The sequence below is a fragment of the Euleptes europaea genome, chromosome 13, assembly GCF_029931775.1.
Source record: "Euleptes europaea isolate rEulEur1 chromosome 13, rEulEur1.hap1, whole genome shotgun sequence".
Taxonomy (NCBI): Eukaryota; Metazoa; Chordata; class Lepidosauria; order Squamata; family Sphaerodactylidae; genus Euleptes; species Euleptes europaea.
The window spans coordinates 62,464,154-62,589,904 of NC_079324.1; the positions used below are offsets into that span (position 1 = coordinate 62,464,154).

Below are 125,751 nucleotides of genomic sequence, written 5' to 3' on the forward strand. Positions count from 1 at the left end.
GCCATCTTCTGGTCACTAGGGGTGTGGAGGGGGGAGGTAGTTGTGAATTTCCTGCATTGTGCAGGGGGTTGGACTTGATGGCCCTGGTGGTCCCTTCCAACTCTATGGTTCTATGATGCAGTAGTAACCCTGCCTCTTGGTGGTGGTGGAAAGTGTCGTCAAGTTGCAACTGACTCACAGTGAGTTGTAGGGTTTTCAAGGCATGAGATGAAGAGGTGGTTTGCTATTGCAAACTGCTTTCATGGCCTCTGACATTTCCCAGATTGGGGTGGGGGTAGGATTAAAATATCGCCTTCATTATTGTTTTAGTTGCACTGGTGGACGATCTTTGTTTAAAGTTGGACAGGGGACAGTCTTTCCTGTTAATACTGTAGGGCCTCTCCGCGGACTTTGACACAGTTGACAGCTCCATTCTTATCCACTGGCTTGAATATGGAGTTGGTATTAAGGGCATAGCCTTTCAGTGGTTTCACTCTTTTCTGTCTGACCAGGCACCAAGAGTCTCCACTGGAGGTGCAGAATCAACTGGATGAAATTTATCTTGTGGAGTGCCTGAGAATTCTATTCTCTCACCCATGCTGTAATATATACATAGTGATGACATACGAGCTTCCGAATGAGATTGTCCAGAGCTTTGGGTTTGGAGAAGACATGCAGCTCGATATTTCATTAACTAAACCTCCAGATGCTGAACTGGTGCTTTGGGGCTGTGGTCAGGTGACTAAGGCAGAACAAATGGTAGCTGAAGCCAACCAAGACAGAGGTAATACTGGTTGGGAAAGCTCATATTTTAGAGGGACTAAATCCACTTGTCCTACATGGAGTGACACTGGCTTTTTCAAAGCAGGATAAGAGCTTGGGGGTACTTATGACCCTTGCTGTTTGAAAAGCAGGTTGGCAGGAGCACCGTCTACCTATTGCCAACTCTGTTACTACCTAGACTCAGCAGATCTGGCCACGCTGATCCATGCTTCTGTAACCTCACAGTTGGATTACTGCAAAAGACAACCTGGAAACTACAGCTGGTCCAGAATGTGGCAGCCTGGCTATTGTCAAGGGCTAGCTGCAGGGAACCTATGTTGCCCATTCTCAAACAGCTACATTGGCTGCCAGTCTGAGTTCAATTCAAGGGCCTGGAATCCACATATTTGAAGGATTGTCTCCTTCCATATGTCTGTGTGTGCCAACTACAGCTGTCAGGCAGCCATCAGTTGGCTATCCTACCACTTAGGGTGGCCCATCTGGCATCAACCAGAGCTCGGGCCTTTTCCATTGTGGCTCCAACTCTTTGAAGATGAGGGAAGGAGGCCTGCTTGGAGACTTTCAGGAAAGGCATCTTTAAGGAGGGTTTTGTAGAGTTGCCAGGTCCCTCTTTGCAACCAGCAGGAGGTTTTTGGGGCAGAGCCTGAGGAGGGTGGGGTTTGGGTAGGGGAGGGACTTCAATGCCATAGAGTCCAATGGCCAAAGCGGCCATTTTCTCCAGGTGAACTGATCTCTATCAGCTGGAGATCAGTTGTAATAGCAGGAGATCTCCAGCTAGTACCTGGAGGTTATACAATTCAAAAATCGTCCCTCGTGCCATAATAACAGAGTTGAAGGAAAATACAAGCACTGATGGCTACTGGAAACATCAATAAGACTTTTTATAATTCAGTCATAAAAATCAAACCTTATACAGTGAAACAGAAGCAAACAAAGTCCCGTGGTGAAAACAAATTCTGCCGGGTGAGGTCTCCCGGTTGCCAAGTTCCAGGTGAAGGCTGGAGATCTGTTCACTGGGGCGGCACTAGCGGCATGCCGAGCCGCAGATGAAACAGGTACCGCAGGCAAAAGTAGTTGCAGATCGATGTTGGCTGTATGTAGCCGAAGAATTTTGAGCCAAAACTTGATTTTAAAGTATATTGTAACAAAAATTGGGGCTAAATTGCCCTTTACTTTGAGGAGAATTTCCTTAGAATATTTTAAGCCCGAAATAGGATTCCGGTATTTTCCTATTTCGCTGATGCTTTGTCCATCGGGCTTAAGGTGGCTTGAGCTAGTATATTTGACTCTATATAAGAAGAATAATACAAAAATGCGAGACTTGAATATGCTATACAATCTTAAGAATACTAATATTGCTAATGTAATTGTACAGAGGAGTCTTAACACATACATACCAAATGCCAGTGAATAGTATCACATCTGTCATGAGGAAGGCTTGTAGCGTTCTTAACAATGAGTACTCATAGCAATGCTTAAATGTGCTATATTGCCAACAGGTGCAACTAGCATTAAAGAAACAGTACATTTTAGAAACAAGAGAAGGCCTTGTGCCAATTACATGTTCAAAGCTACCAGGTCATATTACAAAAAACAGGAATAATCATAGGCTGTATTCAATCCATAAGGAGACATTGTGTTAAACATAAAAATAAAGCGATTTTCTTGTTGAGACAGAAGTCGGTCTATATTTTGTTTTGTGTGAGGTTTGGGTGCATATTGCCAGATCACAAAGAACTGAATGTCAGTGTCAGCATGTCTCATTTCATTGTAATGTGAAACCAAAGGGGCCTCTACCACGTTATTGCGAATACGTGACCTGTGTTCACCCACACGTAATTTAATGGGTCTAGTTGTCTTTCCTACATAAAGTAGACCACATGGACATTTTTTAAGTAAGGCATCTGTATGAATTAATTGATCCCTTATCCACATGAAGTGATTTCTCAAGCTAGAGCTAAAGTGGATAACGTGGATCGTTCTACATTAATTAGTTCTACATTAATTAGTGACCAAAGAAGGCAAAGTGTGTTTCAAGGGATTACCTCATCTTTACAATTTTCTACCCATACCAGGGATATTCAAAATATCATATATAAGCATTGGCATCTAGTACAGGAAATTCCTGGCTGTACTATAAAGCCCAGATTTGGCTATAGAAAGACTTCCTCTTTAAGGGATCAATTAATTCATACAGATGCCTTACTTAAAAAATCTTCTACTATCCCATTGGGTCATTATAGATGTGGACAATGTAACATGTGCCCATTTTCTTTGCCAGTAAAAGAATTTACCAACCCTGTTACTAATTTTTGTTTTAAATTGAAACATTTCTCAAACTGTAATAGCAAAAATGTTATTTATTTATTGAGATGTCCATGTGGTCTACTTTATGTAGGAAAGACAACTAGACCCATTAAATTACGTGTGGGTGACACAGGTCACATATTCGCAATAACGTGGTAGAGGCCCCTTTGGTTTCACATTACAATGAAATGAGACATGCTGACACTGACATTCAGTTCTTTGTGATCTGGCAATATGCACCCAAACCTCACACAAAACAAAGTATAGACCGACTTCTGTCTCAACAAGAACATCGATTTTTATGTTTAACACAATGTCTCCTTATGGATTGAATACAGCCTATGATTATTCCTGTTTTTTGTAATATGACCAGGTAGCTTTGAACATGTAATTGGCACAAGGCCTTCTCTTGTTTCTAAAATGTACTGTTTCTTTAATGCTAGTTGCACCTGTTGGCAATATAGCACATTTAAGCATTGCTAGGAGTACTCATTGTTAAGAACGCTACAAGCCTTCCTCATGACAGATGTGATATTATTCACTGGCATTTGGTATGTATGTGTTAAGACTCCTCTGTACAATTACATTAGCAATATTAGTATTCTTAAGATTGTATAGCATATTCAAGTCTCGCATTTTTGTATTATTCTTCTTATATAGAGTCAAATATACTAGCTCAAGCCACCTTAAGCCCGATGGACAAAGCATCAGCGAAATAGGAAAATACTGGAATCCTATTTCGGGCTTAAAATATTCTAAGGAAATTCTCTTCAAAGTAAAGGGCAATTTAGCCCCAATTTTTGTTACAATATACTTTAAAATCAAGTTTTGGCTCAAAATTCTTCGGCTACATACAGCCAACATCGATCTGCAACTACTTTTGCCTGCAGTACCTGTTTCATCTGCGGCTCGGCATGCCGCTAGTGCCGCCCCAGTGAACGGATCTCCAGCCTTCACCTGGAACTTGGCAACCGGGAGACCTCACCCAGCAGAATTTGTTTTCACCACGGGACTTTGTTTGCTTCTGTTTCACTGTATAAGGTTTGATTTTTATGACTGAATTATAAAAAGTCTTATTGATGTTTCCAGTAGCCATCAGTGCTTGTTATTTTCCTTCAGTACCTGGAGGTTGGCAACCCTAGAGAGTTGGGGTTTACTATTTCATTTTTTAGCTCGGGTTGTTTATTATTGTAGGCCACCTTGAACTATGAGGAAAGGCAGGATATAAATGTTTAAATAAATAACAAGGATTCCTACCCTCATTGCATAGTACCAAAGGCTTTGAAGCAGCAGGAGCTGTAGCTTGCAAGACTCATCTCCTGAACAGTAGCTGGCCTCCTTAAAGACCAATGAAGTGGTTGCTCTGGAACTCAAAGATACACCTGAAAACCTTATTTATCTCATCTGAAAAATCGCAATAAGCCTCAGGGGTTTGTGCCACATGAAAATGAGATGCAGCAGCAATTTTTTTGCCCAGATTTAGGACGCTGGAATAAAGAAGAAAAAGAGTTGGTTTTTTATCTGCTAACTTCTCTACCACTTGAGGAGACTCAAACCGACTTACAATCCCGTTCTCTTTCCCTCCCCACAACAGACACCCGGTGAGGTAGGTGAAGCTATATCTAGCCCAAGGTCACGCAGCTGGCTTTGTGTGTAGGAGTAGGGAAAACAAATCTCTGCCACTCATGTGGAGGAGTGGGGAATCGAACCCGGTCTCCAGATCAGACTCCACCACTCCAAACCACCACTCTTAACCACTACACCACACTGGCTCTCATCATGTGAGTCTTTGAGAAAGACAGACTATGAATACTGCAGTGCAAAATCTGCCAGAGGCATTTGAGCCCTGAGAAAGTCATGCTAATAAACCATTAAACAGGCATTTATTTGTAAAAGGGAAAATGGGAACAGTAACTTAACCTACTAGGGACAGGGAAAAAGAAACCCCCAGCACACCAAGCAACAGGTCGAACAAGGAAGGCTAAATTAGTGTTGCCAACGCCAGGCTAGGAAATTCCTAGAAATTTGCAGGTGCAGCTTGTAGAAGGTAGGGTTTGGGAAGGAGAGGGAGGGAGCTCACAAGGGGTGTGATGCCATAGAGTCCACCTTGTGAAGCTGCTATTTTCTACAGGGGAATTGGTCTCTGTAGTCCAGAGATCAGCTGGACCACAGCTGGAGATCGTCCACTCTGGCAAGGAGTCAGGGTTGCCAACTGTGGGTGGGGAATTTCCTGGAGATTTTGGAGGTGCAGCCTGAGGAGGGAGGGTCTTGGGCAGGGGAGGGAGCTCAGCAGGGTATAATACCATACAGTCCACCCTCCAAAGCAGCCATTTTCTCCAGGGGAATTGAACTCTGTTGCCTGGAGATCAGTTCTAATCCTGGGAGAGCTCCGCCTGAAGCCTGGCGACCCTAGACTTTTAAACTTTCACAAAGCTTTTAACGTTCACAGAGGAAAGTACCTAAACACATTTAAAACTCTTCCTAAAATAAAGGTTTGTGTATGTCTGTTAGGTTTCCAGGTCCGTTGTTATATCTTAACCCATCTGCTCGCCTAGTTGAAACTTTTTACACCTGGAGGCGCGTAAGTAGTTTTAGGATAATTGGTATTTATAATTTTGGGGCTATTTTAAATGGTGTTTTAATGGTTTTATTGATTAAACGGGTTATTACTCTCCTGTAAGCCACTCAACAGGAGAATTATACAACTTTAAGGTTGACAATGAGGAAATTGAAATTGTTCAAGACTTTCTATTCCTTGGCTCCACCATCAACCAAAAGGGAGACTGCAGCCAAGAAATCAGAAGGAGATTGAGACTGGGAAGGGCAGCCATGAAGGAGCTAAAAAATATTTTGAAGTGTAAGGATGTGTCACTGGCTACCAAGATCAAGTTAATTCATGCCATCGTATTCCCTACTATGGATGGGTGTGAAAGCTGGAAAGTGAAGAAAGTGGATAGGAAGAAAATAGATTCCTTTGAAATGTGGTGTTGGAGGAGATTGTTATGGACACCCTGGACTGCCAAAAAAAACAAATCAGTGTGTTATAGATCAAATCAATCCTGAACTGACCCTAGAACAGGGGTGGGGAACGTCAGGCCCGGGGACTGTTTAAGGCCCCCGAAATAATTTTGTCCGGCCCTTCGTGGGTCCTGGCAGATCTCTAGCTCAGAAGGATCTAAGACTGATGATCTGTACCCTCCTGGGGACAGGAATAGCCTCTATTCAAGGCAGGTTTGAGTTTGTTTTGCTGAGAAAAGCAACCTTTTTTCCCCCTTGCAGAAGAGTCGTTAGCTATGGAGCTGCTAGAACCGCCCAAGAAACTGTGTTAACCCTTTCCCACCCGGGCCATGGAGAAATGTATTTGTTGGCTAATTTGAAATTGATAATTTTGTATGGCCCGCAAATGATGCTATAAATATCCAAATGGCCCTTGGAGGAAAAAAGGCTCCCCAATCCTGCCCTAGAAGCTAAAATGACTAAACTGAGGCTGTCGTATTTTGGTCATGTCATGAGACGACAAGTCACTGGAAAAGAGAGTCATGCTAGGAAAAGTTGAGGGCAGCAGGAAAAGAGGAAGACCCGACAAGAGATGGATTGACTCTATCAAGGAAGCCACAGCCCTCAATTTGCAAGATCTGAACAAGGCTGTCAAAGACAGGACATTTTAGAGGACTTTCATTCATAGGGTCGCCATGAGTCGGAAGCAACTTGACGGCACTTAACACATACACACAAGCCACTCTGAGCCGGGGACAGCGGGATATTAAATAGAAACAATAAATAAATGGGTTTTATGATCTAGAACGCGAGGAGAAAAAAGACACCATTCGGCAACCCTCTCAAAATGGCGCCCGGGCCGCTTCCCGCCTCTTTTCTATACCGGTTTTTTTTTTTTAAAAAAAGACCTCATTCTCGCGATATTTCCTCGCGCGTGAGACTCTTTCAGTAGGCGGAGGCAGCCGGGAGGCCGAACTGCGAAGGGGGCGTGCTCGAGCTCGGGAGAATAAATTAAAGGAGCCGCGCCAAGACCCCGCCCCCTGGTCTTCCCTCAGATAACCCCACTCCACCGTGCTCCGACGTCATCAGTAGGCGACGGGAAGGGTTGAAAGTCCCAGGGTGGGAAAAAAAAAACCCTCACGCGATAGACGGGGAAAGCGAAGGGCAGGGGCCCTTTTGCGTAGGACGTCGCCTCTTTCAGGCTGCCGTCGTCGCTCGCCTGGCGTACCGCACCTGCTCCCACCTCGGTGGGAGCGGTTTGAAGGCCGGGTGGAGTGGGAGTTTGGCGGTGGTATCCGGGAGGGGTACCGGCTGGGCAGCCAGGGGGCTGGGCGCGACCTCAGCGATCAGGCGGGGCTGCCCGCGGCGGAGAAGGAGAGCTCTGACAATGGCTGGCGGCTCCCCAGCGGGAGCGGAGTCCCGGCCGCTGAGGCGAGGCCCGGCTTCGAGCTGAGGCGGCCTCTCCCCTCCTCCTCCTCCTCCTCCTCCTCCTCCCCCCCCTCGCGCGCCCCTTCCCCCCCCCGCCGCGAGGAGAAGCCTTCGCTCCGCTTCGCTCCTGCCCCGTCGTTCCCTGGCTCGGCGGGGATGAGGTGGCGGCCCGGCGGCGACGGAGGCGGCAGTGCCGGCGGCGACGAGGACAAGGACACGGGCTCGGGGGAGCGGCGCCCTGCCTAGCGCGAACCCCCCGGCAGCACCCCCTGGCCGCCCGGCCGGACGAGGCGGCGGAGGAGGAGGAGGATGTCGGAAGAGCCGGACGCGGACAAGATGATCAAGGTGAGCAAGGAAGCGGGGGCAGCCGAGATCAGAGCGAGCACCTCTGAGCGTGGCCAGAGCGCCGGCCCCGCCCCCTCCTCTCCCTGGGCGGCCACGCCCCCTCCCGCCAGCCCCCGCCCCTTGGGAACCGAACCGGCGGGCCTCGAAGCCCCTCGTGGCTGCCTGCCTGGGCCTGCCCGGGCTCCTTCCCCCCGCCGCGTCCCTCCTGGTCTCTGGCCCTCGGCTCTCCTGGCTGGAGCGGGAGCAAAAGCCAGGGGGGCTCCGCCCATTGCAGATGTGAACTGGCCTAGCAGCACTGCTAAAAGGCTTCTCTGCCTTGCTCGCGATCGCACCTGTTTTTTACGCTGCTTTTTTCCTATGGCAGGGGTCGCCAACCTTTTTGAGCCTCTTGGGGAGGGGCCGTGGCTCAGTGGCAGACCATCTGCTTGGCATGCAGAAGGTCCCAGGTTCAGTCCCCGGCATCGCAAGTTAAAGGGACTAGGCAAGTGGGTGATGTGAAAGACCTCCGCCTGAGACCCTGGAGAGCCGCTGCCGGTATGAGTAGACAGTACTGACTTTGATGGACCGAGGGTCTGATTCAATATAAGGCAGCTTCATGTGAGCCTGTGGGCCACTTTTGAATTGTGGCACAACACCGTAAAATGGCCACGTGGGAGACGGAACCGACCCCACATCCAGAGGAAGCCCAAGTGCAGGGAATAAGAGGAGTAAATTTTAAAGATACGCCGGGAAAGAGAAGTCAGAGAGACCATAAAACCAACACCATAGTGGCAGCTGTCACTGAAATGTTATTTTAATCTGTGCAGCCAATCAGATTGTCAGTGGGCAATTAGAAGCTCTACAGGGCAGGTCTTCATCTGGTCCCACCCAGATGGCTTTGCTGCTTGTTTTTGTGTGTGCCCGGCCTAGGCTGGGGATAGTGGGGTAGACATGTAATAAAATAATAAAGTACTGTCAAGTCACAGCCAACTTACAGTGACTCCAGTGGGATTTCCAAGACAAGAGACGTTCAGTGGTGGTTTGCCATTGCCCGCCTCTACATAGTAACCCTGGTATTCCTTAGTGGTCTTCCATCCAAATACTAACCAGAGTTGACCCTGCTTAGTTTCTGAGATCTGATGAGATCAGGTAAGCCTGGGCCATCCAGGTCAGGGCCAAGGCAGCTTGTGTGTGTGTGTAAAGTGCCTTCAAGTCGCAACCGACTTATGGTGACCCCTTTTGGGGTTTTCATGGCAAGAGACTAACAGAGGTGGTTTGCCAGTGCCTTCCTCTGCACAGCAACCCTGGTATTCCTTGGCGGTCTCCCATCCAAATACTAACCAAGGCAGCTTACAATATAAATAATAATAATAATAAGATAATAATAATAATCTGGACTTCCTTGGTGGTCTCACATCCAAGTAATAATCCAGGCTGACTCTGCTCAGCTTCTGAGATCTGATGAGATTGGGCTAGCCTGGACCATCCAGGTCAGGGCAACCTGCCTTTGTGCCCCCGCATAACACATGAAGCTGCCTTATACTGAATCAGACCCTCGGTCCATCAAAGTCAGTATTGTCTACTCAGACTGGCAGCAGCTCTTCGGGGTCTCAAGCAGAGGTCTTTCACATCACCTACTTGGTTGGTCCCTTTAACTGGAGATGCCGGGGATTGAACCTGGGACCTTCTGCATGCCAAGCAGATGCTTATCCACTGAGCCACGCCCCTTAAAATGATTTCCAAGTGAGGAGCTGCCCACTGTATTTGAAGCAGTGGGCTCTGGTTGACAAAAGCTTCTGTTAGTATAAAAGGACAGTGTTGGAGGAGCCACTCACTTTGCCCAGGAATCTTTGCCCAGGCATGTGTTTGGTGTTTCTATGATTCTTTCTTTCCCCTTCTCCAAACAGGAAACTTCTATTTTAGAAGAGTACCACATTAACTGGACTCAAAAGCTGGGAGCAGGAATCAGTGGTCCAGTAAGGTACGTTCCCCTTCGTTGGATGATGGCAAAGTTTTCACAGTAACCGTGAACCAGCAAATGCTTTCATCATGCTGTCAGCAGAAATATTAATTTCTGTTTCCTTTTTTTACTTTGTGGTATGTGTAAAAACACAAATTATTTGGTAATCCTTTTTTGTGCTTTTTAGTGCTCCAGTGCTTTTTCCATTGCCAGTTTGAATGTATGCAGTTGCAGCAAAGTGTTCCTTGAGTATGTAGTGTTAGACAGGTTTTGGCCATGTGTAGGAGAAAGGTGAGGTGTGGCGCATCCTTTGATGTATCCCATCCTTGCAATCAAGTCTACAAGTTATTCACTCACAAAATTGATTGTCCAGCGGTTCCCAAACTTTTTGAGTCATGGAGAGATAAATTTGTCACGGAGCACTATTTTTCACCTAGCACCTATGTACTAAATTAATGACAGTAGGCGAAGGCAGGAGCCATGTCCGCCTGAGGTAGGCGGTGTGGGGGGCAGCGAGCACTGCAACAGTCCTGGCTTGCTTGAGACTCAGCTCTGGCCTGACAACGCTCGGCGTTGTATGTGGCTTCCAGTGGTGGGAAGGCTGCCGTGCTTGGTTCTTGCATCTAATGTGAAGGCTTTTGCTTCTGGCCATAGACCCAAAGAGGGGCCGTGGCTCAGTGGTAGAGCATCTGCTTGACATGCAGAAGGTCCCAGATTCAATCCCTGGCATCTCCAGTTAAAGGGACCAGGCAAGTAGGTGATGTGAGACCCTGGAGAGCCGCTTCCTGAGTCCCTGGAGAGCCGCTGCCGGTCTAAGTAGATAGAACTGACTTTGATGGACCGAGGGTCTGATTCAGTAGAAGGCAGCTTCATGTGTTCATGTGTCCAGAGAGCTGTGAAGCAACAGGGCAGCCTTTGAACCCCCAAAGAGGGTCTCTTCCTTGGTGCTGAGGGTCTGCCGCATGCTCATGTACCTCTGGGGTTTGGAGGCAGAATTACATGACTGGAAGCCACCCCACTGCACTGGGCTAGGGTGAGGGGTTGTTTCCCGGTGCGAGTGTTCCAATGGAAATGAGTATAGCGGTCAACTACGGACAGGCTGGATGGATTTCAGGTGTTAAGTACTGAATGGGTTCATAAATTGGTAACTTCCTTCCAGTTTTACTGACCAAATGATTTTGCTACTGTCTGGACAGAGTCTGTATGAAAAAATCGTCTCAAGAACGGTTTGCACTGAAAATTCTTCTTGATCGCCCAAAAGCTAGAAATGAGGTACAGTATTTTGTTCTTGGAAAACATTCTAGAGTACTATAAACCTGTCTTTTCCTCTTGTACATCCCCCCACTCCCCACCCCCATATTTTGGTAGGAAACATTTCGTGATATGCCCCATTAAAGTTTCTTTGCTGAACAGCTGGGACCTGTTTATGTGCTTGCATTTTCTAGCTGCTGGGGCGCAGCACCCAACCATTTCGCTGGGTACAGGGATGCTTTTTCCGAAGGGCCTGTGCCTTTGTAGGCTTCTCAGTGTACCGTTTTGACATGCATAGTTTAAAAAACTGATCCTCCACCGTGCTGTTTTCAACTTTTGCTGACCTTGCAGTGCCGTTGCAACTGGATTGACTGTTCTAGCTTATCACAGTCTGGCTTTCCAGCAGTCCCTCTGCAGAGGGGTTGGGACTAACAGCATAGCAGGCTGGTCGACACTCTTGCCCAACAAGCTCCACTTTCCTGCATCTGTCTTGCTTGCCAGCGTGTGGATGTCTTTGTTCTTGGCTGCCCTGCATCTCCTGTGAGCTTCTCCCTCCCTGGCTGTCTTGAATTTCTTCTACTAGTTTTGCTCCTCTACATGAGCAGCGGACTCTAATCTGGTGAACGGGATTGGTTTCCCCATTCCTACACATGAAGCCAGCTGGGTGACCTTGGGCTAGCCACAGCTCTCTTAGAGCTCTCTCAGCCCCACCTACCTCACAGGGTGTCTGTTGTGGGGAGGGGAAGGTGATTGTAAGCTGGTTTGATTCTTCTTTAAGTGGTAGAGAAAGTTGGCATATAAAAACCAACTCTTCTTCTTGCCTGCCTTGATTTTCCTGGACCTGATTCTTCCATGCTTCAAGCCTGTCTGGTTGTGTCCTAGACCTGGGACTTAACTTGGACCAGGGTCAGCCTTGTGACTGATTTTGGCTACCAGAGCTCACTCCTAGGATGTGTGGGGTGATGGTGAGCTGGCTGTTCAGTGTTGCGTAGTGCCTTGCCCTGCCTGATTAATAAGCACAGCCAGCTCCCAGATATCTAAGGCTACTGGCCAGGGGCTTGCAGCATGGATGGCATCTCTTGCCTGGATTCATCCTTGGCTTGATCCTACCAGAGCTTTCCACCTTGGCTTTATTTCTGAAAATACTGCTTGTGCCTGGCTAGCCCCTCGTACGTGAGTTGAAATGTAAAAGCGCTTCAGATTTTTATAAAGTTGGATGGGATCAAAAGCAAAGCTTCAAGGGTCAAATAATGGAACTTAGCAGGCCTGGTATGGTCTGCAGACTGCCCGTTGGCAAGCAAAGGGGCTCAGTAACTCTCTTCTCTTCTAGGTCCGGCTGCACATGATGTGTGCGACGCATCCCAACATTGTTCAGATTATCGAAGTGTACGCTAACAGCGTGCAGTTCCCTCATGAGTCCAGCCCAAGGTGACTTGATTTCCACTACTTGCTTTCCGTCTTTAAGTCAGGGTAGCCTGGGATTCTGTTGGCGTGTCAAGTTGGCTTCTCCAAAGCAAACCACAGCTGCCGTTTGTGCTCGGGGTCTTCCTTCCCTTCTCGTTGTCACGTGCTATCCTTTCATTGTGATGAGCATGTTGCTTTGGAACGTGCTGAAATTTCTTCCCTTTGGTTTATTCCCCCCACCCCGGCTGTTCTGATTTATTAGCTCTCTGGTTTCAACTGTCTCTTTCTGGGTGTTTGTGGCTGAGTTAGGAGATGAGCAGCGGTTGGGCTCTCGTTGCTCCTTTGAGCACCAGCTTTCTAGGGCAGGCCTCCCACGAGGGCAGGTTAGGTGGCTGCCTCAGGTGATCTGTGCTTCGGGTGTCATTAAGGCTGGCAGAAGGAAAGATGGTTCTGGCTGAGGGGCGTGATTCCCTGCAGCACTCTTGCTCCGGCCGCACTGACTTGAGCTGTTGTTTAGATCTGGCACTTGGAGCGAGTCCTCATGCATCTAGCATGCATCGGATTGCAGTGGTCACATGTGCGCTCTTGTGGAGAAAAGCCCCCAAATGTCCTCATTTTTTTTCCTTCTTCTGACGCAAGAGAGTGACAGCATTCTTTGCTTCCCGTCATATGTTGGCAATAGTCTTCCATAGACTCTTGCTCTGGAAAAGGAGTTCCCTGGTCATTCTATGGTGATGGACTTTGCTCTTCTTAAATGCTGAGGGGGCCAGTTCTCTGTTCTGTTTGTTTGTTTTCTCCAGTCCTGACAGGCTTGAATTTTTCTTTTTTTTTTAATCAGCTTAGCTTTTGTTAACGTTTGGACTTTTCATGTAACAAACTGAAATGCTTTCAAACAGGGCTCGGCTTCTAATTGTAATGGAGATGATGGAAGGGGGCGAACTCTTTCACAGAATCAGCCAACATCGGCACTTTACTGAGAAGCAAGCAAGCCAAGTAACAAAGCAGGCAAGTTTTAACTCCCCCCCTTTAGCCCCATCCTCCTTTGTGTCACCAGCAACCACGGGAACTGTTCATAAAGAAGCTGATGATTTTCTTGGGCTGGGAGGAAGAGAAGTGAGCTTTTTTATTCCCCCCAAAAAGCAAAACCCAACCCTGATCGGAAGCTGATTGCCTGCTTTGTTATAATCCATCTGTTCCAAACCTCTGTGCCAGTGTTTCCCAAACCCTTGATAGCAGAGGCACATAAGTTGGAAACATGCCGCGTTGCCCAAACTGAGTGTCTACAAGCAAGAATTACCGGCATTCTGAGTAGCCTACCCCTCCTGTTTGGGCATGAGTCATTGTGGGGAGCGTGGCTCATGTGGCATGGCAGCAAACCCAGAGGAGTGATTCATACACAGAAGCATTAGGCAAACCATCTTAGTTGGGTGGACAGTTGAGCTACACCTGTGTATCGGGAAAGCACCAAGTGTCTTAAGATTTCTTATTGCAAAAACATAAGTGGATAAGAGTCTGTCTTGCTGGATACATCAAGTGTGTCTTCAGCACAGATATATAGAAGAAAAAGAAATGTAAACTGGGGGGGGGGGGTGTCAAAAGACTATGAAATGCAAGAGGCCCAGTCTACACTATATATAAAATTTGTATCCTGCCTTTTTGCCCACCAAGGCCCCCAAAGTGGCTAACAATTAAAAACAAAACATTAAAAAACACATCATAAAAGCAGTTAAAACTAAAACATGTATATATAAACACCCACAATTAAAACATTGGGCAGGAAGGAGAGGCTGTGTAGATCTGTCAGTTGAAAACAGTTATGGAAAGGGACAGACCAATGTCCCTAGACATATTCCCAGGGCTATCCCAGGTGAATATTCTTTTACATTCCTATGTAAAGTTCCTATACATACCCAATAAGCGGAATAATTATTCATAACAGAAGTAATTTATGATCACACAACAAAAACATAAAGAAGCCTTGCTGGATCATACCAGTGGCCCATCTAATCCAGAATGCTGTTTCACACAGTGGCCAGCCGAGCATAGATGCCAAGGCGTCTTTCATGGTGTTGCCTCCTAGAACTCTTACTGAGAGGTTTGCTGCCTCTGAATGTGGAGGTTTCCATTAGTCACCATTGCTAGTAGCTATTGATGGACTTCTCCTCTGTGAATCTGCCCCCGTCCCCTTCTAAAGCTGTCTGCTCGTGGCCACAGGCAATCACTTCCAATCTGGAGAGCTGTCTTTAGAGCATGGTCTGTATTGGGAGAGATGGTGAATGACCTGATTGCCCTCCATGCAGAGTGTGAGCAGATTTGCCTGTTCCAGGAGAGACCAGTGAGATGGAGGTAGACCCAGGGGAGTAACCCCTGCAGAGATGTGGGTAATATTTTGGAAAACACAGGTCTGTGCAGAAGCATTAAATACGCAAGTCTCAACCTCTCAGTGATTTAAAAAAAATTCTTACTGGATGATTGTGAATTCACAATAGATCTGCATATTTTTTGGGGTGGGGGGAGGCAAGGCATGGCACCATGAGGTTTCCAAAGACAGGAAGGACTAACATATGGTAGGAGTGTTTTCATTTTAAGACTCTCTGCTTCAAAACTGATGTTGGCGTGGTTTGTTCCTGGGCTGGACTCTTAATTGCAAACAATAAGACTCTTTTGAATAGTTCACAGAGGGCCAATGCAGTGTAGTAGTTAGAATGTTGGATTAGGATCTGGGAAAGCCAGGTTCGAATCCCAACTCTGCCATGGAAGCTTGCTGGGTGACCTTGGGCCCGTCACATACTCTCAGCCTAAACTACTTGCAGAGTTGTGAAAATGAGGTAGAGGAGAGGAAAGTGATTTTAAGCCACTTTAGGTCCCCAAAGGGAGAAAAGTGAGGTATAAATTAAGTAAGTAAATAAATCAGTGGTTTGGTCACAGTCACTAAAGGTAAAGGTCCCCTGTGCAAACACCAGGTCATTCCTGACCCATGGGGTGACGTCACATACCGACGTTTCCTAGGCAGACTTTTTGTTTGCTGGGTGGTTTGCCAGTGCCTTCCCCAGTCATCTTCCCTTTACCCCCAGCAAGCTGGGTACTCATTTGACCGACCTCGGAAGGATGGAAAGCTGAGTCAACCTTGAGCTGGCTACCTGAAACCGACTTCCGTCGGGATCGAACTCAGGTCATGAGCAGAGCTTTTGACTGCAGTACTGCAGCTTTACCACTCTGCGCCACGGGGCTCCTTACAGTCAAAAAATCAAGCCTGCATACCTCAGAGGCAAGGACTACAGCTGTGTAGATCTGTCCATTTAATTGGGGAGAAGCCCTTGGCAGGCCCTCTGCTTTGCAAGCAGAAGATCCTGGCTTCAGTGCTTGAAATTTCAAGTTAGAGAACCTTAGTTAACAGTTATCAAGACCATTCTCTGTCTGAGACCTTGGAGCGATGCTCTGCCAGTCAGGGGAACATGGTGCTGAGCTAATGGGAAAGTGGTCTACTCAGTAAAAGGTAACATTTTGTGTTCCGTATCTGTGCTGAGTGGTGGAGGAAATGTTTTGTCTGCAGAAAGCGAAGGGCCCCACAGTGCAGTGGGAGAGAACCTGCTTGGGACACAGGAGGCCCCCAATTCAATTGCAGCAGCTCCATTTAAAGGATCCCAGGTAGCAGGAAGTGTTGGGGAGTGCTTGTCTCTGCCCAGGATCTTGAAGAGCCTCTGTCAGACAGGACAGGCAACACTGCACTAAACAGACCAATGGTTTGACTGCAGTATCTCTCTAGCTGTTCCAAGAGGGCCATTCTGGTTGTACAGTTGTGAAAGTCACGACCTTCGGGTCCTCGGGAAATAACTCCCATAAGGACCAGCTGTCCTGTAATTCATTTTTGTGCTGAAATCCTTCTCCAAGTTTCCCCTTGTCATATTAACGAGAGCGAAAGCTCTGTGTGGTATTTTGTGTGCCTTCTGTTAACACGGTTGCTTGTTCTTATCTACCTTGTCATGGTTTGCATTTCCATTGTGGTGTTAGGAAGATGCATAGTTTGGGTATGGTGGCCAGAGTGCCTTCTCTTTCTAGTTTCTGGGAGTTTTTTTCCCACAGGATGCTGTAGTCTCTCGTTTTGCTGGAGTGTTCTGTACACTTCCCTGTCGTTCTGTGTATTCTCCAGTGGCTTTTCCATCTCAGTGTATTTGCTGTGCTTTGTTCTAGATGCATGCAGGACACTGTCTTTAGGATGGCCCCCCACGCCATGTGGAGAAACTGTTGATTCTAGGCTTTAAGTAGTTTTGCGTGGACAGAGCATTATTCAGATCTAGTTCTGCTGAAATGTTTTCCTTTGTTCTCATTTCCCTCTTGCTTCACTGCGCCCATTGTAAGTCAACCCAGCCAAGAATACATGTTTAAACCCAAGTAACTTTTGTGTGGACAGAGGAACTTGTATGTGCCATGAGAATTCCATTTAAAAACTTTCAGAAAGTGTATAGCCTACCTGGTTTGCCATGTTCTTTTAAAATACGAAGGCTGAAACGACTAAATGTTTGGAAACTGGAAGCTTTGAATGATTTTTGAATGACTGGGGGCGGAGAAGGCATGGCTTAGTGGTAGAGCATCTTCTTTACATGCAGGGTCCTTGATTCCGTCCCTGGCATCTCCAGTTAAAAGGAGCAGTAGGTAATGGGAACCTACATTGGACCCTGGGGAGTAGACCAATGCTGACCTTGATGGGACAATGACCCAGTTCAGTACAGGGTGGCTCCCGTGTGTCCATTGGTCAGGTGTCACATGTTGAAGATCATGCACGCTTTCATCTTTGAGAGCGTCCATTTTAGAATAAGAATATTTGGGGGTGGGAATCAAACAGTGTGTCTACTGGCTCAGTGTAGCTTGCTTTCTGTTGCATTTGATAAACAATATATTAACATAATTTGTGTTCCAAACAATTATGCAGTTATGCTGCATTTACCATGAACTGGACAGCTTACTGTGCTAAGGAGGCAGGTTGCTTTCTGGGCTTTCTTTTTCCAGGTGGACTTCTAATAAAAGTTACCTCAGTCATGATCTGTTTCTGGATTTGCTTTTCAATTTCTGCCCTTTCTTTGAATTTTTACTTTGTTTTAAATGTATTAAAATTTTCTTTTATGGGAAAAGTGAAACAGCGTGTTTTAGACCAAGAGCCAATGGTCGCTCGTCCCGGGTCCTGTGTGGTGGGCAGTAGCTGAAGCTGCCGGTTGACTCTGTAGCTGAGGGGAGAGGAATGTGGCACCATACTTCAGTGCTGCGTGGAACGTAATCGCTTGAATGGGTGAAAGGTTTAGCTGGCCTGTTAGCAAAAACTAGAACAGTCTTATGACAGCAGTCCCCGGACAGTGCTGCAAGTCTAGCTTTCTGTGGAGTAATACGAATGCTTTGGTTTTGAAAACTAAAAGGAATTGGCCATCATCTTCTCCTTTTTGATGTTTTCACCCTGATGGGCCCTCTAATGAAGCAAAGATCGTTTCAGGTACAAATTGGCAACCGCTTATTAGGCAGCCTTTTGGAGCGTTGCCTTCCCCCCTCCACTGTACAGGAAAGCTAAAAGGTAGATGCACAGTTTCACTTAAAACAGTGGTACTCATTCCACTGTTGATAGAGAGCCACATTCATAAATTACCACCAACCAAAAGAGCCACATGTACCTCTATCCTTGACATGAAGTCTGCACCTCGGGGAGGCTCACAGCCCACTTGTTTCTCTGGTGGAAGTTGCTTCAAGGTGGGAACCATTTGCCAACCACAGGCAAGGGCTTTGTCCACTTTCCTGAGACATGGGGTGGGTGCCTCATTGGGGGAAAGCATCCAGAAGAGCCACATGTGTCACTGACTTAAGATTAATAACTGCTTAATGCACTTCAGTCAACTTAAACTCTGAAAATGGATAAGGCAAGAATTGGAAACTTTTTCCAAAAATGAGTAGGAGAGCACCTTAATCCTGGCCACATACAATTTAAGCTAGACCTCTAATAGAATCCTAGAATCACAGAATCATGGAGTGGGAAGGGGCCACACAGTCCATTTAGTCCAACCCCCTGCTCAATGCAGGATCAGCCTAGAGCATCCCTGACAAGTGTTTGTCCATCCTCTGCTTAAAGTCTGCCAGTGAGGGGGAGCTCACCGCCTCCCCAGGGAGCTGATTCCACTGTTGAACAACTCTTACTGTAAAAAAATTTTTCCTAATACCTTTCCGCCCTCAATTTAAACCCATTATTGCAAATCCTATCTTCTGCTGCCAACAGGAACAGCTCCCTGCCTTCCTCTAAGTGACAGCCCTTCAGATACTTAAAGAGAGCAATAATACAAATGCACACCCAGCCAACAGAATAAGCTTGCCTTGCCAGTGGTGGAAAGTACAACCAGGTGGCAGCTGACTTATGGCAACCCCGTACAATTTTCAAGGCACACTAAAAGCAACTCACTTTAAGCCAGACACTATTCACCGTGTGTGCCCCACACCTCCTCGCAAGCCAGCCACATTCTTCTGCGGTGGCTCAACATGTGCTTAGCCTTCCTTCAGATGCTTTTCAGCAAATGTCCTGTGGCTGCCAGCAATGTGCTTGTTTGGATCTCTGCTGAACAAATGGCAGGAGCGGAGAGAGGAAACAACTTCACTCTTCCAGTGTGTGCTTAATGGGCGCAGAGGGGATGCTCATCTGGTAGTAACTACAGTCATGCAGCCAGAGCATGGTAATTAATACGGAGTAAAGGCTAGTACTTTGTGTGTGAGCACCAGATCACCAAGCTGCTCTTTGGCTCCGTTACGGGGGAAAGGGCCCATCGCCTCTGCTGTGTACAGCAAATGCTTTTGTGTTAGCAACAGTCCTTTTGTAACTGAAGCTAACTTCTAGTGTCTTTTTCCAGATAGCCTTGGCTTTGCAACATTGTCATTCTCTGAACATTGCCCATCGAGACCTCAAGCCTGAGAACCTTCTTTTCAAGGATAATTCTTTGGTAAGATGGAAACTTGCTCTTCTGAGCCAGCATGGTGTAGTGGTTAAGAGCGGTGGTTTCGAGTGGTCGGCTCTCATCTAGAGAACCGGGTTGGTTTCCCCACTCCTCCACATGAGTGGTGGAGGATAATCTGGTGAACCGGATTTGTTTCCCCACTCCACATGAAGCCAGCTGGGTGACCTTGGGCTAGTCACAGCTCTCTTAGAGCTCTCTCGGCCCCACCTACCTCACAGGGTGTCTGTTGTGGGGAGGGGAAGGGAAGGTGATTCTAAGCCCGTTTGAGTCTCACTTAAGTGGTAGAGAAAGTTGGCATATAAAAACCAACTCTTCTTCTGATTCCATAACGCTGCTGCTTAGTGCACATCATTGTGTCCAGTTTGGGGTGCTGTTTCCATCCTTTGTTTGATCACCCCATCGCCTATTCTGTCCTCTTTCCTTTGGCTGTTTAGGATCCCCGTTGCTTAGTTCGCCTGGCTCCTCTTCTTCCTAAGTCTTCCAGTCCTCTGGCAACATGGGGCTTTTTTTCTCCCTTTCCTTACCGCACAAAAGCTGCCCAGGTTTGTCAGCCACCTGATTCTGACAACTGCACCCTGGGCAGTGATCGTGTTCTTGAAAGCGGGTTGAGCGCGCCAACATGTAACACTGCCCTTGCTGCTTGCATTTAGGACGCCCCGGTGAAGCTGTGTGACTTTGGATTTGCCAAGGTCGACCAGGGTGACCTGATGACCCCACAATTCACTCCCTACTATGTAGCACCTCAGGTAAGCGATGGAGCCATTTTCTTCCTCTGCACAGCAACCCCAGCCTTCCTTGGTGGTCTCCCATTCCAGGTACTGACCATGGTCAACCCTGCTTGGCTTCCAAGCTCTGACAAGATTGGGCTAGTCTGGGCTATGAGCATGACTACCTTTAAAATCTCATTTTTTGTTTTTTCAATAAGTAGGGTTACTTCACTTTCTCTGTCTTTTTAAATTTTTGTTGTAACTGTAAGCTGACCCTCAAGTTCCAGATAAAAGTCAAAGAGAGAAACTGTTCTGTGAATCTGCCAGTCACTTATACAGAAACCCAAGCTGATGTCAACAGTCAGACATACATTATGTATTTTTTAAAGCTAATATAATTGTTTCACAATAATGGCTAGCTAACGTGTTTGTGTAATCAGCGAAGTAACAGATCCATTCCTGATTAAATATATATTTTAATTGTTCTAATAAAGTTAATGGTTTAAAAATACTTGGACCACTATTTGACTTATTGGGTGCCAAGTTCTACTCATGGCTATCCCAAAAGAGCTAGCGTGGTGTACTGGTTAAGAGCGGTGGTTTGGAGAGAGAGACTCTAATCTGGAGAATCGGATTTGATTCCCCACTCTTTAACATGAGCGGCAGAGGCTAATCTGGTAAAGTAATCTGGTGAACTGGATTTGTTTCCCCACTCCTACACATGAAGCCAGCTGGATGACCTTGGGCAAGTTACAGCTCTCTTAGAGCACTCTCAGCCCCACCTACCTCACTGGGTTTCTGTTGGGAGGGAAAGGGAAGGTGATTGTAAGCTGGTTTGAGTCTCCCTTAAGTGGTAGAGAAAGTCGGGATATAAAAACCAACTCTTCTTCTTCTACATGTGGATTTGCAAGATTTCAGAGCATAGCATGTTTCCTTAAGCCCAGGGTCCTCCTCTAAATTGGGTGGGTAAGAAAATGTGTAGGGAGGTTAAGGTTGACCCATATTCCCCCTCCCGTAGGTTCTAGAGGCACAAAGAAGACATCAAAAAGAGAAGTCTGGTATCATCCCTACCTCACCAACACCTTACACTTACAATAAGGTATGCGGGACCAGAGTGTGGGCTTTGCCAATTGTGTTTTGCAAGTATGCTGCAGCAAGACAGGTTTCTAGCTGAGGAGGTGATTGGAAAGATGGAGAAGTGTCTAAACATCCACTTTATCCCATTGTTGTTTTTGAACAGCATCCATACGTAGAACAAATTATCCATAAATTGATCTAGCATAAAGCGTGACGCTGGTCAGTAAATTTCCTGAGGCAGAACCCTCCCTTTCTTTTGTGCAGAATGTTTGTGGTAGCTTCATGGGGGAGGGAGCTGCCCCCCCATAAGTTTGTGCCATAAAAAGTTAAGCTTCTTTTTCCCCACTCCTTAGAGCTGTGACTTGTGGTCCCTTGGCGTCATCATTTATGTGATGCTGTGTGGTTACCCACCTTTTTACTCCAAGCACCACAGCCGGACAATTCCCAAAGACATGCGGAAAAAGATCATGACGGGGAGCTTTGAGTTTCCGGAGGAAGAGTGGAGCCAGATCTCAGAGATGGCAAAAGACATTGTGCGCAAGTAAGTTGGCTGGCATAAAAATGTGGCGTCTCCCTTTCCTGGGACAAATATTTCCTTGCAAGTATCTTGGGGGAGACCGGGGTGATGGTGATAACTGCGGCTGCTTGGCCCAGTTGCCAAGTCGAAGGTGTATCTCCTGCACTTCCACATTCTTCCTATGCTGCCAAGAGGGCGAGCGGTGTGAGGGTCTGCTTTGTGGATATCATTTTAGGCTGACAGTGCTGCATTAATGGCTTATTGTAACATTTGTTTTATCATGGCTTTTAAAGAAATGATTTTATTGCATTTTGCTTTTACTTTGAGCTGCCTCAAGCAGATCTGCAGAGAGGAAGTGTCTAAATTTTCTAAATAAATTGGTGCTAGAGTGGAACTCACAGCTGCTGCAGGCCGAGGCTCAGGATTCCCAGGCTCCTCCATGAAACACCCCCTTGCCATAAGAAGGTGTCAGATAGGGCTTCTGACAGCTCCGTCCTCAAACAAGATGGTTTCCCCGCAAACAAAATGGAGTTCTCCGTGCACTCCCCCCCCTTTTTGCACACGAGCTCCGGCCAGAGATTTACAATTGTATTGGGACCCGCCCGTGTAAATCTTCGATCTGATATCGGGTCCCGTACACAAAGCTGAGAGCTCGGCCATCTCCTCCACTGATTGTTCATGATTGTTTCTGTTTCAGTTTTACGTAAGTCGTTACCGGCAGGAAACGACTACATTGTCTTTGTTCCTGTAACCCTATTGTATCAGCCCTATAAATGTATCCACACTCCCCCTGTCATGTATTCCAACCTTGCGCGTCTTACTGAAATCACTGACTTTCTGAAATAAATCTTTGAATCGCTGCTCTGCCTGGATTGAAGCTCTATTGCCTGAAACGCTGTGTATTTGCTGAAGCCTGACAGAAGGATAACTTGTCAGTCCTTCAAGCTGCTTTGTCACTTGCCCTTTCTCTGTGTTTGCCAGATGAGGTTGCCCTCCCATCACAGGTGTTAAAAAAAATTACATATCCTGTTGGTGGTGGAAGTGCCATCCAGTCGCAGCCCAAAGTTCCTTTGTGGAGGTTGGAACACACCTTTAAGAGAACGGGTGGGTTTCTGAGATTTTATTTTAATGCTCCTAGGTTGTTGAAGGTAAAGCCGGAGGAAAGGCTGACCATCGAAGGTGTTCTGGACCACCCTTGGCTGAACTCTACAGAGGCTCTCGATAACATTTTGCCCTCTGCCCAGTTAATGATGGACAAGGTTTTTACTGTTTTCTTCTCTCTTCTGGATGAACTGGGGAAACGTTTTTAGGGGTTAGTTTTTAACGCTGTCAGTTACTCTGGTTCAAGTCCTTAATTCCAGGTACTGATATGCTTACATATTTATGCAGTGAATTAGTAATGGAAATTAATTGAAAAGGGGAGGGGGGAGAATCCTTGGAAAGACTGGAGCCTTAAGATGAGAATCATCTTGGGGTGGCTGATTAGAAGAAGAAGAGCTGGTTTTTATATGCCGACTTTCTCTACTACTTAAGGAAGAATCAAACCCACGCACAATCTCCTTCCCTTCCCCACAACAAACACCCTGTGAGGTAGGTGAGGCTGAGAGTGCTCTAAGAGAGCTGTGACTAGCCCAAGGTCACCCAGCTGGCTTCATGTGTAGGAGTGGGGAAACCAACCCAGTTCACCAGATTAGCCTCCACCGCCCGAACTGTGGTTTTTAGAGGGCCTGGGTTTGTGGCTTCTGAACTATGTAGTTGTGTCTCACTCAGTCATCTGGGTCTGTGAAAGTGGGATACTGTGAAGGTGAGAGTTGGATTGGGCCGGTGATTTCCCGCATTAATTACCTTTCCAACAGGTGCTGGATTCCTGCCACCATCTCAATGATGGGAGGGTGAACTTTAATTGGCAGCCGTGTACTGGGTGACGCCCGGCCCAAGCCAAGCAATCAGCTGATTGGCACTGGGGCAGGGAGTGTTGATGGTGCCGGGTGGCCTTGCCCCCTTTGCCCGATTGGCTTCCTGGCAGACATTCCATCCACAGAGCTTTTCCCATTTTGATCACTGGATGCGAGACTTGAGTCAAGGACCTCTAGAGCTCTCTCAAGTGACCTCAATTGTGGAAATAAATCCCCAAAGCAAGGAAACTCCCTCTCTTTCTGTGCTACTTGAAAGAGAAGACAACATGCAGAGGTTTATGATAAGGAAAGAAGAACTTCCCAAGTGTGTCTAATCCCTAAGTGGTGCAGTTATCCTATTGATAACTAGTCCTCATGAAAGCAGGGCTCCTCATCGGCTTGTGGTGTTTGGCATTGCTTCTGCAGCTACATCAAGGTACACAGAAGAAATTCATTGCATAGTTAAACTGTGGAACTCCCTGCCCCAGGATGTGATGATGGCTGCCAAATTGGAAGGCTTTAAGAGGGGAGCGGACATGTTCTTGGAGGAGAGGGGTATTCATGGCTATTAATCAAAATGGATACTAGTCATGATGCATACCTATTCGCTCCAGGATCAGAGGAGCATGCCTCTTATATTAGGTGCTTTGGAACACAGGAAGGACAATGCTGCTGCGGTCGTCTTGCTTGTGGGCTTCCTAGAGGCACCTGGTTGGCCACTGTGTGAACAGACGGCTGGACTTGATGGGCCTGGGTCTGATCCAGCATGGCCTTTATGTTCTTATGAGTGGGCCCGTCTGTGGCTCTCCTGAAGAGAGGAGTTCAGACTCAAGGGGAAGTTCCTGAAAATCACCTCTGCCTATCCTTGAGTGTCTGGGCTTACCACATAGGTGTTAGGATAAAGAGGGTGTTTCCAGTCAGTCTTTAGAGCAGTGCTGGGGTGGAGGGAGGTATGAGCTAGAACTGATGCTCCCAGTGGCTCGTCTCTGTTGTAAGGTGGGCCACAGCAGCTGAAGTTTCCAAACTCCTACTGGCTAACAGTTGACAACAGTCTTCACTGATCCCACTGCTGGGAGAGTTGAAAGGATGTGTGCACACAATACCTGGCCCCTCACCAAGTGGTCTGGGCTGTGAGAAAGACAGTGGACCCTCCGCCTTTTGTTGAGGAGACGAGAGATTTATTTGATGTGATCATGTTTTGGGGTGTGGCCTGGGGCAGCCCAGATCTGCTTTGTGGTGGTCGCGAAGCTGGCACTTTATTTGAGCATAACCCCCCCTGCTGATACTTTCTGTTTGTCAGAAGCTGATTAAAACCTGAATGCTAACCTTCCCCCCCCCCTTCCTGCCACGCCAGGCAATGGTTGCTGGTATTCAGCAGGCGCATGCGGAGCAGCTGGCAAACATGAGAATCCAGGACCTCAAAGTCAGCCTCAAACCCCTCCACTCTGTCAACAACCCAATCCTGCGCAAAAGAAAACTGCTGGGGTAACTTTCAAATGCTCGTGCTTTGTTTTTATTTATTTATTTTTAAAAGAGTGCAGACCAAAAATTAAAGCGAACATGGGTCAGAGGGGGTCCTTCATGCAAAGTGTGACCAAGTGCCATAGACACATAGGAAGCTGTCTTTTACCCGATCAGGCCACTGGTCCATCTAGCTCAAGATCGCGTGGCAAGGCTCTGCAAGGTCTCAGGCAGGCATCTTTCTCAGCCCTGCAATCTGAGATGCCAGGAACCAAACCTGGGACCTTCTGCTTGCAAAGCTTCTGCTCTTCCACTCCACCCTGTGGTCCCTCCCCACTAGGAAGCCGCAGCCTCACTTGACGTGTCAGCCATGCAAGCAGAGGGTCAAATGCACACCTGGAAGCTCGCCCTGTTTTCCTCCTTCCACTGCATGCCCTGCTGTCTCCTAGATTCTCAGATTCTGGCATGGGGTTATGAGACAGGTGTGGGGAGGCCATGAGTAGGTGAACATTTAGGGAAAGTCACCTGGCAGCAGCCCAGATCGCTCCCTTCTGGAGAAGCATGTGCACATGTTTCCTATCTCAGACATCACTGCAAATGGAGAGAATTTTTTTTCTGTCTTTCAAATCATTGTGTAGAGCTGCGAGACGGGCCCCGTTGTCAGACAAGATATGGGGGCAACATCAGGGGAACGCTTTTTCTTTTCTTTTTTGCCAAAATGCCACCCCTTCTCCATTTCACCCTCCACGGGCTAGCCAGCAAATATACGAACGGAAAGAGGAGATCACAAAATCAGTTCTGAAGTGGGGGGCGGGGTCCAAGTGCAAAGATTTGATGATAAGCCCCATCCCGGCCACGGAACCCTCCCTGACCGTGGCAGTCCGCTTTTGTTACTTGGGTGCTTTTCTCATCTCGCCCAGGCGCTCCTTCTTGCAGCGACACTGCCAAAGCACTAAGCCCGGCCGTCAGCATGCGGGGTAGGGGTGGGGAGGAGACCCTGAAACTGAAGTGTCTGTTTCTCTGGCCTTGCTTGTGCTCCCTGTTGAAAACTTGCTCATTGACTTGTTACAGAACAAAACCAAAGGACAGCGTGTACATCCACGATCCCGAGAACAGCAGCGAGGACTCCAATGTGGCTCTGGAAAAGCTCCGAGATGTGATTGCGCAGTGCATTCTGCCGCAGGCTGGTAAAGGTCATAGGTTCTAAGACAGCTGGGTTTGAAGGGGGGGGCTGAATTCCTGGTCCTCAGGTCCTCTTCCAACATCCAGAGCTTCTGTTGTTGTTATTTTCAAGAACCACAAACTCCCAATGACAGACCCTGAAGGGGAAGAGATTTGGGCCTGGTGCTGATATAAGACAGCTTGATCTCCCCAGGATACCATTTTAGAGGTGCCATTTTAGCTTGTGCATCTCTTCTTCCCCTTTCTCTCTCTCTCTCACACACACATTCCCCCTTCCTTTTCATTTTCCGAGCTGACCCTGGAGTGCATCTTCCCTGCACAGTGGGGCTCGGCCTTCCGTTCCCCTTTATCTAGCTGGCCTTTGACATAATGGGTGTAGAATGCTTGCTTTACTTTTTCTCTCTTCTGAAACAGGCGAGAATGAGGACGAGAAACTGAATGAAGTGATGCAGGAAGCGTGGAAGTATAACCGGGAGTGTAAATTATTGCGGGACACCCTTCAGACCTTCAGCTGGAACGGTGAGCATTATCAAGGCCTTGGTGTAGAACGGGGTCCCCAACCTTTTTGAGGCTGTGGGCTCCTTTTAAATCCTGAAACAATGTTGCTGTGTGCCATGTTCTTTTTTCTGTCCTCTTCTTCTTATTGCCCTTTCCACGAAGGCCTCCTTTGCCCCCTCTGAGCCAGTGTGGTGTAGTGGGTAAGAGCGGTGGTTGGGAGTGGTGGACTCTAATCTGGAGAACCGGGTTTGATTCCCCACTCCTCCACATGAGCGGTGGAGACTAATTGGATGAGCTGGATTTGTTTCCCCCTCTCCTATACATGAAGCCAGCTGGGTGACTTTGGGCTAGTCACAGCTTCCTTAGAGCTCTCTCAGCCCCACCTGCCTCAGAGAATGTCTGCTGTGGGGAAGGGAAGGGAAGGTGATTGTAAGCCGGTTTGGTTCTTCCTTAAGTGGTAGAGAAAGTCGGCATATAAAAGCCAACTCTTCATCTTCTCCTCCTCCTCCTCTTTGGCAGTGTTCTGCTGACAGTTAAAAACAGCTTGGGGGAGGGGCCTTGAGAGTGTGAATGCAGTTTCTCTTTTACGCAGCGGTTTCGACTCAGTGGTGACCTAAGAAAATCAGGTGGCTGCTGTGGTTCAGGGTGCTCTTGCCCAGCTTCAGCTGCGCCCAGTCCTGGCTTAGTCTGATCTAGCCACAGTGATCCAAGCCATAGTTACTTCTAGCCTGGACTATTGCAATGCACTCTACTTGGTGCCACCCTTGAAGAAGAAGAAGAGTTGTTTTTTCTATGCTGATTTTCTCTACCACTTAAGGAAGAATCAAACCAGATTAGAGTCCATTGCTCCCAACCGCCGCTCTTACCCACTACACCACACTTGCTCTCTAGAAGAGCCTTTAGAAGCTGCAGCTAGTGCAGTATGCTACGGCTAGACTGTTGGTCTGGACCATGGGTCGGCAAACTCATTAGTCAACAGAGCCAAATATCAACAGTACAACGATTGAGATTTCTTTTGAGAGCCAAATTTCTTAAACTATATAGGTAGTTACACTGTTTATTAACTTAGTAAACTTTAATTAAAGTTTTAAGTCTTAATTAAACTATAGGTACACTGAATAAAACTTGATATCATATTTAATAATGATCTATTTTATTGATAAAAAAATTGTAAGTAAGGTATCCATAAAATTAAATCATGACAATGACTGACAAACACTTAATGTGAACAATGGCCTTGCATCTCCTTGGAAAGTTTGGGTAAGTCAGGTTTGTATGTTGTTGTTTTTAATTTTAGGCACGATTCCAGGTTCTCATCAATAAGACGACTTCTCAATTTACTCTTGATAAGGTTCATGATTGAAAAAGATTGTTCGCATGAATATGTAGAACCGAAAAGGGAAAGAACAGCAAACACTAGTTTTTTCAACTGATCATATGAGTCAGGAATACTATTCCAGGTGTTAAAAATCATCATGTCTTCCTTCTCCAGGTCTTTCAAAGCAGACCACTTGTGCTGTGAACTAAGTTCACATTTGTTTTTCTCCAATATTTCCATATCAGCACAAAGACGTTCAAATTTAGAGCTCCATAATTCTTTGTTTTTTAAATCCAGCAATTGCATTTCAAAGTTGCCAAAATATTTCATTTATAATAATAAAGCCACCAACACAAAATAATTACAATTTTTAAATTGATGACAAAAATACCTGTAGGATTTGCAGCTGGTTGGAAAAATACAGGTAACTTTATGCTTCGAGTAGGTTGTATATTCTTTCAATGTTGACTGAAAGTTTGCTCTACAAATCCCTGTAGGGTGGTAGGGCAAATCAGGAATGCTTTCATAAACATTTGGGAAGGTGTCTTTCCTGGTCATTCTTCAACTTAGCACTAATCAAGTTCATGTCTTATATTTCAGGCAGAGGATTCACAGACAAAGTGGACCGTCTAAAACTGGCAGAAATAGTGAAACAAGTCATTGAGGAGCAGACAAATTCCCATGACTCTCAATAGCTGGAGCTGCTGCTTTTTTAAGAGCAAAGACAGAGAAACCTTCCCCATTTTTTAAACTATTTGAGTTATGCTTTAATCTGTAAAGTATTTTTTATGTAAATTAATAAATCATAATTATTTCATTGAAATTTCCACGCATCTTGAAAAATGCTGAATAGATGTAGATAACAAGAATCATTGGTACTGTAATATTTTTTTAAACTCTGTTCCTCAAAAGTATATAGCTATATATATATTATATAAATTTTATGTACCATTTAATTCCTGACTGTCAAACGGGGCAAGTTACCATCTTCAATAACCAGATGCTGTAATCTCTTTCCAGATGCCTATAACTGAATGGCTAACAGCCTGCATCAATTAGCATTGCTCTATGTTTCTTCTCTTTGTTCAGTACATTACTTGAAGTAAGCACTGAGGGATCTGAACAGCATGATTGTTCTTCAGAACTTTCTTCCCGGGCGCCCGCGTGAATGCCAGAGTCTGCTTTGGTGGGTGGCCTCAGGAAACGCACTCCAGGCCTCATGCTCTGGGTTCCGTGCAGCCCAGCTCCCCCACCACTCCAGGCCACTGCCTTCCTTCCCTGCCTGTTCGCTTTCTTCTGGCTTCCCACCGTGAAGCCAAGGACTCTTCCCTCTTCTGGAAACAGTGGCTTTTTTTTTTTAAGAAAAGAAAAATTGCAGTTTACAGAGAAACTGTACATACTTCTAGTTTTCTACCTTATGACATTTTGCTTTTTAAGACAGAGCCAATGGTGGTTTTATAGAATTATTTTGTACAATCACCTGTGCTGTTTCGTGACTGACATACCGACTCAAGGCTGCTCGGAGCTGCTGACTTATCACGTGTTGCATTTTTCATAGCTGATTACTTTCGGGTTGTTTACACTGGTTTCCTGAGCCATATTGCCTCATCCACGTTGTTACTATATATCGCGTTCTTTTTTCTTTCCTCTTTGCTTTCTCCTTATCAGTTAGTATCCATCCATGCCATGATTGTTGCAAGTTAGGACTTCGGGCCTCTTACCTCTCAGGTGCAAGCCCTCTCGTGTACTTTCTCTCTTTACATCACAGGCTTCCTTTACCCTTTCCAACAGTCCTCAGGGAGTAGCATTAAGCTGCTTCCCCTAAAGCAAGCATTCAAATAATGTGGCTTACACTGTCGGAAGGCTATAACGAAAGGACAGGAGGGAAGTGCGGTGTGCTGCAAGGGCTTTGTGTGTTATCTCCCACCGTGTAGATTACAATATTTGTCCATAACCAATGCAGGCAAGGCACGAGCACATACAGGCCATGCATTGCGTGGGTGTCGTCTTGCAGGGCATGGCCGCCCCTGGCACGCAGCCAAGAAACTTGTGAGAGCGCCCCTCTCTGGACTCGTAAGCTGGGAAGTCTTCCTAAGCTGTCCTGGTTGCAGGACGTGTTTTGAGCGGTGATGCCAAGGAGGAGACAAAGTCTTCCAGTGAGAAAGACACAGCAGAGTTAGCAAGGTATGTCCTTCAAAAGTCATAGGCAAGGTAAATGGTTTGTGTTCACCCATAATTAATAAGGTTTTATAGCCTGACCTCCAGAACAAACCAAAAGCAGGTGCTTTGTCTGCCAGCTTCCTTGAATAGCAGGGGGCTGCTTTCACAGTTCAGACTGACAGTAGAAGCTGACATTCCCCTTTTCCCCTTTTGTTCTACCTTATAGTTGGCCTCCATAATTGGGAGTTTTGAAAACCTTCCCTTGGAGACACCTGTATCTTGGTATTCCCCCACCCCTCCTGTAAAGACATTAGTGATTAGCTTGGGCTAGGGTGAGATTCAGAATTAATTGCCCCCTGCACCAGAAGGGTGTGCCAAGGTTATGCAAGGCATGAATCTTCTCCAGGTGCAGACTGTGCCTTTTGCTTCAGAAAATGCATGCACAGGTTTGCTGTTGGTTGAAGCAAACGGAGTATCTGTGCAGGCAGGACAATCTGCATATCTAGGAAGGAGCCCTCTACATCAGTAGCTATTTTCCGGATTGGGGTATAAGACAAAGATGAAAGGGGTATCATGCCAGCTGAGTTCCATGGCTCTGCTATTTTCACACAAAGGGAGTGCTTTTGGGGTGATGTCCTTAAAGGAACACAAGTGGAAAGCACTGAACACATGGGGAAAATCCTTCAGGAATAGACTGGATTATATATCTGCTTTCCCAAAATGCATATAGATTTTTCAGTTCTGATGCGTTGTTTTCCACATTTTCCATGCTGGAAGATTTCCAATTGCACATTTTCAGAGGAAAACAGAACAGTCCATTTATGGTCAGCCATTACATTTGAAACGGGCTTAGTCAGAGACACGATTGGCTTGTTCAAAAACACAATTTGACTAAGACAGATAATTTGTTTTGTGTGCGAATGCCTAGATAACGCACACATTTTGCATGGCTGCCATTTTTCTACTCTCAACCACCGCGTCTCAATTTTGTCATGACTTTTCTACTCTCTGTGTGTCCTTTTCTGTACTGCAGGTTTTTCTTTTTGAATCAGTATTATAATGTAAATATGCATTGGTGTACATAAATAATTTTACAAAATCTTATCAAAGTTTCTAGCATTTTTTCAAATGAAAATTTGGGGGGTTTGCACCTTAACTTACAACATGTTCTCATGTGGAATTGAGCTGTTCCTCTGTTTCCAGACACCCAACGTCACCTGTTACATTTATGTGCCAGAGATGCTCAGGGTGTGGTTTCTTGCAAGGAGTTTTGATCCTGTGAAGGCTTTTCCAACTTCTGGCCAAACAACCTGCTTGTTGTCCATGCAAGGTAGAGCAGAGCCTGTCTGTAAAGCAAGGGTACTGAAGAGAATATGACATAGAATAGAACCAGTATTTAGTTACCCATCTTTTAATCAGAAAACACAGAACACTATATTAGACTTTGTACATGTTGTAAAATCTCACCACTGAGCACAACGAAGCCAGCATTGCATAAAGTAACTGTATGTGGGTGTATCTGACCGTATATAAATCTGTCTTTGAACACACATGAAGCTGCCTCATATTGAATCAGACCCTTGGTCCATCAAAGTCAGTATTGTCTACTCAGACCGGCAGCAGCTCTCCAGGGTCTCAGGCAGAGGTCTTTCAGATCATCTACTTGCCTAGTCCCTTTAATTGGAGATGCTGGGGATTGAACCTGGGACTTTCTGCCTGCCAAGCAGATGCTGTTCCACTGCCCCTCAGACCACTGGGCCACCTAGTTCAGTACTTACTACTTTAGCAGTGGCTCCCTAGGTTCTCAAACAGCAAATTATCTTCCCAGTGTCTGCTACCTGAGATCCTTTACGTGGTGATGCTGGACATTTGATCCTGCAAAGCAGGTGTGTTCTGCATGTAGATGTGTGCCTGTGTAGGCCAGATTTTTTCCATGACTCCTTGCTCATACGCCTGAATCTCTGCCACACCTAATGTTTGATTATCCGTTTAACCTATTAAATGGAGGATAGGCCTATTAGTGGCTACTAGCCATGATGACTAAAGGGAACCTCCACATTCGGAGGCAGTCAACCTCTAGATACCAGTGCCAGGAGGCAACATCAGGGGAAAACCTCTATGCTCTGTGGTTGGCCCTCCAAAGGAACTGGTTGGCCATTGTGAGACAGGAGGCTGGGCTAGTTGGACCATATTCAATTCAAATTTAAGAGCAACGTTAGAGCCCTCCCCACAGTGATATATATCAAAATAGGTGTTTCACCCAGATATCTTTCGACCCACTTGCTATGGCCAAAGACAGGTTGAAGAATTCTTCCAGTGGGGGGAAATTGGTGTGTAATATATTATTATTTATCACTGCACAGATAAGGAATAATTTCACTGGGGAAAAAAACCCATCTGGTTTTAGGTACCTTGTTAAAACCCCACCTCTGTTTTTATTAGTAGACTACCCTGATAGAAGCTATAAAGTCCAGTGAAGAAAAGAAGACCGTGCTGTCAGAACATTCATCATTCCTTGCCAGAATGTTCACATTCAAAGAGGCACACAGAGAAACAGCCATCAGGTGGAATGTTCTATTTCGAAGCGCAATTTCCACCAAACCACCACATCCTAAGCTTTTGTTACCAAACCCTCAACTGTTGTTTTTTTCTTACTCTCCAGTTGCCCCTCTGTGTTTCTGAAACACCAAGCTGCTGTAGAGGCAAGTGCACTTTTTGCCTTTTCCTCTTTTCTTTGGGCCTTGGCCTCACCCCGACATATTCTTTGCTGATGGAAGGTCCAGATGGGAAGGAGAGGGCCCCTTCAGGAGGAAAGGTGTGTGAAGGGACAAGGAGTTGCCTCATTCTGCCCTTTTAAGAACTGGCTTTAATTGGTCAACGGTTCCAAGGATTTTGTAGTGACTGATGGCAAAAAGAGATGGGGTCTTTCGGTGTACCTGTCTCCTTAAGCTAGGAGTCTCCATTATGTTGCTAGAGTCCTCCTTGCCTGGCACAGTCTGCATTTCCCACGTTCCTCTGAACTATGCTTCCTATGAAGTGATAATCCCATGGCAGATATCATCCAGGGTAGGCAAAGCCAAGAGAGACCAAATCTCATACGTCATCAAGGCAGAAGGCAAGAACCACATTGTTCATTTAAAACAGAAAGAGATCATAATAAAAAAATTCCCAGTCTTTACATACAAACAGGACAGGCTGCAGCTGGGCTACCATGAGATCCAACATGACTGCTACTATCACGGTTATGTAGAAGGCAGCACAGATTCATTTGTGAGCCTCAGCACTTGCTCAGGACTCAGAGGGACTTTCCAGGTTGATAATGCAACATACAACATAGATCCCTTGGAGGGTTCCCATGTATTTCAGCACCTGGTGTATCGCGTAGGGGAAGACAAATTCAATCCGGGAACCTGTAGGCTACGTGGTGAAGCGATGCCGTATTTAGTAGCGGACTTGGTGCAAGAACAGATTTTAAGAAAGCAGAAAGTATTTAATCCATGGAAACACTCTAAATACCTGGAGCTTTTTGTTCAAGTGGATTTAAACATGTTTAAAAGATATGATCAAAACGTAAGCTTAACTGTGCTTCGTGTGGTCCAGCTTATTCAAATGGTGGATGACATGTTTTTTGCCCTTGGTCTTCGTATACTCCTTGTTGGGATTGAGATTTGGACAGAAAAGAACAAGGTTTTGGTCACTAACTTTTTAAATGATACCATTGCATTCTTTAACAGGTGGAGAGTAAAAAAGCATCTTCTGCGGCTGCAGCATGATGTAGGTATACTTTTACATGCTCGTTCTAGGGGCCAAATGAGTGATGCGTATGGCACCTTTGGAAGTCTCTGTGATGAGAAACACGCAGCAGCTTTACTATCTACCAGGCAGATGGCCTTGCTGCATTTTGCCATAGCTGTCGCACATGAAATAGGGCATGTTATTGGCATGCCTGATGATGAGTCAAATTTATGTTACTGTGGTCCCAGCAATAAATGCATTATGAGTCCTCAAGGCCCTTCTGGTGAAAACCCTCTCTTCAGTAATTGCTCTGCTAGAAGTTACTTTCACATCATTTGGTCCAGGAAAGCTCAATGTTTGAACAACATCCCAGACAACAGCAGATTATTTGCACAGCGCTCTTGTGGGAATGGGATTGTAGAAGAAGGAGAAGAATGTGATTGCGGGGACAAGGAGCCATGTAAAAAAGACATGTGCTGCCAAGAGGATTGCACAAAGGCCAAGGGGGCATTGTGCACTACTGAGTTGTGTTGCAGAGAATGTGGAGTAGCCCCAAAAGGAACGCTCTGTAGAGAAGCCACAGGTGAATGTGACTTGCCCGAGTATTGTAGTGGGAAGACTGTGGAGTGCCCTCCAGATATCGTTGTACAAGATGGAAGCCCATGCAGTGACAACGGCTACTGCTACTCAGGGACCTGCTCTACCCACACGTTGCTATGCCAGAAAATATTTGGCATAGAATCCCAAAGTGGGCCCTTATCTTGCTACCAAACAGTGAACTCAATGGGGGATCGATTTGGCAACTGTGGTGGACAAGCAGGTGATGGGGAACCCACTGACTTTAAAAAATGTGATCAGAATAGCATCCTATGTGGGCAAGTGCAGTGCGTAAACATCCACACGCTACCTCAATTGGATGAACATACAACTGTCATTCAGACGCCTAGTATGAATGCAATGTGCTGGGGATTAGACAGGCACATTGGAATTACTTCAAGTAACGCCGGTGCCGTGGAAGATGGGACCAAGTGTGGCAAAGGTCGTGTTTGCATTAATGGTACATGTGTCCTGATGTACAGCTTGTTTCCCAACATGTCGTGTGATCCTACAATTAATTGCAACGCAAGAGGCGTTTGCAACTCCAATCAAAACTGCCACTGCCTCTATGGTTGGGAGCCTCCGGGGTGCAGTATCCTAGGCTATGGGGGAAGCACTGACAGTGGGCCTGCCCCACGGGCTGCAGGTTTTAGCAAGGTAGACTTCTATGTTGGGGCTGGAGTTGCTGTTGGCTTTGGCCTTGTTGTAGGTGTCCTGTTAGTCATGGTTCTTTGCAAATGGCGGCAAGTTTCAGATAATCCTCAAGGGGATTGAGACAAGCCAGATAATACTCTTGAACCAGTGGATGCAATAAGGTGGAGAAAGCCATTGGACAAAAATGTTTCTGCTTCATAGTGCTCTGGATAGTGGCCCTCAGCACTGAGTCTACCTGCCTGCTTCATTTATTAACTCTTAAATTGAACTCCTTAACTAAAAACTGTTTTTGACTTCAATATACTGGGGCATGTTGGTTTCATCTTTAATTTCTTTATCATTTTCATTTTGCTTTTGCTGGGCTATTTCATTTGATTGGCTTTACCGCTCAAATTAAACAGCCAATGTAAGCAACAGGCCTCCCATGGTACTCTACAAAGCATCAGAGTTCAATGACATACAAATGGGAAAAACGCATCTGGGCTATGAGAATGTGTGTGTGTGTATGTGTATGAGAGAGAGAACATGGTCATTTGCTTCTACAAATTACATTCCTTGTATAGGGTTGCCAAACTCCAGGTAGTGGCTGGAGATCTCCAGCTATTACAACTGGTCTGCAGGCGACAGAGATCAGTTCACCTGGAGAAAATGGTCGCATTGGAAGGTAGATTCTATGGTATTATACTCCATTGAAATCCCTCCCCTCCCCAAACCCCACCCTCCTCAGGCTCCACCCCCAAAATCTCCTGGTATTTCTCAGCCCAGAGCTGGCAACCCTACTTGTAAACTCAGCATAAAACATGGGAACTCAAAGATCTCCATTCCTCTCCATGTCTGACGAAGGGAGCTAAGACTCTCAAATGCTTATACCCTGAAGCTCTTGTTGATCTCTAAGGTGCTCCTGGACTCGAATCTAGCTGTTTTACTGCAGACCAACACGGCTTCTCCCCTGAAATTAAATCCAAAACTGTCATTCGTGACAGGGCAATCGCATGTGTTTAACAAGATCGTTAGCAAGACAGTTCATCAGTTTATTTAAAGCATTTCTATATTGCCTCTATGGCTGTAGGCAAGGACGAATGATAGCTTTAAAAAAATACCAACGCATACCACTTTAAGAACAAATTTAAAAAGCCACCACTGCCAGAAACAACACAACAAATCTCATTAAACACCCTCTAAAACAGCTCTGCCTTACATGTTTTACTTAAAGATAAAAGAGTGGGTGCGCTCCTGGGGAGGGGCTGTGACTCAATGGTGGAGCATCTATTCAGCATGCAGAAGGTCCCAGTTTCAATCCCCGGCATCTCCTGTTAAAGGGACTAGGCAAGTAGGTGATGTGAAAGACCTCAGCCTGAGACCCTGGAGAGCTGCTGCCGGTCAGAGTAGACAATACTGCACTGACCTTGATGGACCCATGATCTGATTCAGTATAAGGCAGCTTAAATAAGGGCTGAGGCTCAGGGGTAGAGCATCTGCTTGGCTTGCAGAAGGTCCCAGTTTCAATCCCCGGCATCTCCAGTTAAAGGAACCAGGCAAGTAAGTGATGGGAAAGACCTCAGCCTGAGACCCTGGAGAGCTGCTGCCGGTCTGAGTAGACCATACTGACTTTGATGGACCAGGGGTCTGATTCAGTATAAGGCAGCTTCATGTGTTCATGTGACACTTTCAGGAAAGTCATTCCACAGTGTGGGGGCCATTCGTGGGGAGACGGACAAGAGATCCTGGATTATAAATGCTTTGATACAGGCAGGAGCACTTGCGATATCTTACTAGAAAGCTGCACCATTGCTCTGGACCTTTGCACATGCTAGATACCGGGGACTACAGCTTCATGGACCAAATCACCAAAGAGATACATTGGGAGAAAGGTAAGTGGGGGGGATTTATTTGACAACATTCATGATCTATTCCTGTCCTGTACAGAAGGCCCTTCCCCAATCAAGTCACCACAATCCCTTTACAGCAGGGGTAGGGAACCTTTTTTCCGCCAAGGGCCATTTGGATATTTATAACATCATTTGCGGGCCATACAAAATTATCAACTTAAAAATTAGCTGACCAAGCCCCAAGCAGGCAGCTGCCCCAGATGACCCAGCCCCCCGGCATGGGCAGGCAGGCATCCAACTGGTGGCACACTTGCCCACCTGGTGACACAGGATGGTCTGTTGCACCAGCTGGGTGTAGCCATCCAGCCGCACACCGGAGTTGCTCCTGCTCTGCATGGTAGGGGCCGGATTCTACAGCCGGCTCCTGCTACCTCTGCCTGCAGGGATGAAATGAGGACACACTGGCTAAGAACTCCCCCCACCCCCACCCGCCACACATTCTGGCCCTGCCCCCTTTAACCCCTCCATTGTCACCACTTCTGCCCCCAGTCCTCTTGTAGTACAGAATACGTTTCTATATGGCCCGGGTGGGAAAGGGTTAACACAGCTTCTTGGGCGGTCCTAGCAGCTCCATAGCTAATGACTCTTCTGCAAGGGGGGAAAAGGTTCCTTTTCTCTGCAAAACAAACTCACATCCACTTTGAATAGAGGCTAATCCTGTCCGTGGGAGGAGGCAGATCACCAGTCTTACATCCTTCTGTGCTAGAGATCTGCCAGGACCCACAAAGGGCAAGACTAAATGATTGTGTGGGCCTTAAGCAGCCCCTAGGCCTGATGTTCCCCACCCCTGCTTTACAGGAATATACTGATGCGTGCTGTCCTTTGTTGACATTGGCTAACTGAGACTTAATTGGGCACTTTCACACATGCTGAATAATGCACGTTCAATCCACTTTCAATGCACTCTGAAGCTGGATTTTGCTGTGTGAACTGGCAAAATCCACATGCAAACTTTGGTCATTTATGCTTGGTAATTAGTAGCACATTCCAGGCTGAAGTGCCCCGCATATTTTTTTGAGTTTTTCACTCTGAAGCTTCATTTAGGAAGTGACTGTGAAGCCGGTGCATACCTGCTTTGCATTTCTTAAGAGCCCCTCTGCCCCCACCTTGAAGAATCCCCTCAAGGAAGCATGCAAAATTACAGTTGCGCATTAGCTATGCAATCTGCAATTGCTAATGGCTATGCAAACAAAGGAACAAAGGGGCAGGTGAGTTGGGGGGTGGAATTTCTCCTTTTGCATCAGGACAGTGAATAGGCAGTTTAAAAGTCACATTAAAAAAAAGAGCTTTGAGCGAGCATCAAAATTGACCCTGCATAAATGGCCAATCATTAAAGTGTACTGTAAGTGGATTGAAAGTACATTATTTGGCATGTGCCTGAAGTCCAATACCTGTATGACAGTCTTACTCCCTTTCCCCTGCCTCTGTCATCTCCATTCGGTCAGCGATGGTCTCAGTGATTCTGGGTAAAGATCTAGAATGGGCCTCTGGTATCGCTGCCCTCCATGGGGGCCAAGAGAAGGGTGTTCCTAAGCCAGTGCAGGGTTGTTGGGAGCCACCGTTACATCCCAGAGCCAGCTGGCCAAGCCCCATACATGGTGGCCATGAATGGTGTCAGCTGTGGGGAGCCTGCTCATCATCGGGTGGGCGTGGTTGTGACTGGTTCTGGGTCCCACCAAGCATGGGGCCCTGGGAAGCTGCCCTGGTTGCCCATTAGCAAAGACCGCCCCTGCATTTGGGGCCAGTGCTTAGGACAAACTACCAAAGCAACTGGTTAGGGTAGTACGGTGAGCGGGGTACTGATTTACTACCAGGTTGTTTGTTCTCAGTGGCACAGGATGCCCATGGCATGGTGCTGGTGGCCATTCAAGCCACCACAGGGGGCTGGATGACACCCAGACGCCGGCAGCATGGGCGCAGGAGGTGGTACATGAACTTTGCTTAGGTGAGAAAATACCTTGCATGAGCCCTGCCACCTTTGATTAACTCTGTTGGTGGTTCTCTTGCCCTCCTGAATTCCACTGTATAGCTTTGGAAACATTCTAATAATTTTTTTTTTTTTAGTATAATGAGCAGACTATGATAAATTATAGCTGGGGTGAAGCGTGCTTGTCTTTGGCATTCAGTTCTTGAAGTAGGGAAGCTTAAGCAGCTTGTGCTAAACAATTTATCAAGGAATATTGTCGAAGGCTTTCACGGTCAGAGTTTGTTCTTGTAGGTTATCTGGGCTGTGTGACTGTGGTCTTGGTATTTTCTTTCCTGACGTTTCGCCAGCAGCTGTGGCAGGCATCTTCAGAGGAGTAACACAGGAGTAACAGAGGAGTAAGGACAGTGTCTCTCAGTGTCAAGTGTGTAGGAAGAGTAATATATAGCCAGAAGGGGGTTGGGTTTGAGCTGAGTCATTGTCCTGCAAAGTATCAAAGGTAATGTGCTGTAAGTACCAAGATAATGGGCTAATTTAACAAGGAATTTCCCAAAGGCACAAAGTAGGGATGGTGTTATTCGAAGGATCAGGGCATTTTAAAAACACTCACATACATGCCATAGCCTCATGAATTTCCTCTCAGTCAAGGACTTTTTCATTCTGCTCATTACCTCAGCCTGAGGTAGGGTTGCCAACCTCCAGGTAGTACCAGAAAAAAGGAGGGCTCTGTGCTGTATAGTATTGAAGGACAACAAAACAGCACAAAAATTTCAATGCAAATTAAATATATATTAAGTGCAGAAAGTGCAAGGTGAATACATGAAAACCTAACAATACATAAAACAATTACAGACTAACAAGAAGAATCTACTAGCCAAGGTAAGTAACATTAAATAATATTAACCAATCTATGTTTCTTTTTGCAGATAGCAAGTTTCCAGGTAAGTACAAATATTTCCAAAATGAACTGTGAAGAATTCCACAGTAAGAACAGCCGGGAAGTGATGGACGTGTTGTCTAGATCAGTGTCCACATTTCGCCAAAGGCTTCATCAGCTGATCAATTTCTATGTACAATAAAAATTATTTTATTTACAATATAAATATTCTTTAAATTTATTATAATAATAAAACCTTTTCTATAATAATAAAATATCTTCACAAAAGTAATCAACCTTAGTAACCAATGGAGCATGCCACCCATAAAGGGAATAACTCACCTCAACAGAAATAATGCACATAAATCATAACCATATTAGGTACAGTTTTCCAGCTGCCTAGAAGGCTTAGCAATGGGCCAATGTCAAAACATGTAAATCAGTGTTAGTTGGTATGGATACTAAATTGCAAAAACCAGGTGAAAATAATAAAGACAATCCAGCTGGCAGGGAGAATTGTTTAAGGGATCAGGTAAAAATTCAATGCTTACAAGAAGCAAGAAAATTCAAGTTCCGTGTGTAATCCTGTAGGGGAAAGGGTCCGGAATAAAAATATGAACTTGGTCTCCATTTGTAACAACACCTTCTGTATATTCTGTTGGTCATAGGGTCTTCCCCGGTATTGCCATAGAACGCAATAGGACATATCGTTTTCAGAATGACCTTTCTCTAGAAAATGGAAAGTTAAAGGTGCTTCCAAGATTCGGGCGCATATTCTGGACCTATGTTCACAGATACGCATTCTGACAGTTCCTACGGTGCTTCCTATGTACATTAATTGGCATTTGCAAATTATACAATAAACAACCTGTTTGGATGCACAGTTTGAAAAATGGTGTAAAGTAAATTGGAAACCTGTGGTGGTCGAAGTTAATTCTTTAACAGGTAAACAAAGATTGCACACAGAACAGGACCCACATTGATGATGACCTACAGTTGGGGGGAGCCATGATGTTGGAGAAGGCAAATACTCAGAATTAATCATGAGGGAATCTGTATGAACAACCATATCTCTGATCCACAAACAGGGGGGAGATTGGCAACCCGGGATGCTCTCAAGAATATGCCAATGTTTTTTGATGATGTTATTAATTATGTGAGAGCGAGGAGAAAATTGTAGAGACCAAGTAATGTGGCTCACATCAGTAGTTCGAGAAGTAGGAGTCAGTAGAGTCGTTTTCTTGAATTAGCTCGTGCCTGTGCCGCGCTGAGGATGTGGGGGGGAAGCCTTTAGACAAAAGTGCATCTTCTAACTTCCTAACTGAATCTAAATAATCGCTATTATTGGTGGCATTGTATTTAAGATGCAGATAGTGATTGTATGGAAAATGTTTAGCAGATGTTGTGGATGATAGGATCTATAATTAAGTCCCGCCCATTTAGATGGTATTTTGCGATATGGTTTGACAGCAAGAGTGGACTCATTTGTAATATAGACTTGCAGATCTAGAAAAGGAAGAGAGCTATGGGGACCCAAAAAGGACAAATTTGGGTCGAGGGTATTGATCCATTCCTTAAATTCTAAAAAAGATTCTGTAGACCTGAACAGAAAAAAACAAATCATCCATAAAACATTTATAAACTATCATGTCATTATGAAAAGGATTATTATTAAATAAAAATTTCTTCTCAAAATTAATCATAAAAATGTTTGCTATTGAAGGGGCACATGCTGCCCCCATTGAAACACCATTCACCTGTAAGTAGAACTGATCCCTATATCGAAAATAATTATGTTCAAAAAGAATGTCAAGCAATTGAACCAGAAATTCAGTGGGTGGAGTGGGATCAATCCTGGAGTCCCATAAATTCAGAATTATAGTGCAAACTTCAGGTAGGGGTATATGAGTATATAGGGAAGTCACATCCAAACTGGCAAGAATGGAATCAGGAGGTATAGAAAGTCCTTCAAGTTTACAAATGAAGTCTCTAGAGTCTAACATGAAGGAGGGTGTAGATGAGGCAAAGGGCTTAAGATGGTATTCCAAATATTTGGCTATGGGTTCAAGTTGGGAAGCAGAACCTGAAATTATGGGGCGTCCTACTGGTGGCCGTGCAAGTTTATGGATTTTAGGCTCCAGTTTGCAACGCACACTATTTTTCCTGATGCCAGATGAAGACTTCTTCAGCAAATGACTGTACCTATATGTTAACATTGTTTGCCTTATCTGTTTTCCTGTGGCTCAGAATTTGGGCTCCTCTACTGGGAGTCATTTGGGGGCCTCATGCCCCTGCCTGGGACCGTGGGTTTGTTTTCCCCACCCTGCAATTGAAAAGGTTGGGGGTGGGGGGTGGGCAGCAGCAGTTTCCTCTTTGTGTCTCAGGCCCATTTGTCTTTACAGCTCCTCTGGAAAGACTCTGATGATTTTCCTGGGTAGCTCTTGATGGTTTTTCTGGTTCTGTGGCAGTCATGCCTGCTTTAGACTGCCCAAGCGGTGGTCTGGGTCTTGTGTTTTTGAGGGTCATTCACCCTGAGTTCTTTTGCTGCCAACATCCTCTGGTGATTTTCTGGGTCTTCCTTATTGACATGGGGGGGGGCCCTCAGTGAGGATGCATGGTCAGCTCAGCGTATCATTGAGTACTAAATGTATGGTTATTGTATGGCTATATATATCTACTTGATTGCATTATCAGACTTCAAGCTGTTTTAGAAATCATAACCAATCTAACTGCTATGCAAATGAGTGCTGCAATATATATCACAATAGGTTAGCATTTGAATTACTTATTGGCAGAAATTGGTGGTGTCTGTGGGAAAATTCAATTTCTCAAATTGTTGTGTACAGATTGATGTTTCAGGAGATGCATTTCAAAAGTTGTGTCATTTATAAGAAGGGTTACGCATGTTTCCATTCAAAGTTGGCAAAGTGGTTCTGGGTATTTGGGATGCTTTGTTTGACAAAGGATAAAGGGATGTTGTTGGTTATTTTATAAGAATGTACTATTGCTGGATTCTGCCATGTATTATACCATGTACTTTAAAGGTTTATATGCTCTTCCATGAATGTATCAGGTTTAATCACATTTCTGCTTCTTCAAACTGTCCCTCCTGAGTTTGTCCACCTCTTGGATTTTTAAATAAAGTCGTTTTAGGGGTCTCCCGGAATCACCAGGAATCTCCAGGAATCTCCTGGAATCTCCTGGAAATTGACAAGAATGTCAATTAACTTGAAAAGGGGGGTATGAAGTGCCCACAATAAAGGTATTTTACCTGTGGCACTACTAACTGACTGTGTATATGAACAGGTGCAGAAAATCCCTCTTTTAGACGTGACATCCGTGTCACGGGTCAACCCTCCCTTTTCCCTCTATCTCTCTGTTTCTCTCTCTATTCAAACAGTCCCCATAAAGCACTACACTCCACCATGTTGCAACTTCGAGAAACACAGCGTTTTCTCTGTACAGTTAGCTCAGTATCTAGGCAAAGCGAACATTCATGTTTCAGCTAAAAGAACTGGTTTAAGGCAGAAACGCTTGTTTACTTCAGTAGCCAAAAAGTGATGCTCATGGTCTGATTCTGAAAAGTATCTTTTATTGCCAGAAAAAGTATAAAGCTTGCTGCTTGAAGAACAAAAGTTTGATTTATTTTTGCAGTCTGACTGTTGTAGGGGATTAATTATGTGACTCTTGATGTGATTCTGTCTGTAGTCTGACTTTCGTGTTTGCTGTTTAAAGCTTAGTACTATTAAACAGTGAGCTGAAAACGGCAGCTGATCTCCAGCGTTATCCTTTGATCTGACCTTATCTAGGATAGCGTTTTTCCAGGCGCAACACAAGCCTCCTGAGAGCATCAGTGACTGGATGGCTCAATGGAGCCTCCATGCTCAGAGGCAGTGTACTTCTCAGGGCCAGTTACTGGGGGGCGGGCAACAGAAGTGGGTGGCTTGGGCTTCTGTGCCCTGCTTGTGGGCTTCTCTGGGGGGCATCTGGTGTGTCACTGTGGGAAATAGGAGGCCTTTGGACTGATCCCGCGGAGGCAGTTCTGTTCTCGTTCAGCTCTGGGTCTCCCACCTCCTCTCTCTGACCTCCTCGTTGCCAGGCAACTTCTCACCGAGGCTCTCCAGAAAGGTTCTCCCTTGTTGCTAGGCAACACTTCACAGAAGCGGTCTTGCTCTCCTAAAATGGCAGCCTTTTTAGGCCTGTAATATCTTCAGATCCGTGGTCCCGATTGCTGAGAGATCCCCTGCTAGAGAACTGACACCTCTGTTCAGAGAGGGAACAACAACCACCACAATGATGAAGTTGCTAAACTACAACATATCAATACCTTAGCAGTTAACACATTTGTTGTGGCCAAAACTTTGTGAGGCAGAACCCCAATTTTTTTTTTTTAGTCCTTGAAGTATCACTCACAAGTCTCTTGTTGTTTTTGGCTCCATAGGCTGGAACACCAGCAAAGAACTAAATGCCATTTTGGTGTCACATGAAGCTGCCTTCTACTGATTCAGGCCCCTTGCTCCATCAAAGTCAGTATTTACTCAGACCGGCAGCGGCTCTCCGGGGTCTCAGGCAGAGAAAGTCTTTGACATCACCTACTCGCCTAGTCCCTTTAACTGGAGATGCTGGGGATTGAACCTGGGACCTTCTGCATGCCAAGCAGATGCTCTACTACTGACCCACAGACCCTCCTCAAACATATGAAGCTGCCTTATACTGAATCAGACCCTGGGTCCATCAAAGTCAGTATTGTCTGCTCAGACCAGCAGTGGCTCTCCAGGGTCTCAGGCAGAGAAAGTCTTTGACATCACCTACTTGCCTAGTCCCTTTAACTGGAGATGGTGGGGATTGAACCTGGGCCCTTCTGCATGCCAAGTAGATGCTCTACCACTGAGCCACAGACCCTCCCAACAAGGAGTTATATGCGCTGTGACTCATACCCGCAAAATAATACACCCATTTACAGTAAACACGAACCCATCCCTCTGCTTTGCTGTGCACGCCACGCGTTCTGCCTGAACGTCAAGAAGCTGCCCCATCCAGCACCTGAAGGAGACAGCTCAGGTGTTCCACGGCAAAGCCTTTCGAGGCGGATGGAGGGCGGCACGCGGCCACGAGAGCAGGCTCGGTGTTGGGGTTCTCTAGGACCAGGTGCAGAGTGCACGAGGTCCCGACGCGGATAGTGCCAAAGCGAAGAAAGGGAGGCCGGGAGAAGTGGACTCCAACAACATCCATCAGTTGTAGCAGTAGTAGCACATGAGGGCACTCTGCATGAGGACATTCCTCCCTGTTCCATGGCACGATTAAACCAGGACAGGGATTACCTTGCATAAGGTTTTCAGATGTCAGAATATAACTGTGAGACATGTGAGGGACAAACCAGGGACATACAACCCATGCATAAGCAGCCGTGGTTAAAACAAACTCCTGTGGCACCGTAAGAGTTCCAGATTGATTGAAAGAAGTTTTTTGTGGTCTGCTGCCCATCAGATGCATGTGGGGAGAATAAAGGAGGATGTGGTGTTTTCATAAATAAAGTGTGTCCTCCATCTCATTCAGGTTCAGGCTGGTAGTGGGGTGGATGTTGCTGGAGTCCTGGTGAAATCCCTGAAGGGCTTCCTCCTATCCACTAATTTAAAAAATACCATCAGTGCTCCTCAAGTAGCAGAGATGTGTTTGGGACAGGAGCTGAGGAAGCCCACTCTTAAGTCAGCCATTAAGATGTTGCCATATTGTGGAGCAGTGCTGGATTCCCATCGCAACGCCACTAATCTGAGGGTGTTGCCAACTGTGAAGTAATTGATTAATTAGGATATTTAAACCATGCTTTCTTCCCTAATGGAGACCTGAAGCAGCTTACAACATCACACTGCCTCCTTTATTTTCTCTTAACAGCAACCCCCTCTTGAGTTAGGACAAGCTGAGAGAGTGTGACTGACCCAAGGTCACCCAATGAACTTCCATGACACAAGTGGGGATTCGAACCTGGGGATCCTCGTCCAACACTGTAACCATGACATCATGCAGAACATGGCAGCCCGATGGGATGTAGTATTGCCATAGATAATATGGGGGTGGGGCGGCTGTTGTGCATTGCTGTGAGGGAGGTGGATGTATAGAGCCTTCCTGGTAGTCTCTTGAGATATTGTCAGTAGGCTCCAAAAGTCAGTAGTGCTCCAAAGACAACTGGGATACTGGCGGGAAGGGCCTGAGGATGGAGTGCAGATAACACAGGTTTAAAAAGTTTGTTTCCAGTTCAGCCTCCAGTAGCATAATTTAATAAAGCTTGTAGCTAGGGTTGCCAGCTCCAGGTTGGGAAACTCCTAGAGGCTGGCATTCCCACTTGTGCTGGCAAATATTACCCTTACTGCCCCCAAAGCATGGCTTCCAACACTTTCTTGTCTGATTATCCAGCTATCAAAGCTGGATCCTTGTCGGTCTCCTCCTTTGTAAGGTTCCCTGTTTATTTATGGGATCAGGGCTGGTTCAAAGTATTTTGTTACCCCTAGCAAGCTCCAACCATTGCCTCCTGCTGCGGTATCCCTGTCCTAGTCCTCTGCAGGTCCAGGAGGCAATGGCTGTCACCTCTTTAGTGTGGCGCAAGCTGAGTTCCTTCCTCGTTTTGCTGCCCCAAGCAGTCCCTGGAGCTGCTTGCCCAGAGAACCGGCCCGGAGTGGAATCCCGGAGTTGAGTGGTCAACTGACCACCGTCCGTAGAGAGGACCTTTCAGCCAATCACTCCCTGCCTTTCCATTCCAAGGGCCACCAAGGCTGTGGAATGTTCACATTCAAAGAGGCCAGAGGAAACCGATGGCCTTTGGAACAGGCCCGGCTGCAGCAGCCGAAGAGATTGGGTGGGATGAACATCTGAGGGTGGGGATGGTATGCGCCCCCGCCCCTTCACTTTCGCCACCTATATCTCTCTGTATGTACCCCACATACAATTGTGGGTTGGGTTTTTGGTTTGGGAGGGGGGGGGAAGAAGGTAAGTTGTTCAGGGTACTTTGTCTTTTACAACAGCCTGGAGGGAGATGGAGGAGGCCTTCGGAAACATGAGTTAACGGAAAGGCCAGAAGAGTAAGGTTCCACACAGGGTTGCCAGCTCCAAGTTGGGAAATCCCTGGAGATTTTGGGGGCGGAGCCAGAGGAGGGAGGGTTTGGAGAGGGAAGGGACTTCAATGCCATAGAGTCCAATGGCCAAAGCGGCCATTTTCTCCAGGTGAACTGATCTCTATCGGCTGGAGATCAGTTGTAACAGCAGATCTCCAGCCACCACCTGGAGGTTGGCAACCCTGGTTCCACAGTATATCCCTGACTTAATTTTAAATGCCTGATGGTGAACGTGAAGCCAGAAAGAATGGCGAAGGATGCAGGCTAGGGTTGCCGGGTCCCTCTTCACCAATGGTGGGAGGTTTTTGAGGCGGAGCCTGAGGAGGGCAGGGTTTGGGGAGGGGTGGGACTTCAATGCCATAGGGTTCCTTTGCCAAAGCAGTGATTTTCTCCAAATGAACTCATCTCTATCAGCTGGAGATTAGTTGTAATAGCAGGAGATCTCCAGCTAGTACCTGGAGGTTGGCAACCCTAATGTTGGTGCATGCGGTTTGGGGGTCTATTTGTGTAGTGCCCTCAATGTGCAGGGTGTGTCACAGAGTACAAGGCGACTAGTCCCTTGTTCCAAGGAGCTGATAAGCTAAAACTGACAAGAGTGAGCCAACAAAGAGGAGGGAAAGGCAGGTGAGGGCAGAAGTGAAGGTGGGTGCGGATCTGGGAACCCCATGGATCAAAGTTATGATGGGATGAGGCAGGCAAGTCTATAGGAGAAGGTAAAAGGTAAAGCACAAGGTCAATACTGACCCGTGGGGTGACGTCAAATCCCGACGTTTACTAGGCAGACTATGTTTACGGGGTGGTTTGCCATTGCCTTCCCCAGTCTTCTACACTTTTCCCCTAGTAAGCTGGGTACTCATTTTACCGACCTTGGAAGGATGGAAGGCTGAGTCAACCTTGAGCCGTCTCCCTGAAACAGACTTCCGTCAGGATCGAACTCAGGCTGTGAGCAGAGCTTTTGACTGCAGTACTGCAGCTTACCACTTTGGCCACAGGACTCTTATAAGAGACGGGGCACCTGAATAAGCATACCTAAAATGGATTTGTCTACTCCCCTCTTAAAGCCTTCCAAATTGGCAGCCATCACCACATCTTGGGGCAGGGAGTTCCACAATTTAACTATGTGTTGTGTGAAAAAATACTTCCTTTAACCTGTTTTGAATTTCTCACCCTCCAGCTTCAGAAGATGACCACACTCTCTAGCATTATGAGATAGGGAGAAAAGCTTCTCCCTGTCCACTCTCTCCAAACCATGCATATTTTATAGATCTCTATCATGTCTCCCCTTAACCACTTTCTTTCCAAGCTAAACAGCCCTAAGTGTTTTAACTGCTCCTCATAGGGATGTTGCTCTAGTCTCCTGATCAATTTGGTTGCTCTTTTCTGCAGCATCTCAAGCTCTGCAGTATCCTTTTTTAAGGTGTGGTGACCAGAATAAGCAATGGCTTCTAGCCATTGGTAAAGGTGCCCTCTCTAGCTGGATCAGTCAGGTTACTGGCGATTGTGGGAAAGTGGTTTCATATGGGGAGGGGGCACTGGGATTGATAGCAAAGAAAGAAAGAGAAAAGATCTGCTGCTAAAGGTGGTCCAGGCGGGCACACGCGTTTGAAGGAGATCTGGTGTTCTTCAGCTGGCTGCCTGTGTGCTCATGATGAATTTCATAACGTCCTCTGAGATTAAATTAATGCCTCTCCTCTGTGTTTAGCATCCCATTTGTGGGGAGGGGCTGTGGTACAATGGTAAAGTACATGCTTTGTATGCCGAAGATCCCCGGTTCAACCCCAGTTAAACAAATCAGGACCCTGGAGAGCCACTGCCGGTCAGAGTAGGCCGCACTGACATTGATAGACCAAAGGTCTGACCCAGTAAAGGCAGCTTAATGTGTTCATCAATCTCTGTTTTCTATTCCAGGTTGCTCAAAACCAGTGGCCATCATTTGGAACAAGCTGGATCTAGCACTGAGTTAAATTATGGGCAGTTGTGGCAAAGATTTCAGGAACCAGCTTTGTTTCCTATTATGTGCTGTAGTGGTGGGATGCCTCTTTCCCACCATACACTCTGACTCACTGGCTCCATATATTTCCTATGAAGTAATTATTCCCAGGTGGCTAGAACCAGGGACAGGAAAGGCCAAGAAGGAGGAACTTTCTTACATCATCAAGGTAGAAGGAAAGGAACACATAATTCGACTGAAACGAAAGAACAACTTTCTGGTTGCAAACCTGCCCGTCTTCACATATGATTCTGAGGGTAGAAAAGTGAAAAGTCATCCCTACATTCCTGCTGAATGCTACTATGGAGGGTACGTAGAAGGCATGGCTGAATCGCTTGTAGCTCTCAGCACCTGCTTTGGCCTTAGGGGATTCCTAAAAATCAGAGACCTAAATTACGGCATTGAGCCTTTAGAAGGTTCCCGGACATTTCAGCACCTTCTCTACCTGACCAATAAAACTGGCTTCAATTCCAGGGGATGTGGCCTGAGAACGGAAGATCTCAAACACCAGGCAGAAGAAGCGAGGAGAGGGGAACTTAATTTCAGGTACATGAGTCAGCCATTGTATGTTGAGCTGTATATTGTGGTGGATAACCTGATGTTTCGCTATGAAGGTAGCAATGAAACCAGAGTGATACATGTAGTTTTGGACACAATTAATATGGTGTACGCACATTATCGTCCTCTGAATATCGATGTCATTCTGGTGGGTCTGACTATCTGGAAAGAACGCAACCTCATTGACGTTTCCAGCAATGGCGCTGCTCTCCTTGAAAATTTCAAAAAATGGAGAACAGCCCATGTCGAGGAGGTAAAACGAGACACGACTCACTTGTTTTTTCATCAAAAATTTGATAGAGACCTTTTAGAGGCACAAGAAGGAGGAATCTGCAAGACAGCTTTTTCTGTAGGAATAGACCTCTACGTAAACAGGGATCTGGTTGCGTTCTCTATGATCGTCTCTCATATGTTGGGTCATAACATTGGCATAGACCACGATGGCCCCAACTGTTTTTGTGACGAACAAACAAGCTGCATCATGCATTATGTTGGGGCAAAGTTTGCCATGTTCAGCAACTGCAGCGTAGCATATTTGTTGGAACTACGAATGAGCAAAAGGCTGCACTGCCTGTTCAACTCCCCACCCTCTGTTTTCAAGTTCAAGGTCTGTGGCAATAAACGGGTGGATCCGGGAGAACAGTGTGACTGTGGCACAGAACACCAATGCCAACAGGACCCTTGTTGCCACCCCAACTGCACCTTCAAGGCACAGGCCGTCTGTGCCCATACAGAGTGCTGCCAAAACTGTCAGTTTGCCCCCATGACAGCACTCTGTCGTGCCGGCGATAACCTGTGTGACCTTCCTGAATATTGTTCCGGGAAGTCTATGTGGTGCCCAGAGGACATGTACAAACAGGACGGGACACCGTGCAAGAGGAACGCCTACTGTTATGCAAAGAAATGTACAACTCACCAACTTCAGTGTGGTATTATCTTTGGCAGAGATGCCAAAGCCGCTCCTCTGAGCTGTTTCAAAAGCCTGAATATGGTTGGGGATCAGGTAGGCAACTGTGGTGGAGATGGAAAAGAAAAAGAATTTGTGAAATGCAAGGAAGAAGACATTATGTGCGGGAGACTGCATTGCTCCAACGTCGGAAAGAGACCCAATCCATGGAAGTACGCTCAGTCGTTGGTCAATGGTGTGACTTGCTGGAGCATCAAGTACCAAAGTGGAAGGGGTACTGCAGACACAGGGGCAGTGCCAGATGGCACAGCATGCAGCAAAGGCAAGATATGCGTGAACCGGACATGCGTCCCCATCTCCATTTTTAAATCAAAGTGTGACTCAGCTCATAAGTGTCACAGCAAAGGAGTCTGCAATAATCACAACAACTGCCATTGCGATGTTGGCTGGGCCCCTCCTGATTGCAGGAGATTTGGTGCAGGGGGGAGCACAGAAAGTGGCTCTCCTATGCATGAATGGACCGTGCAGTTGTTAAGTGTTGCTTTTAGAGTTGTGATTCCTGTACTGCTGGTGGGGGTGGTGGCTTTTTTTTTTTGGTCCAAACCGAGCTCATTGTTTAGGCAATAAAGACCGAGAATCTCGCGTTGGTGCTGAGCAAAGACTTTGCCGAGAGAAAGGCTGGCATGTGCAAAAATGGGGGGGGGGGTAGGTTGTGAGGGGTTCAAGCAGCCACTTTTGCTTTCTCACTTTGTTCAAACTGTGTATTCACACTTTCACTGTAGATGTAAAATATGTAATATAGTTGTTCAATGAATGTAATATGTCATATATTTGTTCAGACTTGTCCCACAGGCAGAAAACAGCAATTAAAAAAATACGCTCAGAGGTGTCAGCCTTTGCCAACCACAATCCATGCTGTTAACCATGCTGGAAAGTTCTTTTGTACAAGACTAATTGATTAATTAATTAATTAATTGTGCCCTGTAGGATTTATCGTGCAACCACGCTAAGAACGCAAGCAACCATTGACTTCTAAACATATCTGCAAGACTATAACTGGTGCCATCTCTCATCCGGAAACCGTTGGTCAGGCTAGAAGGACCAAGGCTGTTTGCTCCTGAGTAGGGTTGCCATCCTCCAGGTTCTAGCTGGGGATCTCCTGCTATTACAACTGATCTCCAGCCAACAGAGATCAGTTCACCTGGAGAAAACGGCCGCTTTGGCAGTTGGACTCTATGGCATTGAAGTCCCTCCCCTTCCCAAACCTTGCCCTCCTCAGGCTCCACCCCAAAAACCTCCCGCTGGTGGCAAAGAAGGTCCTGCCAACCCTACTCGAGACCCATTTAAGCCACCATTAATTTCAACAATGACATAATCATGGCTAATCTTCATTGGACTGGGACAATATGGTATTGTTACATCAGGAAGTAGGCTGCGGTTCCGATCCAGTCCACAGAGGGTCACCATTTGGTTCCCCTCTATGTATTTCCATCTACAGGTGGGGCCTGGAGTTCTCCTAGACTTACAACTGAAGTAGTCTAACGAATGCGACTCTTTCCTCTTAGTCCTTATCTTTTAATCGGCCTCTTTTGACAGGTGAGGGGGTGTGTGTGTCGCGCACAGCTTGTCTGGACTTCAGGAGTTTACCTGGTAGCAACTTCACACCACGCAGTTCTGCTATGTACAGTTTATTTACAATATCTACACAGAGTCCTTTGGCTGTTAACATTCACAGCTCTGAGCAACAGCATGCTCCGCCAGCATATATATTTCAGGCAAAAGGTAACTTACATTCACTATACAGACTTATATACACATTCATGACCAATCACAGTTCACCTGAGATGAGTCATTCTGGAAATCCCCATTCCTGGCTGTACAAACTGGATCAGACCAGCCTCATCACATGACCTAGCTGTCACTCTGATCATTATGATCTGTTTAGCAAACTGCAGACTAGCCATAACTTTGACATATGTTGACAGGGTGCCCTAGGCACCCTAAGAAGCATGTGTTTATGATTGACAGCCTAGCAGCCCACGTGTTCTCTGGTTTACAGCTCTTTATGCCTGCAGTTCATTGTTGGCCACCGGAGCTTGGTGCTTAAAGAAGCTGTCTGTTTTAAGAGAGTGTGTGGTCTAAGGAGGCATTTTTAATTTTTTTCCCAAAAAACCAGGGGCTGTGGGGCTATTCATTTATAGGAGGGTTTGGAGAGTCTGCTTCATGCAAACATTGTGTGTGTATGCTTGGTGACACGTTTTTCCAGCTTTCCAACTCTTCTGTTTCTATTCCCCCTCCCTCCCCCTTTGAGAAAAACAGCTTTTGCACAAAGTCTGCTTCAGACAAAAAACACCGCAGACCCCAAAAACTAAAGTTTTGTAAAGAGATCAGGGCAGGCAGCAGAGTGAGATGTACAGCATGCAGACTCCCCCTCCCTTTCCCCCTCCCTTCACACACAAGGCTAGCTAGAGAGGGGGGCGGGTTTCTGTCTGCAGGTTTAGCTGTGCAGCATGATTGCAGGAGGAAGGGCTGGGGAGACAGACTTGGTTGCCATCTCCAGCCAGGTTTTTAGCAAAACTGAGTGACCTACCCTTCAGGAATCAGTCCAATTCCCTTTTAAAGTTGTCTGTGCCTGTGGCAATCACTACATCCTCTGACAGTGAATTCCATACCTTAATCAGTCATTGACTAAAGAGGTTTTTCCTTTTGTCCATCTTGAATCTACTGCCCATCAACTTCATCGGATGCCCTTGAGTGTTCCAGACCTTTGGGAGAGGCAGAAAAAGTTTTCTGTCACGACTGCTGCGTGCCCGGTGACGGTTTCATTCACCTTTCTCCCATCTGTAATCTGCCCAGATGCACTATGTTAATCTGCTTTCCCAGAAATCACTGCTGTTAGCTTCAGTCATTTTTATCATACTTTGAAATCTGCTTGCTGCTTGGCTGAACAGTTCTTATTAGATTTATCATCTGCCCTGAGTTCCAGTGAGAAAGGCAGAATGCAAAGGTAAAGTGTGACGTCGAGTCGCAACCGACTGATGGCGACCCTCCTCCTTTCCTCCGCGATCTTGTGAGGTTTTTGGGGGGGCTGTCACATGACAGGTCCTCGGGAGGGGCTGTGACTCAGTGATAGAGCATCTGCTTGGCATGCAGGGTTCAATCCCCAGCATCTCCAGTTAAAGGGACTAGGCAAGTAGGTGACGTGAAAGACCTCTCATTACCTGAGACCCTGGAGAGCCGCTGCTGGTCTGAGTAGACAATACTGACTTTGATGGACCGAGGGTCTGATTCAAAAAAAGGCAGCTTCATGTGTTCATGTGAAGACTTTCTGGTATGGGGCTGTGGCTCAGTGGTAGAGCCTCTGCTTGGCATGCAGAAGGTTCCAGGTTCAATCCCTGCAATCTCCAGTTAAAGGGACTAGGCAAGTAGGTGATGTGATGTGTCAAACAAACAGGACACAGGGTCTTATTCCAAGACACTGAAAGACTGGACAATTCTACCAACTATTTTGTCAGATTACACAGAGAAGCCATTGAAATTCATAAACATCAGCACAACTTTAACAGAAGAGAAGAGAGTTTAAGAATGAATAAGGCTTGGCTTCCTGTCCTGAAGACCTCCAGACTAACAAAGACTACAGTCCACAATAGCCATGCAGATTAGCTTTGGATTTCACACATTAACAGATCCCTTCAGGATACAATGGTTCCATATTAACATACCACACCCTCATTAGCGCATTATCTTGATACTTACCGGACAATGATTAGCACATTACCTTTGTTACTTTTTGCAGGACAATGATTCAGCTCAAACCCAACCCCTTTCTGACTATATATTACTCTTCCTACACACTTGACACTGAGAGACGCTGTCCTTCAGTGTTACTCCTCTGGAGATGCCTGCCACAGCTGCTGGCGAAACGTCAGGAAAGAAAATACCAAGACCATGGTCACACAGCCCGGATAACCTACAAGAACCAATCGAATCTAGCTGTTTGACTGCAGACCAACACGGCTACTCCCCTGAAACTAATTCCAAAGCTGTCAATCGTGACGGGGCAATCGCATGTGTTTAACAAGATAGTTAACAAGACCATTCATCAGTTTATTTAAAGCATTTCTATATCGCCTCTAGGGATGTAGGCAAGGACCAAGGATAGCTTTAAAAAAATACCAACACATACCACTTTAAGAGCAAATTAAAAAGGCCACCACTGCCAGGAACTACACAACAAATCTCACTAAGCACCCTCTAAATCAGTTCTGCCTTACATGTTTTCCTTAAAGATTAAAAAGGGGGTGGCCTCCTGACACATTCAGGAAAGTCATTCCGCAGTGTGGGGGCCTCCGGAGAAGCTTTTGTGGTCGTCTGCCCATCAGATGCATGTGGGGAGAATAAAGGAGGATGTGGTGTTTTCATAAATAAAGTGTGTCCTCCGTCTCATTCAGGATCAGGCTGGTAGTGGGGTGGATGTTGCTGGAGTCCTGGTGAAATCCCTGAAGGGCTTCCTCCTGGTATTTAAAAAATACCATCAGTGCTCCTCAAGTAGCAGAGATGTGTTTGGGACAGGAGCTGAGGAAGCCCACTCTTAAGTCAGCCATTAAGATGTTGCCATATTGTGGAGCAGTGCTGGATTCCCATCGCAACGCCACTAATTTGAGGGTGTTGCCAACTGTGAAGTAATTGATTAATTAGGATATTTAAACCATGCTTTCTTCCCTAATGGAGACCTGAAGCAGCTTACAACATCACACTGCCTCCTTTATTTTCTCTTAACAGCAACCCCCTCTTGAGTTAGGACAGGCTGAGAGAGTGTGACTGGCCCAAGGTCACCCGATGAACTTCCATGACACAAGTGGGGATTCGAACCTGGGGATCCTCGTCCAACACTGTAACCATGACATCATGCAGAACATGGCAGCCCGATGGGATGTAGTATTGCCATAGATAATATGGGGGTGGGGCGACTGTTGTACATTGCTGTGAGGGAGGTGGATGTATAGAGCCTTCCTGGTAGTCTCTTGAGATATTGTCAGTAGGCTCCAAAAGTCAGTAGTGCTCCAAAGACAACTGGGATACTGGCGGGAACTGGGAAGGGCCTGAGGATGGAGTCCATGTAACACAGCTTTAAAAAGTTTGTTTCCAGTTCAGCCTCCAGTAGCATCATTTAATAAAGTTTGTAGCTAGGGTTGCCAGCTCCAGGTTGGGAAACTCCTAGAGGCTGGCATTCCCACTTGTGCTGGCAAATATTACCCCTCCTGCCCCCAAAGCATGGCTTCCAACACTTTCTTGTCTGATTATCCAGCTATCAAAGCTGGATCCTGACGCGCGCAGCTTAGCTGGAATGCAGGAGTATACCTGGCAGCAACTTCAGACAACACCAGTCCAGCTATATACAATTTATTTACAATAGTTACACAGTCCACTTTGCAGTTCTGAGTATCAAACTGCTTCGCCATACATCAGCATTTCTCCTAGAACACTTCTGTATGCTGTACATGAACATATAAACATTTACAGATACATTGTCAACCAATCACATTCATTAGCTGAGTCATTCTGAGTCATACTGGAAATCCCCTTTTCTGGCCGTTCAAGCCAGTTCAGGCTAGCTCAGTCACATGACCCTAGCTGTCAACTTGATCAGTTTGATCTAATGTCCAAACTTCTGACTAGTAGAACATATTTACATGTCGTCAGATCCTTGTCGGTCTCCTCCTTTGTAAGGTTCCCTGTTTATTTATGGGATCAGGGCTGGTTCAAAGTATTTTGTTACCCCTAGCAAGCTCCAACCATTGCCTCCTGCTGCGGTATCCCTGTCCTAGTCCTCTGCAGGTCCAGGAGGCAATGGCTGTCACCTCTTTAGTGTGGCGCAAGCTGAGTTCCTTCCTCGTTTTGCTGCCCCAAGCAGTCCCTGGAGCTGCTTGCCCAGAGAACCGGCCCGGAGTGGAATCCCGGAGTTGAGTGGTCAACTGACCACCGTCCGTAGAGAGGACCTTTCAGCCAATCACTCCCTGCCTTTCCATTCCAAGGGCCACCAAGGCTGTGGAATGTTCACATTCAAAGAGGCCAGAGAAAACCGATGGCCTTTGGAACAGGCCCGGCTGCAGCAGCCGAAGAGATTGGGTGGGATGAACATCTGAGGGTGGGGATGGTATGCGCCCCCACCCCTTCACTTTCGCCACCTATATCTCTCTGTATGTACCCCACATACAATTGTGGGTTGGGTTTTTGGTTTGGGAGGGGGGGGAAGAAGGTAAGTTGTTCAGGGTACTTTGTCTTTTACAACAGCCTGGAGGGAGATGGAGGAGGCCTTCAGAAACATGAGTTAACGGAAAGGCCAGAAGAGTAAGGTTCCACACAGGGTTGCCAGCTCCAAGTTGGGAAATCCCTGGAGATTTTGGGGGCGGAGCCAGAGGAGGGAGGGTTTGGAGAGGGAAGGGACTTCAATGCCATAGAGTCCAATGGCCAAAGCGGCCATTTTCTCCAGGTGAACTGATCTCTATCGGCTGGAGATCAGTTGTAACAGCAGATCTCCAGCCACCACCTGGAGGTTGGCAACCCTGGTTCCACAGTATATCCCTGATTTAATTTTAAATGCCTGATGGTGAACGTGAAGCCAGAAAGAGTGGCGAAGGATGCAGGCTAGGGTTGCCAGGTCCCTCTTCGCCAATGGTGGGAGGTTTTTGGGGCAGAGCCTGAGGAGGGCAGGGCTTGGGGAGGGGTGGGACTTCAATGCCATAGGGTTCCATTGCCAAAGCAGTGATTTTCTCCAAATGAACTCATCTCTATCAGCTGGAGATTAGTTGTAATAGCAGGAGATCTCCAGCTAGTACCTGGAGGTTGGCAACCCTAATGTTGGTGCATGGGGTTTGGGGTCTATTTGTGTAGTGCCCTCAATGTGCAGGGTGTGTCACAGAGTACAAGGCGACTAGTCCCTTGTTCCAAGGAGCTGATAAACTAAAACTGACAAGAGTGAACCAACAAAGGGGAGGGAAAGGCAGGTGAGGGCAGAAGCGAAGGTGGGTGCGGATCTGGGAACCCCATGGATCAAAGTTGTGATGGGATGAGGCAGGCAAGTCTATAGGAGAAGGTAAAAGGTAAAGCACAAGGTCAATACTGACCCGTGGGGTGAAGTCAAATCCCGACGTTTACTAGGCAGACTATGTTTATGGGGTGGTTTGCCATTGCTTTCCCCAGTCTTCTACACTTTTCCCCTAGCAAGCTGGGTACTCATTTTACCAACCTCGAAAGGATGGAAGGCTGAGTCAACCTTGAGCCGTCTCCCTGAAACCGACTTCCGTCGGGATCGAACTCAGGCTGTGAGCAGAGCTTTTGACTGCAGTACTGCAGCTTACCACTTTGGCCACAGGACTCTTATAAGAGACGGGGCACCTGAATAAGCATACCTAAAATGGATTTGATAGTGACTGATCAATTTAGAGGAGATGGCATTCTTGACACAGATCTGACACTAGTGGCCAGGAAGATAGGCTAAGGGTCTTTCCTTGATTGAAGGTTGTATCACCTGGGAATTGTGTTTATGGAGGGGGAAAGAAGCCTTTTGTTTTATTATCCTCCAAATGTGAGTCATTATTTATGTTTTGGAACCTCTGGAGGTTCAAAAGAGCCTTACAAATATTTTCCTATTCAAGAAATCAGGCTGCATCCTGCCAGGAAGGCCTTCAGCCGTTAGTTCTCTGATCATAAGAACATAAGAAAGGCCCTGCTGGATTAGACCAAGACCCATCAAGTCCAGTACTCGGTTCACACAGTGGCCAACCAGGTGCCTCTAGGAAGCCCCCGAACAAGACGACTGCAGCAGCACCATCCTGCCTGTGTTCCAAAGCACCTAATATAATAGGCATGCTCCTCTGATACTAGAGAGAATAGGTATGCAGCATGACCAGCATCCATTGTAACTAATAGCCACGAATACCCCTTTCCTCCATGAATATGTCCACTCCCCTCTTAACTAAGCCACTTTTACTGGAAGCCATGAATACCACTCTCCTCTATGAATATGTCCACTCCCCTCTTAAAGCCTTCCAAGTTGGCAGCCATCACCACATCCTGGGGCAGGGAGTTCCACAATTTAACTATGCGTTGTGTGAAGAAATACTTCCTTTTATCTGTTTTGAATCTCTCACCCTCCAGCTTTAGCAGATGACCCCGTGCTCTAGTATTATGGGAGAGGGAGAAAAACTTCTCTCTGTCCACTCTCTCCAAACCATGCATAATTTTATAGACCTCTATCATGTCTCCCTTTAGCTGCCTTCTTTCCAAGCTAAACACCCTTAGAGTCTTAACCGCTCCCCATAGGACAGTTGCTCTAGTCCCCTAATCATTTTGGTTGCTCTTTTCTGCGCCTTCTCAAGCTCTGTAATATCTTTTTTTAGGTGTGGTGACCAGAACTGTACACAGTATTCTAGATGTGGTCTCACCATAGATTTGTACAAGGGCAGTATGATATCAGCAGTTGTATTCTCTATTCCTTGTCTAATTATGGCCAGCTTGGAATTTGCCTTTTTTACAGCAGCCGCACACTGGGTTGACATCTTCATTGAGCTATCCACTACCACCCCAAGATCCCTTTCTTGGTCTGTCGCTGCCAGCACAGATCCCATCAGTGTATATGTGAAGTTGGGATTTTTTGCCCCAACATGCATCACTTTACACTTACTCACATGGAATCTCATTTGCCACTTTAATGCCCATTCTTCCAGTATGTAGAGATCCTTCTGGAGCTCTTCACAGTCCAATTTTGTTTTAACCACCCTAAATAATTTGGTGTCATCTGCAAACTTGGCTACTTTACTGTTTAACCCCAACTCCAGGTCACTGATGAACAGGTTGAAAAGCACCAATCCAGATCCCTGAGGCACCCCACTGCTCACATCCCGCCATTGTGAGAACTGACCATTGATTCCTACTCACTGCTTCCTATTTTTCAGCCAGCTCTCAATCCATAAGAGGACTTGTCCTGTTATCCCATGATTATGAAGTTTCCTGGGGGACTTTGTCAGGCTTCATAGAATAATAGAGCTGGAAGGGACCACCAGGGTCATCTAATCCAACCCTCTGCACAATGCAGGAAATTCCAAACTACCTCTCCACCACACCCCCGGTGACCCCTGTTCCATGCCCAGAAGATGGCCAAGATGCCCTCCCTCTCATGACCTGCCTAAGGTCATAGAATCAGCATTGCTGACAGATGGCCATCTAGCCTCTGCTTAAAAACCTCCAGGGAAGGAGAGATCACCACCTCCCGAGGTAGCTTGTTCCACTGAGGATCCGCTCTAACTGTTAGAAATTCTTCCTAATATCTAGACGGAAACACGTTTGATTTAATTTCAACCCGTTGGTTCTGGTCCAACCTTCTGGGGCAACAGAAAACAACTCGACACCATCCTCTATATGACAAGTACTTGAAGATGGTTATCATATCCCCTCTCATTCTTCTCCTCTTCAGTCGATTTCATGCAACATGCTTCCTCCCTCACTGAAGGCATCCTAAGTCCAAAAGGTCTTAGGGGGTATATTCTTCCCCCACCTCTGGCATCAGAAAGGCAGAGAGAGTGGCAGGCCACATAACAACCAAGCGAGGAGGAGAATGCGGAGAGTGACTGCAGCCATTCCAGAGGGGACAGGCGAAGGGAAGCTGGGAGGGGAGGGGCCTTGGCTCAGGGGTAGAGAATCTGCTTGGCATGCAGAAGGTCCCAGGTTCAATCCCCAGTGGCATCTCCAGTTAAAGGGACTAGGCAAGTGGGTGATGTGAAAGACCCCTGCCTGAGACCCTGGAGAGCCTCTGCCGGTCTGAGTAGACAATAGTGACTCTGATGGACCGAGGGTCTGATTCAGTATAAGGCAGCTTCATGGGTTCATGTGAGAAGCCGTGGATGGGAACGAGAGTTGGAGAGACAGAGAGAGGGGGCAGGAGTGCCATCATACTAGAAGCAGCCGGTTATCAAAAGTCTGAGGAAAAGTGATGCGGGTTGGATGGTTGGGAGAGGAATTGGGCTGAAAAGTGTGTGTGTGTATGTGGGGGTCATGGCAGTTTCCTAAATGTGTGGCTTGGACGCAAATAAGAACATAAGAAAGTCTGCTGGATCAGACCAAGGCCCATCAAGTCCAGCGGCCTGTTCACACAGTGGCCAACCAGGTGCCTCTAGGAAGCCCACAAGCAAGACGACTGTAGCAGCATTCTCCTGTCTTTTTTCCACAGGACCTAATATAATAGGCATGCCCCTCTGATCCTGGAGAGAATAGGTATGCATCATGACTAGTATCCATTTTGACTGTTAGCCATGGATAGCCCTCTCCTCCAGGAACGTTTCCACTCCCCTCTTAAAGCCTTCCAAGTTGGCAGCCATCACCACATCCTGGGGCAGGGAGTTCCACAATTTAACTATGTGTTGTGTGAAGAAATGCTTCCTTTAAACTATTTTGAATTTCTCACCCTCCAGCTTCAGCAGATGACCCCGCTCTCTAGCATTATGAGAGAGGGAGAAAAGCTTCTCCCTGTCCCCTCTCCATACCATGCACAATTTTATAGACCTCTATCATGTCTCCCCTCAACCGCCTTCTTTCCAAACTAAACAGCCCTAAGCATTTTAACCGCTCCTCATAGGGAATTTCTCTAGTCCCCTGATCGTTTTGGTTGCTCTTTCCTGCACCTTCTCAAGCTCTGCAGTATCCTTTTTTTAGGTGTGGTGACCAGAATAACCAATGGCTTCTAGCCATTGGTAAAGGTTCCCTCTCTAGCTGGATCAGTCAGGTTGTTGGCGATTGTGGGAAAGTGGTTTCATATGGGGAGGGGGCACTGGGATTGACAGCAAGAAAGAGAAAAGATCTGCAGCGAAAGGTGGTCCAGGCGGGCACACGCGTTTGAAGGAGATCTGGTGTTCTTCAGCTGGCTGCCTGTGTGCTCATGATGAATTTCATAACGTCCTCTGAGATTAAATTAATGCCTCTCCTCTGTGTTTAACATCCCATTTGTGGAGAGGGGCTGTGGTACAATGGTAAAGTACATGCTTGGTATGCCGAAGATCCCCGGTTCAACCCCCAGTTAAACAAATCAGGACCCTGGAGAGCCACTGCCGGTCAGAGTAGGCCACACTGACCTTGATAGACCAAAGATCTGACCCAGTAAAGGCAGCTTAATGTGTTCATCAGTCTCTGTTTTCTATTCCAGGTTGCTCAAAACCAGTGGCCATCATTTGGAACAAGCTGGATCTAACACTGAGTTAAATTATGGGCAGTTGTGGCAAAGATTTCAGGAACCAGCTTTGTTTCCTATTATGTGCTGTAGTGGTGGGATGCCTCTTTCCCACCATACACTCTGACTCACTGGCTCCATATATTTCCTATGAAGTAATTATTCCCAGGTGGCTAGAACCAGGGACAGGAAAGGCCAAGAAGGAGGAACTTTCTTACATCATCAAGGTAGCAGGAAAGGAACACATAATTCGACTGAAACAAAAGAACAACTTTCTGGTTGCAAACCTGCCCGTCTTCACATATGATTCTGAGGGTAGAAAAGTGAAAAGTCATCCCTACATTCCTGCTGAATGCTACTATGGAGGGTACGTAGAAGGCATGGCTGAATCGCTTGTAGCTCTCAGCACCTGCTTTGGCCTTAGGGGATTCCTAAAAATCAGAGATCTAAATTACGGCATTGAGCCTTTAGAAGGTTCCCGGACATTTCAGCACCTCCTCTACCTGACCAATAAAACTGGCTTCAATTCCACGGGATGTGGCCTGAGAACGGAAGATCTCAAACACCAGGCAGAAGAAGCGAGGAGAGGGAAACTTAATTTCAGGTACATGAGTCAGCGATTGTATGTTGAGCTGTATATTGTGGTGGACAACCTGATGTTTCGCTATGAAGGTAGCAATGAAACCAGAGTGATACATGTAGTTTTGGACACAATTAATATGGTGTATGCACATTATCGTTATCTGAATATCGATGTCATTCTGGTGGGTCTGACTATCTGGAAAGAACGCAACCTCATTGACGTTTCCAGCAATGGCGCTGCTCTCCTTGAAAATTTCAAAAAATGGAGAACAGCCCATGTCGAGGAGGTAAAACGAGACACGACTCACTTGTTTGTTCATCAAAAATTTGATAGAGACCTTTTAGAGGCACACGAAGGAGGAATCTGCAAGACAGCTTTTTCTGTAGGAATAGACCTCTACGTAAACAGGGATCTGGTTGCGTTCTCTATGATCATCTCTCATATGTTGGGTCATAACATTGGCATAGGCCACGATGGACCCAACTGTTTTTGTGACGGGCAAACAAGCTGCATCATGCATCGTTTTCAGAGAAAGTTTGCCATGTTCAGCGACTGCAGCGTAGCATATTTGTTTGAACTACGAATGAGCAAAAGGCTGAACTGCCTGTTCAACTCCCCACCCTCTGTTTTCAAGTTCAAGGTCTGTGGCAATAAACGGGTGGATCCGGGAGAACAGTGTGACTGTGGCAAAGAACACCAATGCCAACAGGACCCTTGTTGCCACCCCAACTGCACCTTCAAGGCGCAGGCCGTCTGTGCCCATACAGAGTGCTGCCAAAACTGTCAGTTTGCCCCCATGACAGCACTCTGTCGTGCTGGCGATAACCTGTGTGACCTTCCTGAATATTGCTCCGGGAAGTCTATGTGGTGCCCAGAGGACATGTACAAACAGGATGGGACACCGTGCAAGAGGAACGCCTACTGTTACGCAAAGAAGTGTACAACTCACCAACTTCAGTGTGGTATTATCTTTGGCAGAGGAGCCAAAGCTGCTCCTCTGAGCTGTTTCAAAAGCCTGAATATGGTTGGGGATCAGGTAGGCAACTGTGGTGGAGATGGAAAAGAAGAAGAATTTGTGAAATGCAAGGAAGAAGACATTATGTGCGGGAGACTGCATTGCTCCAACGTCGGAAAGAGACCCAATCCATGGAAGTACGCTCAGTCGTTGGTCAATGGTATGTCTTGCTGGAGCATCAAGTACCAAAGTGGAAGGGGTACTGCAGACAGTGGGGCAGTGCCAGATGGCACAGCATGCAGCGAAGGCAAGATATGCGTGAACCGGACATGCGTCCCCATCTCCATTTTTAAATCAAAGTGTGACCCAGCTCATAAGTGTCACAGCAAAGGAGTCTGCAATAATCACAACAACTGCTATTGCGATGTTGGCTGGGCCCCTCCAGATTGCAGGAGATTTGGTGTAGGGGGGAGCACAGAAAGTGGCTCTCCTATGCATGAATGGATCACACAATTGTTCAGTGTTGCTTTTAGAGTTGTGATTCCTGTACTGCTGGTGGGAGGGGTGGCTTTTAGTTTTTTTGGGTCCAAACTGAGGTCATTGTTTAGTCAATACAGACCGAGAATCCCACGTTGGTGCTGAGCAAAGACTTTGCCGAGAGAAAGGCTGGCATGTGCAAAATGGAGGTGGGTGGGAGGGGGGCAGGTTGAGAGGGGTTCAAGCAGCCTCTTGTGCTTTCTCGCTTCTTTCAAACCATCTATTCCCACTTCCACTGTAGATACCCCTTGCAATGTAAAATATGTAATATGTTATGTGTTTGTTGAGACTTGTCCCACAGGCAGAAAGCAACAATAAAAGAAATATGCTCAGACTTTTCACCCTTTGCCAACCAAAATCTATGCTGTTAACCATGCTGGAAAGTTATTTTGTACGAGATTAACTGAATCCTTTGAAATGTGGTGTTGGAGAGGAGTGTTATGGATACCGTGGACTGCCAAAAAAACAAATTAGTGGGTTATAGATCAAATCAAGCCTGAACAGACCCTAGAACAGGGATGGGGAATCTCAGGCCCGGGGGGCGTATGTGGCCCCCGAGGACATTTTTTGTGGCTCTCGGGAGCTCTGGGGCCCAGCTGCGGAGGCTTGGCATAGGGCTTCCCTCCCTGAGGGTGTTCCTGGGGCCATGGCTTGCAGGGGTACTGTGGTGCCCTTTGGATCTCCTCTCGCTGACTGACATCTGTTGGCCGGCGAGAGGAGGGAGAGGGACGCTTCCCCCAAGCTTGTCCCCTATAGCCACAGCGTGCAGGAATGCAGGGGCACACTGTAAGCCCCTCTTGCTGTCTGTCGGCTGTTGAGCAGCAAGAGGGGGGGGGAAGAGACCAGCGGCTCCTGGAGGCAGAGCATGCACGCAGGAGCCAATCGGGTTTCAGGGGGCCTTTTGTGGACTCTGGGGTGGGGAGGGCCTGGAGCCTGGGGCCAGGTCGCGTGGGGCCGGCGTGTGTGTGTGGGGAGGCTTTTCTCTCCCCCTCTCTGTCTCTTTCTTGTCTCCCTCCATCCTTTTCTTTCTCCCCCTCTTTCCATTTCTTTCTCCCTCTCTCCCTTTTCCTCTTTCTCTGTTTTCCTTCCTTCCTCCCTTTCCGATCGACTGTGGGCTGCACCTCCCTGGCGCCTCGTTTGCTCAGGCCCACCACTGGCTGCCCTCCTGCCTGGGAGGGGGGACGACCGGGGGAGCCCTCCAGGCCTTCTCTGTGTGGCCTCCCCTGGGGTTGCCAACCTCCAGGTGGTTATCAATTATAAATCAACAGCAACAATTGCAAAAATCATATAGGTATAGCAGTGTTATTAAAATTGCATACACACTGATGCCAACAATTAATATCTGGTCTACTTTCACACCAAGATATAATAGGCAAAGAACAAAGTAAGTTCAAAGTCCATCAAGTCGCAGGTACAAAGTCCTTTCGACTGTATTGAATCCCGTGGGTTCAAAAAGGTTCAAGAGGTATGGTTGATTATATTTCCATTTAAACAGAAGTCCAGTAGCCTTTCTGTTTCGGCTTATAGAAAGCCTTCCTCAGCAACCACTACATAAAAACAGTAACTGATACAATGCAAGAACGGCATAAACAACAGAATCAGAAAATGAATTTTACAAATAAAAAGTTACAAAGTTACAAAGTACTTACACGTGAGCTGTTAGTAACTGGCTTTTGCATTGGCAAATTAGTCATGTTACTTCCCCATTTTTAAAGAGCTGAATCACATGATATGCACTGATCAGGTGAACATTGTAACTTAAAGGTACAGAGAGCCATACAAACAAGCATATGTACAAAATCATTACAAATAGCATGCTAAGTCTAGCGATGTGTTAAGTCCTTTAGGATGTAAAAAATCAAATAAATGAATATACTTAGATTCTTGGTGTCGTAGAATAAGTTCTACATCAGATTTATCATGTCTGTTTGTGTTAGTGAAGCGCCATAGAACAAAAACTGGTTCTTTTCTAAGAAATGTGGTGTCAGAGGAGCCTCTAATGTCCGGTTCCGAACCCTAGACCTATGCTCACTAATGCGATATTTTATTGGCCTTTGGGTTTTACCGATGTACCAAAGAGGGCATGCACATCTAATCACATAAATCAGGCACCGGGAGTCACAGTTATTAAAACTTTCAATTTTAAAGGTTCTACCAGTTACAGGATTGGTGATCTCATGAACTGTCAGCATGAATTTACAGCTCTGACAGGATCCACATTTAAAGTTGCCCTTAGGTAAATGTGAAGATGTCAGCGGACGTGGAATGTTGTGCACCAAAATGTCTCTAAAGGACCTCGTGCGCTTATATGCGATGCGTGGTGGTGTTTGGCAACCAGGTAAGCATTGCACTAAATGCCAATGCTTCCGGAGGATTTTGCTGATCAAAAAAGACATTGAGGTATACTGCAACACACAGGTGATCCGCGTATTTGGTTGCACAGACGTTTCTATAAGCAGCTCATTTCTAGGTTTGCTCTCAGTTTTAAGCATAGCATTTTGAATAATCTGTTTAGGATAACCCCGTTGTTGGAAGTCACAATCAATCCTGTGAGCTGCTTGTGCAAAATCAGAGTGTTCAGTGGAATTTCTTTTTAAACGAAGCAGCTGACTGTACGGCAGGTTATCCTTCAAATGAGACGGATGGAAAGATTCATAGTGCAATAAGGTATTTTGTGCCATAGGTTTTTTATAGGGGCGGACACCCAGCGTGCCGTTGGATTTCTTATAAACGGACACGTCTAAAAATGGTATTTCATTTAAGTCACAAACCCCTCTAAGCTGAATGTGTGGATCTTGTTGGTTGATCCATTGGTTAAACTAAGTAAAGCGCTGTTCATTCTCCATTGCTAGACAAACATCATCTACATATGTAACACAGAAAAAAGTTTGATCACTAAAGGGATTGTTTGCCAGTATATGCGCATGCTCAAACGCCACCATATAGATGTTAGCCAGCGAGGGCGCACATGCACTCCCCATTGCGACCCCATGTATTTGTAAATAGAAGTCATTGTCATACATAAAATAATTCTTCTCCATTACAATATCCAAAAGATTGAGCAGAAATTGAATAGGAGGTTGTGGGTTTTTTCGTGAGTCTAACAAATCAGCAACAATGGCACGTACCGCGTCCGTAGGGATGTTGGTATACAAGGCATTAACGTCAAGAGTGCAGAGCACTGCTGTTAAAGGGACAGACATCTCTTCTATCCATAAAATGAAGTGTCTTGTATCTTTAATATATGCAGGGGATTTTAAAGTATAGTCATGGAGAAAAAATTCAAGTTATTTAGCCAGGGGTTCCAAAACAGAGGAAATACCCGCAACAATTGGTCTTCCCAATGGTGGACGAATTATGAATCTTGGGAAGAACATAAAACCTTGGTGTTTTGGGAAATGCATTAATAAGATATTCAGCAGTTTCCTTAGAGATACAGTCTGAGGCCAACGCCTCATTGACTACTGTGCGGATAATCAGCTGTATTTCTTCTAAAGGATCATGAGAAAGTCGTTGGTAAAATTGTGCATTGTTAAGTTGGCGTTTTACTTCATTATGATAATCCTCATGTGACAATATTACAATCGCCCCTCCTTTATCAGCCGGTTTGATCACAATATCTGGCTGATTAGCTAATTTGCATACGGTATCCCAATCTTCCCTGGACAAGTTATTTTCCCTATGCAACTTTTGATGTTCTATCTTATCAATATCTCGACTAACCACATCATGAAAGGTTGCAATAAAATGACTGCTAGAAGATGGTGTGAACTTAGATTTTGGTTTAAATTTATTGACCGGTTCCTCTGTACCGTCATTACCAAATTTCTCTTTCAATTTCAACAAGTGAACAAATTTGAAAATATCAATTTTAGTCTGTAATGAAGAATATTGAGGGGTGGGCACAAAACCCAAGCCAAGCTATAATACATGTTTTTCTTGTGCAGTCAATATGTAGTGCGATAAGTTGACTACTATCTCATTGCTCTTCCTCCCCTGCGTCTCTGAAAAGGGCGAGAGTTACCCCATCCCCTTATGTATCTGGAACGTAAATTATATTCTCTATCAGAGGCGCGGCTTGATAGACTGCCCTTGGCAGGAAAAAGGTTCCCCACCCCTGCCCTAGAAGCTAAAATGACTAAACTGAGGCTATCATATTTTTGTCATATTGTGAGAAAAGAGTCACTAGAAAAGCAACTTTCTATTCTTTTTCTATTCCCCTCCCTCCCCCTTTGAGAAAAGCAGCTTTTGCACAAAGTCTGCTTAAGACAAAAAAACACAGCAGACCCCAAAAACTAAAGTTTTGTAAAGAGATCTGGGCAGGCAGCAGAGTGAGATGTACAGCATGCAGACTCCCCCTCCCTCCACACACAATGCTAGCTAGAGGGGGGGCAGGTTTCTGTATGCAGGGTTAGCCGTGTAGCAAGATTTCAGGAGGAAGTGCTGGGGAGGCAGAGTTGGTTGCCATCTCCAGCCATGTTTTTAGCAAAACACAGGAGTTTTTTTAGCAAAACATAGTGTTATTTTAGCAATTTTAGCTCTAGCAATTTCCCTCAATAGAATACACAGCTAAAACCACAGAGGGAGGGGAGGCAGAGCAGGTTCCCATCTCCAGGCAGGAGGTTTTGCAAAACACAGCAGACCGCCAGGCTTGAGGGTGGGGGAAGTTAAGGCTTTCTACTTCCCAGTGTTGTGCCTAAAACATTACCCCAGGTAGATCTGATCAAGGATAATGCACTGGAGATCAGGAATTACTTTTACAGCTTATGCTATTTAATGGTACCAGTTTAACAGTACTAGCTGGGATCAAATCTCTCCAGCCGAAACCAAAAGAATCACACTGCAGAAAGAAACCAAAAGAAATCACACTGTAGTTCAGCATTCATCAACCTTTATACACTTCTAACAATTGTCTTCAATAAAGATACATTTCTACTTTTCCCATGGTGTTATTCTTGGCTATTGAAATCAACAACTCAGCAATTTTGACAGCGAGTGATTCTCTAATTGCGCATGCGTTAGGTACAAACAGAGAGTCCCCTCACCGGGAACATCGAAGTCCCTTTAACACTGGGTCACATATTCCTAACTGGCTGGAGAACACATCACATTTTATACATTACTCCGGTCCACACATATATTCACATAAAGACAATAATAATAATAAAAGACCTTCATTGCACAATGACATAGACATTCCATATTCACTTCATTCAATACACTCACAAAATATCTCATTCCAGTGCCTTCCCCTGGTACCGTGTTTCAGTGTTAAACAGATAAGAGCGGGGAGGGCATGCCCCCTGAGGCGCACATATACACATGTAATTTCACTTCATTGTCCTCTTTGCCAAATTGTGCGAAAACCGCCTTTTATTCTGGAGAGGTGGACGGGGGTTGATGATATTCTCGGGAAAGGCTGGCCATACCTTTCTCAAGAAACAAGCCCCGGTAAAAATCTTTACTTAAAATCATCACGAGGGTGATGAGAGATACACAGAGACATGTCATTGTTTCCTGCAAAGGAAAACAAGTTATTTGGTACTCTTTATGGTTCAGACACACTTCCCTGAGCCAGGGAGGCTCTGCTATAATTTAAAGAACAGTGAGAGAGCTGCACAGGGATCTTCCCTCAAGATTGGCTCCCCCATGGCAATACAGCTTGACTTGTTAACTCTTTCGTTGCCGAAGAGGCTATACATCTTAACAGTGAGTTGCAGAGATTTTAGTTCTTTCATTACATAGCTAAAACTAGGCACACACTTCCTTAACCATTTTCCTTCCTGCACTGAGGAGGCTTTTTGCATGTTCGTTCATTGACTAGGAATAGTACAGAATGAAGTTTAGAAAAGAGAGGGGGGGGGTGGGGATGCGCGCGCACACACACACACACACACACACACACACTCAAAAGGGGGAAAGAGGTGGGGCAGATTACATGGTAAGAAGAGATGCACATTACATTGTAAGTTTCAGACAGAGGCTTGAAATGGCATTTTTCCTTTGTATTGAACTGAATCACAATGTTGGATTTTGATTATGAAGTTACTGCAATTTTCCTTCGTGTCTTGCTGCTCCCCCATGGGGGGGGGGGGAAGCTGATTGTTTCTTTTGTCACTTGAGGGAATGAGCAGAGGCAGTTTTGCCTTGCTACAATTCCATGGGATCTTCTGCTGTTCCTTCATTTGGGAAGGGGCAGCAGAGTTTCTGCTCTTGTCTTGGGCCATGATTTGCTCTTGTAAATGCTGGATTGTGGCCCTAGAATGGTCTAGTTCTTGCTGAAGTGAGGTGATCCTGCTCAAGGCAGCTTTCATTGCTCCTTTCACTTGATTTAATTCCTTCTGTGTTTCAAGGAGAGCGTGGGACAAATCACTCCTATCCTTCATTAGTCCAGTATTAGTTGCCTGGGATCCAACAGGGTCGCGTTTGACAATATTGTGCCCTGAAGGATCACCATGACCCAATTTTGGCAGCCATCTCTTTAGTTTGCCTTGGCTGGGGTCAATTTTCCTGCCATGATGAAAACTATAGCTCTGGGGGGGAGGGGAGGGTGGATCGCCCTGGCTGATCCTAGTGAGGCAAAAGAGAACGGTTTCTCCGTAGAGAACCAGGGAATGGGTTTGAGCCTGACCTGCACTCTTGGGATAAAAGCGCCATTTGTGGGTATTTCAGGGCGGTGGGGGAAAACGTTCCATAGTCCACAGCAAGGGAGGGGTTTGAGTCGATCCGGGCTCCTTGGATTATTAAATCGCTAGCTGTGGGGGTGCAGCCCAGCGCGGAAGAAAGTTCAGGGATTCAAGCTGAGCTACAATTGCTACAATTCCTAATTAGATATTTTTGCAAGCACTCTTTTACTGCTCTGGGGGTGGTGTTAACCCAGGGTTCATTGCTTAAGGCAGGTTAGTGCAGTCTGCTGCAGCCAGACTACACAATCCATATTGTTTCAAGGGGATTCTCCCCTCCAGGGTTCTCTATTGGAAATCCTGTGCATTCCACTCCAGGCTTTCCACTCTCGGTTGCTCTTGGATTGGGGCCTCGATGCACCTCGCTCTCGAGCCCATCCTATCATTTACTCAGATGCTGAAGACCAGTGCACCTCGCTCCTGGGGTTCAGACTTTGCAGTTGTTCTTGGATTGGGGGGGCACATCGCTCCCGGCCAATCTTTCAATTTACTCAGTAGCAGACAGCCAGCGCCATCACTCCTGTTTGGGGGGGGGGGGGCTTGAGCTCGCCCCTGCTATGATCTGCGTCCAGATCGCAAGTTTTCAGGTACTCACATGCTCAATTTCTCATCAAGGCAGTTACACAATTGCTCAAAAAATACTCAGGTACGCAAAAAAAATTAGTTACTCAGCTCTAGTGGTGGCTGGAAAGTAAGCACACCACAGAGAAATCTCAAGAAGAGAGGGACTAGTTACACAAAGAATCTCAAAAGGGCTCCCCTACAGAGAGTTTTCCAGATGGGGAGGGAAGCCAACCCACAAGATAGCGCTCTCTAGAGCCAAACACACAGTTTACACACACACACTGTTCTTTTAATATGACAATTTTGTTCAGGTGATGCTCTCAGTCAGGATTTGAAGAGTCACCAAAACTTTCCCTTACGTCTGCTCGTGGACTGTACACGTGTGCACTTCGTGCCACATTCACACTTGCAGGGGCTGCCACGTTCTCCACCAAAATTGCTCTTTGGATGGGGAATTAGCTTGAGCAATTGGTAACTATGTATTTATATAGCGAAATCACCCTTTGTCTACGAGGGTTGTTTTCAGTGACTCCCAAATGAAGACAGACCAAGGAATTCCAAATTAAAAGGTGTTTATATATATTCATTCATTCAATGTTACAAATAACACACATACAAGAAACTAGGAATAAAAATAAAGGAGGTAAGCTAGAGACATTGAGGGAGTTATTAATTAGGATACTTTACCAATCTCTAGAAGTGGAGATGTTCCAAAATCCGTGGCATAGAGGTAGACAGAATACAGCGGGGGGGGGGAGAGGGGTGTATAGAACTTAACATACGAGGGAGACAGGGCAGAGTGAAGGGGAAGATCTGCACTGAGCCTTGTTGGGTAGGGCAAAATATATCCTTCTCTGTGAGGGGCGGGGGGGGGGGAGTTGAGATTCTCCAGATGGCTCCTTCCAACAACAAAAAGAGATCAAAGACAGGACCAGAAATAGGGTGGGGTGGCAATTTGTTTACTAAAGCTAGCATCCTTGATTTATACATCCTGAGATGGTCCTTCACGTTTGACCGAATCTCCGGAGGTTGTAAATCTTCACATTCCAGGGAGGCGTCAGGGGGAATCCTTTAATGTAGATAGCTGAGGATGTTTTCCCACAGGATACAGGAAGGGGGAAAAATATGCATAGAAGGGCTACGTGATGCTCTCGCTTCGGCATAATGGCTTCCCTTTGGGTCAAGAGGCAATCAGGACCATGGCAACTCTTTTGCTGGTTCTGCAGAGGTGATCCGGCCTCTTTGTCCCTGGAACAGCCTGTTGTTGCAATGGAGCACTAGCCCAGGGCAATCGGGCTGATGGTGCTTTAGACAGTATATTCAAACAGCTCAGGGAGTCTCTGGTGTGGGTGCCATGTCCAGGGCTGGAGCTTTTAGGTATCATAAGGTATCAAACTGCAGGCATAAAAAACTAAACAAGAGAACACGTGGGCTGCTAGGCTGTCAATCATAAGCACACGCTTCTTAGGGTGCCTAGGGCACCCCCCTCACCTGTCAAAAGAGGCCGATTAAAAGATAAGGACTAAGAGGAAAGAGTCGCATTCATTAGACTACTACTGATCTCCTGCCTATATAGACCAGTTCTCCTTGGCAGCTTTGGAGGGCAGACTCTATGGTATACCATGGATTCTAGGTGAAATCCCTCCCTCCCACAGGCACTGTAGTCTGCCCTATTTTAGATGTCCAGACCCCATCTGGAGGTTGGAATCCCCAGCTTCGTGACAGAACAGGGAATTGATTCTGGGTCTCCCCAGTCTTAAGCCAACTTTCGAACCACTTTACACACTGCCTGTCTCTTGTATTTTGTTCTTGCCCTATGGTTTGTTTTGTCTTATTTTAATGGCTCTCATTGATTATTCTTTTCTTCCTTTTGTACCATTTTTAGGCCTGCTTTTTATGTGCAATTAAGTAAAAATAACCTTGAAAAGGCATTAATTTTAACAGAGGAAATAACTGAGCAAGGAACGGGATACTGGTGAGAAAATAAAGACCCTCTGGCTTGTTTATCATGAAAGAAACATGAAATCAAAATGAGAATAGTGACTGTAAATTAGTGAACAACACAGTTGAAGGGGCCCATCTCTAGCACCCTCCTGCTGCCCTCTTGCCTCTCAGTGCCCCCCTAGGTAATCTCACTGCCCCCTAGGGGGTGGTACTGTCCACTTTGGGAACCACTGCTCTAGGCTGAAAGGGCTCAGATTCATTAGCCTTTGCTCATAGGAAAAGTGCTCCAGCCCCCAATCATCTTGGTTGTCCTCCTGTGTACTTTATCCAGCTCTGCAATGTCCTTTCTGAGATACGGCGAGCAGAACTGTACACAGTATTCCAATCGGGCCACACCATAAATCTATGCATAGGGTTGCCAACCTCCATTGGTGGTGGGAGATCTCCTGGGGTTACAGCTGATCTCCAGGCCACAGAGATCAGTTCCCTGGGAGGAAATGGCCACTTTGAAAGCTGGACTCTATGGCATTATACGCCACTGAAGACCCTCCCCTCCCCAGGCTCCACCCTAGCCTGGAGCTGGCAATCCTGACAACCCTAGTCTATGCAAGGGCCTTATGATATTGGGTGTCTCATTTTCAGTCTCTTTCCTAATACTCCCCAACATAGAGTTTGCCCTTTCCTTCACTGCAGTACACTGGGTTGACCTCTTCACTGAGCTGTCCACTACAACTCCAAGATCTGCAAATCTCAGTCTCATCCAGTGTAGCCCCCATCAGGATATACTTAAAATTAGCACTTGGTTTGCTCCAATGGGCATTTCACTACACTTACCAACATGGGCCATCGTTTGCCATGTTGCTGCCCACTCGCCTAATGTAGAGAGATCCTCCTATAGCTCTTCACAGTATGCCTCTCAGAAGACACGGCTACAAGGTGTGAGAGCCTGCTTCACTTATCGAATCATGAATCTGTGTTGTCTCAGTTGTGACAGGTAATTTATTGCAGGTTCCAACAAGGGTAGCCCAGTCATGCACTCCCCAAAAAATAGAACTGTTAAGGCGAGGGGGAGAAAACCTTTTTTCCACCAAGGGCCATTTGGATATTTATAACATCATTTGTGGGCCATACAAAATTATCAACGTAAAAATTAGCCGACCAAGCCCCAAGCAGGCAGCTGCCCCAGATGACCCCCCCTGGCATGGGCAAGCAGGCAGGCATCCAACAGGTGGCTCACTCGCCCACCTGGTGGCACAGGATGGTCTGCTGCACCAGCCGGGCACAGCTGTCCAGCCACACACCGGAGTTGCTCCTGCTCCGCATGGTTGGGGTGAGATTCTACAGCTGGCTCCTACTATGTCCGCCTGCAGGGCACACTGGCTAATGAGGACACACTGGCTAAGAACTGCCCACTCCGGCTCATTCTGGCCCTGCCCCCTGTAACCCCTTTATTGTCGCCACTTCCACCCCCAGACCTCTTGTAGTCCAGAGAGAATACGTTTCTCATACGAACATAAGAAAGGCCCTGCTGGATCAGACCAAGGCCCATCAAGTCCAGCAGTCTGCTCACACAGTGGCCAACCAGGTGCCTCTAGGAAGCCACAAACAAGATGACTGCAGCAGCACCATCCTGCCTGTGTTCCACAGCACCCAAAATAATAGGCATGCTCCTCTGATACTAGAGAGAATAGGGATGCAGCATGACTAGTATCCATTCTAACTAATAGCTATGAATACCCCTCTCCTCCATGAATATGTCCACTCCCCTCTTAAAGCCCTCCAAGCTGGCAGCCATCACCCCATCCTGGGGCAGGGAGTTCCTCAATTTAACTATGCGTTGTATGAAAAAATACTTCATTTTATCTGTTTTGAATCTCTCACCCTCCAGCTTTAGCAGATGACCCTGTGTTCTAGTATTATGGGAGAGGGAGAAAAACTTCTCCCTGTCCACTCTCTATCATGTCTTCCCTCAGCCGCCTTCTTTCCAAGCTAAACAGCCCTAAGCGTCTTAACCGCTCCCCATAGGACAGTTGCTCTAGTCCCCTAATCATTTTGGTCGCTCTTTTCTGCACCTTCTCAAGCACTGTAATATCCTTTTTTAGGTGTGGTGCCCAGAACTGTACACAGTATTCCAAGTGTGGTCTCACCACAGATTTGTACAAGGGCAGTATGATATCAGCAGTTTTATTCTCTATTCCTCGTCTAATTATGGCCAGCATGGAATTTGCCTTTTTTACAGCAGCCGCACACTGAGTTGACATCTTCATTGAGCTATCCACTACCACCCCAAGATCCCTTTCTTGGTCTGTCACTGCCAGCACAGATCCCATCAGTGTATATGTGAAGTTGGGATTTTTTGCCCCAATATGCATCACTTTACACTTACTCACATTGAATCTCATTTGCCATTTTGATGCCCATTCTTCCAGCATACTGTCTAGTCCCTGTGACCTGTTAGTTTGCAGCTTGTCTAGACGTTCTAGGACTTCCTGCCTTGTTACCATTATTTGCCTCAGTTCTTCATTTTCCTCTCTCCAAAATCTCTGTTCAGGAGAAGGAATCTGCCCTGTTCCTTTCAACTTCCTCTTTACCAGCTTTCTCATTTTAGAGAAGTTCCCTCTTTTAAAGTCAAAGGTAATTGTGTGAGATTTCCCAGTCACTTTCCCACTTGCATATAAATTAAATTTGAAGCCACTGTGATCACTATTGCCAACTGGCTCAACTACATCCACATCCCGCACTAAATCACCGGCAGCACCACAGAGTATTAAATCCAGGATCGTCTCCCCTCTGATTGGGTCTATGACCAACTGTTCGAGGGCACAGTCATTTAGGATGTCTAAAAATTTTATCTCTTTGGCTTGACTGGAGCATACATTTATCCAATCAATATGAGGGAAGTTGAAGTCTCCCATTATTACTACTTCATTACCTTTACATGCTTCCCTAATTTCACTCTCCATCTCAAGATCACCCTGAGCCATTTGGTCAGGGGGCCGATAGAGCGTCCCCAGTACTAAATCTCCTTTGGGGCCCGGAATTGTCATCCATAAATATTCTGTGGACGAGTCTGCCCTTTTTATGGTCTCCAGCTTATTAGACACTATGCCTTCCTTGATATACATAGCAACACCCCCTCCAATAAGCCCTTCCCTGTCATTTCTATACAGTTTGTAACAGGGATGACTGTATCCCACTGGTTCTCTCCCCTCCACCAGGTTTCTGTAATGCTCACTATATCTATGTTTTCTCTTAAAACCATGCACTCTAATTCCCCCATTTTTGCTTGGAGGCTTCTAGCATTAGCATAAAAACACCTCCACACTGTTTCTCTCTTACGACTTGCCTGGCATGTGCCTTTGGGCATCATTCTTTTTCCATTCCCTTTCATGTCTAAGTAATTTCTATGTGGACAACCTGAAGCAATTTTCCCTTTGTCCATATGCACTGAGTTTGCCCGAACCGGATGCTTCTCAGCTCCTGTCGGCTTTCCCCCCGGGTTCAGTTTAAAAGCTGCTCTGCCCCTTTTTTTATATTACGCGCCAGCAGTCTGATTCCATCCTAGTTCAAGTGGAGCCCATCCCTTTTGTATAGGCCCGGCTTGTCCCAAAATGTTGCCCAGTTCCTTACAAATCTAAAGCCCTCTTCCCTGCACCACTGTCTCATCCATGCATTGAGACTCACCAACTGTGCCTGCCTAGCTGGCCCTGCACGTGGAACAGGTAGCATTTCTGAGAAAGCTACCTTGGAGGTCCTGGCTTTTAGTCTCCTGCCTAGCAACCTAAATTTGGATTCCAAGACCTCCGGACTATATTTCCCCACGTCGTTGGTGCCAACATGCACCACAACCACTGGCTCCTCCCCAGCACTATCTACCAGCACCACAGAGTATTAAATCCAGGATTGCCTCCCCTCTGCCAAGAAAGCCAATGGGTAGACCGGGCCTCCCAATGGGACTCAGCCAGAGGCCAGTTCTACCAATAGGCTTTAATGGCGGTAGACCAGGCCTCCAGGCGAGGACTCCAGATGGGGAGGGGGAAATGGCAGGGACTTACAATTTAATTTTTATCAACAAATAAGATCACTATTAAGTATGATATCAAGTTTTATTCAGTGTACCTATAGTTTAAGACTTTAATTAAAGTTTATTAAGTTAATAAACCGTATACCTACCTATATAGTTTAAGTTTAAGAAATTTGGCTCTCAAAAGAAATCTCAATCGTTGTACTGTTGATATTTGGCTCTTTTGATTAATGAGTTTGCCGACCCCTGCCATAGATAATATGGGGGTGGGGCGGCTGTTGTGCATTGCTGTGAGGGAGGTGGACATATAAAGTCTTCCTGGTAGTCTCTTGAGATATTGTCAGTAGGCTCCAAAAGTCAGTAGTGCTCCAAAGATAACTGGGATACTGGCGGGAAGGGCCTAAGGATGGAGTGCATGTAACACAGATTTTAAAAGTTTGTTTCCAGTTCAGCCTCCAATAGCATCATTTAATAAAGTTTGTAGCTAGGGTTGCCAGCTCCAGGTTGGGAAACTCCTAGAGGCTGGCATCCCCACTTGTGCTGGCAAATATTATCCCTCCTGCCCCCAAAGCATGGCTTCCAACACTTTCTTGTCTGATTATCCAGCTATCAAAGCTGGATCCTTGTCGGTCTCCTCCTTTGTAAGGTTCCCTGTTTATTTATGGGATCAGGGCTGGTTCAAAGTATTTTGTTACCCCTAGCAAGCTCCAACCATTGCCTCCTGCTGCGGTATCCCTGTCCTAGTCCTCTGCAGGTCCAGGAGGCAATGGCTGTCACCTCTTTAGTGTGGCGCAAGCTGAGTTCCTTCCTCGTTTTGCTGCCCCAAGCAGTCCCTGGAGCTGCTTGCCCAGAGAACCGGCCCGGAGTGGAATCCCGGAGTTGAGTGGTCAACTGACCACCGTCCGTAGAGAGGACCTTTCAGCCAATCACTCCCTGCCTTTCCATTCCAAGGGCCACCAAGGCTGTGGAATGTTCACATTCAAAGAGGCCAGAGGAAACCGATGGCCTTTGGAACAGGCCCGGCTGCAGCAGCCGAAGAGATTGGGTGGGATGAACATCTGAGGGTGGGGATGGTATGCGCCCCCGCCCCTTCACTTTCGCCACCTATATCTCTCTGTATGTACCCCACATACAATTGTGGGTTGGGTTTTTGGTTTGGGAGGGGGGGGGAAGAAGGTAAGTTGTTCAGGGTACTTTGTCTTTTACAACAGCCTGGAGGGAGATGGAGGAGGCCTTCGGAAACATGGGTTAACGGAAAGGCCAGAAGAGTAAGGTTCCACATAGGGTTGCCAGCTCCGGGTTGGGAAATCCCTGGAGATTTTGGGGGCGGAGCCAGAGGAGGGAGGGTTTGGAGAGGGAAGGGACTTCAATGCCATAGAGTCCAATGGCCAAAGCAGCCATTTTCTCCAGGTGAACTGATCTCTATCGGCTGGAGATCAGTTGTAACAGCAGGAGATCTCCAGCCACCACCTAGAGGTTACAAAAACAACAGCACAAAGACTCATATACAAAGTGAATTACAATTATTATAAGCAATTGAAGATATATATATATCTTTACACCAAATATGCAATCCAAACCATAAAGCAATTGTCCTGAAAACGATTGTCCACAGAGGGATACTCCAAGTCCAGGATAAATGGAGAAAAAAATAATTCCAAGTTACTTGTAGCAGGTTGCTTCACCCATATAGCTGAGATGGTTCATGCAGAATTCAAAAAAATGAAAATAAAATCCAAGTGACTTGTAATGTCGGGTTGCTCCACCCACTTAAAAACAACACAAGACGATACCTCTAGGTTGGTATTCGTTTCACATACGCTTCCTCAGTTGAGTTATAGGAGCCAGGACAAAGTGCCTCTGTTAAAATAATAATTAACACACAGTATACACGCAATAATCATCTTTGTACATATTAACAAAATATACAATATTTATAAAATATATATCTTACCACTATCTCCAATGTTAAGACCCAGACAGTTTTCAGACCTATAGTTCTTCAGTCCTGCTGAGAGGTAATGGAGTAGCATATCTCCCTATAGTAATTACTTAAAGCTAAATCTGAGTTCAAACCAGCTGAAGTGTGTTAGTGCCAGTGGAACTTGTCTTAAAGGGACCCACATTAATTCACAAGAAACAAGACAGATCGAATTCATTATTCAAACCAGTAGGGGTCATAGTTTTGAAAAGAAAAATCAGTTTCATTTCTTGCCTATGTAAAATTTTTGAGATGTCCTGGTTATGATAAGGTTTAGGTTTGTACTTCCAAAGGGGAAAAAATGACAGATCATTGCCCGAGTGTCCCTTCTGAAGAAAATGTGCCATAAGCGGCGCTTCCAAATTCCTCACTCGGAAGTGCGCCCTATGCTCTCCAATCCTTAATTTTAATTGTCTCGTCGTGGAGGCAGTACTGCAGCTTACCACTTTGGCCACAGGACTCTTACAGGAAACGGGGCACCTGAATAAGCATACCTAAAACGGATTTGATAGCGACTGATCAATTTAGAGGAGATGGCATTCTTGACACAGATCTGACACTAGTGGCCAGGAAGATGGGCAAAGGGTCTTTCCTGGACTGAAGGTTGTATCACCTGGGAATTGTGTTTATGGAGAGGAAATAAGCTCTTTGTTTGTTCCTGCAAATGTGAGTCATTATTTATGTTTTTGAACCTCTGGAGCCTTATGAATATTTTCCTAGAGTATTCAAGAAATTAGGCTGCATCCTGCCAGGAAGGCCTTCAGTTCTCTGAACATAAGAACATAAGAAAGGCCCTGCTGGATCAGACCCAGGCCCATCAAGTCCAGCAGTCAGTTCACACAGAGGCCAACCAGGTGCCTCTAGGAAGCCCCCAAACAAGACGACTGCAGACCTCGAGTTCTAGTATTATGGGAGAGGGAGAAAAGTTTCTCCCTGTCCACCCTCTCCAAACCATGCATAATTTTATAGACCTCTATCATGTCTCCCCTTAGCCGCCTTCTTTCCAAGCTAAACACCCTTAGAGTCTTAACCGCTCCCCATAGGACAGTTGCTCTAGTCCCCTAATCATTTTGGTTGCTCTTTTCTGCGCCTTCTCAAGCTCTGTAATATCTTTTTTTAGGTGTGGTGACCAGAACTGTACACAGTATTCCAGGTGTGGTCTCACCATAGATTTGTACAAGGGCAGTATGATATCAGCAGTTGTATTCTCTATTCCTCGTCTAATTATGGCCAGCTTGAAATTTGCCTTTTTTACAGCAGCCGCACACTGGGTTGACATCTTCATTGAGCTATCCACTAGCACCCCAAGATCCCTTTCTCGGTCTGTCGCTGCCAGCACAGATCCCATCAGGGTATATGTGAAGTTGGGATTTTTTGCCGCAATATGCATCACTTTGCACTTACTCACATTGAATCTCATTTGCCACTTTAATGCCCATTCTTCCAGTATATAGAGATCCTTCTGGAGCACTTCACAGTCCGATTTTGTTTTAACCACCCTAAATAATTTGGTGTCATCTGCAAACTTGGCTACTTCACTGTTTAACCCCAACTCCAGGTCACTGATGAACAGGTTGAAAAGCACCAATCCCAACACAGATCCCTGAGGCACCCCACTGCTCACATCCCGCCATTGTGAGAAGTGACCATTGATTCCTACTCTCTGCTTCCTATTTTTCAGCCAGCTCTCAATCCATAAGAGGACTTGTCCTGTTATCCCATGATTATGAAGTTTCCTGGGGGACTTTGTCAGGCTTCATTGAATAATAGAGCTGGAAGGGACCACCAGGGTCATCTAGTCCAACCCTCTGCACAATGCAGGAAATTCCAAACTACCTCTCCACCACACCCCCGGTGACCCCTATCCCATGCCCAGAAGATGGCCAAGCCCTCCCTCTCATGACCTGCCTAAGGTCATAGAATCAGCATTGCTGACAGATGGCCATCTAGCCTCTGCTTTAAAAACCTCCAGGGAAGGAGAGATCACCACCTCCCGAGGTAGCTTGTTCCACTGAGGATCCGCTCTAACTGTTAGAAATTCTTCCTAATATCTAGACGGAAACACGTTTGATTTAATTTCAACCCGTTGGTTCTGGTTCGACCTTCTGGGGCAACAGAAAACAACTCGACACCATCCTCTATATGACAAGTACTTGAAGATGGTTATCATATCCCCTCTCATTCTTCTCCTATTCAGTCGATTTCATGCAACATGCTTCCTCCCTCACTGAAGGCATCCTAAGTCCAAAAGGTCTTAGGGGGTATATTCTTCCCCCACCTCTGGCATCAGAAAGGCAGAGAGAGTGGCAGGCCACATAACAACCAAGCGAGGAGGAGAATGCGGAGAGTGACTGCAGCCATTCCAGAGGGGACAGGCGAAGGGAAGTTGGGAGGGGAGGGGCCTTGGCTCAGGGGTAGAGAATCTGCTTGGCATGCAGAAGGTCCCAGGTTCAATCCCCAGTGGCATCTCCAGTTAAAGGGACTAGGCAAGTGGGTGATGTGAAAGACCCCTGCCTGAGACCCTGGAGAGCCTCTGCCGGTCTGAGTAGACAATAGTGACTCTGATGGACCGAGGGTCTGATTCAGTATAAGGCAGCTTCATGGGTTCATGTGAGAAGCCGTGGATGGGAACGAGAGTTGGAGAGACAGAGAGAGGGGGCAGGAGTGCCATCATACTAGAAGCAGCTGGTTATCAAAAGTCTGCGGAAAAGTGATGCGGGTTGGATGGGTGGGAGAGGAATTGGGCTGAAAAGTGTGTGTGTGTATGTGGGGGTCATGGCAGTTTCCTAAATGTGTGGCTTGGACGCAAATAAGAACATAAGAAAGTCTGCTGGATCAGACCAAGGCCCATCAAGTCCAGCGGTCTGTTCACACAGTGGCCAACCAGGTGCCTCTAGGAAGCCCACAAGCAAGACGACTGCAGCAGCATTCTCCTGTCTTTTTTCCACAGGACCTAATATAATAGGCATGCCCCTCTGATCCTGGAGAGAATAGGTATGCATCATGACTAGTATCCATTTTGACTGTTAGCCATGGATAGCCCTCTCCTCCAGGAACGTTTCCACTCCCCTCTTAAAGCCTTCCAAGTTGGCAGCCATCACCACATCCTGGGGCAGGGAGTTCCACAATTTAACTATGTGTTGTGTGAAGAAATGCTTCCTTTAAACTATTTTGAATTTCTCACCCTCCAGCTTCAGCAGATGACCCCGCTCTCTAGCATTATGAGAGAGGGAGAAAAGCTTCTCCCTGTCCACTCTCTCCATACCATGCACAATTTTATAGACCTCTATCATGTCTCCCCTCAACCGCCTTCTTTCCAAACTAAACAGCCCTAAGCATTTTAACCGCTCCTCATAGGGAATTTCTCTAGTCCCCTGATTGTTTTGGTTGCTCTTTCCTGCACCTTCTCAAGCTCTGCAGTATCCTTTTTTTAGGTGTGGTGACCAGAATAAGCAATGGCTTCTAGCCACTGGTAAAGGTTCCCTCTCTAGCTGGATCAGTCAGGTTGTTGGCGATTGTGGGGAAGTGGTTTCATATGGGGAGGGGGCACTGGGATTGACAGCAAGAAAGAGAAAAGATCTGCAGCGAAAGGTGGTCCAGGCGGGCACACGCGTTTGAAGGAGATCTGGTGTTCTTCAGCTGGCTGCCTGTGTGCTCATGATGAATTTCATAATGTCCTCTGAGATTAAATTAATGCCTCTCCTCTGTGTTTAACATCCCATTTGTGGAGAGGGGCTGTGGTACAATGGTAAAGTACATGCTTGGTATGCCGAAGATCCCCGGTTCAACCCCCAGTTAACAAATCAGGACCCTGGAGAGCCACTGCCGGTCAGAGTAGGCCACACTGACCTTGATAGACCAAAGATCTGACCCAGTAAAGGCAGCTTAATGTGTTCATCAGTCTCTGTTTTCTATTCCAGGTTGCTCAAAACCAGTGGCCATCATTTGGAACAAGCTGGATCTAACACTGAGTTAAATTATGGGCAGTTGTGGCAAAGATTTCAGGAACCAGCTTTGTTTCCTATTATGTGCTGTAGTGGTGGGATGCCTCTTTCCCACCATACACTCTGACTCAATGGCTACATATATTTCCTATGAAGTAATTATTCCCAGGTGGCTAGAACCAGGGACAGGAAAGGCCAAGAAGGAGGAACTTTCTTACATCATCAAGGTAGCAGGAAAGGAACACATAATTCGACTGAAACAAAAGAACAACTTTCTGGTTGCAAACCTGCCCGTCTTCACATATGATTCTGAGGGTAGAAAAGTGAAAAGTCATCCCTACATTCCTGCTGAATGCTACTATGGAGGGTACGTAGAAGGCATGGCTGAATCGCTTGTAGCTCTCAGCACCTGCTTTGGCCTTAGGGGATTCCTAAAAATCAGAGATCTAAATTACGGCATTGAGCCTTTAGAAGGTTCCCGGACATTTCAGCACCTTCTCTACCTGACCAATAAAACTGGCTTCAATTCCACGGGATGTGGCCTGAGAACGGAAGATCTCAAACACCAGGCAGAAGAAGCGAGGAGAGGGAAACTTAATTTCAGGTACATGAGTCAGCGATTGTATGTTGAGCTGTATATTGTGGTGGACAACCTGATGTTTCGCTATGAAGGTAGCAATGAAACCAGAGTGATACATGTAGTTTTGGACACAATTAATATGGTGTATGCACATTATCGTTATCTGAATATCGATGTCATTCTGGTGGGTCTGACTATCTGGAAAGAACGCAACCTCATTGACGTTTCCAGCAATGGCGCTGCTCTCCTTGAAAATTTCAAAAAATGGAGAACAGCCCATGTCGAGGAGGTAAAACGAGACACGACTCACTTGTTTGTTCATCAAAAATTTGATAGAGACCTTTTAGAGGCACACGAAGGAGGAATCTGCAAGGCTTTTTGTGTAGGAATAGACCTCTACATAAACAGGGATCTGGTTGCGTTCTCTATGATCATCTCTCATATGTTGGGTCATAACATTGGCATAGACCACGATGGACCCAAATGTTTTTGTGACGGGCAAACAAGCTGCATCATGCATCGTTTTCAGAGAAAGTTTGCCATGTTCAGCGACTGCAGTGTAGAATTTTTGTTAGAACTACGAATGAGCAAAAGGCTGAACTGCCTGTTCAACTCCCCACCCTCTGTTTTCAAGTTCAAGGTCTGTGGCAATAAACGGGTGGATGCGGGAGAACAGTGTGACTGTGGCACAGAACACCAATGCCAACAGGACCCTTGTTGCCACCCCAACTGCACCTTCAAGGCGCCGGCCGTCTGTGCCCATACAGAGTGCTGCCAAAACTGTCAGTTTGCCCCCAAGGGAAAACTCTGTCGTGCCGGCGATAACCTGTGTGATCTTCCTGAATATTGTTCCGGGAAGTCTATGTGGTGCCCAGAGGACATGTACAAACAGGATGGGACACCATGCAAGAGGAACGCCTACTGTTATGCAAAGAAGTGTACAACTCACCAACTTCAGTGTGGTATTATCTTTGGCAGAGGAGCCAAAGCTGCGCATCTGAGCTGTTTCAAAAGCCTGAATATGGTTGGGGATCAGGTAGGCAACTGTGGTGGAGATGGAAAAGAAGAAGAATTTGTGAAATGCAAGGAAGAAGACATTATGTGCGGGAGACTGCATTGCTCCAACGTCGGAAAGAGACCCAGTCCGTGGAAGTATGCTCAGTCGTTGGTCAATGGTATGTCTTGCTGGAGCATCAAGTACCAAAGTGGAAGGGGTACTGCAGACACAGGGGCAGTGCTAGATGGCACAGCATGCAGCGAAGGCAAGATATGCGTGAACCGGACATGCGTCCCCATCTCCATTTTTAAATCAAAGTGTGACTCAGCTCATAAGTGTCACAGCAAAGGAGTCTGCAATAATCACAACAACTGCCATTGCGATGTTGGCTGGGCTCCTCCAGATTGCAGGAGATTTGGTGCAGGGGAAGGCACAGAAAGTGGGTCTCCTATGCAGGCTTGGCCAGAGCAGTTGTTCAGTGTTGCTTTTAGAGTTGTGGTTCCTGTACTGCTGGTGGGGGGGGTGGCTTTTACTTTTTTTGGGTCCAAACTGAGCTCATTGTTTAGTCAATACAGACCAAATATCCCACGTTTGTGCTAACCAAAGACTTTGCTGAGAGAAAGGCTGGCTTGTGCAAAATGGAGGTGGGTGGGAGGGGGGCAGGTTGTGAGGGGTTCAAGCAGCCGCTTGTGCTTTCTCGCTTCTTTCAAACCATCTATTCCCACTTCCACTGTAGATACTCCTTGCAATGTAAAATATGTAATATGTCATGTGTTTGTTGAGACTTGTCCCACAGGCAGAAAGCAGCAATAAAAGAAATATGCTCAGACTTTTCACCCTTTGCCAACCAAAATCTAAGCTGTTAACCATGCAGGAAAGTTATTTTGTATGAGATTAACTGAATCCTTTGAAATGTGGTGTTGGAGGGGAGTGTTATGGATACCGTGGACTGCCAAAAAAACAAATTAGTGGGTTATAGATCAAATCAAGCCTGAACTGATCCTAGAAGCTAAAATGACTAAACTGCTATCATATTTTTGTCATATTATGAGAAAAGAGTCACTAGAAAAGATAGTCTTGGTGGGAAACGTTGGGGGGCAGTAGGAAAAGAAGAAGACCCTACAAGAGATAGATTGACTCAATAAAGAAAGCCACAGCCCTCAATTTGCAAGACCTGAGCAAGGCTGTCAAAGATAGGACATTTTGGAGGACATTGATTCATAGGGTTGCCATGAGTCAGAAGCGACTTGACGGCACTTAACAAACACAATTGAATCGAATCTGTGCCCAGTAGGATTTATCGTGCAACCATGCTAAGAACGCAAGCAACCATTGACTTCTAAACATATCTGCAAGACTATAACTGGTGCCATCTCTCATCCAGAAACAGTTGGTCAGGTTAGAAGGACCAAGGCTGTTTGCTCCTGAGTAGGGTTGCCAACCTCCAGGTTCTAGCTGGGGATCTCCTGCTATTACAACTGATCTCCAGCCAATAGAGATCAGTTCACCTGGAGAAAATGGCCGCTTTGGCAGTTGGACTCTATGGCATTGAAGTCCCTCCCCTTCCCAAACCTTGCCTTCCTCAGGCTTCACCCCAAAAACCTCCCGCTGGTGGCGAAGAGGGACCTGGCAACCCTACTCGAGACCCATTTAAGCCACCATTAATTTCAACAATGACCTAATCATGGCTAATCTTCACTGGACTGGGACAGTACGGTAATGTTTCATCAGGAAATAGGCTACGGTTCCGATCCAGTCCACAGAGGGTCACCATTTGGTTCCCCACTAGGTATGCCAATCTACAGCTGGGGCCTGCAGTTCTCCTAGACTTACAACTGATCTCCTGACTATATAGACCTGTTCTCCTGGAAAAAATGGCAGCTTTGGAGGGCAGACTCTATGGTATACCATAGATTCTAGATGAAATCCCTCCCTCCCACAGGCATTGTCTCCAAATCGCCAAGGATTTCCCAGGCTGGAGTTGGCAACCCTATCCACCATACCCATCTGACATACATTTAGAAATGAATCAAATCCATGCAAATGATAATGAGCACGAGCCTGGTTTTCCTCACTCATGGATCAAGCAGGAAAGGATTTTGTGAAGGGGGCTGGACTAGATGACCGTTGTGGTCCCTTCCAACTCTATGGGCACTTTCACACATGCTGAATAATGCACTTTCGATCCACTTTCAAAGCATTTTTCAGCTGAATTTTACTGTGAAACAGCAAAATCCACTTGCAAACTATTATTAAAGCGCATTGAAAGTAGACTGAAAGTGCATTATTTGGCATGTGTGAAAACACTCTATGATTCTATGATTATCTTAAAATGAAGGATCGTACCTCTTTGAGACGATATACTAGAATTTTCTAGTGAGCATCAGCCTCTGGTTTGAGATGCACGATTACCCCTGAGAATTTCTGATACCCACCAGTAGGATCATCTGGGGATGGCATGGGCCTAGGGTTGCCAACCTCCAGGTGCTAACTGGAGATCTCCTGCTATTACAACTGATCTCCAGCTGACAGAGATCAGTTCCCCTGGAGAAAATGGCCGCTTTGGCAATTGGACTCTATGGCATTGGAGTCCCCTCCCCAAACCCTGCTGTCCTCAGGCTCTGCCCCCAAACCTCCCAATAGTGGCGAAGAGGGGCCTGGCGATTGTACAAGGCCTCTGAGCCACCCCCACCAGAGAGGCTGCCTCCGCAGCTGGCGTCTGCAGGGGCCCGACCTAAGGGCAGCCCCGACAAGGCATTGCAACGGGCAGCTGCAGAGGAGGCCCAGGCAGGGCTGGGAAGAGTCACTCAGGCCCAGCCAGGCACTGAGTGCTGGGGTTGCCAGCCTCCAGGTGGGGCCCGGAGGTCTCCTGGAGTTACAACTGATTTCCAGACTACAGAGATGTGTTTCCCTGGAGAAAAATGGCCACTTTGGAGGGTGGATTCTACAGTGTTGATTCCCCGCTGAGGTTCCCACACGTCTCCACCCTCCTCAGGCCCCAAATCTCCAGGAATTTCCCAGCCAGCTGCTTGGGGAGGTGTGGTTAGGGTTGCCAACCTCCAGGTACTGGGAATTCAAGCAAAAAAACCTTGTGCCAAATAGTCAGTTGGCAAAAAACCAAACAGGCACTGATAGCAATGGTCGTTTATGGAAAGCAATAAAGTAGGCAAAACACGAAGCCAAAAATACAGCATCATGTCCCGAAATAACAAACGAACAATGAGCAGGCATACCGGGTGAAGCGTCTACCCGAGAAAATGAAAGCAGCGTGTAACAAACGTGATGGACGGGCAAGCTTGTAGCAAGTTCCCGGAAGTAAAAGATGTTGACTGTACCTCCAGAAGTAAAAGATGTTGACTGTGTCTCCAAACAGATCGTAGCATTGCCTGTAGCCTGCAGCCGAATAACAATCCACAACAGGATGGATAAATTGTGATGACCCGAGATAGGAGCCCGGTGCAAATCCTATTTCGCAGGATGCTTTATCTATCGGGATTAATGCAACGGATGTGCATCTATCACGTTGCTGTGTGACAACATCTTAGTTTGAGTATATGGAAGGCTAATAGCCTGTCAAGACAGATAGATGGTCTTGATAGATGCACATCAGTTGCATTAATCCCAACAGATAAAGCATCCTGCGAAATAGGATTTGCACCGGGCTCCTATCTCGGGTCATCACAATTTATCCATCCTGTTGTGGATTGTTATTCGGCTGCAGGCTACGCTACGATCTGTTTGGAGACACAGTCAACATCTTTGACTTATCTTCCGGGACCTTGCTACAAGCTTGCCCGTCCATCACGTTTGTTACGGGCCGCTTTCAGTTTCTCGGGTTTCACCCGGTATGCCTACTCGTTGTTTGTTTGTTATTTCGGGACATTACGCTGTATTTTTGTCATTGTGTTTTGCCTACTTTATTGCTTTCCATAAACGACCATTGCTATCAGTGCCTGTTTTTTTTTTTTTTTGCTAACCTCCAGGTACTAGCTGGAGATTTCCTGGAGAAATTTCCCTGGAGAAAATGGCTGTTTTGGACGGCAGACTCTATAGTGTTATACCTTGCTGAGAACCTCTCCTCCCCAAACCCCTTTCCTCCCCGGGCCCAGGCTCCATCCCCAAATCTCCAGGAATTTCTTAACCCAGAATTGGCAACCCTAGGGTTAGTAGATCACCATTTCACATTGAAAGAACCAGTGGGTATATGCCATATGGAGCAGGAGACTCATTGATTTTCAATTTGCCTAGCAGTCCAGGCATTATGGGAGCCAGCTGTCAGGTGGTCGCAGAAGGGCCCCTCACTGCCCACAACTGATTGTTCCTCCCCTCTGCCCAAGTCTCAGGCAGCACAGGGGATTGGCAGTAACTCTGCAGCAGCAGGGGCTTCAAGGCAGAATCGGGGGCAGTTGGCTGATACAGGGACTCCCAAGGCAGGACCCCACCTGCCCCATGGCGAAGACCTTCTCCTGCCCTGAGCGATGAGTAATTCAGAACTGGAGGCTCCCCAGCTCTTGTTGGCTTCCCCCCAGGAGTTGGTTGAAAAGCTGCTCTGCCACCTTTTTGATCTCCATGCTGGCAGCCTGGTTCCATTTCAGTTCAGGTAAAGTCCATCTCTTTTAAATAGCTTCAGCTCATCCAAGGACGCTCCCCAGCAAATCTAAACCCTTCCCTCTAGCACCCCTTTCTCATCCATGCTTCGAGACTCTTAAGTTCCGTCGGACCAGCTGGCCTTGTGCACAGAACAGGCAGCCATTCCGAGAAGGCTACTTTTGGACTAGGGCTCTGTACCTTTCCGAATTAGTTGTGCAAAAGAGAGAATTCTGGCAGCTTCAGTCTCTCACATCACAACACTGCAGAAGTGGGGAAAAGATGCATCTGCTTCTTCCATACAACCATCAGAGGCACAAGAACCTGGCTGACCCCTGCTGTATCTGGTTGCTCCAGAAAGCAGCCGCCACACCATCCTTGGGTTTCAGAGGTCTTCTGACTCTTCATGTGCACTTCTGAGAGAAAAGGAACCCTAATGCTCAGGAACAGAGCAGATTTTCCTTGTATGGTGATCAAATAACAGTTCATCACCCACATCTGTGGGTCAGGCTGCTGTTAAAGACACAGGAACAGCTGCTAACAGAAGTACAGATCCAGGTTGACATAGCTCAAAGACCGGGGAGGAGGAGGGCGTGTTTCAGCAAAGTCAGGACTAGAGAATCCCTGGTACATAACAGAAGAAAGGCAAGCTGAAAGGAATCCTACACAGACAGCACACTTGAGGAACGGTCAGGAATGCATCTCAAAGGCACAAATCCCTTTCCTTAAAAAACAAAAGGGGGAGGGGAGAGGAACGATTATAATTTGTGTTCTTTTGACCTTCTTCAAGGAAATTGCAGGTGCTTTTGATTTTTTTTGTTTGCAGTTTCATTTAAAATACATTCAAGAATAGGCCTTGAACCTTGCTGAGAATTTGGTCCCTGTTAATTAAATCTCTTCCCTCTCTCTGAAATCTGAAATGTCCCCTCCCCTTGCTTATGGTGTACACTGTACGTACGCACTCCAAGGAAGAGCTCTATATTGGCACACCCGAGAACCATACAAATTCCAGCACGGAATCCTGCACCAGGTAGGGGTTTTGTAACTTTCAAAGGGTGCCTAATCCAAAATCAGCTGGAGATTGTGATGCAAGCATTGCCCAGCACAGGTCAAGTCTGCATAAGAATATTTGTAATGATCAATACTGAGCCTGGGGGCAGAAATGTTTGTACAAGAGGAACCAGATTTTCTTGAAACCGGTTTGGAAAGAGAGACTGAAAGGCATTCGTAGAAGATGTATCCTGTTCTCACTGGGTTGAAGGGCCGTGGCTCAGTGGTAGAGCATCTGCTTGGCATGCAGAAGGTCCCAGGTTCAATCCCTGGCACCTCCAGCTAAAAGGATCAGGTTGGAGGTGATGTGAAAGACCCCTGCCTGAGACCCTGGACAGCCACTGCCAGTCAGAGCAGGTAATACTGACTTTGATGGACTGATGGTCTGAATCGGTATAAGGCAGCCTCATGTGTTCAACTCCTCTCTTCTTCCTTCTAATTAGCACAGCGAGGAGGGAAAAAACCTCACTAGCCTGCCCTCACTAGCTATGCTCAATGGTTATGCCCTCAAAGCTGTTTGGTGCTGTTTGCACCCTTGCCGTTAAGGTTTAGAAGAAGAAGAAGAAGAAGAAGAAGAGTTGGTTTTTATATGCTGACTTTCTCTACCACTTAAGAGAGACTCAAACGGGCTTACAATCACCTTCCCCTCCCCACAACAGACACCCCCTGTGAGGTAGGGGGGGCTGAGAGAGCTCTAAGAGACCTGTGACTAACCCAAGGTCACCCAGCTGCCTTCATGTGGAGGAGTGGGGAATCAAACCCGGTTCTCCAGATCAGACTTGCCCACTCCAAACCCCCGCTCTTAACCTAACTTCCCCTGCCCGCTAACTTATGAATATGCACTCCTTGTTTTACCGGTAGATGGGAAATGATATCCTATTCAACCTTTGTTGAGGCAAAGAAAGCCCAAAACACCGTCAGGAAAGTGCTCAGTGGCCTGGTGGTTCCTGGGCACATTCCTTCAGGGGAAATATAGTATGAAAAGAGACTACAATATTTTTTTATCAAATAAATAATGATTGTTGATTTAAAAAAAACAACATAGAGAGAGAGAGAGAGGTGCTTCATCTCCATCCTGATCCAGTTACAAAGCATCAATTATCGGGCTGGAACAACAACCCCGGGGACTGACTGCCAGCCCCACATGGCGCACCCACTTCTTGCAGCGCCTCCTGGTGGCCGGCTTCAGTATCACCTGTGTGCAAATTCAGAGCCGTTGGTGGGTGGACCCAGGTGGCAGCAGCCCACCACAAGCAGCAGAGAAAGGGGTGCGGGGTCACGGGAGCAGAAAGAGAGGGCCGGAGAGACTCAGTGGGTCCCGGCGTGTTCTTTCGCTCACAACCCCGTGGAGGGGGGCTTGGCTGCTTCTCGGGAGTTGGCGGGGTGCGCGCTGGCGTAGAACCTCTTTTGGGAGCGCAGCAGCGGCGTCTGCGTGTCAACGTCTCTGCACGCTTTGCGTTTCATGCATCGGAACATGTGCTGGGTCCAGCCGTAAACTGCGCAGTTCAGCAGACCCTGGGAAGAGGCAGTGAGGGCCTGGGAGAAGGAGAGGAGGAAATTGGGGTCATGGTTGCTGCTAGGCAGAGGTCTGGGGGGCAGCAACACCAGGACCCTTTCCCATCCAAAGTGGGAAAGCTTCTCCTCCCCCATGTGTGTGCACACACACACCTGGCTCTGAACGGGAAAGGAGCCCAGTGTCGACTCTTTCCCCCTGCATCGAAGAAGTTAACTGCCGTTTTCAGGGAAAACATACAAGTCACTTTGTGCATTGTGAGGTGAGAGGTGGAGGGGGGCAGGAATGCTTACCTCTAAAACGTAAAGAACCATGTACAATCTACTTGTGTTTTCCAAAGGGGTCAGTTTGACTATTCCAAGGATAAAGGCTGTGAAAAGAAGATTGGGAGATTTTAAAAATGTATTATTGTTATGCCTGGATATTTCTCTGGCTGTCCCAACTCACTAGAGAATCAATCAGTCTTTATTTGTTAAGATCATAGATCAGCCAAGATTGATACACAGGGTCATCAGCACACCTACTTACAATAAAATTTTGAACCCATGTAATAAGCTGATTTCAGTAGTGCAGACATAATTAATAAAAAGACTTAACCAGCTGCTTTGTTGTAGAACATGCCGAGGTACAGAATTTGACTACCTCAAAGGTGTGAAAGCTGGACATTGAAGAAAGGAAGAAAGTAGACTCCTTTAAATGTGGTGTTGTAGGAGAGTGTTACAGATACCATGGATGGCCAAAAAAACAAATCCGTGGGTTATAGATCAAATCAAGCCTGAACTGAACCTAGAAGCTAAAATGACTAAACTGAGGCTATCGTATTTTGGTCACATTATGAGAAGACAAGAGTCCCTGGAAAAGACAATCATGCTAGGAAAAGTTGAGGGCAGCAGGAGAAGAGGAAGACCCAACAAGAGATGGATTGACTCAATAAAGGAAGCCACAGCCCTCAATTTGCAAGATCTGAACAAGGCTGTCAAATATAGGACATTTTGGAGGACTTTGATTCATAGGGTAGCCATGAGTCGGAAGCGACTTGACCAGGGGTGTCAAACTCAATTGTTATGAGGGCCAGATATGACATAAATGTCACTTGATCGGGCCAGACTATGCCTTGCCAGCCGAGATTGAGAGTGGGTGGTGGGGGTGGGGGTGGCTGTCTTGGCTGGCTCATGGCTTGTCTTGCTGACAACTTCCTATTCCAGAAGGTGGACAGGGAAACAAGGGGGTCTGCTATCTTAGACTTGATTCTCACCAACAGGGAAGAACTGGTCGATGAGTTTAAAGTAGTAGGCACCCTGGGTAGTAGTGACCACGTACTCTTGGAATTTACAATCTTGAGGAGAGGAAAACCTGTACGTAGTCGGACATGTAGGTTGGACTTCAAAAGAGCAAATTTTAACAAACTTAAACTTATGCTAGGTAGAATCCCATGGTCAGAAATACTTAAGGAGAAGGGAGTTCAAGAAGGGTGGGCATTTCTTAAAAATAAAATACTGAAGGTGCAATCCCAAACCATTCCTATGAGAAGGAAAAATGGGAGGAGCCTAAAGAGGCCAGGGTGGCTCCATAAACAGCTTTTTAAAGAGTTGAGAAATAAAAGAGACTCATTTAGGAAGTAGAAGGAGGGCCTTATAACCAAAGAGGAATATAAGCAAATAACTAGTGCTTGTAGGGAGAGCGTTAGGAAAGCTAAAGCTCAGTATGAACTTAGGCTAGCGAGAGATGCTAAACGCAACAAAAAAGGGTTCTTTTCCTATGTACAGAGTAAGAGTAAGAACAAGGACAAGATAAGCCCATGGCATGGACTGGAAAATGAAATTGTAACAGGAGATGAAGAAAGGGCAGAACTCCTCAATTCCTATTTTTCCTCAGTTTTTTCTCGTGAGGGAAGTGGTGCTCAACATTGCATAAACAGAAAATGTGATGAGGGAAGGGATTTGCAGCCTAGAATTGGTGTTGGGGTAGTGCACAAACACCTGGTTTCTTTAAATGAAACAAAATCCTCTGGGCCAGACAAATTGCACCCAAGGGTACTCAAAGAACTTGCAGATGTAATTTCGGAACCTCTGTCCATTATTTTTGAAAAGTCTTGGCAAACAGGTGAGGTGCCAGAAGATTGGAGGAGGGCAAATGTCCCCATCTTCAAGAAGGGGAAAAAGGAGGATCCGGGTAACTACCGACCAATCAGCTTGACTTCTATACCAGGAAAAGTGTTCGAACAAATCATCAAACAGTCCGCCCTTGAGCATTTAGAAAGGATGGATCTGATCACTAAGAGCCAGCATGGGTTTCTCAAGAATAAGTCATGTCAGACTAATCTTATCTCCTTTTTTGAGAAAGTTACTACCTTGCTGGATCAGGGGAATGCTGTAGACATAGTTTATCTAGATTTCAGTAAGGCTTTTGATAAGGTTCCACATAGTATTCTAGTTGACAAATTGGGAAAATGTGGGTTAGATCCTATTATGGTTAGATGGATCTGCAACTGGTTGACAGATCGTACCCAAAGAGTGCTAGTTAATGGTTCCTCATCCACTTGGAGAGAAGTGACTAGTGGAGTTCCTCAGGGATCTGTGCTGGGCCCTGTGTTGTTCAACATCTTTATACATGATTTGGATGAAGGAATAGAGGGGATGCTTATTAAATTTGCAGATGATACTAAATCGGGAGGGGTAGCAAATACGGTAGAAGACAGAGCCAAGACGCAGGATGATCTTGACAGGCTGGAGAAATGGGCTAGAACTAATAAAATGCACTTCAACAAAGACAAATGTAAAGTTCTGCATTTAGGTAGGAAAGATCAAATGCATAATTATAGAATGAAGGAGACTTGTTTGAGCAGTAGTGTGTGTGAAAAGGATCTTGGGGTCTTAGTAGACCAAACACTGGACATGAGTCAGCAGTGTGATGCTGTAACTAAAAAGGCAAACGCAGTCTTTCGCTGCATCAACAGAAGTATAGTATCCAGATCACGTGAAGTGATGGTATCGCTTTTCTCTGCTCTGGCTAGACCTCAACTAGAGTACTGTGTTCAGTTTTGGGCACCACAATTTAAGAAAGATGTAGACAAGCTGGAACGTGTCCAGAGAAGGGCAACAAAGATGGTGAGGGGTCTGGAGACCAAGTCCTAGGAGGAAAGGTTGAAGGAGCTGGGTATGTTTAGCCTGAAGAGGAGAAGACTGAGAGGGGATATGATAACCATGTTCAAGTACTTGAAGGGCTGTCATATAGAGGAGGGTGCCAAGTTGTTCTCTGTTGCCCCAGAAGGTCTGACCAGAACCAACGGGTTGAAATTAAATCAAAAGAGTTTCCATCTAGACATTAGGAAGAATTTTCTAACAGTTAAAGCGGTTCCTCAGTGGAACAGGCTTCCTCGGGAAGTGGTGAGCTCTCCTTCCCTGGAGGTTTTTAAGAAGAGGTTAGATGGCCATCTGTCAGCAATGCTGATTCTGTGACCTTGGGCAGATGATGAGAGGGAGGGCACCTTGTCCATCTTCTGGTCACTAGGGGTGTGGAGGGGGGAGGTAGTTGTGAATTTCCTGCATTGTGCAGGGGGTTGGACTTGATGGCCCTTGGTGGTCCCTTCCAACTCTATGATTCTATGGGCCGGATAAGAGCACTCAAGGGGCTGGATCTGGCCAGCAGGCTATATATTTGACTCCTCTGGGATACAGCTTTCAAAAGAGCTGATGGTAACGCATTAAAACAGGCCAAGGTGAAGGATCTTCGGCAACTGGCTCAGGATATCTCACCTTCTGTGCAACCAATTAAAAACAACAAATACATTTCTAATCCTCAGAAGGGCAAAGACAGACATTCTTTTCCTTCTTTCATAACTCCCCCAGCACACTTACCCTCCCTTTATCAATCTGTATTTTTTAAAGATCCTGTTGGCAAGACCCTCCTGTTTTAAAATTACTATTGGGAAGTCTAGGCTTTTTTTTTTTTTTTTTTACAAAATAATAATAAAGAAAGCACATGCTTTCATCTAGCAAAGAGGAAAGGGAATAAGCAGGGCTTCCATTCTCAATAAATCATGCAAAAGAAGCCAAACACTGGATTAATTTATCTAATTCAGTGGTTCCCAAACTTTTTGAGTCATGGAGCACTTTTCAGGAGAGAAATTCATCAAGGAGCACTAATTTTCACTTGGCACCTATATACCAAACCAAATGACAGTAGTCTTTTTCTTTCCAATCTCTTCATGGAGCATTAGGAGATGTTTCGCGGAGCACCAAGTGCTTTGTGGAGCTCAGTTTGGGAACCGCTGGTCTAATTCATTCAAGAAGAAGAAAAAGAAGAGTTGATTTTTATACCCCACTTTTCTGCAGTGTAAGGAGTCTCAAAGAGGCTGACAATCGCCTTCCCTTCCCCTCCACAGCATACACCTTGTGAAGTAGGTGAGGCTGAGAGAGTTCGGAGAGAACCGTGACTAGCCCAAAGTCACCCAGCAAGCTTCATGTGCAGGAGTGGAGAATCAGACCTGGTTCTCCAGATTAGAGTCCGTCACTCATGTGAAGGAGCGGGGAATCAAACCCGGTTCTCCAAGGTGCAGAATCTGACACACGTTGGTTCCAGAATGTTTCTTCCCCCAGAGCTCTGGTGTGACTTACCTGGGCCCCAGCAGCAGAAAAACACGATGGGGTACAGAACCACCCGCTGCTCGACCATCTTTATCATCGCCCACTGTTGATCGCCCAAGTAACCTGTCAAGTTGACAGATCTCTTGTACAAAGCTCTGGCGTGGATAAGCAGGACCTACAATGTGTTGGGTGGGATGGGGAGAGAACACAAAGAGTAGCTGTCAAAACATGTCCAAAGCTGGCCTCAGCAGTGATATTGGGGTGTTGTGGACTGGGGGGTTCAGTTTGGAAAGGGGAGTTCTGAGTTCAAGTCCCTGATCAGCTATGACCCCTTTTCTCTCTCATCCTCAGTCTCTCTCAGAAGGTTGTTATAAAGATAACCAGGATAAACCCAGGGGCGGCCCGACCACTAGGCAAACCAAGGCAATGGCTTAGGGCTCCAGGTTTTGAGGGGTGCTAAAAAAGTGAGCACTGACTCCTCTGCTGGCTTGAAGGAAAGCTCGCCATTAATTGGCTTCTAGAACCTCCATGTCTGTTGACTCTGGTCTATAGCTGCCATGATGAAACATGGAGGACTTTTGAAGAGCTTATTGATCTTTATTTTTACACTGTTCATTTTGAAGGCCCAGTAAGTAAATCATTCATTCTAGAATCCTCATGTTTCTCTCTGTTGAATTGGGGGGGGGGGTCATTCTTTACCTAGGCCTTTTATGCAGGGACTATTTCCCGCTGTCATCCCCACCGACTGTTTTGGAGCTTCCTTTTGATTATGCATGCCTTTTCCGCCCATCAGAGGTTGCCTTGCTCTCCCTGCACATTTTGCCTGCATTTTCTAGATTCTGGTTGAAACAGCATCTGGAAAACATGGGCAAAACATGGGGGGAAAGCAAGGCAACCTCTGCCGGGCAGGAAGGAGAAGAGAAAGAGTTGGTTTTTATATGCCGAGTTTCTCTACCATTTAAGGGAGACTCAAACCGGCTCACAATCACCTTCCCTTCCCCTCCCCACAACAGACACCCTGTGAGGTAGGTGCGGCTGAGAGAGCTCTAAGAGAGCTGTGACTAGCCCAAGATCATCCAGATGGCTTCATGTGTAGGAGTGGGGAAACCAACCCGGTTCACTAGATTAGCGTCTGCCACTCATGTGGAGGAGTGGGGAATCAAACCCAGTTCTCTAGGTCAGAGCCCACCACTCCAAAAGAAAAAGCGTCGAGTTTCCCAACTCTTACCAGGATAGCTACAAAGCTGGCCAAAAAGAAGACCAGGAAGACTCCGATGCTGTATAAATAGATCACCGAGCAGGGGGAATGCTGGTGACCAGTGGGTGACAGGTGGTTTTCTGTGTGCATCAGAAGGCACCTGCAATCCAAGGAGAGGGAAAGGGTGGGGAGGCGATTTGGGCAATGTGGTCTCTCAGAGGTAGGGCTAACCAGAAAGGAACTGACTGCAATTCAGTCTGGGTCAGCCCTTGACGTTAGGTTGCGGGAAGCAGGCAGAACGTAGGTAAATATTTAGCTCGTGATGAATTTTTGGGCTGGGATGCTTGCGTGCCAACCTGGGCCCTACCCAATGGCACAGCTCTGACCTGGTCACTCCCCACCCCCATTCCAGAAATAAAGGAACCAACCCCATTTGGTACCCTGCCCAGCCAACAGGGAAGCCCCCAAAGCTCCAGCCAGAAGGGGGTCCCTGGTGCCTGTGCGCACCCAGACAGGGGTCCTTTCTGGAAGTCTGGGTGGATTCTGCCCACCCCACATGGATTACAGGTACTCGGTCCCATGCTTCTCCTCAGCTACCTACTTGGTTTCTCCACCCTTGTTTATTTATTTACTTTGTTGATACCCTGCCTTCTCCCCAGTGGGGACCCACAGCAGCTGACATAATTCTCCCCTCCCTTCCGTTTTATCCTCACAACAACCCTGTGAGGTAGCTTAGGCTGAATGTGTGTGACTGGCCCAAGGTTACCCAGCAAGCTTCCTGGTCAGGGCAGATATATAAATATAGATAGCCGCTATGAGCCCGGTTTTGGCCGTGGAGAGCGGGGTAGTGAGTGGAAACAATAAATAAATAAATAAATAAATAAATAAATAAATAAATAAATAAATGTATAGATATATACAGATTTTTTTTTCTCATGTTCAAAGACGGTGACCAGCAAAAACCTCAGCATGAGTAGAATTTACCCACTGAGATATGGGACAATAGACTTACTTGTGTTTCATGGTGAAGTTCTGATAACATTCGTTGTGGTTGCCAAAACCAAACACAGGAGCCATTAACAGGAGAGGGATTAAGCTAGAGGAAATAATGTATATAGTACCCCAGTTAAAAAAAGCAGCCCCAATTTTTAGTTTTATGTGAGAAGAAATAGTATTGCTGGAGGCAAAACAATGCATCAGCGCATACAGCCCCACTGTACCACTTTAGACCACTGGTTTTGGTAGCCCAGAACTGGCCATTCTGATGGGCAGAGGCCCTCCAAACTCTCAGTTAGAGATGATGATGAAGAAGAAGAGTTAGTTATATATGCCGACTTTCTCTACCACTTAAGGAAGAATCAAATCGGCTTACAATCACCTTCCCCTCCCAACAACAGACGCCCTGTGAGGTAGGTGGGGCTGAGAGAGCTGTGACTAGCCCAAGGTCACCCAGCTGGCTTCATGCGGAGGAGTGGGGAAACCAACCCGGTTCCCCAGATTAGCCTCCGCCGCTCATGTGGAGGGGTGGGGAATCAAACCTGGTTTTCCAGATCAGAATCCACCACTCCAAACCACTGCTCTTAACCACCACACCATGCTGGCCCTATGTGTTTTTTTTCTCGAGTCTCCAGATGTGTTCCCCACCCTCAACTGGAGATGCTGGGGATTGAACCTGGGGTCTTCCGTGTGGAAACTATGCATTTCACCACTGAGCTATGGCACCTCCCCTACAGCTAATGACACACAAGCGTTCGCAGTCTGAAAACAACTTGTTTTTCAGTCAAGAGACAAGCTGGGCCCTCAGGTATTATACGGCCTTTGGGCTTTTTGTGTCACCCCACAATTATATATCTATAGGCTGCAATACCGCCTCTGGCCAGCTGCACAGGGGCACCCTAACCATAGCCAGGAGAAGGGTAGCAGCTCCCTTGTCTGCCGATCTACCACAGCGTTGAATAGAGTACAGTCAACATAAGAATCACTAATATTAAAAAACAAGTATTAATGCATAAAAACAGTGATCAGGCTAAAAGAAGACCACAAAAACAGTTAAAAAAAGAGATTAACCCCCTCAATTAAAAGCCTGGGTTAAAAGAAATGTTTTGGTTGGAAACCTAAAAAAGAGTAAGGTATATAACCAGGCAAACCTCAACAGGGAATGCATTCCACAGGCAGGGCACCCCCACTGAAAAAGCCCCATCTCTGGTGGCTGCCTGCATTGCCTCTGGCAGCAGGGGAATGGAGAACAAGGCTTGAGAAGATGATCTCAACTGGCAGGCTGGACAGTTCGGTATCCCCAAACCTTACAAATACTCTGCTACATTCTGGCCAGCCAGAACATTCACCCTGCAATACCCAGGATTCTTCCTAAAACAATGAGTCCATGCAGCAGCCAGCCTCTTGTGCAAATATGGGTTTGCGGAGGAGCCACTGACAACAAAGTATTTTCAGTTCAGTAATTTTTACATTAAGTTTTATTTTTAAATATACACTGCCTTTGCTTTCAATAAGCAATCTTACTTTTACTTTAAAAAATTGGCATTTTATTCCAGATCACTACACTTACCTAGATAAAATTATTGCTATTCGGCCAATGTGATTCATGTAGCTGAATATCTGTAACAGAAGAGAAAACATACAAGGGTCTTTTCCAACTGTCTTTTAGGCTCAGGATGGACAATCACCATTTTGACGTTAAAAATTAGATTTTAATGTATTGAGTTAAGCTGAAAACTACTTATATTATTAATTATTATTATTTTATTATTATTATTTATAGTCCACCTACAGTGGATTACAAGCATTACTTTAATCCCAGTTAATCAGTAGGAACATTTATTGTCAGTTGCTTTAAAAAATATATTTGCACACCACCTTGCTTTTAAGAAAAGTCACATCTAATGACCTAAATACATTTATTTACTTAGTTCAGTTATAGCCCCCCTATTTCCCCAATGGGGACCCAAAGCCATGGGCATTGTCCTTCTCTCCCCCATTTTATTTAGGTTAGGCTGAGAGTGTGTGACCGGCCCAAGGACACCCAGGCCTTTTATGCATGGCTGTTTCCCTCAAGGTTCCCCCCCACACACACACACACCACTTCGGGGCTTTGTTTTGATTATGCATGCATTTGCCGACTTTCAGAGGTCATCCCAGTCTCTCCCCATGTTCCCCCCCCCCCGCGCGCGCATTTTCTGGTGCAGCATCCAGAAACCAGGCAACCTCTGAAGGTCGGCAAATGCATGCATAATCAAAAAAGCCCCAAAGTAGTGGGGGTGGTGACCACAAGGGAAACAGCCATGCATAAAAGACCCCCGTGAGCTTCCATGGCACACTGGGCATTTGGACCTGGGCCTCCCAGATCTTACACTCTACCACTACACCACTCTGGCTCTCTAAATAAATGAATGGCATGAAGAAATAAAGCCGTTGTCCCAATGTTCTGGTAGCCAGTAAAAACGACCCTTCTCTACAGGGCCCCTTGCATGTTTTTTTGAGCAGTGAATGGAGAGAGAAGAAGAAAGGCAGAGGAGCCCAGGCCTCCGATGGGCAGAACAAGAGTTCAACGGGATGCTCACCCGTGCCTTGGTGTGTGTGTGCGTGTGTGAAATGCACACAACTGTGAACTCTTTCCCCACCAGGAAGAGCCACACAAAGGGCTTGTTGTGCTGAAGGGTGGCACCTGACGGGGTTGGATTCAGAGTGTGGCCAGGTGTGAAGAACCAACGTGGCTCGGAGGGGAGGGGAGGGGAGGGTCACCACAGCACAGGTGGAGTGTTTATTCAGCCTGTCCTCCAAGGGTATGTTTTCTTAGAACTGCATCCTTGTTCCTCAGTTCCCAGCAATTACACAAGGCTCCTCGAGAGCACTGCTCAAAGGCAGATGACGCCAAAGGAGGGAGGCCAGGCCTCCCAGCAGGGCTGCCAACGCCAGCTTGGGGAATTCCTGGAGGTTGGGGGGTGGAACTCGGGGAAGGCAGAGGTTTGGGAGAGGAAGGAGCTCAGAAGATATGTGACACCATACAGCCCACCCTCCAAAGTTGCCATTTCCTCCTGGGGAAAGGAGCTCTGTAGTATTGAGACTCCAGAAGGAGGGGTTGTGGCTGTTTTGCATGCAGAAAGTTCCAAATTCAATCCCTCACAGTTTAAAATGTGTCAGGTGGTAGGTGATGTGAAAGGTGTCTATACAAGGCTTAGGAGAACCACTGCCAGTCTGAGAAGACAATACTGACCATGATGGAGCCTTATCCAGTCATAAGGCAGCCTCAGGTGAGATATGCTGTAATTCCAGGAGAAGTCCAGGATCCACCTGGCAACCTTACTTCCCAGGAGTAAATGGTACCAGTCCCTTTTGGCTGGCTTCTTTAGAAGGTGTTGTCTAAACTCAGTAAGGATATCCACAAATGGAGCCACAGGAGGGGCTGTGGCTCAGTGGTAGAGCATCTGCTTGGCAGGTTCAATCCCCGGCATCTCCAGTTAAAGGGACTAGGCAAGTAGGTGATGTGAAAGACCTCCGCCCCCTGGAGATCCACTGCCGGTCAGAGTAGACAATACTGACTTTGATGGACCAAGGGTCTGATTCAGTATAAGGCAGCTTCATGTGTTCATGTGCCAAGTAGGGATGCCAACCCCCAGGTAAGGCCTGGCAATCTCCCAGAATTACACCTGATCTCCAGACAACAGAGATCAGATCCCTGGAGAAAATGGCTGCTTTGGAGAGTGGACTCTATGGCATTATACCCCACTGAGGTCCCTTCCTTCCTAAACCATGCCTCCCCCAGTCTCCATCCCCAAATATCCAGGGATTTCCCAACCCCCAGTTGGCAACCTTATTGCCAAGTATAAGAGGAATGCATGCCTTCCCCCCACAATGGCTTTCAAGGGGAATGAGACAAATTCCTGGATGAGAAACCCACCAGTGCCTATTGGATGTGAAGCTTAAAGGGAACCTCCACGTTCAAGAGCAGAATGACTCCAGACACCATTGGGTGAGGGCCAATAATGGGGGTGGAAGGCTTTGGCATCCGTGCCTCTGCCTGGAGACATTCCTGGGCCTCTGTATGGCCAGTGCGGGAACAGGAGGGTGCTGGACTGGGGGGGGGGGGTCTTTCGTCTGATCTGGCGGGGCTCTTCCGACAGCCACATTTCTCAGAGACAAGCTTTGCCCCTGGATCATCAGCATTTTCTCTCCAAGGAGCATGGCCTCAGGCCTCTTCCTATTCTAAGATGTTGCTGAAAGCAGCAGTGCCCCTCTGCAGAGACGGTTCTATTCAAACTGCAACACGGCAGGAGAGTTGATGGCTGAGTCAGTGGATTGAAAAGCCAAGCCAAGGTGAAAACAGAACTTGAACTCTCAGGTGTTCTGTGGAGACCCGGTGTGGTACAGTGGTTAGAGTGTTGGATTAGGACCTGGGAGACCCAGGTTTGAATCCCCACTCTGACACGGAAGCTTGCTGGGTGACCTTGGGCCAGTCACACTCTCTCACCTTAACCTACCTTAGAGGGCTATTGTGAGGATTAAATGGGGGAGAAGAGAGGGATGGGCCCCCAAGGGGAAGAAAGGCAGGGCATAAACAAAACAACAACAGTAATAGGTGTGCCCTGCCAAATGGCTGGCTGGCTGTGCATTGCATGGCCCCTAGGTCAGTTCATGTGGACATCATGTTGTTATGCCTGCATTTACATGTATGAGCATGACGCATCCAAACATACCTGTGGGAGTTTAGGAACTCAAGCAAAAAGGCTCAACAGAAGAACAGGAGGAGGAGGAAGAAGAAGAGTTGTTTTTTATATGTCAACTTTCTCTACCACTTAAGGAAGAATCAAACCGGTTTACAATCTCCTTCCCTTCCCCTCCCCACAACAGACACCGGGTGAGGTAGGTGGGGCTGAGAGAGTGTGACTAGCCCAAGGTCACCCAGCTGGCTTCATGTGGAGGAAACCAACCCGGTTCACCAGATTAGCATCGGCCGCTCATGTGGAGGAGCGGGGAATCAAACCTGTTTCTCCAGATTAGAGCCCACCACTCCAAACCACCACTCTTAACCACTACACCACGCTGGTTCTTTCAAACCACTAACCATGTTTTAAAAGGGTTTCCCCAAAAGCAAGACAGGGACAGAGATTTAGTAGGGAAAAGGAACACGGGGAGAGTACCTAGCAAATAAAAGGCAGTGCAGAGGGAGAGGGAGAGCCAGCATGGTGTAGTCTTTAAGAGTTAGTTTTGGACTAGTATCTGGGAGACCCGAGTTTGAATCCCCACTCATGCCATGGAAGCTTGCTGGGTGACATTGGGCCAGTCATACGCTCTTGGCCTAATCTACCTCACAGGGTTGTTGTAAGGATAAAATGGAGGGGGGACAGTGTAAGCGGCTTTGGGTCCCCATTGGGGAGAGGGGCAGGGATACAAACAAAGTAAACTGCAGGCACTGCAGCCGGTGAGGTTTCCTTTAAGCCACTGATTACAATTATGTCCTTCTAGTAGATCTTTAACCTAAACAAACCTTTAACCTTCAAAAAAAGCACACACCCTTTTTGCTGTAAAGCCAGGTACCCTGTCTCTTCTCAGCTGAGAAGGGAAAAACAGATTCTGGCAAGTGGCTCACCTGTGCCAAATGAAGAAAGAGGCAGGGAAGTCTTGGAGTGAGAATGAGGAAGTCAAGACAACTGCACAAGCTTGTAGGCAGGCATGTTAAGTCAATAGGAAAATCACCAGACTCCACAGCAGTGTAGTTTCACAGGGTGGCTCTATTGGTCTGCAGAAGAACAGCTACATTTGAGTTCAGTAGCACCTTAGAGACCCCCCCCCCCAATCTTGCTGGTCCTCTAAGGTGCTACTGGACTCAAATCTAGCTGTTGCATGGCAGGGTAAATGCCTTTTTTCTAGGGCCAACCAAATTATCTTGAATGAACAAGCAAGCTTTTGAGCTCCGCAGAACTCTTTCACCAATCTATTTTAAAAAAGGGTACATGGAGAGTGAGTTTCTGGTCATGATGGAAGAGTCTGAAGTCTTAAGGGTTGTTGTTTTGTTTTGTTTTTGTACTGAATGTCCAGTCTGAGGATGAGCTATGGATAACCTGCAGGCTTGTGCACTGCTTTGGGACAAGAATACAGCAGGCATGACTGCTATAGCTTTCTGCAACTGCACAAAAGGATTTCCATTTCCCGCTGTGACTGTTTGGAAATTCTCTGTATTATGAAAATCCTGAAAATGTATTTTATTCTTGCCTTGTTTGCAGAACAATTAGGAAACATTATGCCTTTTCGAAAGGCCTGTATAACATATTTTATTTGTTTGTTTCATTTATACCCCACCTTTCTCCACAACGGGGAGCAAAAACGACTTACAACTTCCTCCTCCTCTCTTCCATTTTTTCCTCACAACAACCCTGTGAGGTAGGTTAGACTAAGAGTGTGTGGCTGGCCCAAGGTCACCCAGCAAGTTTCAGGGTAGAGTGAGAATTCGGACTTTGGTCTCCTAGATCCTAGTCAGGCCCTCTAACTGCTACACCACACTAGCTCTCCACACATCGGCTTAGCAGCTGCCAAAGCAAGATTTACCTGGGAGGAGTGGCTGAATCGGCTCTGGTTGTATTTCACCTTCAGGTCCACATAAAGATGCCAGGTATAATTGACAGTATACAGGAAAGATGCAACATAGAAGACCTGGAAAAGCAGGTAAGGGGAACATTTTTTTACTGAACTTGTCATTTGTAGATTTTATATAAATAACCATATAAAGCATTTATATAGTATTTTCAGTGGTCAAAACTGCAGTCCTTACAAAAGCCCACTTAGGCCAGCAAAGGGTTAAAGGTAAAGGTCCCCTGTGCAAGCACGGGTCATTCCTGACCCATGGGGTGACATCACACCCTGACGTTTACTAGGCAGACTTTGTTTACGGGGTGGTTTGCCAGTGCCTTCCCCAGTCATCTTCCCTTTACCCCCAGCAAGCTGGGTCCTCATTTTACCGACCTCAGAAGGATGGAAGGCTGAGTCGACCTTGAGCCGGCTACCTGAAACCGACTTCCGTTGGGATCGAACTCAGGTCGCGAGCAGAGCTTGGACTGCAGTACTGCAGCTTACCACTCTGCGCCACGGGGCTCTATAGTAAAGGGTTGCTCATGGCCAATAACAGAGTCAGGATTCAACCCAGGGCTTCTTCAGTCTTTGCTCACTAGAAGCAACATCAGGGGGCATCCCACAGTTCTGCAGTTGGAGTGGGGAAACTGGGAAGGAAATTCTGCTCAACTCTTCCCCCTTCCAGCCTCTCCAATCAGGTCAGGAATTGTCTACATGCATACTGACAAACCTACTTTCATTTGCAAGTCTAGAAACTTGCTTGAAGACGAAGCTGATACTTTTAGGATGCAGTAGTAAATTGCACAGAAAATTTCATTCTGCCATAAAGCTGGCAACCAAGATCAAGTTAATCCATGCCGTTGTATTCCCTATTACTGTGTATGGGTGTGAAAGCTGGGCAATGAAGAAAGCTGATAGGAAGAAAGTAGATTCCTTTGAAATGTGGTGTTGGAGGAGAGTGTCACGGATACCGTGGACTGCCCAAAAAACAAACCAGTGGGTTACACACATGAAACACATTAACCTGCCTTATACTGAATCAGACCCTTGGTCCATCAAAGTCAGTATTGTCTACTCAGACCGGCAGCGGCTCTCCAGGGTCTCAGGCAGAGGTCTTTCACATCACCTACTTGCCTGTTCCCTTTAACTGGAGATGCCGGGGATTGAACCTGGGACCTTCTGCAGGTCAAGCAGAGGCTCTGCCACTGAGCCACAGCCCCTCCCCCAAGTTCTAGATCAAATCAAGCCTGAACTGAGCCTAGAAGCTAAAATGACTAAACTGAGGCTGTCATACTTTGGTCACATTATGAGAAGAGTCACTGGAAAAGACAGTCATGCTAGGAAAAGTTGGGGGCAGCAGGAAAAGAGGAAGACCCGACAAGAGATGGATTGACTCTATCAAGGAAGCCATGGCCCTCAGTTTGCCAGACCTGATCAAGGCTGTTAAAGATAGGATGTTTTGGAGGACACTGATTCATAGGGTCACCATGAGTCGGCAGTGACTTGATGGCACTTCACACACAAAAAACTCACTGGGAGACTTTGGGCCAATGACTCCCTCTCTTAAACTAACCAACCCCAAAGGGTTGTTATGAGGGCAAAATGAGGAGAGACTGTAGGAAGGGCAGGATAAACATGTACAAAAAAATGGCCGTTTGCAACATGACGTGCCAGGTTAACCATCTTCACAAGGGAGGAAAAGTTGTACTTTTTACTATTTCAAAACAGAGTATCAGGCAGAGTTACTCCTATAGCAATCCTGTCCTAACTCTCAGCTTGGATCAGTGGCGCTCTGTCCCTGCATACCAGGTGCGTTCCACAGCCCGGAAAGGCCTCTGCCTTGGGCTGTTTTATCTCCAACTGAACCAGGATGATGAACTGATGGCCCTGGCCCTGATCCAGCAGGGCTGTCCTTTCTCCTCCCTGCCTTGTCTGTCCTTAATTATAACTGCTTTGCATTTTCCCCTCCATTGTGCAGGCCAAATGGAGTGGAATTCTGTCCAGGGCTTTCTAGGTCGTTTGGCTTGAACCGAGGAGGGCACAACTGTTGAATTGTGAAAGAGCCACACGAGGAGGCTCTCGCTGGGTTCAGCTGAGTGCGGAATTCACTTTCGGATGAGGTTGGGAGGAGTGGGGTTGGTTGCTGGATTCAAAACGCAAATGGCTGTTGGAGCATGGCCAGAGGCTGAGCTGGAAGGGGAACTGGGCGGAGCAGCCAACAGAAGAGGACCAAGATCTTGATGAGCTGCAGCTCCGTCTTTGGGGACCAAGAACCCTTTTCGGATTTGCTAGCCCAACTGACAACCATGCTGGCCAACATCCCCAGTTGTGGAAGCCAAAAACGTATACCAGGCTTTGGATTCTCTGGATCCATTCTGCTATTAATAGGGTTGCCAACTCTGGGTTGGGAAACTCCTGGAGATTTTTGGGGTGGAGCCTAGGGAGGGCGGGTTTGGAGAGGGGAGAGTGTGTGACAGAAATCCTAAAATGTGCTAAGGCTCGTGAAGGGCCCTACAGCGTCTGGGATCTTACACCCCTAGAGATTCCATCAGAATGAGCCATTCACTTCTATTCCACATTGGCCCATGCTGGCAGACTTACAGTGAACGTAAGGACATAAGAAAGGCCCTGCTGGATCAGACCAAGGTCCATCCAGTCCAGCAGTCTGTTCACATGGTGGCCAACCAGGTGCCTCTAGGAAGCCTCCAAACAACACAACAGCAGAAAGATGGTGGAGATGGGGCCATGGACTTTGGGGAGGGAATTCCAGTCCCCCCCCCCCGCCTAGATACCCACCAGATTTCTGATGGTGAAGGAAGGTGAACGCCATTTTCGAGCTCAAATATTTGTTGTTTTTTCCTTTTGCAAATTTAACTGCTAGGATTGTTTTTTTTTCCCCTTTCTTTTTTTCTAAGGAGACCTGTGTGGGGTACACACAGCAAAGATGTCCCAAAGCATAAACAATGTCAGAAGAACTCAAACAATATGCTAATGGCAGAAGCGAGCAAAGAGGGGGAAAGCCAGATTTTGTTCCAAGACAGACTTTGCTCAGATGGAAAAGATGAAATCATAGGTCAGATTCCCTGGCACAATGGGTGATACATGGGCCGCATTAGGAACCAGCTGCTCACGGACTGGATTCTGTTTTCTTTTTTCCATGTCAAAACCAAAACAACTCGCATTCATTCAGAAACATCTCCACCAGCGCCGAAAAACAGTTCCCACTTGTGATGACTTTTTCACCTCTTCTTGCAAAAACGTTTGTCTCTTCATTTACAGGCCCTCACTTTCAACTGCCTTCACTTGCCCTGGATGCCATCCAAATCCAACAGGATGTGTAGCCCCGTTACACCGTGTAGGGTTCATCATTACATGATCCCTGGCTGGTGTAGCTCATGCACAGGACTGAGCCAGGAAATATGCAGCAAACAGTGGAAACCAGGATTAAAAAAAAAAAAATCAACTACCTCTGCTCTTCTCTGCAACCAAAAGGGCTACTATCAGCTGAAAATCAACACCGGGGAATATTCAGTGCAGTCCTATTTTTTCAGAAAATTTGATAGAAAAGGAATGAGATGGATGAGATAGTGCCTAATAAAACCCAAGACCCAATGGGCTGAGCTTTTGCTGTATGCTCACCTACCTCACAGGGTGTCTGCTGTGGGGAGGGGAAGGGAAGGTGATTGCAAGCTGGTTTGATTCTTCCTTAAGTGGGAGAGAAAGTCGGCAGATAAAAACCAACTCTTCTTCTTCTTCTTCTTCTTCCTGCCCGGCAGAGGTTTCCTTGCTTTCCGAGAAGAAGAAGAGTTGGTTTTTATCTGCCAACTTTCTCTACCACTTAAGGAAGAATCAAACCGGCTTGCAATCACCTTCCCTTCCCCTCCCCGCAACAGACACCCTGTGAGGTAGGTGAGGCTGAGAGAGCTCTAAGAGAGCTGTGACTAGCCCAAGGTCACCCAGCTGGCTTCATGTGGAGGAGTGGGGAAACCAACCTGGTTCACCAGATTATGAGACTCCTTAAAGGTAGAGAAAAGTGGGGTATAAAAACCAACTCTTCTCCTTCTTATGCAAAAATAATAATACCCAAACAGCAGGGCCTAGGCCGGGGCTGCGTAACGGAGGCAGTCCCACTGATGAGCCTCCTGAATCTTCTCCTCTCCCCTACGTGAGGAGAAGGCGGTTACGGCGAGTCCCTTGTGTTTTCCTTTCATTTTACATCCCAAGGTAAACAGGAAACCTTTGCAGAGGACTGGAGGGACCCGACTCTCTGCTCAAAGCGGCTGTCACGAACGGATACTCTGAAAGGTAACGGAGCTGGGCCAGCCCTGCCAGTCCTTCTGAAACACACAGACTGCCCAAACACACTGAAAAGGAACATCTTCATCGGTGCCTGGGCCAGCAGCTGAACCACGAGAATATGAAGGAAGAAAAGAAGGACGGCCCCCTGAGAATGTGCAGAGGAACATTTATGCATGCATGGTGGTTTTGTAAAAAAATTAAGAGGTTTTGGTCCTGGGTTGTGAATGAAACAAATAATATGATAAGAGTAAAAATTTAAAAAGATCCTGCTTTTTGTTTACTGGGAATTCCAATAAAAGAGTTAGATAAAACTGATAGAGTCATATGTCAATATAGTTTTGCGGCTGCAAGAATTACGATTGCTAAAAAATGGAAGCAAACAAATAAACCTTTCATTAAAGAATGGAGGGAAAAATTATGGTTTTATATGCGGATGGCCAAAATTACTGATTTTTTACATGGTAAAGATGTAGATGAATTTAAGTATAACTGGTCAAAGGCCGTCGCATATTGGGATAAATCGGCAAAAACGGATTTTAAAGTGATTTTTAACAAATTATAGTTTTATAAGAAATTTAATTATGTTTTAGATTAATAGGATGTTTTTATATTCTGCCATAGCATCTCGCCGGAAGTCCTATGGTGATGGGCACTTTGGTGGGTGGTAGGTTATGGCGCATTATAGTTTTTTGAATAGACAGTTATGATGAATGTATTAGTTTAGGATATACTAGTGCGCAATAAATATTTTTTTGTATTGTTTACATTGATGTTTTCTTTTTATTATTATTTGTATTCACAAATATGTATACTTTTTCTTCTTCTTTTTTTGTTGTTTTATTATTATTATTAAAAATCAATAAAAAATTAAAAAAAATAGAATGTGCAGAGTGCATTTCTCTCACTGCCAAATAAGCGCAAAGCATCCACACGGGCCAGGGATTGGTGGAGAGTGGACTTCCAGATCCTAGGGCTATTTTGCAGACATCACAGGTCACCTTCCCTAGAAAGTAAGTGCTGATAAGGGGGTGGAGTGCCCCCAATTAGAATAAACTTTGGATTTATGGGCAGAAAGAGAGTAAGATGCAAAAGGGTTGGATTCAACGGATGTTCCCTGCCTTGAAATCATCTGAGGGTAGGCAATAACCTTAGAAAAACTCTGTACCAATACAGAAAATGGTTTAAGAGAGAGAGAGATATTTAAGCACACACACACACACTTGAAAAGGAAAAGTTTTCTTAAGGACAGAAAATCAGTAGACCTGAGATCAATCTTGTGATCTTTCAGGATGAGCAGAGACACAGGGAACCTCTCTCCCAGCCCCAAAAGCCCCAGTTAATCTTTACAAACCTGCTTTGCCACCTTGAAACCTCCATCACCCCACTCCGGGTTACTAACGTTGGTCCTGCCAAACCACTGGGTCTTGTGACCAAGGCAGGGCACCCTGATGCCAAGCCAAGACACATTCCACCTTATCTCGAAAGAAGCAAACAGCCCAGAGCTGAAATTCCCGTTGCCCAGGTCTCGGGGGGGGGGGGGGGATCAGAGATGTTGGGTTTGCAGAGCACCTTGTTGGTTAAGGCCGTCTCAGGGAGACCCATTTCAGGTGCCACCTCTTGACTTTGCAGATTCAGGGTGGGCAGAAGGTAGACTGGGAATCTAATGAGGCCGACTGAGAGACTGCTGGGATTCTTGCCAGGAACCCTGGCCAGGTGGACCTTGGTCTTCTCCAGCAAAGCACTTCTGATTTTCTTAGAAAGAGCACAAATGCTGGGGAGGGCCATAGCTCAGTGGTAGAGCATCTGCTTGGCACGCAGAAGGTCCCAGGTTCAATCCCCAGCATCTCCAGTTAAAGCACTGGTTCCCAACCAGGGGTCCATGGACCCCAGGGGTCCGCAAAACAAAGTTCTAAACCCATAATAAATTAATATTTTCAATTAAAAGTTCTCTATTATAAAAAATATATATTCAAATATTATTCTAAGTTTAATGTTTAACTAACAGTTATGATTAAAGTTTATTTTCAAATTCTCAGAATTTTTATTTTGAACCTTGGGGTCCCTGCACCGAACAAAAAGGTCCTAGTGGTCCCTGGTCAAAAAAAGGTTGGGAACCACTGAGGTAAAGGGACCAAGCAAGTAGGTGATGTGAAAGACCTCTACCTGAGACCCTGGAGAGCCGCTGCCGGTCTTAGACAATACTGATTTTGATGGACCAAGGTAGTAGAAAATGCCATCAAGGCTCAGCTGACTTATGGTGACCCATTGGGTATCCAAGGCAAGAAATGAACAGAGGAGGTTTGCCATTGCCTCCCTCTGCATAGTGACCCTGGACTTCCTTGCTGGTCTCCCATCCAAATACTAACCAGGGCTGATTCTGCTTAGCTTCTGAGATCTGGTGAGATGTGCTTAGCCTGGGTCATCCAGGGCACAGGTGGTCTGCCATTGTTGGCCTCTAAGGAGCGACCCTGGACTTCCTTGGTGGTCTCCCATCCAAGTACTAACCAGGGCTGACCCTGCTAAGCTTCCAAGATCTGATGAAATCGAGCTAGTCATCCAGGTGAGGGCAAGAGACAAACAGGTGGTTTTCCATCACTTGCCTCTGCATAGTGTCCCTGGCCTTACTTGGTTGTCTCCCATCTAAATACTAACCAGAGCCAACCCCATTTAGCTTCCGAGATCTGACAAAATCAAGCTTAGCTGTGCCTGAACTGGCCAAGATGCATTGTACTGTAAAATTTAGCATACACAAGGATTCTAATAAAAAAAGGGGGGAAATAGGCCACACAAGATTGAAGTCAACCCCCCCTCTGAAGCAAAATCAGTCTTTAAGCAGAGGCTGGACCAGAACTTGTCAGGGATGCTCTAGGCTGATCCTGCGTTAAGCAAGGGGTTGGATGGCCTGTATGGCCCCTTCCAACTCTATGATTCTAAAATATGGACCGGAGCATTGTCTGTGGAAGCCCTGGTGTTACAGGATTCTCAGGGGAGGAGCTGGGATTCAGTTGTGAAGCACAATCATTGTATATATGACGTTCTTGATCCAGTGACCACCTAAGGCCTCAGGTACCGGGTACTTGGAAAGCCCTTTCTCTGTCCAAGACATTCCTGACTCAGATAGACCAAGAGGATGACTTCCGAGTGTTTCCCTGGCAGGCTTCTTTTGCCTGGCAGGCAAAAAATCCGTTTTCCCCCTGGCACAGGGATGAAATGTTCATTCCTGTTCTTGTGTGTCCTGCCAAGGCTGAGAAGCCATAGGGTCAAGGCGAGGGCTGCTTGCTGTGCCAAAGGCTGCCTATGCGCCATGTGAAGCTGCCACATTGGTGAGCAAGGCTTTAAAGAAAGGAACGGAGAACCCATGCCTACCTCATAACCCAGAGAAACTTTTCAAACTCCATCAAAGAGCCCAAGGGGGCTAAAATTCCTGTTGCCCATCAATTGTGTGTGTTAAAATCAGAAGCTGAACAAGAACTGCTACAGTTCATTCCAGAAGCTCATAGCAGACGCCTCCCTTAGACAAACACTGGTGTATTTATTTATTTAAATGGTTATAGGTTGCCAGCTCCGGGCTGGAAAATACCTGAAGACTTTGGGGGTTGAGCCTGAGGAGGGCAGGGTTTGGGGAGGGACTTCAAAGGGGTATAATGCCCTAGAGTCCACCTTCCAAAGGGGCCATTTTCTCTAGGGGAACTGATCTCTATCGCCTGGAGATGAGTTGTAATCTCAGATCTCCAGCCACCACCTGGAGGTTGGCAACCTTAGTTATATAGCCCACTGTACTCCTCATAAAGGGACACTAAGCTTGACACTTTTTATCCCTTTCAAACTCAACCTTGGTTAAAGTCACGGTAGCTAAAGCATGTTTCTTTTCAGGACCTCTCAGGCATCCTAAGCATGAGGGTGACCTTGAAAAATCACATGAACACATAAAGCTGCCTTACACTGAATCAGACTCTTGGTCCATCAAAGTCAGTATTGTCTACTCAGACCAGCAGCAGCTCTCCAGGGTCTCAGGCAGAGGTCTTTCACATCACCGACTTGCCTAGAGATGCCGGGGATGGAACCTGGGACCTTCTGCATGCCAAGCAGATGCTCTACCACTGAGCCACAGCCCCTCTCTATGGCTCTCCAGGGTCTCTTTCACATCACCTACTTGCCTGGTCCCTTTAACTGGAGATGCCGGGGATTGAACCTGGGGCCTTCTGCATGCCAAGCAGAGGCTCTACCACTGAGCCACGGCCCCGTGAGGGGGGGCAATCTCAGATGGGGTAAACTACATGGGTCAGTTGTGAAGCATACAGTGTTTTTTTTGGGAGTGAGGACCTTCCAGGCATTCTTCCCGGATTGTTTTAAACTGGAATGTCCCCGGTTCTCAAGAGTCTTTCGTCCTTTAGGTGGATGTAGTCATGTTTCAAATTCAAAAGTCTGCTTTAAAAAAATCCTAAGTGCCGCCCGCCCCGCCCCTGGCACCACCCTGGCTCCTGCGTGGTTTCCAGCTTGGCAAGCAAGAATCAGAACCACAGGAAGCCAATGAGAGAACGGCGATACAATCCTAATGCATTGCTGAGCATTTCCATGGGTCTTTCAGTTTCTAAGAGCACCACGTAGACTGCCCTAGACCTAACCACGAGTGAACGGAAGGTGTGCAGGGCCTTCCTCCAGTTGCAGTGGCCCCTCCTCCCTCATTCCTGGAGGTCCTGCTCTGAGCAGGGGCAAGAGGGTGAAATTGCCCCCCCTCTCTCAGTGGAGTGGCACTTGTGGAAGGCAAAGCCTCGTGGTATAGAGGTTGAGAGCAGTGGTTAGGCGCGGTGGACTCTGATCTGGAGAACTGGGTTTGATATTCCATTCCTCCACATGAGTGGCGGGTGCTAATCTGGTGAACCAGGTTGGTTTCCCCACTCCACCTCACGAAACCAGCTGGGTGACCTTGGGCTAGTCACAGCTCTCTCAGCCCCACCTACCTCACCTCGGAGGGTGCCTGTTGTGGGGAGGGGAGGGGAAGGTGATTGTAAGCCGGTTTGAGTCTCCCTTAAGTGGTAGAGAAAGTTGGCATATAAAACCCAACTCTTCTTCTACAAAGAAGGAGTGCTTTTACCTCCTTCCCTCTCCTCCCTGAACTGCCAAAGGAGCCCAGAGGGGCTGGAATGGAGAGGAACGTGGGTGGATCAGGGTTCCTTGCAGGCAGGGTTGGCTGCAAGCAGGGTTGGCTACAGGCCCCCCTTTTGCTGCCCAGATTGCGGAGAGGGGGGGCCTGCCAGAGTGTGGCTTGCTCAAAGCCAGGCGGTGAGCCAGCCCAAAGCGGAGATGAGCCTCATGTGGAGCGCTCCCACATTTACAGTCACTCCACCGTTTGGCGATTCTGCTCTCTCACACCACAGGAATTCAATTGAGCCAGATTCCAGTGTGTGTGTATGTGGGGGGTGGGGGGGGAGATAATAAAAGTGAGGCCTCTCCGTAGGGTTGCCAACCTCCAGGTGGGGGCTGGAAGCATCCCACTATTAGGACTGATCACCAGGTGACAGGTCAGTTCACTTGGAGAAAATGGGGCTTTCCATGGTGGTCTCTATGGCATTATACCCCCATTGAAGTCCCTCCCTTCACCGCCCTCCTCAAGCTCCCACCCTCAAAATCTCCAGGTATTTCCCAACCTAGAGCTGGCAGCCTTACCTCTGAGCATGTACAAAGTGCATTTAACCTACCCATTTCCCAGATCTCTTTGCTACATTTGAAACTTGGCAGTCGGCCTTTCACAAGAAGAGAGAGCGCAGACGTTGAGATGCAGGCCACTGTGCCCCCCCCCCTTTCCAAAAGAAATGAACCACTTAGCTACTTAACACAAAACACGTTGTGTGTTTACCCTCCCCCGTCACTACTCTCTCCTTTGCTGGCTCACCTGTCCTCATATCACCCATTGCAGGACGGGTGGGGAAGTCGGAGAGCCAGAGGGAGCGATGTTGTTTGTCTTGCATTGGTAGGGGGTGCACAAAGACGCTCACGTGCCCTTTTGCCTCCTGTTTGGTTGGTTGTTTGTGTGCGGCAGGCAGGCCCAGCTGTTTCTGGAGGTGAGTCAGCCTTGGAAAAACTGCCACCCAAGCAGCTAATGCAACAGCAGGATTCCATGAGCAATATGCAATTTCAAATTTCTCAGGCGAAGAAAGAGAGACTGTACCAGAATAGTGTACTCATCGGCTCCAGATGCCTTGCGAGCAACTTTCCTTCTGATTCCCACACTGAGGAATGGGCTTCCTGAAGAGGGGAGGGGAGCCCCCCCTCACTGGAGATCTTCAGGAATTGCTGCAAGGCCTCGTTTGCTAGGGCTATTGAGGGGGTATGAACGGCAGGCCTCTTTTAAAGGGGAAGAAAGGCATTGGGGGGGTGTACTTGGTTTTAATCTATAATGTTTCGATTATTATTTGTAAACTGCCTTCAGACAAGAGGAAAGGAGAGGCAGAAATATTTTAATAAATAAATACCCAAGATTTGTTTAAATGAAATTGAATGCTAGCAACACTGGAAAAGACAGTCATGCTAGGAAAAGTTGAGGGCAGCAGGAAAAGAGGAAGACCCAATAAGAGATGGATTGACTCAATAAAGGAAGCCACAGCCTTCAATTTGCAAGATCTGAGCAAAGCTGTCAAAGATAGGACATTTTGGAGGACTTTCATTCATAGGGTCGCCATGAGTCGGAAGCGACTTGACAGCACTTAACACACACACACAACCTGGATGTTAGAAGAAGAAGAGTTGGTTTTAATCTGCCGAATTTCTCTACCACTTAAGGAAGAATCAAACCGGTTTACAATCACTTTCCCCTCCCCTCCCCACAACAGACACCCTGTGAGGTAGGTAGGGCTGAGAGATCTGTGACTAGCCCAAGGTCACCAAGCTGGCTTCATGTAGAGGAGTGGGGAAACAAATCCAGTCCACCCAATTAGCCTCTGCCACTCATGTGGAGGAGTGGGGAAACCAACCTGGTTTTCCAGATCAGAGACCACCGCTCCAAACCACCGCTCTTAACCACTACACCACGCTGGCTCTCCACATTAGCAACCAGAGTTTGTACCCCCTGCCCAGCTGGGCCCCAAAAGCAGCTGCCTGTCTTCCTGGAGCTGGTGGCACTGGCCAGGTGCTCATGGTAAGGCCAAGGGCCAAGCCCGTCTCACCTGTCCCATGGTCTGCAGGTTATAGCAGGCGTTCCCCAGGCCTGCCTCTGGGGTCTCGTTGCCATACAGGAGCGCCCCAACGAGCCAGCACATTCCCAGGCAGAGGTCAGAGACACTCAGGTAGAAGAGAGGCCGCACCTGCCAAAGAACCAAAGCAAGTGGTTAGGTGTCTGCCAAGCAGGGCTCAGCCCCTGTACCATGGCCAAAACCTGAGTCAGCCCCGTGCAGTTGGAGTGTTCCTAGAGAACAAAGAACCACCCTCGGTATTTGCACTAGAGACAAGAGGCATCATGACCAGTATCCATTTTGACTAGTAGCCATGGTTAGCCCTCTCCTCCAGGAACATAACCACTCCCCTCTTAAAGCCCTCCAAGTTGGCAGCCATCCCCACATCCTGGGGCAGGGAGTTCCACAATTTAACTATGCGTTGTATGAAGAAATACTTCCTTTTATCTGTTTTGAATCTCTCACCCTCAATACTTCATTTTATCTGTTGTAATCGGTTGTAATCCCAGGAGCTCTCCAGGTCCCATTTGGAGGCTGGCAACCCTCCACTGGACAGACAAATCAGGAGGCTGCCTTACTGGGGCAGGCACCGAAAAGAAAGAAGGGCTTTCCTTGGAAAACAGGAACAGACGATGCTGCTTAACTTAGCCCCAGCTCCATATGGTCTATTCTGAATGACTCGTAAAGGAGCAGATGCACAAGCCCATGAGTGTGGGGTGTGGGTTCCCTGTGAATTCTAACTCGGTCACGCAAAGCCATCTGTAGTCTCAGCCGAATGCAGCCGTGATTCAGCCCCTAGAGTGAAATATTTATTTTAGAAAGGAGGGAACGTACTTAAAAATTTGAAACATTCGTCACGTTAAGTCCCCGCCCTGCCCATCTGGTATGTTTCGTAAAGTGCAATTCAGCATGCATTTTAATAAAGGAGGAATAAAAGAAATTCCCTTACCTCCGGGGATCTGGCAGCATTCTGGAACACGGCATAGCCAATCATCGAGCTGGATCCCATGACGCTAGGGAAACAAAGGGAAGACGGGTTGAGCTTGAGGTTCGTCTGCTTGGCTTAGAATCACAGAATCACAGAGTTGGAAGGACCCACCAGGGCCATCTAGTCCACCCCCCTGCACAATGCAGGAAATTCTAAACTACCCCCCACACCCCCAGTGACTCCTACTCCATGCCCAGAAGATGGTCAAGATGCCCTCCCTCTCATCATCTGCCTAAGGTCATAGAATCAGCATTACTGACAGATGGCCATGTAGCCTCTGCTTAAAAACCTCCAGAGAAGGAGAGCTCACCACCTCCCGAGGAAGCCTGTTCCACTGAGGAACTGCTCTACCTGGTAGAAAATTCTTCCTAATGTCTAGCCAGAAACACTTTTGATTTAATTTCAACCTGTTGATTCTGGTCCGACCTACTGGGGCAACAGAAAACAATTTAGCACCATCCTCTCTATGACAGCCCTTCAAGTACTTGAAGATGGTTATCATGTCCCCTCTCAGTCTTCTCCTCTTCAGGCTAAACATACCCAGCTCCTTCAACCTTTCCTCATAGGACTTGGTCTCCAGACCCCTCATCATCTTTGTTGCCCTCCTCCTCTGGACACGTTCCAGTTTGTCTACAACCTTCTTAAATTGCGGTGCCCAAAACTGAACACAATTCTCTAGGTGAGGTCTAACCAGAGCAGAGTAAAATGATACCATCGCTTTGCGTGATCTTCTCTGCCTTCAGCACCTGAACAGCAGGCAGCAGAAGCTTTTCCTCTCGGCAAGCTGGGAAATCCTGTTTGTCACACAGCTGTGAAAAGGCACAGGAGCACTGCACCATAAAAATGTTGGCGACTCTAGTTCAGCTCCTGGCTTTTGTGCGTTCAGACCGATCCTCACTGCACTCAGCTTCCTGCATTCTGGCCAATCAATGAAAAAGGGACTGGGATGACTGAGATGTAGGAGAGTCGCCAACTGCTTTTATAAAATCCTGTTCCTGTGCTTTTAACAGCACATGAGGAGCGACTGTCATGGTTTGACTGCCCAACTCAGATCCGCAAGACCCAGATTCAAATCCCCACTATGCTTCATGGGGGACTTTGGTTCAGTCACTCTCTCTCAGTCTAACCTACCTCACAGGGTTGTTGTGAGAATAAAGTGAGTGGGGAATGAGATCCAGGTAAATTACCCTGGCCTGCCAGGCAGAAAGGTGCGATAAAAATACGCTAAATAGGTAGTCTGATCCACAGGCATCAGCGGGATGTATCTGCTGATCACACTACTGATAGAGCAGCAGGTCAGTAGGCTTTCCTAACATGAGCACTGATGTTAATATATTGTATTATTTGTAGTTGGTATAAATCAGAACAAATGTGACCAAAATGCCCCCCTGCCCCATGTCCTTCCGTCCCCAGCCCAGTATTTCTGGCTGCGTTCTTGTAACTCTGGCCCTGATCTCAAGGCCTAAACATGCAGGGGGGATTCGAAGGCCCTTCTTTATCAGAGCAGCCCCCTGCAACAAGCAGCTCCCAAAACTTGGGGAGGAGCTTCGTAAGTCTGTGAAAGGATTCGCACAAGTCTTTGCACCCCTGTAGAGGGGTTCTAAGACATGTTACAGCCAGCCTGGTGTACTGGTTAGATTAGGATCTGGGAGCCCCAGGTTTGAATCCCTGCTCTGCCATGGAAGCTTACTAGGTGACCATGGTTTCCCAGAGCAACCTATCTCACAAGGTTGTTGTGAGGGTAAAATGGAAGGGGGAGAAATTGTTGCAAGCTGCTTTGGGTTCCCGCTGGAGAGAAAAGTGGGGTACAAATATCTAATTAAATGACTGCAGTGGGAAAGGTTCAACTTTTATTTGTAAACCACCTAGCGACTATTATCATGCTTAAAATATTCCTGCTCTCTTATGCTTGAGAAGGCTCACAGCAGCATTTTTAAAATCCCCATAGCCATAAAACAGAAGAGCAGAAAACAGATTAAAGGGCGTTCGTAGTGATGTTATTCAACAACCCTGTCCCACAGCTTTCTTGAAAAGAGACGTGTGTTGCAGGCCCTCCTGAAAGTGCCAGCAAGACTAAACTCTAGAGCAGGGGTGTTGAACTCATTTGTTATGAGGGCCGCATATAACATAAATGTCACTTGGTTGGGCCGGCCATGCCTCGCCAGCCTAGATCGGGACACCCCTGCTCTAGAGGCTCTTGTGGGGAGACCCTTCCACACACCCTGGGGACGAGAAAAAATCTTCAGTACCTTAAGGCAGCCATGACAGCTTGAATCCAGTGGAGGGTATCAAAGAACTGTAAAGAGAAACGACGTCATTAAACATGCTCGCAATTTCCCATCTCTCTCTGAGTGGTGCAATGTGCGTGGCATCAGGAGAAGTTACCACCCACCAGCAGGGCGCAAAGGTGATGACCCTATCCCGTTGTCTGCACCTGGTTGCTAATGTTCCAAGATACACTGCCTCTGAAAGTGGATGTTCCATTCTTAGAGAATGTTAGAGAGCCAGAGGGGTGTAGTGGTTAAGAGTATCGGAACAGTATCTGGGAGACTCAGGCTCAAATCCCTACTCGTGCCATGGAAGCTTGTTGGGTGACCTTGGACCAATCATACTCTCTCAGCCTAACTTACCTCACAGGGTTGTTGTGAGGATAAAGTGGAGGAGAATGATCTAAGCCACTTTGGGTCCACATTGAGGAGAAAGGCAGGGTATAAATGGATTAATTTTTTTTTGTTATCAAGGGAAGCAGCTGCCGCCTGCCCCACCCTCCACGAAAGCACCTTGGGAAGAACGCAAGAGCTGTCCTGCTTGAGCAGACCGGCCCAGAATCCATCATATTGCAAACAAACAAAAAACCCAGCCACGTTTCAGAACGACAGCATAAAAAAACAAAGTCAGACGTCTCGTCCTGTGGGTTGCATCAAAACTACACCTATATGAATTCTAGTTAATTGAATGTAACATGACGGTTATGTAATATTCAATTTGTTATACACAATAGTAATGTAATCTTAGACTCTTATACAATAGAATACTAATATAAGTAATAACAGAATGACACTATGTAACAGTTTTTTTAGTATAGAGAATGTCTCTTAATATACAATCGAGCTTATTTTTTATTATTGTATTGTTTTTATACTTATAATATTCAATCCCTTCCTTTTTTTTTTCCTGTACCCCTTCAATTATATAAATAAAATTATAAAAAAAAAAACCAAAAAAAACCCTGAGTAATCCACCTTGAGCTTCAGGGAGAAAGAGGACTACGAAGCAAATACAGTAAATACATCACAGCCTGAAAAATGTACCGGTTGGCCTGGCAAAACACAAAACAGGCCCCGAATGAGATCGAAGAACAGACTTCACCGGCTGCCTGGAAAAAAGAATAGTCTGGGACCGTGTGTGAGACGCAGCCCAGTTTCCAAGGGGATTAGACCGTTAAGGGAGGAAATGTCCATCAGTGGCTAAATTGAACCTCCATGTTCAGAGGCAGCCCACCGTTCGATAACAGTTGCTGTGGAGGCGACGGGAAGTGGCTTTGGCCTCTGCGACCCACTCCTGGTCCTTTTGGGGGCATCTGTCTGGTCACCGCCTAGGAGAAGAGGGAGGCTGGTCTAGATGGACCCCGGGGGGCCTGATCCAGCACTCCTGCTCCAGGCGTTCTCCGCACGCCTCCTTTCAAACCGCAGAAGCAGCAGCTTCGGAGGCAAACCCACCCCCCCCATGCCAGGGAGGACCCCGGCCGGCTGGAAAGGGGGCATCAAGCAGGGAGGGTGTTGTTGCCAAGACCTGCTCCAGCAGGTGGCTCTGGGGAACCCCCTCCGGCCACCTGCCGGCCGGCTTTCCCCCTTGCTTCCTCCTGCCTGCACCTGCCCGGGTTTTCGGGGTGCTGCCAGTTCTGACGACTGCGGCTGGGTTCCCTGCAAGGGGGCTGGGGTGGGTGTGAAGGGCCGTCAAGTCGCTTCCGACTCGGGGCGCCCCTATGAATCAGGGTCCTCCAAAATGCCCTGATTTGACAGCCTCGCTCAGCTCTTGCAACCGGAGGGGACTCGCACGGGGGGACGGGGGGACGGAGGAGGATGAGGATTGTAAAGAAACAGTGGGGGGAAGGAGGGGAGGAGCAGGTGAGCCCCCCTGCAGGGCGATGAAGGGGGTGGCTAACAGTGGGGGGCCAGGGGGGAGCGATCAGCCAGGAGAAGGGGTGCCTTAGGGAGGCCGGCCCTAGGGGCTTCGGCTGCCCTCCCCCCCAAGACGGCAAAGCCCCCTCTCCGCTGCTCCAGAGGGCTGCAGAGGCAGGAGGGGCGATTGCAGGGCTGCTGCAGAGGAGGGGGTCGGGACCCCCCCTCCGCCGTCGGAGGGAGGGGCTGCCAGTCTCCTGGAGGGCTGCGGGGAGCGAAGAGTCTCTCCCGCCGGGAGGCGTCCCGGGAGCAGCCGGTCGGGCAGTCCCCGTCGAGGCGCGGGGGTCAGACTAGACGGCCTCGCGAGGGCCCTCCCCGCGGCTCACTCACCTGCGGCGCCTCTCCGGCCGGGGGCTCGAGGGGCGCCGAGGAGACGGCGGACGAGAAGCCCATCGTGGCGCGCCCCAGCTGCAAGGCTGCTGGCCCCACCGCCGCCTCCCCTCCCCTCCCCTCTGCCCCGCCCAGGGCCGCCCCTGCCCCGCCTTGGCCAGCCCCACCCGCCGCGGGGGGGCGAGGGAGAGGGGGGGTCCCCCACGGCAGAAGGCAGCGCCACGTGCCGGCGGGGAGCCCGGGAGGGGGAAGCCCCGAAGCCCCCTGTGGGGAGGGAAAGAGGGGCCAGGAGAGCAGCCAGCCGCGGGGAGGCCACGCGTAGCATCCTGGAAGGGGACCCCCCAGGGTCATCTAGTCCACCCCCTGCACGATGCAGGAAATTCACAGCTACCTCCCTCCCCCCCCACACACACACCCAGTGACCCCTACTCCATGCCCAGAAGATGGCCAAGATGCCCTCCCGCTCATCATCGGCCTAAGGTCATAGAATCAGCCTTGCTGACAGATGGCCATCTAGCCTCTGCTTCAAAACCTCCAGGGAAGGAGCGCTCGCCACCTCCCGAGGAAGCCTGCTCCAACGAGGAACCGCTCTAACCGTTAGAAAGTTCTTCCTAATGTCTAGACGGAAACTCTTTTGATTTAATTTCAGCCCGTTGGTTCTGGTCCGACCTTCTGGGGCCACAGAAAACAACTCACTTCAATCCTCTTTCTGCCCCCCCTTACTCTGGTGCCCAGCGGGGGAGGGTCTTTGCTGGGGAGGATGCTTACTTTCGCTGCCCTCTCCTTAACGAGACAGCCCCCCCCCCGCCTTTCCCTTTCCTAAAGAATCCTGGACTAAGCAAGGGGACACCCTTGAGGTCATCTAGTCCAACCCTCAGTATTCCACTCCCTTGCACTACCGCCCCCTGCTGCAGGATGAAGAACGCCAGGCAACTCTCTCCAGCATTCACCAAGAATGCTGCAAAACAACCACAGATCAACAGCCTAATCCCTTCCATGTTTATGCAGGGTAAACCCCATTATGTTCAATCGGTAAATGTATGTGCGTGTGAACCCTCAATGCAGCAGGTTCTAGCAGAACACAACGCATCCAGGTGACAATGTAGTAAACCAGCACCCAGTCAGGCAACTGTCCTGTAGTGCTAGACATTGGTTTGCAAAGGTTCAGCGGTGTGTTCTTGTGAAATGTTCACAGATGCCTGTGCTGTAGAAAACTTGGTAGGCAATGGGGTCCCCCAGTGTCTCTGCTGAGTTTCTTCTAGCATCTGAAAAAAGGGAGAGCTCACTTTGTTACCAGGAGGAAAGAAATGATGGCAGAATGCACTCCAAGTCACTTTATTGATGTTCAGCTAACTGTAATTCCAGCGGGGCAGCCATTTCCCACTACTGTAGCAAAGCAAAACAGCAGTTGGGTGGCGCTTTAAAGACTAACCTTTGTTCCAGCACCAGCTTTCCTGACTCAGAGCCTGCTTCTTCAGATGCAATAAAATCTGGTCACATCTGACAAAGCAAGCTCCGTCTCATAAAAGTGAATCCTGGTATGAATGCTGCTAGCCTTTAAGGTACCCCTGCGCTGCCGTTTGGTTCAGCTAATGCACTCTGAATACAACTGCAGAGGTTGACCCACAATATATTCAAGGCTAACATGAAAATAAATGTTTTTAACCAAATACAAAGTTTCCTCTGGGTATGTTAGTTTGGCAGTGTTAAAGGAGGAAGGTAAAAAAACAGTGACCCTTTCCGTCGCTTACACAAAGGCAGCCCTGGGGAGTCCAGCAGATTCACGATTTAGTGTCCACAAAGAGTTCAGATGAGACATCATTCCATACTGCCTGAGCATTAACAAAGCAAGATTGGACTCTAGTAGCCCCTTAAAAAGGTAAAGGTAGTCAGTCCCCTGTGCATTACTGACCCATGGGGTGATGTCACATCCCAGTGTTTACTAGGCAGACTATGTTTATGGGGCGGTTTGCCATTGACTTCCCCAGCCATCTACACTTTACCCCCAGCAAGCTGGGTACTCATTTTACCAACCTTGGAAGGATGGAAGGCTGAGTCAACCTTAAGGCAGTTACCGCACTTGTATTCCCAGCGATGTGTTAAGAGTTTGAAAATGTTATAAAAAATACTGTTCGCACTTTGTTTGGCCCCTTTAGCTGTGAAGATGTCTTCCAACCATTTATAAGCCGTGATATCCAAAAACCCTTTTAAAGCGACGAGAGTATAAGTTTTTGAGAGCTCTGCTTTGACTCTCAAAAACTTATACCCTGAAAATTTGGTTGGTCTCTAAGGTGTGACTGGACTCTACTGTAGCTCTTCAACTGCAGACCAACAGATAAACTACCTTTGTTTGCAAAGACTCAGCTTCCTTCTTGTGGCACCTATGTAAAGGTATAGCATACCAAGCTCTAGCAAATTAGCGTTAAGCCTGATAGGTCTGTTATCATTAGCACCTTGGCCAGAAGTCTAGAGTGCAGGAGTCTGGGGCAGGGAAGGAAATAAAAGGCGGTATTTACCTGGTTGACTCAACAGAATCAAAAAGTAGTGAAATGTCCCTCTATAAAAAGTCACCTTGGCCTTGGTTCAAAGACGGGCTTGTTTTGAATTATACTATTTGGTGAATTCCAGTAACAACGGTCATGCAAAATACTCTTTTGCTAGGGAGGACCAACCAAAATATCACAAAATTGCAAGTTTTCAGGTTCATCACTCTTCATCAGGGGAGATGTACAAAGGCAAAAAATGGTGTGTGGGGGTGGGTGGGAGATGCTTTGGGGCATACTGAAGAAACCCCAAGCCTGCTGTTTCAGAGTACCGAATGCATCGCAGACTCAGCTGGATTAAAGTAAAGGTAAAGGTCTCCTGTGCAAGCACTGGGTCATTCCTGACCCATGGGGTGACGTCACATCCTGACGTTTTCTAGGCAGACTTTTTTGTTTGTGGGGTGGTTTGCCAGTGCCTTCCCCAGTCATCTTCCCTTTACCTCCAGCAAGCTGGATTACATGACGTTATATGCAAAACAAGTTGGAAAATCTTTCAAGGATACTGGGCATGAGAAGCGAAAAAGACGCCCCTCAAGAGTTTAAAAGCCAGCAGATAATCAGATGAGTGTCTTTCCTTAAGTTGGTTTATAAAGACGGAGAGGGAGGGAATTGCCAGCAGGCTCAGAAGAATGACAGGCGTCCACGCTTGGGAAACCAACCGTTGGGTGTCAAATTAAGAGGCATCCTCTAGAAATGAATGGACTGGCTACCACCTCGCTCAGAAAATAAGACAGCAAACCCTGTGATTTAGGCTCCCTTTTTAGAGCCGGGGGACAATTTTATGCGGTTAAACAGACCTGCAGCTTGTTATGCTAGGCGGGTGCTCAAAAGACGTTTTCTGCACGTCTTTGATCTAAGAAAGGCTTCTTTGTCCTACTCAGTATCATATACAAAGTGTGTGAACAGGGCTGTCACTGAGTGTGTGTGTGTGTGTGGGGGTAACTTTTTTTTTTTTTAAGCTTGGCATCTTTGGCCAGTTCTGTTTGCCTTGGCCCCATAGCCCCGTCCTCCTCCTCACCCAGGCGTGCTCCTTGCACGCCAACCCTTCCACCTTACCCCTCGCATCTCTGAATCCCTGCCCTCACCATTGTATTAATTGGTGTTATTTTTTTTGGGGGGGGGAGTTGGTTTAATGGTTTTAAAATGTGATTTCATCATGTATGTTTAATTTGTGAGCCACCTTGGTGGCCCTTGTGAGGGCAGAAAGGCAGAATATTAATTTTGTAAAATAAGGAAAATGGAGAAATA

The 125,751-nt window shown here is 46.9% G+C and overlaps 6 protein-coding genes across 7 annotated transcripts; 5 read left to right on the forward strand and 1 right to left on the reverse strand.

The window, feature by feature from the left end:
- Positions 1–7,789: 7,789 nt before the first annotated feature.
- Positions 7,790–28,803, forward strand: MAPKAPK5 (MAPK activated protein kinase 5). Of its 2 annotated transcripts, none has more exons than XM_056859253.1 (14): positions 7,790–7,839; positions 9,726–9,799; positions 10,975–11,050; positions 12,360–12,457; positions 13,330–13,442; positions 19,313–19,398; positions 20,064–20,159; positions 21,139–21,219; positions 21,551–21,738; positions 22,853–22,973; positions 24,964–25,094; positions 26,142–26,263; positions 26,667–26,771; positions 28,669–28,803. In XM_056859253.1, the coding sequence occupies exons 1-14, from the start codon at positions 7,804–7,806 to the stop codon at positions 28,761–28,763; spliced, it is 1,422 nt and encodes a 473-aa protein (XP_056715231.1). In that variant the 5' UTR covers positions 7,790–7,803; the 3' UTR covers positions 28,764–28,803. The 2 variants fall into 2 exon arrangements, with proteins under 2 accessions (XP_056715231.1, XP_056715232.1); XM_056859254.1 differs by having other exon boundaries at positions 26,142–26,257.
- Positions 28,804–33,192: 4,389 nt separating this feature from the next.
- LOC130485961 (disintegrin and metalloproteinase domain-containing protein 9-like) lies at positions 33,193–35,334 on the forward strand. The gene is made up of 2 exons (XM_056859103.1): positions 33,193–35,005; positions 35,093–35,334. Exons 1-2 carry the CDS (start codon positions 33,193–33,195, stop codon positions 35,332–35,334), a joined length of 2,055 nt encoding a protein of 684 aa, XP_056715081.1.
- A 1,687-nt stretch (positions 35,335–37,021) lies between these two features.
- LOC130485962 (disintegrin and metalloproteinase domain-containing protein 20-like) lies at positions 37,022–56,611 on the forward strand. Its single transcript, XM_056859104.1, has 5 exons — positions 37,022–37,085; positions 39,954–39,968; positions 49,036–50,987; positions 54,917–54,982; positions 56,501–56,611. The coding sequence occupies exons 1-5, from the start codon at positions 37,022–37,024 to the stop codon at positions 56,609–56,611; spliced, it is 2,208 nt and encodes a 735-aa protein (XP_056715082.1).
- Positions 56,612–61,486: 4,875 nt separating this feature from the next.
- LOC130485963 (disintegrin and metalloproteinase domain-containing protein 20-like) lies at positions 61,487–82,933 on the forward strand. The gene is made up of 3 exons (XM_056859105.1): positions 61,487–61,505; positions 61,780–63,444; positions 82,878–82,933. The coding sequence occupies exons 1-3, from the start codon at positions 61,487–61,489 to the stop codon at positions 82,931–82,933; spliced, it is 1,740 nt and encodes a 579-aa protein (XP_056715083.1).
- A 99-nt stretch (positions 82,934–83,032) lies between these two features.
- Positions 83,033–90,987, forward strand: LOC130485964 (disintegrin and metalloproteinase domain-containing protein 20-like). Its single transcript, XM_056859106.1, has 2 exons — positions 83,033–84,917; positions 90,977–90,987. Exons 1-2 carry the CDS (start codon positions 83,033–83,035, stop codon positions 90,985–90,987), a joined length of 1,896 nt encoding a protein of 631 aa, XP_056715084.1.
- Positions 90,988–91,450: 463 nt separating this feature from the next.
- Positions 91,451–119,742, reverse strand: TMEM116 (transmembrane protein 116). The gene is made up of 10 exons (XM_056859107.1): positions 119,699–119,742; positions 117,411–117,474; positions 116,456–116,593; positions 104,973–105,077; positions 99,979–100,028; positions 98,425–98,508; positions 97,443–97,572; positions 96,245–96,389; positions 91,922–91,998; positions 91,451–91,651 (listed from the first exon to the last, which is right to left on the reverse strand). Exons 1-10 carry the CDS (start codon positions 119,710–119,712, stop codon positions 91,451–91,453), a joined length of 1,008 nt encoding a protein of 335 aa, XP_056715085.1. The 5' UTR covers positions 119,713–119,742.
- Positions 119,743–125,751: the final 6,009 nt, after the last annotated feature.

Bases quoted from the DNA above. Each gene is read 5' to 3' on its own strand.
- MAPKAPK5 (XM_056859253.1), top strand. From the start codon at position 7,804: ATGTCGGAAGAGCCGGACGCGGACAAGATGATCAAG. The intron at 12,458-13,329 runs GTGACTTGATTT...GCTTTCAAACAG, and splicing joins CCTCATGAGTCCAGCCCAAG to GGCTCGGCTTCTAATTGTAA. The intron at 13,443-19,312 runs GTTTTAACTCCC...TTTTCCAGATAG, and splicing joins CCAAGTAACAAAGCAGGCAA to CCTTGGCTTTGCAACATTGT.
- LOC130485961 (XM_056859103.1), top strand. From the start codon at position 33,193: ATGTTGCTAGAGTCCTCCTTGCCTGGCACAGTCTGCATTTCCCACGTT. The intron at 35,006-35,092 runs GTGTTTGCATTA...GCAACGCAAGAG, and splicing joins GACCAAGTGTGGCAAAGGTC to GCGTTTGCAACTCCAATCAA.
- LOC130485962 (XM_056859104.1), top strand. From the start codon at position 37,022: ATGCTAGATACCGGGGACTACAGCTTCATGGACCAAATCACCAAAGAG. The intron at 50,988-54,916 runs GTGCAGTTGTTA...CGTCTCATTCAG, and splicing joins CTCCTATGCATGAATGGACC to GATCAGGCTGGTAGTGGGGT. The intron at 54,983-56,500 runs GTATTTAAAAAA...TTCCATTCCAAG, and splicing joins CCCTGAAGGGCTTCCTCCTG to GGCCACCAAGGCTGTGGAAT.
- LOC130485963 (XM_056859105.1), top strand. The intron at 63,445-82,877 runs GTATGTCTTGCT...TTTCTATTCCAG, and splicing joins CGCTCAGTCGTTGGTCAATG to GTTGCTCAAAACCAGTGGCC.
- LOC130485964 (XM_056859106.1), top strand. From the start codon at position 83,033: ATGGCTACATATATTTCCTATGAAGTAATTATTCCCAGGTGGCTAGAA.
- TMEM116 (XM_056859107.1), bottom strand. The intron at 105,078-116,455 runs GTGAGACGGGCT...CTGCTTTTCCAG, and splicing joins ACCTGCAGACCATGGGACAG to GTCTTCTATGTTGCATCTTT. The intron at 100,029-104,972 runs GTAAATCTTGCT...CTTCTGTTACAG, and splicing joins GATTCAGCCACTCCTCCCAG to ATATTCAGCTACATGAATCA.